Genomic DNA, 114269 nt, shown 5'->3' with positions numbered 1-114269 from the left:
CTGTATTCAAAGAATAGCAAGGCCAGTGTGGCTGGAACACAGTCAACAAAAGGGATAAATAGGCTGTAGGGTCAGGCAGGTTGTCAGCGACAGGTCATTTAGGGCCTTTGGATTTAGGTCTTTGGATTTTATTCTAGGTGTGATGGAAAGCCCTTGAGAAGGGAATGGCACACTCTGATTTGGAAAGGATAGCTTTGGCTACTGTGGAGGCAGGGAGATAATTAGGAAGGTACTGCAACAGCCCAGGCAAGAGATGACAATGGCTTGAACAAAAATGGTAGCGCTGAAACGTGGTGAAAGTGCTTGGATTCAAGATTTTTTGTTGGTTTTTTCAAGACGTATTTTGAAAGTAGACTTGGCAGGATTTGTTGGAGGACTGGGTAGGAGGAGCAGAAGAGAAAAAGAGAAATCAAGGATAAATATGATGGAATCAAATCATGTTTTAGGAACATAATGATTACATAAAGGAAATATTTAACATTAACTTGTAAGGTAAGAATTAATCCTATTCTTTTATATAGTAGTATTAAAAAAACACAGATGTATTTGGTGATTTAGAAATTAACTGTACATACCTTAATAGACAAGGGACAGCTCTAGAATATCTGGTTTTAAAAACTTTGGCTGTTGATTTTTGATATGCTTTGAAAAATCTTTCCTCATGTGATTCTTTTCCCTAATACTGAGATGCCAATTATAGAAAATCAACTGGGTAGGGTTATAGTTTGCATTTGATAAAATAGGAGCTGAGATTAAGAAGATATTTCCCTCAGTTCTTCACTCTTGTATAAATCAAAATTGTGACTTAATTTTAGCAAAACAGTAAACCAATAAATAATTTTAAAGTACAGGTAACTTCATAACAGTTGACCAAGTTAACACTTATATTTTACAAGCGTTTCATCAAACCGCTTTCAGCATATTTATGGCACACACATTTATTCTTTTGAAACCCCTACTCTGAAAGAGGGCCTAAGCACATTATCATACTTCAGGGGACTTCCATTAACAACTTCTTTTCAAATAGATTTATAGTGAGAACAGCTAGTCTCTTTTCTCATCTCTAACAGAAGTAGGCAGGCAGAAAAGGTGGACAGAACTGCCTCTGAGGTCTGAGAAGGCACTTAGAAACAGCACCCCGCCTGGACACACTGGCCCACGTCCTGAGGGGAAACAAGCCTCCCCGAGAGCCGTGGTCTTCACTGCAGGAGATGGACGAGAGAAGACACAACCACTGACACTGTCTTGCATTTATTCACACAGAGGAATAAGAATCGGTACAAATAACAAACATTGCTTTAAATACAAATAAATAGCTCTGGTTTCTAAAGGAAACAACTCTAGATAATTCAAAGTTAAGTATTTTCTAAGTTCCTATTAAAAATAGAAGACTATTTTGCATTAAATAAGTCCTACTCCACCATAACTCTCTGAGGACTTAAGGATAAAATGGTGAATTCTATGTTCTCAGAAGTCACCAAAAAAATGGGAGATAATGCTCCTACCTCCCTGACCTATCCCCCAAATGGAAAGAGAGTTACTTGCATCTTAGACTGAGCTCATAAACGCAGGAAGTATTTAACAAAGATATCTGAAAAGTTTTACCTTGGGAAAGGTGATAAGAATTTCTCTGAACCAGTCCTGTGAATTCTGAAACCTCACTATGCTGAAGTTTTGGTTCAAGTGTCTTAAATTCATTTATGCTCATAGGAAGACTTAAGTTCCTATAATGAAAGCTTCCTCTTGCTAGGAAAAATGACGGTAAACAGTCTGTACTCACTAAGAGTGGCACGTTGGGTAACAAAATGATTTACCTGGTAAAGAAGCAATGGTGCTGCCCAATGAAACAGTCTGTCAACCTTGCACCAAAATGACCAACCAACACTGCTGACAGAAACACACTCCCAAATCTGTTGATTTCTTTTTCTTTCTCTATTGTTATATCTAAAATGTTCACAGAGGCAAAAAATATCCGGGGAGAAGTAGGTTCTACACATGAAGAATCGTTTTATCATGCAGTCTTTCAAGCCTTTAAAATCCACATAAAACATGAGGTCATTACAATCTCGGTGCCAGAGCAGTGCCTGCTCCATTGACTTTCTGTGTCCACTGCATGTCCCCACCTCACTCCACATAAGAGAATTTGATTTCTTCTACTCAGACCCCTACACAATTATTAATAAATAATATGTCTGTTAGAGATCAATATAGCAATGTTTAAGTTTTCAAAGAAATTTTGCTTTTCTATTTAGATTGACCATGATACAATTCCAAACAGAACATCCTCATGCTATTAAAAACAATCTCATGCAATAAATGCAATTTTAAAAGTCCCATATTCATAACGACATTTGGTATTATAGAGGCAGGATTATTTAGATTCTTAAAAAATGATTCCAGTAGAAAAACTGGATTTCCAAACAGAACTTCCGTTGTGGTATAAAACGCTAAATTTCATTCTACAGTTTTGTCAATGCAAACAATTTTTTAAGATATACACCATGTTTTCCGAGTTGGGATTTTGAAACAATAAGCATAATTCTTAAACAGATTACCCCAACATTTGCTCAGAGAAACAGCTCTTTTTGCCAAGAACCTTTTCTTTTAGTCCAGTTGGAGAGATTTCCATAGAGAATTCTGGAACAGCAGTTCTGAACATGATTCAAAAATCTCTCACTTCCCTCCCTGTCTTTTACTTCTTCTTTATGTTGTAAAGACACTTGAGTACAGAAAAATGTTGTTGTTTTTTTTTTAAGACGGATATTAATAACTTAAGTTTCCTGATTTAAATAGTAACATTTTTTATGTTTGCCTTTCTCTCTGGCACACTATATAATGTTTCTGGAGTTACAAATCCAAACAAACCAGTCAACTAGAGCATCCCAGTGTTCAAATCACAGTTTTGGATACAATCCTATTTATTCTGGATGATGCTCAATTCCACACATACTTCAGGGAAGAAACATCCATAAGAACATCCAAAGACGTTATGTTACCAAATTCTAACATGTGACTGTGCTCTGTCGGATAGTACCATTCACAGCTACAAGCACAAAGGCAGAGGATTTCAGGTGTGGAGACCAATTTGCTTTTGCTGTTATGGTAATTCATAACCATCATCTTCGAGATTTCCAAGCTGTTCTAGAATAAGGAGTAGTCCTTTTTTTATCTGGTGGCTTGAAGTAGGAATAAACAGGTGCTGCTGGATACTCTGCATCAGGGTTTTCTGCCATCATTTTCAGCTTTGCTTCAATGGCTTTTATCTTTGCAGTGACACTGGAAAAAGGACAGCAGAGGATCAGAGTGGGTACATTCAGAGAATACCTGTGTCTTTCATCTTCTTTGTGCCTCTTAAGCATATCAGAGTAGCAACAAGATACTCAAACACAAACATGCAAGCATTTCATAGAAAACACATATAAAAACAATTAATGTTCTCATTTTAGGAAAGAGATCAAGTCTGGTCCCTCTATTAAGTTTTTTCTGTAAGACACTGTTAGAAGTACTTTGCATATTGCTACATTTAAACCTCAGACACCAACACTGATCAGCATCTTAGTGTCCGTAGATAGTAGGCACTCAAAAATAATTTGTGTAGGAATTCAAAGCAGAGTCTGGAAGAGATGTGTACACTCATGTTCATGGTAGCATTGTTTTTTTCATGGTAGCATTATTCACACTAGATAAACTGTGGAAGCAACCCAAGTGTCCATCGAAGTATGAATGGATAAGCAAAATGTGGTATATACCTATGCTACAATGTGGATGAACCTGGAGGACATTACGCTAAGTTAAACAAGCGTTAAAAAGTTAAATACTGTATGATTCCATTTACATGAGGTACTTAAATGAGTAGTCAAAATCACAGAGACACAAAGTGGAATGGTGGTTGCCAGGCGCTTGGGGGAGGTGGGAATGGGGAGTTAATGTTTAATGGGTGTAGAGCTTCAGTTTTACAAGAGGAAAAGAATTATGGAGACAGATGGTGGTGCTGGTTGTAAATTATGAATGTATTTAATACCGTTGAACTGTACACTTAAAAATGGTTAAGATGGTAAATGCTATTTTATGCATATTTTACCACAATTAGAAAAAATGGAAGAACTGATTCACGTAGGTTATGTTCTTCACTTTGCAGATAAAGAAAACAAGGCATAGAAAGGTTAACTTGCCCAGCGTTATACCGCTAGTGAGTGGCAGAGTTGAGATTTGAATACAATTGGACTCCAGAGCCATACTATGAGCTATTATACTGTACCACCTTCTGAATCACTAAATAACAATGGGAAAAAAATCCTGGAACTCCTACAAAGTCCCTGTTTACTGACAAATGTGTGTTTAGGCTATCATTTACAGAGTGCTTACAATGAGCCAGGCAGTGGCCCAGTATTTTACTTATATTGTTTCTAATCCTTGCAACAATATTGCAAGGGTTTTGATCCACATTTTACAGATAAACAAATGCATAGAGGTAGGGATTCACCCAAGATTCACACAGCTAAGAAATTGTGGAGCCAGGATTCAAGCCCAGTTTATCATCAAAGCCCTTGCTTTTTCCTCTCCATTAGGTTGGGAGCTGCGCAGCCATGTATTCGAGAGACGGGGTGAGGAGACATTGCAGAAGTTGTGAGGAATTCCCTTCTGATCAAGGTCACTGCTATCCCTGGACCAGAATGCAAAGCACTTAGGCAGAGTATTTTTTGGCCCACAGCTCCCTTTATTTTCCATTCTGATGCTGTCAATGGTCTACAGTCCGGGACAGAAACTTGGGAGGGAATGTGCACATGGCCTTTTAGAGATCCTCAAAAGGCATACATCTGCACATACTCATGATTTTACACCGGCAACGTAAAATTAAAAAACTAAGTTGCAATAAAAAAGAACGCTGAGGTCTCACTGAGATGCATTCCAGCACCTTTTTCCATTAATGGAAAATTAACAGCCAGCCATTCACTCTGTATGAGTCACAGGTAAAACAACCGTCTCTAATTAGGCATAGATGTTAATCGAAAGATGTAAACCGAGGTTCTCTGGATTAAAAAATAAATGGAAAACACCAGGCTAGATTATCTAGTAAAAAGAGCAAACAGTGAAAATAAGAAACTAAAGACATGTTCACTGTACCATGGAGATCACCAAGCATAAATGCAGTCGTCCCTTCCTAACAGGAGTTAGATTTATGAAAACCTCCATGAAACCAATCTGTGATCAAGGAGGTTTAATCTCATGGGGAAAATAGGATAGCCGAAATAAGTTGCCAGTGAATCTACAGAAGTCATTGGTTAGGGGAAAAAAAAAAAAAAAAAATTGGGAGTATAAAATAAAGCAGCACAAAATTAAGAAATATCAATGATATTAGACAAATTAGTTGACTATAAAATTAATTTTAATTTACCAATTTTATTGCTCCTGAAAACATTTCAGGATCACCTTCCCCTGCAGTTTAATGAGATGCTTGTACATCTGTTTTGTTTGGTGCAAATATACAGGAATGTTTTTTTTTTCCCTGTCTGGCCCTCTGTCCAAACAGGCATCACTTTCCTGACTTCGTGACATTGTTGATTTCTTTTTTTATTTTTCATTTTTATTGGAGTATAATTGATTTACAATATTGTGTTACTTTCAGGTGTACAGCAAAGTGAATCTGTTATACAAATATATATATATCCACTCTTATTTAGATTCTTTCCCCATATAGACATGTTGATTTCTGACCCTTATGGAACACTGATGCTCTTTCACGTATCTTCTTCCCCTCCCCTGGAACAGGCTTTAGAACTGTAGTCCTGCATTTACAGCCTGGAGTTTCTTTGAAGCAGTAATTAAAAGACTGAATTTTGAAGTCCAGTAAACCTGTCTTTGAATCTGGACTCTGCTATTTGCTACCTGCGTGATCTTGGCCAAGATATTTTACCTCTCTAAACTTCAGTTTCCTCATTTGTAAAATGAGTACAACTGTACTTCTACCAGAATTTTTATAATTCAATGACATACGGCATGTAAAGTGTTTAGCACAGAGCCTGCTTCATAGTAAGCTCAACAAATCCTGGCTTTTGTTATTGTTACCATTTCTCCCTCGGCTACGATGCAAGGTAAACCCCTCTACTTCTGCTCACCCATCTACTTAACTTCCGCTTTCTCTACTCAACCCTCAATTCCTTCTGTTTTGAATTAACTCCAAGGAAGGAAATGATAATTTGTACTTACTAGAACCAAAACTGTTATATTTGCTGAAATGGTAGATAAAATTAAAGTGCTACAAACCCAAACTGTGTATAAAGGAACTCATAGTTGGGGAGGAATTTGTGTATAATGACAAACGCTGAAGATAATCAAGGCCTTATTAAAATGCCTGTTTTTATGGCAAGGACTGAATCTGATTTACCTTTGTATTCCCAGTGCCAAGTATAATGGCCGGTACATGGTAAGTACACCCAGCCTCTTTTGAGTGTATGAATTCTGTAAATGGCCGGTACACACTCTTAGGGGTGTGGGAGGAGGTGAAATGTATACATTCTGGAGACTAACTGAACACACTTCTCAGCGTGTCAAAAGTTAGTAGATTCCACTCTAAATTAAGAGTCCGAAGGTTTACTAGAACCGGAATGAAGGTTAGAATGAAGAGATGGCTCAAGCTCTTGCATACCTGCTTGCGTCTTCCTATAGTACACCTCCTTACCTTAGGTTAGACTGAGCGGGCTCAGTGCTTGAGGATGGCTCAAGACTAATTGGAAGGACCTTATCATTCTTGTTATGATCGTATCTCTGCAAGTAAGAAAAAGGCAAATTACCTCACCTGGGCAGAAACCAGCCCTCTACTGCAGGGCATGTGTTCAGAAATCCTAATCCCATCAGTGTATCGTTAGATTATTTTTCGACAATCTTAGGACTGCTTTATGCTTAGAATTAATGTAGACGCCCAGACAGTTTTGGCCTAAAAGTTATAAACTGAGAAATTTAGAAGAGGCTTCCCATCTAGCCATTAGTCCTCCTTATTTGGTAGGGAAAGAATTTCAGCCTTTAAATTCAGATGGTACAGATACACAGCAGGATTGCCCTCTCACATTCTTATTCTGTCATACATCACCTCTTACGATATTTATTTTGCTTTATTCCAAGCACTTTAAAATTTTGCTAGATTTTTGCAAAGTACCAACCATAGCATTCAACTCTTAACAGATCTAAGTGGAGAAGAAAAGTAGTAACAGCTTTCAGCCACTGATATAGAAAACATTCTCCAGGAAGAGTAGTTTATTTGATGTCAGATAATTATATACTTCTTTTAAAGGTAAATACAATATTAAAGAGCAATCGGGAGCCTCTGGTGGAAAAGACGTGTAAGAGAAGAGAACTGCAGGGCACAGAGATTCTCAATGAAAGAACGAAGGATGATTTATTTCTCTTGCACGTCTTTTCAATGAGATGCAGAATGAGAAAATGACAGCCAGTCTGGCAAATGAGACTTGATTTTCTTTTGAGTAAAAAAGCATTTGGTAATTCTCTTTGCTGTTTCTATTTTTAAGGCAATGGGTCCTAGAAATTGAGAAGGCTCTGTGATTACCTGGAACACTCATAAAGATCCAAAGTGTCTGAGCTCTGTTTTTCAGCTTGGACACTGAACTCAAATGTCTTATTTCTGTGACTCTTTACTGGGAAGCTTGTTGGGTACAGTCTCTGATCAAAACTCACGCTCATTTAGCTAAAGACTGAGGCTCCAAATCTAGTTGTCACAAATCTTTTTGCAGGCAGCTCTGTAAAGACCACACTGCAGGAGGAAAAGAATCAACTTTGGGGATTGCTCCAGTGCACATACTTCACCTGTGCTGGCTGTAACAGAAGACTGTTCTTTTTTTTTTAAAGTGGTTGTAGCTTTTCCAGTGCATTTTCCCAAGAGAACAACTAGGAGATGAACACGGCAGTTCACCACTGCTTGGGCCTTGGAGTCAATACAGACACTGCAAAGTCCCACAAATAACTCTTAAAATCTCTGGAGTAAGGAAATGTCAGCGCTTTAAGCACTCTTACAAACTACCCATTTCGCAAGCATTTAGAATAAACAATTCAAACTCTCCACAGAACTGAGAGGCTGGGAAGAGTCTAACAACGCCTAAAGCAACTAATTTTAAAAATAAATACATTTTTTCCTCCAAAGAACAACCCCCACTAACAAAATGATAGAGGTCTGAGTATACATATCAGTCACATGGAAGAATCAATCAAAAACAGAATCTGTGGGTATGCGGAGAGAAACGATGAAGGAACTTAATCCCTCCTGAGATGTTTCTCAAAAGAAAAATCTGGCAACACACATGGTAAATACAAGTAGGAGACCAGAGTATGGCTGTTCCAGATGTGCAGAGGCTCGGATGCAAATGGGCAAGTGGACAACTGTCTTTCGGAAGCTTCATTTAGGACGAGCTGGTGCTGTCTTCCTAGCCTGTTGGACTTACCTTCACTTGCGCGTGTGCCCATCGCACCACCAGCTTCTTGGACAGAGCCAGCTTGCCATTGAGACACTGGATGGCTTGTTCTGCTTCCTGTTCGGGAAAGGGATTAATGTTAGTCAAAGATTCAAATGCCTCACTAGCTTAGATGGCTGAATTTCTAACTGTTTTGTTAAACAAGTGGCAAAGGGTTTACAAGAAAAAAAAAAGGCAGAATAGTAAAAAGGGTATGAGTTTTTGTCATCTCAGTCAAACAAAAATTCAAATCCTGGCTCTGCCACTTACTGGCAGCGTAATATTTAGCAGGTCAGTTAATCTCTCTGGATATTATCTTTTTCACCTGTAAAATAAGGACATTGCTTGTTCCTCAGTGGTCGTGAGGAGTCAAAGAGCGCATGTAGAGCACGGAGCACATGGTAAGCACTCAACCAACGTCAGCTTATTAGCTGACTATTGTGTTGCCTATTGGGTGATACCTTTCTACATACTTCTGTTAGTTACAGTAGCACCTACTATGTCAAGAAACTGTACTCCCCCAGGGACTCTGTAACTATATCCTGGACTAGGGCTTATACTCCCTGAATCCAAAGTGAGAAACAGTAATGGCTTCAAAGGATATGGGAGTGAAGGAAACCAGGCCGGAAAAAGCAGGAGTGAGTCAAAGAGACTACGAGCAAGGTATCTCTGTGGGCCAATCTCTGCACCTGGTTTTCAGAGCCAGAACTTCCCTGACCCTTTCCCCATCAGATATAGGAGCAACGAAGTTGAAAGGAATTCCTGAGGCTGGGTAATAGGCACTCTAGGACATTCCCAGGAAGCCTGGCTGTACTTTTCCATCCTGCCAAGCCTTCTCTGCTCCATTTGTATCCATGAGGCATTCGGCCAAGCGTAACCCACGTTTACTGGGAGTGAAGAAGCCCTTAAGGAACAGGAAGAGGAACAAGGAGAGTCCGAGGCTCAGCGTAGGACATTCCAGTCTCGTTTTCCCAGTGACTCTCTTATTCCTCTGGATCCTGCCAGCATGACATTAAGCAAATATCTGAGTACCTACTATGTGTCAAATATTCATCACTGGCATCCTTGCCTCACTATGGCACGCAAAGTTAGAAGGACAGATGAGACATTTTATTCTTAAGTTTCACTTAGTGAATTAGAATTTACATGACACTCTCCATTAATTCTGTAGCATCAACAGTCATAAGAGGCCAGCAGGTGATAAATGTTTTAAAAAGTAATTTCCCGTCTCCGTAACTTGTTTCAAAATTCATGTTTCCAACAATATTATTAAATGCCAAATGTGTTTTCATATAAATTCTCACCTATTCTCTCAACTTCCTAAAAGGTAAGGAGGGTGTGTGTTTTTAATCCCCATTTTTAGATGAAAACTGAGGTCAAAATAAGTTAAAGAGACTTGCCCAAAGTTAATAAATAAAAGAGTCAGAAATAACAGGCTTTGTGACTTCGAGTTTAGTGTTTTTAAACCAGCATCTATCCTCAACATGACCACTGATTTTAGTTGTCTGTAAACATCCTCAACGTGCTCTATCATTAGGAAAGAATAAAGTATTTTAAAATGCTAACTATATAGAGCACATTTTCAGTTCCCTCAAAAAAAACCTTGAACAATTAGAACAATAATGAATCACTTACTGCCTATCACATTTGCAAAAATTAGGGGAAATTTTAAAAAAAAATCCCCAGCACTGTTAAGGACAAATGACACTCTCAGACAGTCTCAGAACATACTGATACATCATTTCTTGAAGGCAATTTGGCAGTCATATTACGAAAAAAAATTGTGGCCTTTGTTGACACCACTCCATTTCCATGAATATAGTAAATATGTACATAGAGCTAAAGAGATGCTCACTGCACTGCTGACACATGTGGAGATTAGTTAAGTAACTTACCATATGTTCACAGAATAAAATATTATGCAGTCATCAAAGATGACATTGGTTAGTTTTTAAACTGAGGTCTAAATAATAAAATGTATTATAGATATAGATCAGTGAATTTTTACATATATCTACAGCTACACCAGTGAAACCACAATATGATACAGAATGTTACCTTGATGTGTATTAGATGACAGAAAAAATTTTAATTTACTTTCAGTGGTAAATAGGATATATGATTCTGTTTGTGTGTTATAAGCTGCACGTTTTTTTAAAAATTGTGTACATGTGTTTGTGTGCGTGTGTGTGTGTATGTGTGCATGAATGTGAAGAAAGAAGAAGGGACTACAAAGATATACAACTAAATATTAAAAACAGTGATTATTTCTGGGTTTTAGGCTGATAAATGAAGTTACTTATCTATATTTTCATCTGTAAGAAACAGGTATCACTTTTACAGTAAGAAAAACATCCAAATACAATTATTATTAATAAAACAGTAACTAGGCAATGTTCTCACACATGACTAATAAAGTTATAGAGCTATAAGCAGCGTCTCCATATTTAATAACATTCAAATTCAATTCCTTTATCAATGCATGTCCTCTCCAAGGACTAAATTTTAATACGGATACATGGATACATCACGGTTGAAGCTGGACGTTCTCTTTCTCCGTATATATTCAAATTTGTCCACATTTATTCTGAGACATTGAGAAGAAGCATACATTTTTAAGAAATAAAAATAAAAGAGAGTTTGTGGGCGGCTCACCACAGACAGGGAGGGCTTCTGCACCACGGGGCAAAACTACTGAAAGAAAAGAAGGCTTTGTTGGCCAGCCACTAAAGGAACAAACACAAGAGAACAGGGAGGATCACGTCCACGTGCTTAATGTGGGCATCCCGAAGCATCTGGTCAGAAAAGTAGGTCAGCTGCCTGAGACTGCCAGCCTGCGGACGGGAGACTTTGAAAGCTGTTCACTAATTCACTTTTTACCGAGGATCTCCTTTAGGACTCAGAGCACAGCACACAGAGATGAATCAGACATGGCTGCTGCCCACAAGGAACTGCTATTCTAGTAGCCAAGAGGGATGCACAGATAATTATGAGAGTATAAGTACTGGGAAAGGGGGAGAAGTTCAATTACCTGCTTAGTTTCAAAGTTAACGAAACAGTACCCTCGAGGCTGTCCCTCCAAAGCACCTGACTTGTGGAAGAGGAAGTCGAACTGCTTCACCGTGCCAAACCTCTGCAGGAGCTTGAGAAGGTGATATCTATGGAGAAAGAACAGCCCCTGAGACACTCTGGGAATTTGGTCAGCCTGCGAGATAAAAGCAGGAGATAATTTGCCCCAGGGATAAAATCTCACATCACTGCCCCCTGCCTTCCTCCAAACTGCTGTGTTAGTTTATTTGGCAAACAGAGTTGTTTGCCTCTCTTTGGAATGGGAACTAGAATTGTCATGGCTATGCGTCTGTCCAACACAAAAATATCAAACAAAAAAACCACACCTAGCAAACAGCTGTCTGGCCCACAAGCACCATTTGTTTTTCTTTTGGAGAACAGCTCAAAAATAGTGTCGATTTATTTATTTTCAATTTCCTGGCAATGAAATAGTATTTGTGAATAACTACAACTCCATCAGAAACACACACCCACACTCCAAATGCAAAAGCCAACCCTACCTCAAAAATAAACAAAGTAACACATATACATTCACACAAACAAAAAAACAATCCTGGAAGACTTCCCCGTTAGCTTTCACAGTTAATCATTAGCCCCAAATTGCACTTGAGACAAATTCTGCCAAAAGCCAAACCACAGCTAGTGGCACTTCCATAAGTGCTTGAGAATTTCCATCCCTGATGTGACCGAATGACAGGACAATGTGGAACCGCAACATGATGGAGGCTGGTCTCACACAAGGCAGGGGAACCTGGCCGGTCCTATAAATCATCCCACTGCAGGTAACTACCCAACCTCAGTTGCTTCAATATGATTTATGCTCTGGAGTGTGGCTGAATAAAGAATCTAGCTGCCCAAGGAAGGCATTTACTCCCGGCAGGAGGTTTACCCCAAGCTCTTGCTTGCCACTCTGCCCCTCACCCTCTTCTTGGATTCCTTTCTCTAAAACTTACTTGGTTTCTATAGAGCTTTTAAGTTATTCAAACAGATGTGGCCTTAACAGGTTGCTGTGGCCAATCTCAATTCCGACTTCCTGTCATCTGATGTAAGGGTGAGACAAACCAACAGCTCTCCCGTTTCCTTTTCCTTTGGCCTTCCTCCTGGCATCCTCCACGCTATTCAAATGGAGTCAAGGCTTTCTCTAAACAATGCTGTCCCTGTGATACTAAAAAGGTATCAGCCCACATGCTAAAACTGTTATTACTGGGAATTCTACCCCACAGGGAGTCAGTAAAGCTGTCTTCACAGCCACATTTATATTCACATTGTTTTCTAGGAGAAAACTCATCAAGAGTTTATTCTTGAGTAAGAATCTCCTTTGGGAGGCAGAAAGATATGAAACGGATCATAAGCTACACTAAATCTGAGACTAACGCACATCAACAAGCAAGCCCATGATCCTGGATCAGGTCCTGACACAGTGGAGCAAGGAAGACATAACACAGGTCTTATACTGGGGCAGGGTGCAAGGATCCCAAGGCATACAGTGGATATTAATCTGGTCTTTAGATCTGTTTTGAAAGAGAAAACAACCATAACCCTCTCGTTTCCAAACTCTCAATTCCTATCACGATACCTCAACTGCTGGTGAGAATGAATGAGGTGATTCTTCAGGGGAAAGGGAGACACCTAAAGTGCAAATTTCTGGTTTTACTTGGTTTTCTGAATATGCTTACAGCAAGGGTGGGTCTCTCAAGTGCACAGACAGATGGGCTAGAAGACTCTCTCTCAGGGTCTTTAACTCACAGCTGCATCTTCCACTTACTATACCCATTCAAACCTCAACACTGCACCAGTTGCCATAAATGGTGGGTCAAATCTGTTTTTTAAAAAACAACCTAAGGGCTACTGTAGGCCAGTCATCTTTTCATTAACTCCATTCTGCTTAATAGCAGGAAGGTAAGGTGATCGGCATTTCCTAGGAAATGAATTTTAATTTACTCAGGGAAAGAAAAAAAAAAAAACTCCGACAGATTATTCTTTGAAAAGCTAACAAATGCGTTCTGCCCGAGAAGTGCGACCTTAAGATTCCAGGAACATCTGCTTAGGTCCGTGTCTTTCAACTGCTCCAGGATTTCTTTCCTTGTTTGATAATTTCTTGAAATTATCGGAACACCGAAACAAAAGGAATGAAATGTTTACTATTTTGCTTCCTGGAGACGGGGACTGCAAGCTCTGATAGTGAAAAAAGCCTGAAGAATCTTGCTTTCACATCTGCAAGCACTTTCATCTGCTGCTGAAGTACGGGAGCGCTCACTACTCATCAGAGCCTTGCTTCACTTAATGAAATGTGGGCCCTGCAGCCTGCGGGAGCCGGAGAATTAGTACACCAGTCCCATACATATTTCTGCAACATAATCAGTGTTTTCTGTAATGGGTCTTTAAAATGGCCTTCCTGCCTAATGGCACAGAGGGAATTAGTCTATACGAATTAGATTAGGTTAAGATAGACACCTACAAATGTGTCAAGAATTGTAGTATTAGGCACTTGGACTATCCAAATGAATACAACTAAGTCTCTGTCTTCAAAGACCTGACATTCTGGTTCGAGGAGAGGGAGATGTAATCAAACAATTTTAAAACAGTGTGAAGCTCGCACACAGAGGTATGTACGTGAGCACACAGATGAAGAGGACCAACTGCGCAGGGAAGGTGGCAGTTAGTGAATACCCTGTGTAAAGACATAAAGGTGAAAAAGACTGATCCATCGGCAGACAGTGGGGGCTCTTAGACAGTAAGAGAAGAGGCTGAAAGGCAGGCAGGGGACAGGCTGTGAAAGATGTTGTGTGCAGGAGGGAATTTTAATGTGATGTTGTAGGTACTGGGAAGCCAACGAAATGACATTTAAGATTCTTTTTAATGCACAATTTGTTTCAGAGAAAATTTTTTTTCATAAACTTACAGAAATTATTATGTGGTGGGTCTTTATGTTCTATGCCTTATATGTTTTTAAATGGTCTTACTTTGTTTCAAATTTAAATAAGCGAATAGTAAAGGCTGTTTTATGCAAATCAAAGCATGAGAAGCAGCACAGGTCATGGAGGAAAAACAAGGAATGGGCTGAGAGGAAAGCGGGGGTGTCTTCAGGGGGAAACACTCTGTTCTTACATGCTCATGCATTTATAATCCCTTGAGTTTAGCTCTGCAAGTCTGCATCAGAAGGACATTTCCACCCAGGTGGCTCTCCATTGCTTTTAAGTTTACTTAATACACGCCAGTCCTGACCTCCTCCTCTCCACAAACTATGCCTCTTTCCAGCTATTCCGCTGGACGGTGTGGACATGATTCTTTTCCATTTCTCAGGCAAGAGACATCAGGATCATCTTTAGCTCTCCACTCCTCTTCAGTCACCTTCTTCATCTCGCAGACTCCACCCAGTGGCCTCCAAGTTCACTGTCTCTATCTAGGTGATATTAATGGCAGGTCCGCAGCTAATCTTCATCTTTAGCCCCTCCTGTTCATCCTAAATACTGATGTCTGATTTTCCTACTGAAACATCACTTTCATGATGTTGGTCTCCTGCCAAATACCCACGAGTCTCTTCTACGTGAAATTCAAACTTGTCTGAATAAATTTTATAGATCCCGTCTTAATCTGATAGCATTCTCTCTCTCCAACTACTATTTTCATTATCATTTAGTATTCAACCTCCCCTATAGTCAAAAAGGTCTTCCCGATATTCGACTCATCCATAACAATACTTCTTATTCCTACTTATATTCCTTTATTTATGATTCACCCTCCATCTAGAATGTTCTTTCTTTTAGAATTTCTACTGGCTTTGTTCTCTCTCATACTTCTCCTTATGCATAACGCAGTGGCTATTAATTTGGCTTTCTATACAGCACATTTAATATTTAAAAAAGCAAGCAGTATTAACCCTTTCAGAAGAAACCATGGTATGGAAAATAGATGTCTAAAGACATTAATTTGTTCAGCTTCTCTATTGAAGGCACTAGTAATGATATTTAAAGTTGTTGTTTTTACTCTTACAGTTAGACTGGGTCCCATAACATTTAAAGGAAGTCCTTACAATGAAAAATTTAGAATAGAATACTTTAGGTTATGACTGTCCAGTTACATGGATTGTTAGAATATTTGTGCAAAGAGCCCTATATTAGGTGCCAGGAACTTAGTCCTATCATTAACTACTTAAGTGAACTGAGTCAACTCCTTTTACCTTTCTTTACTTATAAAATAGGGAAATGTTGTCTGCTCTACTTGCCTCACAAGATTGTTACAAGCTTAAATAAGAGGAACTAATGAAATATTAGAGCTAGAAGACATTTCCAGAGCATTTAGTTGAACAGTCTCACTTTATAGGTAAGAATTATGAGGTACAATATAGTTGAAAGGAATCCAAATATAGTGGAAAGAACACAGGCTTGGAATCTGCTACCTCCATAAATAAGAGTATGTCATCATTCCCTTAAATCCAGATCTCTAAGATCTATTTAGTTATACAGATATTCCTGGCATGTGACATGGTCCTAAAATGGTCAGTATTGCAACTACAAAGCGAACAGAGTACCAGGGTGCTAAGCAGTCAGTCAGCAATGTGTATTCTGTTGAGAAGAGGCTGATGGACATCCTACTATAACTTGAACACAACTCAGATTAGTAACAGGCACACACGCACATAAGATGAATAGAATTATTATGAAATAAACTTTGAAAAACTGAGTGGAAAAGGTTTTTTTCTTTAAAAAACTTCTGTCAAGAGTCATTAGAACTTTAGAGATTTGGATTCAAATAATATTTTCTGAGATTGGACTACAAGCTGGGTACACATGTTCACACAAGTTTCATCATGCAGCCCTTCAATGTTTGGGAATGACTGTATTTTAATAATTAGTCTAGGTCCATCGTTACCTACATCTTGAAAGGAACAGGATCCAGAAGTTTATGTACTTCAAAAACTTGGAAGAAAATCACATATATCTACAAGATGAGACCTACCTTACTATAATGTTAGGTTTCTTTGCTGTAGTTAAGTAAATTAAATGAAGTAACACTATGCATTTCATGCTAACCATAAGCTACAATTGGTAGTTATGTCATTAAGAAGAAATTTAATAAATCAGTTTGTTTATCGAGAAAATATTTTAAGACAAGGACTCCATAGATGAAATACAGTAGAAATGATCTCTGGTGATACAGAGGTGGGAAGTCACAGGTGGAGCCAGCAAGGCCCTGATCTGTAGTCTAGTACTGGATGTCCACCTTTGTCCTGGTATGAGAAGAGCAGAGATACCAGTGCGAGAGTTTTTGATTCAATGTTCCTGTTAATGCTCTAACTAAAGAAAACATTCACATACTCCCACTTATGACATAAACTGAGGTGGCAGATGCCCATGTGAACCTTCCTGTCAAGCAGCAGGATACAATTATAACAAGAGTATCATTACAGGGCACCGCAGCTAAAACAATGAGCATTGTTTCCACGCTCCAGATTTCCATTCAGACAAGAAGAGGTGGGAATGGAAACCACTCTTGGGAGCATCCTCTCACAGCCTGGGTTTTAGATGATGGAAACAGCTTCTCTGTTTAATTCCCTCATTAACTGAGAGCTTGGGCAGGTTCGCACATTCATCCTCAAAGCCGTAAGTCATAAAGAGAGCCAAAATAAATGCACAGTCTATATTTAAGGGCCCTCGTGACCAAGGTAACATAATTAGGGGGCAACACACCTTAAATACCATCATAATTTCTAGAGAGACCCAACAGTGTCTACACTTAGCCAATTTGAGCTTGAGCAGGTTTAAGGAACTGAACATTCTGTCATGATCCTGATATGTTAGTTTACATCTCTTTCCTCTCTCATAATCCCAACCCTGTTATACACCTCCTCTCACCCCAGACTCCAACAAGCAGATTCCCTTGTTTCCTCTCTCCTTGCTTTTAACACTATTCCACAGGGAATAACTTCTAGGACTGAGGCTGTAACCCATGCTTGCTTTAAGCGTTGACCCCAAACGGCTCAATCCACTCACGCTTGGCTATCCTGCCACCAACCACCACCTGCCCCTACCGAACGACTGGGGGAAGGAAAAACCTCTCAATTCTCTCTGCTAAGGAATTTCATTCCACTATAATATCCACAAAGGAAAGAGTGGGGAGTCAAGACAATTCAATTAGCTTTGTCACCACAGACAAGGCACTTCCATCTCTTGGGCTTCAGTTTCCTCTGCTGTAGGACAAAACAGCTGGAATATATCAGAGTCTTTCAAGGGTGCTCCACGAGTCCTATAAGTGATTGCCAAAGAAAGGGTGACTGCTGCCCAAAGGCACTGGGTACACCTTGTCCTCCCTTTAATCAGAGCAACTCTGAGCTTTTATTTTATATCTAGGTTCTGTACTTTAATAAGACAAGGCTCCTCAGATTTAGAAACTTTGAAAACTGCCTAGCATGGCACTTGGCACACAGTAGGCACTCAAATCATTTAATGAATGAATGAAAACCAAAGTGACTGGGGTATCTCTAAGATTCCTTCTGACTTTCCTTGGTTCCATGGCTGCTTAACATGAATTAGAGTCAAGTGGTACCTCTCTGCCTTTTTGTGAAAATACTGATACTTCTTCTGCTTGTTCCTTCATTTTGGGGAACGAAAGTATGCCCATGGCTGGTTTTAGGAAATAATTTCCTAGTCACTGGGTACAAGGATTCGAAATAGTTGAAAATTAGGAGAACATCTTAGGCAAGCAGGAAAAACAAGTAATATATGGTTTAAAGGGTATCCAAGTCTGTGTCTATGCAGTAGAAGAGTCCAAATGTAAGAAAAATGACAAGATGACAGGCTAAAACAACATATTCCCTTCAAAGATAATTAAAACGTAAATAAAAGGGCCAAAATATAGCCTATATCCCTTGAAAATGCTTCTGAACGTCCTCACCACAAGCATCCCAATTTTGTAGGTAATGAATTAAAATATCTTAGACTCACTCTGTGATTTTGGGGTCCAGGTTGCCAATCCATAACCGGTGCCCTTCCTGTAGGGAACCCTCCGAAAGGATGGATGCATTCTCCAGGGGAAGAGTTTTGGTTTCTGCTTCCATCAATCTCTACGAAATACTAAAGGAAATGTGAACATTCAGACAGGAAAGGAGCAACATGTTGTGAACATGAGACTTCAAATTCAATTCAACAAACATTTATTCAAGGAGGGCATGCCCTGGGCAGTCCTTCAGAGGCTTCAGTTATTCCACAAACAGGGCCCCAGCACCAGTTCCCTTGGGACAGCTCCTCCGGCAGCCAGAGAGCAAAAGCTTCCATTTAAGATGAAAGGGGCGTGGTTCTGTGTGTAGAAACTAGTTTTTCTCTTCTGAAGCCAGAGGCGGACTGGGCAGGAGGCCAAAGTCTCTACTACTACATGATACTCCAGTTCAACAACCGTCACCCAAAATAAGCCTTGGAAACCACCAGAAAGTGAGTCTTAATGACACTTAAGGGTATGGGTGGGGAAGAACAATAGTAAGTAATCAATTAGCTATTATCATGTCTAATATTTTGGGAGACACTGGGAAGAAGAGACTAACTTGCTCCATATTTATTCCAGTTCCATTATTTACTAGTTCTGTAACGGTGGGCAAGTTACGTAACCACTCTGTGTCTCCGTTTCCTCATTTGTAAAATGGGGATAATAAACAGCTATGCAGATTCACTGAGTTAACACACCAAAAACATTAAGAACAATAAACGCATGGCACCTAAGAAGCATTCAATTAATTTTAGCTTAAACTATTACCGACTTAGTTCCTGAAATGTCTCATCTCAGAGCCACAAAAGGAGGATGAGGGTTATGATGGAGACAGTAACGTAAAGAGCAAAAACCTTGCGGTCAGAAGGCCTGGTTTCAGATTTTGGCATTTCCATTGGAAGTCACTTCACTCTTAGCTTCAGTCTCCTCACCTCTACATAATAAACCTTGCCCTGCTTATAACTCAGAGTCGCTGAGAAGACCAAAAATGACACAACAGATGTAAAATAAAGCTTTAATGTATAATGTGGTAGAGGAAGAAAACTAAAAGGGCTGGGAAGATGGCAGGCTGTGACAGACTTTAGAACTCCCTGCTAGAGAAAACATGTCCTGTAAAACCGGAAGTGCCTCCGAGATCAGTGTTGCAGGAACTGTGTCTTAGTAACAACAGCTGACATACTGAACACTGCCATTACCTCTTATTCAACTCAGCACAGCCTATACAGGCTAGCACATAGCAGCCCCTAAGGTAATTGCTTGTTAAATGTGTTTATCTACCTCCACACATGAGGGTATTTTTCTTCCTCTCTCATTCACATGTTCAATCTGTTCCATAACGTGAGACAAGCAACTAATAACTGCTAAACCCTGGGCTATGTGCTGAAAATAGAGAGATGAACAAGCCATAGCTCTTGCTCCTACTTCCTGGGAGAAAGGTAAAACAGGCATAAATAGAATCCCAGGTGTGGAAACTGGAGAGGAGAAATATTTTGTCCTTTCCTTTCCTTCTACTTACAGATCATTCATTCAAAAAATGTTTATAGAGCCTCTATTTTCCAGGCAGTGTCTAGGTACTGGGGACCGAGCAGTGAACAAGCAAGGTCTCTGCCCTCTGGATGCTTATATTTGGAAGAGGGGCAGGACAAGACAAAAGCAAAATAAATAATCAAGATGTAATTTGTGATAAGTGCCGCAAACACAGTTAAGCAAGGGGATTTGACAAAGTCTAGGGATGGACTACTTTAGAATTAGTGGAATGGGAAGACCTCTATAGGAGATGACATTTGAGATGAGACTTGAATGATAGAACCTTCTGATACTAATACCAACAGGAAATAGTATCACACGAGGGAACCATTTTTAGTGGGAAGAGTGCAGGATATGGGGCCAAAAGATAGGCACTCAAATCCTGGCTTTTGTACCCAGTTATTTTGTGACTTTAGAAAGTCATGATTGCCCCTTAAGTGTCCCGTCCTCAGAAAAGCTTTCCCTAATAGAGCAGAGCATCTTGTTAGTCTCTATGACAGCTACCTTTTTCTTTCCACATAATACTAGCTCAATGTGTCACATACTATTTTATCTTCTGTTTCCCTCACTAGAATGTAAGTTACTGGAGGGCAGGGCCTTACCTATTTTGATGATTCTATTCCCGGCACTTAGTACACTGCCTGGCTCCTGGCTGGTACTCAGTATTTACTTAATGAATGAATGAAACAAGCCACTTCCCCACTCGGAGCCTCAGTTTCTTCCTCCTTCCTACAAAAGGCATAATTATCCCTATCTCAAGGGTTGTTATGAGGCTTAAATATGACAATACACGTGACAGCTCGGCACAGCACTTTTTGAGGAACGGTAAAGTGTGGTAAGTGATCAAGATGCCATACGACAATCAAAATCCTTTGGGTTCGCAATGGCGACAACCTCTTATATTCACAGAATTCACAAAACGCTCCCGCCCACCCCCCTTCCCCCGCTGAGCTACAACGACCCTGGAAGCCACGAACAATCATTTGGGGAAACTGAAGAGCAGAGAAGCAGGCGCTTGTTCCTAAAAGCTAATGGTAACGGTGGGGTCAAGCCTGGAATCCCGGCTTCCCGATCCCTGGCCGCGAATTCCCAGATGCGATGGGTCATTACTCGGATTGTCATTTCCGGGCCAGCAACGGGACAATCCGGGGCGGGGCCTGAGAAGCCGTCTCTCTAGGGCAGCCTCCTCTGGGAGCCCCTCGCGGGGCCGGCGCTAAGGTGCAGGGGCGCGTCGCGGCCGGACTCACCTCGTCACCTCGGCGTAGTCCCCTCGGCTCATGCCACCAAAGCAAGCCCCGACTCCGCGGTCAGATGGCCCTCTAGACGCGTCCACCTCTGCGCCGCCAGCTGCCAGGCCGCCCGTGACGCACTACGCCTGCGCCGCCGCCCCGCCCCGTGACGTCACGACGCCCGCGCCGCCGCCGTCGCCGCGGTCGTGCGAGTCTTCCTAGTAGACTGGGCGCTAGCTGGTGAGTGGCCTCGGCATGGCCTCGAGGCGCGCGCGGGGCCCGGGTGCCAGAGATCTCTACTCAAGGACCTCTGGAGGACTGAACACCCGGACGCGTTCCATTCGAATCCGGCTTGACCTTTACGGCTGGGGGCGGGACCTGCTGATCACAGCGAGTCTGGGGGCGGGGCTTATCTCATCAGCTAGGGACTTCCAGGATGGGAGGCGGGGCTTACTAAATAGTGGCAGCTACTTAGTAGCTGGCTACCTGGCTGGAGCATTTAATTTTCATAACAACCTTTTGGGGGTAGGTTTTTCTTTTTTTATAGAATTAAGTCCAGACCCTTTATTTATTTATTTTTTTGGCCGCGTGGCATGTGGGATCTTTTCCCCAACCAAGTATCGAACCCGCGCCCCTTACTCCCAGGGGAGTAGGTATTTTTAATCCCCCATGCTGGGGAAAGGGAAGCTCAGAGAAATAACTTCATCAGGGTCACGTGGCTAGTGAGTGATGGCGCCCAAATTCCAAAGCCTCAACTTTTAACCATTACTCTGTGTGGCCCAGTGGCAAAACAGTTGTCATTTGAATAGCCCTTCTATATTTACAAAGTGCTTCTGCAGCTCTTATTCGATCGTCCTGATAACCCTGATAAATATTATTGTCATCTACAGATGAAATTGAGGCCCAGAGATTTTGACCTATCGAAGGTCACATACCTAGGAAGTGCTGGAACCAGCACTCTTTCCAAGGTCTTCTCTAAGTTTGATGCCTTTTTCCTGTCACCCCACTCTCCTGCATTCTCAGAATCTTGGAGAGCTTTATAGTTTGAAAGAATGAAAACCTAGTCTGACCCTTCGTTTTATAGTTGAGGAAAGAAAACCTAGGTAGAAGAAATGACTTGATACAAGTCTCAGGTCATCAGCAGAGCTTCCACAAGTGCTTTTTGAATACAGGGTAGTTATGAATCTAAAAAGGATGGCTGGCAGGGAGTGATGAGATAGGAATATTGGAATCCAGCCCTCCTAGCTCTTAGGCAAAAGCTCTTTCTCCACTTGTTAAAGTGTCTCATCCTTCCTTTGGCTGTGCCAGGGACATGATCCTGCATAGAGTCAGATACTATAAATGCCTTCACGTGCATTTATCAATTTATCACGTGCAAATATCAATTTGCTTATTTGTAAAATGTGGGTGATTATCACAACCGTGGTTACTGTGAGAACGTGCCCTATTATCTCTAAGTGAAAAATCCGGCAAACCAAGAGATAATGGAAGCAGTGGGAAGTAGAGCCTAGGACCTACTGTCTGAGGCTTAGATTTCAGTTTTGGTGCCAGCATTGTGACCTGGAGGAAGGACTTAATCTTTACAGACTTTCGCTCATAGATTCTTCACATTTATTCAGTGTCTCCTGTGTTCAGGACTGTGGTAGGGGCTGGGGATGCAGCCATGAACAAGACAACCATAGATTAGTCCTTGTACTGCCTATAGTCTTATGGAGGGAATTAGACAATGATCAAATAACTACACAAATATTAACTGATATTGTTAAAGTAAGTGCTATGAAAAAGTACAGGGTGCTATGAAAGTGGGCTATAGGACGTTTGACCTGTTGGGCTAGAGGAGATAGCCAAGGAAGGCATCCTCTGACGAAGTGATGCTTAAGCTGAAATCTGAAAGGAAAGTATGCGGTAGTTCATTAAAGAGGTGAGGGAAGATCATTCCAAGCAGATTCAACAGTATTTTTGAAGGCCCTGGAGCAGGAAGAGTATTCAAGGAAATGAAATATCAATTTGCTTATTTGTAAAATGTGGGTGATTATCACAACCGTGGTTACTGTGAGAACCAGGTAACACGTGAAAGTATTTTATATACAACAAGGGCCTGCGTGTGTGCACACCCACATTTATAAAAGTCTACATATCATAAACTAATATACAGCTGGATTGGTAGGGGTTGCTGGGACAGTGGATATACCAGGACTTTGTGTTCCTCATCTATTTCTTTACAAAATTAAAGTGCACCTTCTATGAAAAAACAGGAAAATTCAAGTTTTGAGAACTTGCAACTTTGGATAAAGAATATGTGCTTCAAGTAGTTTTAAAAAATGTTTCAACAGTTGGAAAAACAATGCCAGTAATTATACTGCCTTATGTATACAACCTAGGACAGTGGTTAAGAGCACAGACTCTGGAACAAAAGTGCCTGAAATAAAATCTTGGGCAAATTATTTATCTTGTGCCTCTGTTTCTTTATCCGTAAGATGGTTATAATAATAAGTACTTATCTCCTAGGTTATCATGAAGCTCAAATGAGTTAATATATGCAATATATCACTTAGAATTGTTTCTGGCACATAGTTATCACTATATGATTATAAGCTATTGTTTCATTATTATTGTTATAATTACCTTTTTAAGGGCTCATTAATATCACCATGAGAAAGTTGCAGTGGAAACTGTAGCTCAGAGAGGCTGATGATCTCCCTAAGGTCACACAGCTAGTAAATGGGCAAACTGAGATTCCAGTTCAAGACCGCATCCAAAGGTCAGGTATTTCCTGCTGCATTTTTTTTTCTGAGTGTAGGTTAATTTTGTTGTATAATACTTGGGCTCCCATAATGGTTCCTTTCCTCGACCTTACTTCTCTGCTGAACTGAGTGTTAATATGCATGTTCTTAAGGTAAAGGGTCCAAGGGATTGCCTTTATTGACCTTCCACTTTGAAGTTTCCTGACTTCTGTGCAATTAAAATCTACGCCTTAAGCATTTCAGCAGTGTGGTTTATTTATAGAGTCGTCTTCCGGTTCACGTGTACCGGGTCTGCTTTTGGGTGCGTTTTCTGTCAAAGGTTGTTTATTTCTAAACCATTTTGATTTCCTGTTGCTTTGTGGATTGGTATTATGACCTGCAACAGGAACACCAGGAAACCTGTCTTAGTGAAACAGCCAGATTGAGACCCTGTAGATTAAAAAAAAACACACTATATTATACAGCCATATTTGGATATAAGTGTGGGCTAGGCATTGGCTATATTAGGCAAAAACCTAGATATAGAAACCTCACTTAGAGGCACATTTCTGTGAACAGTTTTGCTGCTACAGGGCAGAACTATTAGCTCCATGCCCTTGGTCAGTGACAGTCTCTTTGAGCCTCAGCTTCTACATCTATAAAAAGGAGATTATTATACTCTCTTTGTGGCATTTTTGAGAGGATTAAATGAATAATATGGGTAAAGCAGGCAGCCCAGGCCTGACCTCCATTAATAGTAGGTATTAATAATGTAAAAGGGGAAAATTTTTTTATTTTTTTATCTAGCTCTGTCTTTACTGACGTCCACACACTGATCCCTGACATCTAGCATCTCTTGCTATTAAAAGTTCATTGGGAGAAGTTATTTGCCTTTGTGCAACTCATTTGCTTTTCTTTAAAAAAATAGTGGTAATGATAGCCAGCTTTTATTAAACAGGTACTATATTCCCGGCACTCTACTAGGTTTTTAATATGCATTCACTATCTCATTTTGCTTTAAGAACAGGATTATTTTTCTCATTTTGCAAAGGGGGAACGTGATGCCCAGTAAGTGGAATGAATTGCCCAAAGTTGAAATTTATATCTAGATGTGACTGACTCTAGGCTTCCTTGTACTTTAGTAATGACATGTACGATTTCTTTGTTGTGTCTGACCCTGGCATGGAAGTCTCTGAAAGGAAAGGTGACAGCTGTCAATAGGTACCCTTTTGGGGAACTCCTGCTGTCTGCCAGAGACTGTGCCAAGTGTTTTACTTACATTAACCTATTTATTCTTCCCAAACCTAGGAAATAACTATAATTATCTCCATTTTACAGTTGAGGAAATCAAGGTGCGGAGAGGTTCAGGGGCATTTAGTCAGTGGTGGAGATGGGATTGGATTCCAAGTCTTCTGGCTGCAAAACCGATGCTCTTATTCAGTCTGTTATACTGCATCAAAATTTTAGGATGAGATTTGTTATTTTTTTAATGAGGTTTGGGGCTGTTTTTCAAAGACGGTAGCTTCCAAGTATTTGATGCTAATTGTGCTTAATTTTTAGCTGAGTAATAATAGCCAGATTCCTGGCAGAAGCTATTAATGCTACATTTGCCAGTAAGCTAGAACTGTGTTCTATCCCAGAGGTAGCTGTAGGCTCTAGCATCTTTTCCATGGTCAAAGCCCTCAGAAGTATAGTGTGTAACTTGTGTTAACACCAAGGAGGGTGGCATTTCCCAGAGCTTTAGTTCTATAACATGGAAGACCTCAAACCTCAGCCATGCTTCAGACTCACAGTAAAGTGCATTCTAATTGGTAATCGGTGCATAAGGAACCAAAGAAAATTTTAATTAAATGCTGTTGTGTGAATTTTCCAGTCATTTTATGCCTGTTGAAATGATTTTATTTAGTTTAAAGTCTTCTTCCAATGCTCTGCCCTTCCTCTTTATAGTATAACTGTATCAAGATTTTGTCCCTTTTCTCCTATAAGGGTTTAATTACCATCATTAAGGATTTAGTCTGCTGCGCATTTACTTAACTCTGTTCCCTGTGTGCTAAGGGGCATTTGCTGTAGTGGAAAGAGCATGGCGATTTGGAGTCCTACAGACTGTGAGCAAGTTACTTAAATCTCCATGAGCCTCAGTTTCTTCGTAGTATAAAATGGGGCTAATCATATTAAGTTGTACAGATGTTGGGAGGAGGATTAGGGATAATGTATTTAAGTTACCTAGCACATACTCAAAACTGATAGACTCTGCTGATAGGATTTGCTTGCTAACTGGTACAGATTATTTTCTGAAGTTGTAATAGGGTCTGTTTTACTTTGATCTCCTTTTTGTCTTGTTCTTTTTAGTGGGTGTTCACAAGAATTGTCTTCAGTCATGGCCTTGGGTTTAAGGTGCTTCCGCTTGGTCCACCCTGCCTTTTGCAACTCCCTTGCAGCCTTGACCAGACCTGTTTCAGAAGTTACGCTGAAGACAGTGAGTGGAAGTCAGAATGACCACGGGCAATACCTGGCCTATCCAGCTGTACCAATCCGTCATTTCGCTACCAAGAAAGCCAAAGGTAAAGGCATGACCTCCTCACCCCTGTCTTATATTTAGCCCTTGAATTATCATAGCTGGAAGGGATCTCAGAGATGTTCTGAATTTCTCCCCATGCCTCATGAGGAAATGGTATCTCAGGTGGTTCAGTTGATTAGCTTAAAAGGTCACAGTGACAGAGATGGTATTAGAACCTGTTTTCTCATTGCCATGCTGCCTCTTTTGTTATTACGGCTCAGAAAATGCCTAATTTCTTTTAGATTTAGAATTAGAGGTATAAGTGCCAAGCAAATCAGAATACTTGTGGCAGGGATCAACATGCCTTCTCCTTATAGGAAGATCTGCGTTGGAAATAATATTAAAAGCAGAAGGTTGTTGGGTGAGGAGATATTAGAGCCGTGGATTTAGATGGATGATCTTAATGGCTTGTGTCATCCAAGAATGAGACCTTGATACAACTCAGGTCTCAGCTTAAATGTCGCTTCCTCAGGGAAGCCTTCCCTGACCTCTTAGGCTGGGTCAGGTCCCTTGTTACATGCATTTGTGCACACTGTTACTTTACCTTTGATGTACTTAAGCACAGCACTCATTAATTAGTTAATTATTGTTTGGTATGTCTTCCATACTGGACCCTGTGAGGTCTATGATTTTCTTGTTTAGCAACTAATAGGGCCTGACACATAGTATGTATCAAAAAATTTTGTTGAAGGAATGAATGAGTGACAGAAAATTGTCAAGCAGACCTGCTGTTTGCAATGGTGGGTCAGGGAGTCCACTCCTAAGGATGGTGCTTGAAATACCCTACTGAATGTTTTTCCCACTGCTTTTCTTTTATGGTTTCATGCAGACCTTTTCCTTTTCTGTTAATAGGAAAATTAACAAGTTGCCAAAAGAGCTTTAATGCATAGAAGCCTTATATTCAGTTAATAACTTTTGATCTGTAGGTTGCATTATATTGTTTTAAATTCACATACATTTAATAATTTAATTTGATCCTTATAATTATCCATTGAAGGAATTGTAATTATCCAGTGAAGAAATTCTTCTAATTACCTAGTGAAGCACAGATCTCACCGTTTTGCAAATGAGGAAACTGAGGTCCATATGTAAGACATTTGCCCACGATCATACCAAGTTAGTGGCAGAACTGGAATCCAAGTCTCCTGATGTCCACAGCATTGCAGTCTTCTAGTGCACTAGATGTTAGCTGCAGCGTGTAAGCAGCATCTTTTCATATTTCATTGGCTATTCAGTTTTTGTCTTCTTTGATTGCCTCTTAAAAAGTTGGTTGTTTGAGTCGGGGTTCTGATCCCAGCTGCGAGATGAGGAACCTGGGGCCTGAGAGGTGAAATGATGAGTTATCCAAGGCACACAGCTAATTAAGTAGCAGAGCTGGGATTAGAACTCAGGGTTCCCGCATCCCAAATTTCTGATCAGGATTGTTAAAATGAGTCTGCGGAAGCAAACACCCAGTAACTTCCTGAAGCAAATCATCGGACGACCAGTTGTGGTAAAATTAAATTCTGGAGTGGATTACCGAGGGGTCCTGGCTTGCCTGGATGGCTATATGAATATAGCCTTGGAGCAGACAGAGGAGTATGTAAATGGACAGCTGAAGAATAAGTACGGGGATGCATTTATCCGAGGAAACAATGTGTTGTACATAAGTACACAGAAGAGGAGGATGTGAAGACCACGAGAGTACCATACTTTTCACACTCGGATATGTTTTTTATTAAGTTTTTTGGTTCTTCTGTCATATAATTTGTCCTATTTTGTCATAGTTGGTGATTTTTCACTGACACGTGAGTGAGATAAATGTATAAAATTGTGGATTTAATTGTAAAGAGTTCTTTCATGTTTAAGTTGCAGTCATTTTCTTTTACCTCTATGTCAGTGAGCAGAAAGCAAAAAGAATTTTCAAAAAAGAGAAGATCTTTTTCTCCCTACATGATTTGTAACTGAAGTCTCAAACAACACCATTTGATTTGCCTGCTTTACTTGTGGGACTGACTGAAATGATGGACGTGAGGACAATTAAAACATTTGTTTTAATTGGAAGAAAAAAAAAAAGTTGGTTGTTTGACATTTTCCTTTAGATTTATTGGATTCTTTCTATATTAGGAATGCTAATCCTTTGTTGATTGTATATGTTGCAAGTATCTACTTTGCCTTTTTTACTTTATGATGTCTTTCATTGAACATAAGTTTCAATGTAGTCATATTTTTCAGTTCTTTTATCATTTTTGCTTTTTCTGTCTTACTTAACAAACCCTCAGCTATCTGAAAGTCATAAAGCTATTCTTCTGTATTTTCTTCTAAATCTTTTAAAGGTTTTTACTTTCCACATTTGGGTTTTTAATCCATATGGAATTTATTTCTGAATATGATGTGAGGTAGGGAATCTAATTTTATTTATTTTTAAAATAGGTAATAAGTGTGTCAACCTCACTTATTGAGTAGCCCTTCTTTACTCCCAGATTTGTAATGCTTCCTCTGTCATATGTCAGGTTTCTTTATATGTATGATTTATATCTGAGTTCTTGGTGTGTTGAACTACTCATCTCTCCCTGCACTAAATTCCTTAATGCCTGAATCACAAGTCTTGAATCTAGTGGTACAAATCTTTCCCCTCAGAACACGCTAGCTTTTTCTTTTTCTTCTTCTTGGCCTTTTGCTCTTCTCTATGAAACTTATATTGTCAGGTTTTCTCCATAAAGGTCTTGCACAGTTCTTTAATCAGGTTTATTTCTAGGCTGTCATCATTTTTGTCACTTTTGTATATGTATATATATATATATTTTTTTTTTTAATAAATTTATTTTATTTTATGGCCGTGTTGGGTCTTCGTTTCTGTGCGAGGGCTTTCTCCAGTTGCGGCGAGTGGGGGCCACTCTTCATCGCGGTGCGCGGCCCTCTCACTGTCGCGGCCTCTCCCGTTGCGGAGCACAGGCTCCAGACGCGCAAGCTCAGTAGTTGTGGCTCACGGGCCTAGCCGCTCCGCGGCATGTGGGATCCTCCCAGACCAGGGCTCAAACCCGTGTCCCCTGCATTGGCAGGCAGATTCTTAACCACTGCACCACCAGGGAAACCCCTGTATATGTATATTTTTTAAAGTAAATTTTTGAGTGATGTACACAGAAAAGTGCGTACATAAATTGTAAGTGTATGGCTCAGTGAATTTTCACAAAGTGAACACAACCGTGTAACCATCACCCAGATTAAGATATAGAACGTCACTTGTACTCTGGAAGCTTCCCTCACGTCCTTTTCAGTTGTCACCCTTCAAAAGACAGCCCCCTCTCTTGACTTTACCACCACAGATTTGTTTTGCCCTTTTTGAACTCAAGATGTATTCTTTCATGCCTGGCTTCTTTTGATAGCAATCTACATGTGAGATTTGTCCATGTTGTTGCCTGTAGTAGTTGTTGGTACATTTTTATTTCTTTATAGTACCCCAGTGAATGCGTATACCACGATTTATATGTGTTTTCTGTAGTTGATGGATATTTGAATTGCTTCCAGTTGTGAGCTAAAATAAATAATGCTGCTATGAACATGCATTTTGGTGCCCATATGTATGCCTTTCTGTTGGGTGTATACCAAGAGGAGGATTGCTGAGCCTTTGGTTATGCATATATTCAGTTTCAGTTCAGTTTCAGTTCAGTTTCAGAACATACAATTCTCCAAAGTAGTCATGTCAGGTTACACTCCTTCCCAGAGTGTTTTAGCTTTCTATTTGCTAAATACCCACTGTATGCTTGTGAACACTTGGTATGGTCAGCCTTTTTAATTTTAGCAATCCTGATGGGTGAGCAGTTATATCTCATTATGGTTTTAATTTATATTTCGTTGATGAATAATGATGGTGAGCACCTTTTATTTGTTTATTGGTTATTTGGATATCCTCTTTCCAGTCTTTTGCCCATTTTAAAAAATTGACTTGTAAGAATTTTAATGTATTCTAAAGATAAGACTTCTGCATATATATATGTATTGCTGATAATAATCGCCTTTTCACAGTGTTTTTTTAGTGAACAGAAGTTCTTAATTTTAATGTAGACCAGTTTATCAATCTTTTTCGAGTAGTGCTCTTTTTTTCCTTTTTAAGAAATTTTCTCCTACCTTAAGGTCATAAATATATTCTGTATTATTTTATACAAGATTCATTGTTTTAAGTTTATATCTTTTTAAAAATTGTGTGTTCTATTTGGTTGCTGGTGAATAGGAATAGTTTTTTTTTTTTCCTTTTTTGGCCACGCCATGCAGCTTTCAGGGTCTCAGTTCCCTGACCAGGGATTGAACCCAGGCCACGGCAGTGAAAGCCCAGAATCCTAACCACTAGGCCACCAGGGAACTCCCCGATTTTCTTTTTGTTCTTGAGTTAGTTTTAGTAAATTATATGTTTATAGGAAGTTCTTGGCATAAAGTTGTCCGTAATAGTCTCTTAAGATTATTAAAATGTCTACTGTTTTGGTGACTGTGTCCCCTTTTTCTTTCTTAGTATTATTTATTTGTGTCTACTTCCCTTTTTAAAAATAATTAATTAATTAATTTATTTTTGGCTGACTTGGGTCTTCGTTGCTGCACGCGGGCTTTCTCTAGTTGCATCGAGTGGGGGCTACTCTTCCTTGCAGTGCGCGGGCTTCTCATTGCTGTGGCTTCACTTGTTGCGGAGCATAGGCTCTAGGTGTGCGGTCTTCAGTAGTTGTGGCCCGTGGGCTCAGTAGTTGTGGCTTGCGGGCTCTAGAGCGCAGGCTCAGTAGTTGTGGCGCATGGGTTTAGTTGCTCTGCAGCATGTGGGATCTTCCCAGACCAGGGATCGAACCCGTGTCCCCTGCGTTGGCAGGCGGATTCTTAACCACTGCGCCACTAGGGAAGTCCCTACGTCCTTTTTTTAATCAATTATTTTTGACAGAAGTTTGTCAATTTTATACACCTTTTTAGAAAAAGAGCTTTTAATTTTTTTGATCTCTCTTTTTAAAAACTTTATTGACTTCTGTTCTATATTGTTTACTTCCTCCCATGTTCTTGTTCTTTTTGTATCCTTTGAGCTGGACAGTTTATTAATTTTTGACTTTTGTTCTTTTCTTGTAAGCATTTAAGGCTGTAAATTTATAAATACAACTTTAGGTACTTCCTACAAGTTTTTGATGTGTAGTATTTTTATTATTGTCATTTTAAATATTTTAAAATTCCACTGTGTATTTTTCTTCAGTCCATAAGTAGTTTTGAAGCTCAGAATTGTTATATCTTTCTGGTGAATTTTTTCTGTTTTTATGAAGTGCTCCTCATTGTTTCTAATAATGCATTTTGTTGTAAAATCAATTTTGTCTTATATTAATATAACTACACCAGCCTTCTTTTGATTAATATTTGCTAGGGTTATAATTTTCTCATGCCCATACATTAAACTTTCTGTGATCTTATGTTTTTGTAAAATCTCTTGTATATATTATATATGACTAGATTTAAAAAAAATCTTACTGAGAATCTCTAACTTTTAACTGGTTCTTTGGTCTGTGTACTTGTATTTCTATTATTTTGTACTACCTCTTTATTGAGGTTTTCTTTGTTTCTTCTTTTCTCCTTTCTATTGGATTAATCAAGTTTCTTTATTCTTCTTTTTTCATCTCTGCTGATTTGGAAGGTATACATTCTATTTCTTATTGTTTTGGTGGTTACTTTTAATTTCTTTTTTATGTTTTTATAAAAATAAAGCACCTATGGAAAAGTGCAGCTATCATAAGAAAATAGCTTGATAATTTTCACTTATATAATTTTTACTTATGTAATCCGCACCCAAACCAAAAACCAGAGCATTCCCAGCATGTCAAAAGTGCCCTTTTGCTCCCTTTTAGTAACTTACCACCTTCTACCCTTTGCAGGTAACTATTATTCTAACTACTAATGATATAGTTTTATCTGTTATACTGTTTAGTATATGTTATTGTATCTGGATTTTGCACTGTACAGTCTGGATTCTTGTGTCTAGCCTCTTTGCTTAACATTATGTTTGTGAGATTCATTTAAATTCTTCTTTGTAGTTGTAGATCTTTTCTTCTTACGGTTGTATAGTATTTCATTCATAAAGAATAGTTATCCATTCTAATATTGATGGGCATAACTTAAAATTTTTAACATGCATACTTGGTTTAACACTAAAGTTGAAGATATTATTTCCATTGTTTCTAGCTTCTGTTGTTGCTCTTGGAAATTATTTCTAGCTTCTATTGTCGCTATTATTCTAAATTTTGATCCTTTATGGATAATTTGTCCTTTCTCTGGGTGTTTTCACAATCTCTTTATCCTTAGTTTTCTGCATTCACAAAATGTAGGTATGAATTTACTTTTATTATCCTGTTTGGAACTTGTGTTTCTGAATCTGAAGATTCACCTCTTTCATCAGTTCTGACAATCCTAAGCCATTAGCCTGTTAACTTAAGACCAGTGAGATTTCAAGCAAGATGGTGATACAAGCAAATAAATGTTCAAAAAAAAAATCACTCTGCTGCTAACTGGTTGGTTACTTTGGGCAAAACATTTAAATGGCTTGTGCCTCAAATTTCTCATCTGTAAAACGGGGACAATAATAATCTCTGTTCATCCTACGTCAGAGAGCTGCTTTGAATATCTAAAAGAAGAATGTACTTGAAATTGCATTGCAAATTGTAATATGGTATACAAATAGCTCAGGATCTAGCTCACTGTAGATGTTCAATAAAATTTGTTGTGAATGATCTCAATAAATGTTTGTTGAATACTTAATAAATAAACTAGTGTAGGATAATATTATTTAAATATTTTTATTCTTTTTCTCCTTCTCACACCCTCCTTAAAGAAATGCAGGACTATTTGTAATACTCACGGGAGTGATCTATGCATATACCCGTTATAGATGGATATGAAAAATCACTATGATGGTTTAGATATAAATTAGAATTTTATTCACTTCTCAGTATTGTTGCTTTCTAAAATATAAGCCATTGTCACTACTACTGGCGGTGTTTAATGTTGCTAAACTACTATTGTTTTTTCTGTCTGTACTAGGCATCAGATAGTTTGCATATCCTTGTCTTAGGATTCATTTTTAAATGAATTAATATATTTTATGTATCTCCAATTACATTTTATGAAGACAATTTAATGGAAAGTTCATGGGTTTAAAATTAGGCACATCTGGGACCAAACCTTGTCTTTACTATTTCATGACCTTGTGACATTACGCAAAGTCACTCTACCTTTCTCATCTTCTGTTTATTTTTCTGAAAAATAAGGAATTCATTCACTTATGGAGTGTCTGCCATGTGGATAGTGCTCTTTTAGGTATTTGAATTACTTAATTTGTATCCTTGCAGCAACCTGGCAGTATAGATATTATTCCTGTTTCATAGGAAAGGAACCTGATATCAGAGAAGTAGAGTAACTTGCTCAAGGTCATAAAGGTCGTATGCATTATAGCCCATATTTTCACCTGGGTGTCTCATTATAAAACGTGTGCCTTCACTAATATCTGAGAAAGTGCTTTGTGTGATGCTGGGTCCCAGGTTGACAGTAAGTGTAGGCTCTTTTTTAGGGCAGTGACAATGTTCTGTAATTTTCCAGCACTTGGCTTTTTTCCCTGCACGTAGTAGGTACTTCTTAACTCATTGTTTATTGTCTCTGTTTATGCTGCTGTTTTTTTAATTCATTGAATGTTGACTTTCTAGCCAAAGGGAAAGGACAGTCCCAAACCAGAATGAATCTTAACACTACCTTGGTTGAGGATATAATCAGCTTGGAAGAGGTGGATGAGGAAATGAAGTCGGTGATAGAAGCGCTCAAGGATAATTTCAATAAGACTGTCAATATAAGGACCTCACCAGGTTAGTGACTGAACCTGTGTTTTGGAGAGGGTCATAGTGGCAAAAACATTGCTTTGGCACAGCTGGATTTTAGTCCTAGCTTTGTCACTTACTAATTGGTGACCATGGGCAGTTACTTTACTTCTCTGGTTTTCAGTTTCCTTGTCTAATTCCTACCTTCTAGCTTTGGGATGGGTAAATAAATGAGGTAACATGTGCAATGGTTCTAGCACAGTGCCCAGCACATATTAACACTACATTTATCCATTTAGCAAATACTTGCCTACTATGAACTAGGCATTGTGCTGGTATACGGTGAACAAAATAGGTATGGTCTTTGCTCTCATGGAATAATACTCTCAAAAAATGGGAATTTTATTATTGCTGTACCCTATACACGTGTAGGTATTTAGTCTCATAGTAACTGACATCTTTGGTCTGATTTTTCCAATTTGTCCTATTTGGCCGTTCTTATCGCTTACTGGGAACCAACTGGCTGCAGACCTGCCCACCTGAGGCATTTCTGTACCCCTGAGCTTGACCAGGAAGATTCCGTTTGGGTTAATAACTTCCTGAAAGTGGCTTTCCTAAGTGGGAAATGTCAGAACTGTCTAGGAGAACTGTTTGCAGATGTGATGGAAGAAGTGAGTTGTCAGCTAATGGTGCAGGCAGGCAGGAAAAATCCAATTGCTGTTAAATTGGCCTTTTGGAAATTGTCATCATCCTAGAGTCAAGCCCGGGACCCCCTCGGAAAGTATCTGTGGGAGCTTGCACTGCTCCCACTCACATCTTGCTTGGGGTAGTTCACAAGGAAACTAGAAAGTATTTCATGAACTTGTTCTTAAGAAAACCAAGTGAAAAGTATACGGCTTCATTTATAAACACCAGCAGAAACATACAGAGTTCAGAGACGAGATCCAGTGTGAAACCAGAAGACCATTCCGTCATTTGTCAGCCCTGGACTGGGGCATTTCTGCCTTTGCTGACAGTAGAGCGTGCCATTCAATCTCTCCCAACTGTTTATTTTAAACTTGCTTATTATTTTAGGTATGAAGCTGATAAAGTGCTTTGTCTCCCCTGTGCTTTCTGGCCTGTTAACATTCTGCAGCCGAAACCAGAGAGCAGTTTGAGAGGAGCTCAGGGAGAAATGTGATACTTAAAATTAGCCAGCAAGCTCCACTCTTGTTGAACTTAAAAAGATGATGGGCCTGGAAAGAGGTTGGGAGTGTAATTTGTTAAATGTTAACCTCTGCGAAAATGAGGGGCAGGAATGAGGCTGAGGGAGATTCTCGCTGGGGACAGATTGAGGGAAAAGGATTTGATGCATTATGTCGATACGGATTTAGGGAGTGGGAACCACCACAATTGCGTACTGAAAAGCCCATGTTGGGACTTCAGTGGCAAAGGATCTTTTGGCAAATCAGGAAGGCTGAATTAAGATCCGTTTTCAGAAGGCCTCCCATTGGTATTTCCTCTTTGCTTCTTTCTCTTCAGGGTTATGTCTGTGCAATGTTCTGTGTAGAAATTTGGGCCATGAAGAGACTGGGTGAAACAGGCTGAAGACTGGCTAAAGACTTAGCCAGTCTTTTATTTTATTTTATTTTTTTGCCAGATTCTTCCATACCATCTTTCATTACTATCTGAACCAGCAGGCACTTTTCCTCTTACACGTCCATCTACCAGCAATTTCTGTCTCCAAGATAGTTGATTGCTTTTAGTGGTTGTCTAAAATACAGGTTTATTTCTTTGTTCATTCTTGTCCTCTCATTCATTCATCCATCCATACATACATTCATTTATTCATCAAAGCATTATTGAGCACTTATTCTGTGCTGATTAATAGGTGCTGTAGATACAGAGAGAAAAGACATTGTCCCCACCTTCCAAGAGCCTAGATCCTAATGTGAAGGGATAGACAAGTAAACCAACACGTGTAAAACCATATAGCAAAGCAGAGTGGTGAAGACCATGGCTTTGGAGTTGATCGGACCTGGGTTTGAATTCAGGCTCCATTATTAAGAGCTCTTGTGACCTTGGACAAGTTATACTCTGTGCCTCAGTTTCCACATCTGTAAAATGGTGGAGCTGTCTCATAGGGTTATTGTGATAATGAAAGCAAATAAATTACAGAAAGCATTTAGCACCATGTCTTGCCATGGGAAGGGTTCAGTAAATATTGGTTGCCATTATTGTAGAAGTGTGCATAGGATCCTCGGGAGTTCATAAAGGGTTTGTAATCTAGCCTAGGAGGTCAGACAGGATTTCTGAGATTAGATACAATCATAGCTGAGTGTTAAAGAGTGAGCAGGAGTTATCTGAGCAGAGAAGGGCATCCTCAGTAGAAGGATCCTGAGGCAAGAGAGAACAGGCTGTATTAGAGAAATTGTAAGTAGGTTAGTTTGGTTAAAATATAGGAGAAAGTTGAGAAGTAATAATAATAGTTAGCATTTATTGGGCACTTACATATGCCAGGACACAATTATAAATGCTTTCCATAAACTCTTTCATTTAACCCTCATAACAACTCTGTGAGAGAAGTATGATTTTAATGCCCCATTTAGAAATCAGGAAACAGACGCCCGAAAGGTTGAAGGGACCTTCCTAAGGTCACACAGTCAGGAAGTGGCACGGTTGGTATTTGAACCCAGGTCACTGGTTTTCAGAATCATGGACTTTTCCAGATTGAAGCCAGTGGTGTCAACAGCCTTCTATCTTGTGATGGTGAATTGAGTACTGTGCTTCAAATCAGATCTTTGGGCCATGGTATGGTACTGCATTATTCTAACAACAGTTTGCTGGGACAACTCCCAATTTGTTTAAAAAATTGACCTCCAGCCCCCGACTCTTTACTCTTTGTGTATCAGAATGAGCCATCTGTGAGTGGTTCTTAAAGTGAATGGTAAGGTTTCCTTTTAGTTTTAATTTGCATAGGAAATCAGGGAGTTTGAATAACACCCCTTTTCCATCTGTAACTATATACTTGCCTTCTTGACAAGAAAATTTTGCCCAGGGTTTTCCATAATTCAGATAGAGACAAAGATCAGATCCAGGATAACAGTGAAGTGGTAATAGTTGGTGGGGTTTTTTTTTTGTTTTATGTTTTTTGTTTGTTTTTCTTCCTAAAGGGAATCTTAGTGCCAAAATCAAGGTGGTATCAGAGAACAGTTCCAAACCTGGCTACATGTCAGAATCATGTGGTGATCTTTAAAAAAACTACAAGCTCCCCCAAAATCACAGGCTCCCAAGCCCCTGCAGAATCAAGCTCTCTGGAGGTAGGGCCCAGGAATCTATGTGAAAAAGCTAGCTCCCTGGGGATTCTGATGCACAACCAAATTTGAATTCCACTGATAAGGGAAAGAGCCTCGATTAGAATTGGAAGTAAGCACACCTGAGTTGGAGCTTGGCTCTTGCGCTTTTTCCTTTGGTTAGCTCTGTGATTTGGCCCATTTAACCTCCCCAAGTCTCTTTCTCTGGTGTCAAGTGGAGACAGTGATAGTGTTACAGACTAGTTGTGAAAACTAAAAGGCCTAATAAGTGGTAACTATTTTTATGTTTATTTTTTGGTGCCTATGGTATACTTGCTTGTTTATATTTAGTTATAATCCTCACTTTAATCCTGTAAAGTATTTTTTAATTGAGTTGGAAACCGAGGTACCGAGAACATGACTAACTTGCCTGAGGTTTCATGTTAGTAAATGGCAGTGTTGCTGGAGGGGTGACCAGCTCTTTCCAGTCTCAGCTCTCAAAGTCACGTGTCACAGGAAACCGCTCAGGGCCAGGCAGACCAGGACTGTTGGCTACCCTGGTGCTGGTAAGCAGTTGCAACCTAGTTTTGTCAACATTTCAAAGCCCTTTCCATCACATGACACCACTGCTCCTGTGGAAGCCCCTTGAACCATCTTGCCACATTAGTAAGGGATCCCTAAACATTAGCCGAATCTGAATTGATAGAGACTTAGATGTGGGGCTACCAAAGTCCTTCTGAATTTGAAGACCCTTTATTTCATTTTTCTTTTAGGATCCCTTGATCATATCACTGTGGTAACTGCTGATGGGAAACTTGCTCTAAACCAGATTGGCCAGATCTCCATGAAGTCGCCACAGCTGATTTTGGTGAATATGGCCAGCTTCCCAGAGGTAAGGTGGCCTTGCTAAAGGGGTCCCTCTCCATGGTCTCTTTTGGAATGCAGGAGGCTGAGTCGAGTCAAGAGAAAGTGTTCCCTCTAGTTTGGGATGAAACAAGAGAGAAGGCATAATAATGGGAACTTAAGGATAAGAAAAGCTCTCTTCCAGTTTGTAAATTCCTTTTCTGTTTAACTCAAACACTATAGAGGCCAGGCAAGTAATTTGAAAACTGACACGGGCCCCATCTAAGACAAACAGTCGTGGCAGCGCAGTGAAAGGAAGGGCTGGGGTAAACTGTGGCTGCTGTGCCCTGTCTGAAGGGAGCAGCCTTTGCCCAGCTCCTGCTGATGCAGAAATGCAGGCCTGGGAATTAGATATTACCAGGTGTTAAGATGTTTGTTTACAGAAGAAGCCAGTAACCCAAATTTTTATGTAAGACCTTTGTTAAATGTTGATAACTAATTCCCTTTTTTGTGTGTTTTGTTTTAAGACTATGACAAAACCTAATGGGCCACGTTTGGTCTGTGGGCCACCAGTCTGTGACTTTTGCATTAGTATTTGGAGCATACCTTCCAGGAATTCACATTCCTTTCAAACTGGACTGAGCATTGCAGAATATTGCACAGAGCACAGTGCTTCCAAGGCTGGAAGGTGGGTTGCATTAGATCATTGCAACCCGGAGGCTATGATTTTAAGTCTGGTTGAGGAAGGTAAACGGGTTTTTCCTTATTGGTCCAGTAAGAACTGACCTGGATCGGGAATCACTGAGGACCTGCAATCTGGTCCCACCTGTCCTGCCAGCTGGCTGTTTGACCTTGTGTAGGTTGCGTCACTCTCTGGGTCTCCATTTCCTCATCTGTTAATATGAGGTAAAGGAATCTGAAGTCTCTCCCTATTCCGATGGTCTGTTTCAGCAGTTTTAGCCCAAAGACAGAGACCAAAGTTGAAACTGCTGGATTTGACAAACTGGGTTAGAGATATGAGTAAGAGAAAGCCCTTGCTATGAGCAGGCTGTTTCAAATAGGAGGGCTCTTGTAGCTGATGTGCTAGGCACATTTGTGAGGGGTATTACTCACTACTCCACCAATCTATTCTCTATACTGCAGCCTGAGCGAACTTGTAAAGATATCTACTGGATTATGTCATTCCCAGGCACCGAGTTTATCAGTGGCTTCAAGTAATCTTTAAGTAAAAGATGACTGTGGCCTAGGAGGCTTTGCATGAAATGGCCCCTGCCTGTCTCTGCAGACTCTCCAGTCTTGTGCCACTGTCACCCTTGCACACGGCTCTAGCCACACTAGCCTTTCAACTCCTCAAACCCTTTGCATCCTCAGGGCCTTTGCATATGCTCTTTCCTTTGCTCGGAACACTCTTGTCTGGCTAATTGCTACTCATATTTTGGATCAGAGCTTACATATTACTTTCTCAGGGAAGTCTTCTCCAATCTACCCAATCTCAATTATTCCTCCACATTTACCACTTTTATACAGTACAGTTCTTTTTCTTCATTGTACTTGTCATTATCAATAGTTATACAGTTATTTACATCTTAATTTTCCAGCTCACTTTCACTAGATTGTAAGCTTGGAATGTAGGAATCATATCTAACTTGCTCTAACTTACACCTAACACTGTGCCTGACACATGGATGCACTCAGTAAATTTTCCTCAAATGGATGAATTCTTGTCTTTAGGTTGATGGAAGGGAGACACTCATTCCTGGTGTTACTGAGGAGCAGAGTAATGGACAAAAAGGGAACTGTCAGCTCTTTCCCTTTCTGGCCCCTCTGAACCACTGAGGCCTCTCTGCCTTGTTCATCTAATCCCACAGGCACTGCGGGCCAATTTAGGGAATAGCCTCCTAATTACACAGTTTGAAGACCTCATCAGGCAGATTGCTTTTCAGAGCCAGCCACTTCTGTTATTAAATAGCAAATGGCATTCACAGAAGAAGCACCTGATTGGCCACCAGAGCATCTTATGAGGCAGGAGGAGGTATTAACAGCTTAATTTTTTCTTAGGAAGTTGGAGTATATCTTCATTTTTCAAGCAAAGCATCTTTGCCATTTCTCCAAGTTGAAATTCTGGGGGTTTTGAAAAAAAACATTTACAGTCATCTCACTAGAGAGGTTCTTTACAAGGACAGAGTGAGGAAGTGTGAGTTACATTGTCTTTTGAATTCCTTTATCTCATCTGGTGTATATATTAAACAAATAGCTCTAACTAAACATTTCCTTCCTCCAGTTTAGAAGCCGTCCATGCAGTACCCAGGTTTATAGCTTCAAAATGCTGAGCTAATCCTCACTGTGTTTATATAATTCCTTTCTGTTTCATATGCGGTTGGCTTTCTTTTCAAACCTGAGCATTTCTGTGTCATGCCGTAGAGACATGATGCAGATTTACATGCAGAATCTTTTCAGATGCATCAAGGACAGAAAACTGCGTTGCATTTGTTAAGCATGTGTCCTGCTTGATAAATGATGCAGTTGCTGCCTTCCATAAACTTGCCTGCAGCTAGAGTTAATGATTGGAAAAAAAGAAGGGAGTAAAAAAACCACAGCATGATTTGAACAAGGCAAATGAAAAAAAAATTCTGCAGGCTCCATTATTGCTCTTGTGGCAGTAAGAAAGCAAATGTGCGCTGAGCGTCTACGGTGTGACCAGGCACTGCTTTCTCATGTTTTGCTTCATGTGATCAACACGGATACTCTTTATTTTTTTATTATTATTATTATCTTTATCATTAAAAAGTGTTTTTATTTATTTATTTTTTAACATCTTTACTGGAGTATAATTGCTTTACAATGGTGTGTTAGTTTCTGCTTTATAACAAAGTGAATCAGCTGTACATATACATATTTTTTTATTATTATTATTATCTTTATCATTAAAAAGTGTTTCTATTTATTTTTTAACATCTTTACTGGAGTATAATTGCTTTACAATGGTGTGTTAGTTTCTGCTGTATAACAAAGTGAATCAGCTATACATATACATATATTCCCATATCTCTTCCCTCTTGCGTCTCCCTCCCTCCCCCCCTCCCTATCCCACCCCTCTAGGTGGTCACCAAGCACCGGGCTGATCTCCCTGTGCTATGCAGCTGCTTCCCACTAGCTATCTATTCTACATTTGGTAGTGTATATATGTCCATGCCACTCTCTCACTTTGTCCCAGCTTACCCTTCCCCTTCCCCGTGTCCTCAGGTCCATTCTCTAGTAGGTCTGCGTCTTTATTCCCGTCCTGCCCCTAGGTTCTTCATGACCATTTTTTTTTTTTTAGATTCCATATATATGTGTTAGCATACGGTATTTGTTTTTCTCTTTCTGACTTACTTCACTCTGTATGACAGACTCTAGGTCCATCCACCTCACTACAAATAACTCAATTTTGTTTCCTTTTATGGCTGAGTAATATTCCATTGTACATATGTGCCACGTCTTCTTTATCCATTCATCTCTCGATGGACACTTAGGTTGCTTCCATGTCCTGGCTATTGTAAATAGAGCTGCAATGAACATTGTGGTACATGACTCTTTTTGAATTATGGTTTTCTCAGGGTATATGCCCAGTAGTGGGATTGCTGGGTTGTATGGTAGTTCTATTTTTAGTTTTTTAAGGAACCTGCTTACTGTTTTCCATAGCGGCTGTATCAATTTACATTCCCACCAACAGTGCAAGAGGGTTCCCTTTTCTCCACACCCTCTCCAGCATTTATTGTTTGTAGATTTTTTGAGGATGGCCATTCTGACTGGTGTGAGGTGATATCTCACTGTAGTTTTGATTTGCATTTCTCTAATGATTAATGATGTTGAGCATTCTTTCATGTGTTTGTTGGCAATCTGTATATGTTCTTTGGAGAAATGTCTATTTAGGTCTTCTGCCCATTTTTGGATTGGGTTGTTTGTTTTTTTGATATTGAGCTGCATGAGCTGCTTGTAAATTTTGGAGATTAATCCTTTGTCAGTTGCTTCATTTGCAAATATTTTCTCCCATTCTGAGGGTTGTCTTTCCATCTTGTTTATGGTTTCCTTTGCTGTACAAAAGCTTTTACGGATACTCTTTAAAATTAAAGTTTATTCCATTTTATAGATGAGGAAACTGAGGCTCAGAGAAGTAGAATCTCTTCTGCAGGTTCACGCTGTTGTGTTAGAGCCAAGATTTGAGCATGGGTCTGTTGGACTCTAAAGGCTGTGCTCCTTTCACCATCCATTCGTTAATTCCACAAATATTTTTTGAGTCCCTGCAAGTCAGCTGTTGACTGGAACCCGGATTGTCAAGGATTTGTTCACCTGTCTACAAAAGTTTCATCGTCTTTTGTCCTGTAGCGTAGACATGCACATAGACGCGAATGAGTTAGATTTATTAGTTTAAGAACAGTAATAGCAGACATTGCTAATTGATCGCAGCACGCTTGCCTGCCTGACCCCAGGTGGGGTCTGTGATCTTTCTCGACCCAGTACTCCAAGCAGCTGCAACCAGTGAGTCAGTGTTATCACTGGAGAGCAGCCTCCTGGTGGGCATCCCTTCAGTGAGGGGGTAAAAGCTAGGAGAGGGAAATGCGATAGAAGTATACGCCTTTTTGTCTGAACCACGAGTAGTTCAGAAGTCACGTTGGGAAAATGACTATAATTCCCTGTGTTTCTGTATCCTTCCATATCAAACTAAAATATACACGTTTAGAGTATTTTAGAACTACCTCTTTTAGTAGATTTCTTTGCAAATGAAACCTCTCTTGGTTCACATTTTTTATGCATGTGAAAGGTCACAGAACATGTATAAAATAGTATAGAATAAGGGTTTTTTTTTGTGTGGGGGGGGTTATAAACATGAAGTAAAAGTAAGTAGATGAGTTTTTCTAGCAGGTCTGAGTCAGTGCATTAATATACTCACTCAACCAGCTTTTACTGAGCACTTCCCACACACTAGGCCCTGAGCCTGGGACTGGGAATACGTAAATACTGAGACATAGTTGCTGCCCAGCTTGGAAGCAGCAGTGGGTACTCCCTTGCTTGCCTGGGAAGGCTGTGTGGCAACACTTGGGTCAGAGTGTGAAAGGAGGGTGGTGGTGGTGGGATGGTCCAGCTGAGTTATCAGTCAGTCAGTCAGTGAGAAGCTTCAGAAAAGGAAGGTTAGGAGACTTGAAATCAGGCTGCTCCTTCAAAGTGGTCATTCTCCTTTTATTGTTAACTTTAGAAATCTGTGTTTCATTTTATTATGGAAGATGGCAGTTTTCTTGCCGAGGAAAATTTCATTTCTTCATCCAGCTCTTTTATTTACCTTGGCCATACCCTTTATACACCAGACCTAGTTCCAAATTCTTTTTGGCGATTAGAAAAAAAATCAAATTCCCTGTGCCACAATTACTGAATACATTGAGCCAGGGGATCTGGAAGGTAACAGAGACAAAGTAACGTCACTGGATGGAGAGTTGAGGAGCGAAGTCTCCTCTTAACTCTGCCGGTAACTGGAAGCATGACGGGCGAGGTCTTCACTCCCTTGCTCTTGGTTTTCAGGGACTGTATCTCTGTATGAGGGATGTGACCTTTACCAGCAGGTCCCTGCATTCGTAAGGAAGGGACTGTACCTGGTTATGTCCCAGGTCCCTTCCAGCTCCAGTAGTCTATGGTCAGAGGTACATTTTAAGAATTTACAGTTTTAAGCAGTGGACACACTGTTAAATTCTGTAGCCCGAGGGGATGGTTCGTCTGCATGTGGAATGCCAGTTTGTCTTTTTGACCTTATGATAATATGTCATGTCCCTGTAGAATTCAGGTCATTTAAAAATGAAATGGATGAGGTTTCTAGGCACTCCCTTAAAAAACAAAACAAAACCTGGAAAAGTAAAATAGGTGTGCAACAAACCCCATTTATTTAAACCAGAAAGTCTAGGGAGGAGCTCAAGGCTGGGAATTGGCTCTGTGAATCCAAGCAATGTGGATTGGCTCTGGTCAAACCTAAAATTCTTTTGAAAATGTCAGAGGCCTTGTTTTCATGAATTCCACATTGTCATGCCAGTGAAATTATCTTTCTTCCACACTGCTTTCTTTTATGCTTTAGGATTGCAAGCCAGGTGTGGTTATAATGTTGCTTGAGGTGAGATGAGGCACTTGGGGAAATCAGTGTACCAGTGTGCCACCTGGCACGTTAGAGAGCAAGGCTGTGTCAGAAGAGACCCTGGAGGATGTCAGGACAGCAGTGCATCAGGGAATAATATTCAGTATTCTGAAATAAGCCATAATGGAAAAGAATATGAAAAAGAATATGTATAACTGAATCACTTTGCTGTACAGCAGAAATTAACACAACATTGTAAAACAACTATACTTCAATAAAATAAATTTTAAAAAATAAGAGGGACTTCCCTGGCGGTGCAGTGGTTAAGACTCTGCGCTTCCACTGCAGGGGGCATGGGTTCGATCCCTGTTCGGAGAACTGAGATCCTGCATCCCGCATGCCTCGTGATGCGGTCACAAAAAAAAAAAAAAAAAAAAGACAGCAGTGCATCAGCTAAGTGATGATATCAGCTCGTCGTTATTTGGGGGTTTTGTGCGTTCTTCATTTATTGAATACGTTTATATAATAGCGCTCCTTGCCTGGGTGTTACAGGCACCCAGGCACAGAACAAGATGCATGGCTCATGTTGCCTCATTTAATCCTCTTTGAGGTACAGTACTGCAGGGTCTCAGATTACAACATGGAGGCTCAGAGAAGTCAAGCTTGTTGCCTAGGGTCACATGGTTAGCAGAGCTGGGATTTGAGCTGAGATCTTTCATGCTACCTTTCTTGGTGCACACACCAGCAGAGATTCATTGCTCATGCCAAAACATGAGTGAGGTTGGTGTGAGCATAGATGCGAATGAGTTAAATTTATTTACTCATTTCAAATCGGCACTGGTATATTTTGAGTGTAAAATGTCAACTGGAATTTTTAATGTATAAAATCTTTCAGCTGTCTTTACACCAGTCTTTGCACAGATCAGCCCTCCTCCCTTGAGGATTTATTGTGGTTTTGATCTGTGTTGCCTCAAACCATTGAAATCTTTTCAAAGAAGCAGAGCTGTTTTCTTTTTCTTTTTTCTTTCTCTTTGCTTTTTCCCTCCCGCAGTACACTAGTACCAGGAGTGGACATAGTTTGCTATTCAGCTTGATCAAAGCACTCTACACCAATGTAACTTCCTGATCTTACTGGTAACAGAACTAAATGTTTCCATGTTCTGCCAAGATGGGTTGCCAGTTATCGATGGAGGGCTTGCATCTGGTAATAATTATTTACTAATTCTGTTTACCTTTTGATCTGGTTTTCAGTGTACAGCTGCAGCTATCAAGGCTATAAGAGAAAGTGGAATGAATCTGAACCCAGAAGTGGAAGGGACGCTAATTCGGGTACCCATTCCCAAGTACGTCTGGCTGAAATTCACATATTTTGACGTAATGGGGCAGTTGTCTTTGGAAGGAAACCAACACTCCATGATTCTGTTAGACTGATAGTGTACTTTACCTGTACGTCTCATCCTGGCAGACTCCAGCATCTTTTGAGATCCGGTTTACTTATTCAGATGCAGCAGTGAATCTGACAAAGTTCTTGTCCTCATGTATTTTACATTCTGATTGGGAAGATAGGACACATAAATAAAGTCATTCCAAATAATGAAATGCTGTGAGGAAAGAGAAGGCAATGTGATCCAGTAGAGAGTGCCTTGATGAGAGTGATGGTGGCAGGGACAGCTTTAGCTGGGGAGGACTCTAAGGGAAGTCACATTTTGACTGACAGTTGAATGATGAGGAAGAGCCAGCCTAGGGGAAGAGCTTTCCAGGCAGAGTGAACAGATAGCCCAAAGGCCCGGAGTCTGAAAGATCTCGACACTTGTAATCTCTAACCCAAGTTCCTTGAAGAGTCATTTTCCCATTAATCCTCACTTGTAGAAGAATTTTAGGCATAAGAACAGAATATTGTTAATTACATAAATATATAGAACTTAGAGTTTCAAATGCATAAAATGTATGTTTTTAAATTAAAAAAGAAATGATAAGACCTTGGTATATTTGATGAAGAGAAAGCCATTGTGTCTGAAACTCAGTGAGGGAGGGAGAGAGTGGGGCTGGGGGTGATGGGTTGGTGAGAGGATGGTGCTCTAGGCATTACAGGCCGCAGTAAGGAGTGGGGGCTGTGCCCTCATTGTAGTGGGAAGCCATTGGAAGCACTTAAGCAGAGGAGTGATATGATCTGATGTTGACTTTTCGGAGGTCTCTCTGGCTGCCAATTAACAAGTGGAATGTAGGGAGACAGGGCAGACGCAGGGAGCATAGTCAGGAGGCCACTGCAGTAGTCCAGGTGAGATATAAATCTTCTCAGATTCCATAGCAGGCAGAATCAGTTTCTCCTTCTGTAATCTCATTTCTTAGTTGTTTCTAAACCCCTGTTCCTACACAGTGCCTCACATCTAGCAAGTCCCAAATAAGTGTTGAATTCATTCATTCAGTCACTCAACAAATATTTATTAAGCACTAACTACATGCCAGGCCCTTTTCTAGTTGTTGAGATAGGGCAGTAAACAAACAACAAGAAGCCCCCATCCTCCCAGGGCTTACTTTATTGTCGGGTAGGCACAGTAAAAAGAGAAACAAATAAATACGTAATGTAATGTCAGGTGATGATAAGGACTATGAAGAAAAATAAGCAGGCTAAGGGGATAGAGAGAGTTGGGGGTTTTATTGTAGGCAAGAAGGTTCAGGAAGGAAGTTACGTTGGAGCAGAGACCTAAGTGAAATGAATGAATGAAGCTTCCAAATAACTAGAAGAGAAGTGGAGTGTGACACTTGCTGAGTCATTGTGTGCCACACATCATCCTGTATTCCTTTATATAGATTGCCTCATTTGTCACGCAATCTCTGTAAAGTAGGTTTTTCCCCAGGTGTGGAAATTTAGGGTCAGAGAGGTAAAGTAATATCTCTGAGGTCACACAGCTTATGCTGAAGCTGAGACCTAAACCCAGGTTTAGTTGATTCTAACGCCTCATCATGTACCCATGCTAGCAACAAGAATTAATACCAACACTGAGAGTCCAGGGACTTTCCCACTGAACTTGTTTCTTGCTTTATGGCCAGAAAATGGCCTCCTTATTCCATTGTGTACTCGGTACTCTGTGAGTCAGAATTAACACTCTGCTTTGAAACCATGTTAATTGGGAGCAATATAACCTAGGGTTTAAGAAGCAAATAAACCTGAGTTCAAGTCCAGTACCTGTTTGCTTGGTTAGTTCATTGATTCGCTTAGCAAATTTTCTACCAATGTGTTATGTTCCAGTCTCTGTGCTGGGTGCTGGGGATGTATGTGGACCTGATGTTTGCCTTTGTGGAATTCAAGGCTGTGCTGGGCCCCTTGTTTATATTACCGGCAGCTTACTTGTGGAATTTACTCTTACCCATAGTTTATAGATGAAAAAATTGAAATTCAGAGAAATAAAGAGAGTTGCTGAAGATCACATGGCCAGTTAGTAGCAGTCAGGATTTGAATCCTGAGTTTTTCTGTTACCATAGTCCGGGCTCTTTCTCCTGCACTCTCTATATAGATGGGTAATTCTGGAAAGTGCCAAGTGTACTCATGGACATCAGAAGCAAGACTTGCAAGTGGAATGGATAGTAGTCAGCAGCTTTACTTTTTCATTCTTGCTCTCCTGTCTGTGAAATCTTGGAAAAGCCACTTAACCTCCCTGAGCCTCGGGTTCCTGATGCACAGGCTGGAGGGGTTGTTCTCAGTGGTCTGCCAGGTCCCCTCTGGAGCTCCAGAGTGCTGTGATGCTGTGAATTTATGCCACTAAATGCTCGTTGCTGACTTGGATTCTTCTTAGGGTGGCCCATTGTAGGTCATATGTTTCTTTCAAAGAGCTCGTTGATATAATGTGCGCCTCTGCAGCCCCACACGAGTTAATGATTGCCCTTGTGCATTGTATATAAGTTTGAAAGATCAGTGAGTTTAACTTGAATTTCCAAAGACACGGGGATCTGTTACATTATATTTTGCATTATTTTATGTTGGTTAATGGGTGTAATCCAAGAGAAAGTTGACGGACCAAAACCGTCTGCTCCTGCAAACCTCATTTTTTATATACTTTCTTCCCTTTGACAAGGTGGTAAGGTTATGAGGCCCCTCACTGAATTATACGTTTGGCAGTTTTCCAGATAAAAAATGAATGATCTGTTCTTTATTACGGAGGCTGTGTCATGTGAGAGGATAAAGGCTGATTTAGATGTAAAGAGGACCAAGGTTTTTATTTGGTTTTGGCAGTGACTTCCATATGACTCTGGGCACGTCACCCTAACAGCTTGCTGCCTTCTAGCTCCGTATTTGTAAAATAAATGAAATAATACATAATGATAGCTAGAGCTTTGGTGAGATTAGCAGAGAAAATAGATTAAGTAGCGTGATCTCCTTAGAGGAAAGAAGCTATATAAATGTAAGATACTAATATTATTTCAGTAGACGTAAATTTTTCCATATATACATAATTTTACTTTAGGAGAAAAGGAAGGAGTGAGGAAGGGGACTGATATGTTGAGTACCTACTATGTGCCAGGAACTGTTAGGTGCTTGACATATACAGGAAAAGTGGAAAAGTCTAACGGTTAAATTTGTGCCTTGGTATCACAAAAGCATGAAATTGAGTTCTGACTTTTCTGCTTTTTAGCTGTGTGACAATGGCAACTGTCTCTACCTCTCTGAATCTCAGAGAGCTCCTCTGTAAAATATTTATGGGACTGGCCTTACATAGTTATTGGGAGATTTCAGTGAGATAATGTGCACAAAGCTTTTGATGTTTAGCAGGCACCCAGTTAATGCTAGCAAATGTTCCTTCATTCCTTTTCATAAATAGATAGGCACATCCCTCCCTTCAAAGGATGGGGAAACTGAGATTCCAGGAGGTGAGGCATTGGCTCCAGGTCACACAGCTGGTAATTGGCAAAGCTGCAAGGAGGAAAATAACACACTAAAGCTTATGTTAGGAGTTTGGGAGGTGGGAGGGAATCAGAAGCATAAATTCCCATGATCAGTTTCTGATGATAAAATTTCCAAGTTTAGTTCTATAAAAATTTACCTTTCCTGGTTGATTGTGATTCTTCCTCTGCCTAATGATAGTTTGCAAGTTTGCTTTTTTGCCTTCACTCTGGATGATGCCCAGAGCTAAGTTTTATTTTCAGTTGCAACAGATCTCAGCTGGTACCTCACCCTCATCACACTCCTCTGATTCTTATATTCTTATTTAAATGAGTCTACTGAGTACGTGACTCTTCCTATAATCTGCCTCCGATCATTTTGGGAAGTAGGCGGAGAATAAATCCTAAAGCAATAACAGGTCAAACTTGGAGCCCGGGTGGTGCATATCACCAAGCCTTCTTTTCAAAGCCTCTGCGAATCCAGCTGCGTGTGGCTATGCGCAGGTTTTTCTCCTGGCTGTCCTCAGTAAAATGACATTGGACCTCACAGGCTCTGGGTTACATTCGTCCGCAGTGACACTGTGTATAGCTTTTGTTTTCTTCTCTGGCCAGTGTTCTTCCATTTAGAACAGTCCGTCAACTGGACGGATTCTTTGAACATTCCTGTTAATCAAGATTCACTGAAATAGTTTCTTCTATTTTTCTTTCTTATTTATGTAATCAAGTTCTGGGTCCTATTTATAAACCACCTGCACTACAGGTGTAATGCCTGGAGGTACTGTGCTGAATGCTTGAGGGTTTCTCCCTGAATTCTCACACCACCGCTCTGAGGTTGGGAGACTGCTCTTATGCCCACTTGCCTGATGGAAGACCTGAAGCTCCCAGGAGTCAGTGCCCGCTGTCATAGGGCTACCAAGGGGCAGAAGCACGATGGAACTCAAGTCTTACTTACTGCCTTTTTCCCTGTTCTTTTCTCCGGATAGCAGCTTTTTCTGGTATATCAGTCTTCCACTTCTTAATCAGGGACCCTGAAACGTTTTGAGCAGTTTATTTTGATCAGAGGCCCCACCCCATTCACATCTTCATTATGCCCCCAAACAAACAAACAAATACTCCCTTACTTACTGTTTTACCAAATATTGATGAGAAAACCACACAAAGTAGAATGAGGGTGCTTTGGTTTGAGAGCACTGAGTTCGTGTCTGGCTTTAAAGAAAGCTGTAAGGAATCATGAATTCACCGAAGAAATGAAAGTGCTTAAGATTGACTCATTCCCCCGCGAAGTTGCATCCTTCCTGTATTGTCCTCCTCTTTCATTATTTCTTGTCAGTGTCTGCGTTGGTTTTACTTTAAGTAGGATTAAATTAAAAAGTACCGGGCTTCCCTGGTGGCGCAGTGGTTGAGAATCTGCCTGCCAATGCAGGGGACACGGGTTCGAGCCCTGGTCTGGGAGGATCCCACATGCCGCGGAGCAACTGCGCCCGTGAGCCACAACTACTGAGCCTGCGCGTCTGGAGCCTGTGCTCCGCAAAAAGAGATTCCGCGACAGTGAGAGGCCTGTGCACCGCGATGAAGAGTGGCCCCCGCTTGCCACAACTAGAGAAAGCCCTCGCACAGAAACGAAGACCCAACACAGCCATAAATAAATAAAAATAAATAAATTTAAGAATCCCTTCTACTTGCTCATTGAATAAAATTTTAAAAATAAAAATAAAAAAAAATAAAAAAGTACCTCCATCCTATTCTCCATAGGGCACTACTTTTAGCACGTTGATTTTCCAGATTTTTTTCTGTGCAACTTCAGACACGTGTAAATCTCCTTCTCCATCTTTCTTATAATGGTATGGGATTATATTACACGCACTCTTATGCAGTTTCTTTTCTTTCTTTAAAAATTTATTTATTTATTTATTTTTGGCTGTGTTGGGTCTTCGTTGCTGCACGCAGGCTTTCTTCTAGCTGCAGTGAACGGGGGCTACTCTTCGTTGCGGTGCGCGGGCTTCTCATTGCAGTGGCTTCTCTTGTTGCAGAGCACGGGCTCTAAGCGCCTGGGCTTCAGTAGTTGCGGCATGTGGGCTCAGTAGTTGTGGCTCGCGGGCTCTAGAGCGCAGGCTCAGTAGTTGTAGTGCACGGGCTTAGTTGCTCCACGGCATGTGGGGTCTTCCCAGACCAGGGCTCGAACCCGTGTCCCCTGCATTGGCAGGCGGATTCTTAACCACTGCGCCACCAGGGAAGCCCCTGCAGTTTCTTTTTTTTAACTTAACGTGTCATTGCTCTCTCTGAGGAGAGTTCTTCCTTACTCTTTTTAAGGGATACGTAGCGCTTGCATGTTACGTATAACATTAAATCGTTCTCAATTGTTGAATATCTTGGTCGTTTAAAATTTTTTCTCGTTTACTAACAGTGTCGTAATGATCTCCTAAGGATCTTCCTGTTCTTCTGCTGGGAATGGGAAGTGGTAGAGGCGGGACCGTAATTGGGGAAGAAGTGAATGGAATGTGGGGGGCCTTGGTGTAGCTTTTGTTCCTTGATTGTCTCAGTGCTTGTTTGCACCAGTGTGCTGCATATTGCTGAGCTTCTTGGAGGCATGGACACTTCAGGGCCAAACAACCATCTGCAACACACCCGAGTGACCCCTCCAGTGGTCCTCAGACCCAAACTTGACGTCACTCTCTTAGGAAACCCCATTGATATTTGAAGGGCCTTCCTGGCTCACTGCATGGCAATAATAATATTAAGCAAAGTGACTACTTACTGAGTGCAAACTGTATTCTAGGCCTTATGCTATATTACTTAAGTCATTCTATTATTCCCTATTTTTTATACATGAGCTAAGTAAGCCTGAGAGAGGTTAAATAGCTTGTTCAAGTTCATTTAGCTAATAAGGATAGAGTTGTGCAGGATTTAAATATGGGTCTGCTTGACATCAAAGTCTATTCTTAACGTCTATGGACCTCTGAGAGCACTTTTTCTTTTTGTAATAAGGGGCAGTAATTGGTATTTTAAAATTTAATTATATACCAACCCAAACCATGTGGAGCATAATTGCCAAAGCTCAGATCAGGATGCATAATCTGAAATGAATTTATGTGCCACTTTTTGGTGTGAGAAGCACTCTGGAATATAAAGTATTTGTTTTTTGTTTTTTTTTTAGTTAACTTTATTGAAGTGTAACTTACATATAAAACATGAACCCATTTCAAGTGTACATGATGATGAATTTTGACAAATATAGGTCAAATATATATCTTGACTGTAACCACCATCTCAGTCAAGATATCGACCAGTTCGGTCATCTTGAAAGTTCCCCATGACCCTTTGCAAGTCCTCTGGCCCCAGGTGACCACTTAACTGCGTTTATGAGAATATAAAGTTTTTATGCTGAAATGTGAAACTTCTAGGGTATTTGTAAATTTATTCAGCAGATATTTATTAGCACCTACTATGTGTCAGGCATAGTTCTAGACATGGAGGACACAGCAGTGAATAAGCTAGACAAAGCCTCTGCCTTTGTGGAACTTCTACTGGGGAAATGGACAGTAACACACACATGCAGTGTGTGTGTCAGCTGGCCATATTTTTCTCTCTGTGGAGAAAAAAAATAAAGGATGTCATAGATGGGGTAGTGAGCCGGTGCAGTTTTAAGTAGTGTGTTCACGGAAGGCTTCGGGGGAAGGTGATATTTGAGCAGAGAGCTGAGGACATGAGAGAGCAGACTAGGCTTATATTCAGTACTAAGGCAGAGGAAGCAGCAAGTGCAGAAGCCCTGAGGTGAGGGTCCACCTAGGGTGTTCAGGGAATAGTGAGAGCACTCATGTGTCTGTAGCAGAACAAGGAAGGGGAGAGAAATAGGAGATGAGGTCAGAGTGAAATGGAGAGGCCAGTATCATGTAAAGTCTTTCTATTAGTGTTCTCCAGAGAAAAAGAACCAACAGGATATATATATATCCATACACACACATGTATATACATACATATATGTAGATAGATTGATGTATGTATGTATATGTGTGTGTGTGTGTGTATAAAGAGATTTATTATAAAGAATTGGCTAATGTGAATATGGAGGCTGACAAGTCCCAAGATCTGCAGTCTTGGGAGACAAACTGGGGACTCAGGAGAGCTGATGGTGTGGGTCTGATCTGAGCCTGAAGTGCCTGAGAACCAGGAGAACTGATGGTGTAGTTCCAGGCTAAAGGCCAGGAGGCTTGAGACCCAGGAAGTGCCGATGTTTCAGTTTGAGTCGAAGGCAGGAAAAAACCATTGTTCCAGCTTGAAGGCAGTCAGGCAGGAGGAATTCCTTCTTATTCAGGGGAATTCCCTATTATTTTTGTTTTAATGCAGGCCTTCAACTGATTGAATGAGGCCCACCTATATTAGGGAGGGCAGTCTGCTTTACTCAGTCTATTGATTTAAATGTTCAACTCATCCCAAAACACCCTCATAGAAACACCCAGAATAATGTTTGACCAAATATCTGGGCACACTTGTGACATATAAAATTAACCATCATAGTCCTAATAGACCCTTGTAAGGATTTTGGCTTCTACCTGGAGTGAAATGGGAAGTCACTGGAGGATTTTGAGCTAGAGAGGGACATGATCTGATTTAGGTTTTGAAAGGGTCATTCTGCCTGCTATTTTGAGAATTATACTGTAGGAAGGCGAGGGTGAAAGCAGGGACTGGTTAGGAGCTATTGTAGTAATCTAGGTACGGTGCCTGGACTAGTGTGGTAATGGTGTTGGTTAGAAGTGGTCAGATTCTGGGTACATTTTAAAGGAAAAGCTGCCAGGATTTGCTGACAGATTGGTTGTAAATTTAGGAAGAAGGAACTCAAAGATGACTTCAAGGTTTTTGGCCTGAGCAACTGGAAGGATGGAGTTGCCATTTACTGAGATAGGGCAGATGTGGGAGGACAGGCTGGGTGTGAGGGAAGAGCAGGTTTTTTCCATATTTATTTTGAGATTCTACTAGACATCCAAGTGGAGAGGTCAAGTAGGCTGTTAGGTATGTAAGTTTAGAGTTCTGGTGACAGGTGTTGGCTCAAGAGAGAAATCTGGGAAGCATGAACATGTAGAAGAAGCCATGAAATTAGATGAGATTATTTTAGAGAGTAAATACAGATAATGAAGAGAAGAGTTTGGGAACTGAGCCTTGGACAGTCCACATCAAGGTTTATGGGTCAGGGTGATAAGGAGGAACCAGCAAGAGAGACTGAGAATAAGTGGCCAGAGAACTAGGAGAGTGTGGGGTCCTGGAAACAAAGGAATTGTTTTAAAGGGGAAGGACTCATCAGCTACACCAGATATCGCTGACGGGTCAAGGAAGAGAAGGTCTAAGAATTGATCATTGGATTTAGCAACATGATTTATTTATCAGTTAATCTCTGGGTATAAAGGAAAGCACAAGGGCTTTGGGGTTAGACAGACCTAGGTTCAAATCCCTGTTCTCTCATTCTCTGGGTATATCAGCTTGGGTCCTCTGAAAACAGATGCCAGGACAGAATTAGATGTGCAAGAGATTTATGGGCAGAAAGGCCTATGAAAGAGACAGGGTGCGGGTCTGCCACTGGTGAAGAAAGGAGAAGAGGAGGACTGGGTAGAAGACGCCTCACACTGCAGTGCATTTTTGAGAAGGTCAGCCGGGCTGATGGGGCGTTCCTGAGCGAAGATTGCCCATCAAAGGAGTCCCTGTGCCACGGGTGGCCATTGGCTGACAGCGGCCTGGGGAATGTGCTCACTGTAGTGACCTTGGGCAAGTCATTATATTTTGGAAGCTTCAGCCTCCTTATCTGTAAAATGGGCGTTATTTCTGATTTTTTTGAAGAATAATGGGATGTTATATGTGATACTCCTATTGTGAAGCCTGGTGTGTCATAAGCTTTAATTCCTTTTTCTTATAGTATTTGTTATTATCTAATTCTCCTGGTTAAGGAGTTCTTGGAAACATTCTTTTTCTGGTTATTTGGGAGTAAAACCAACGATATTTTCTGTTTGCTGACTGCTCTTTCAGTCCTTAACACTCTCTTTCCCTCTCTTCCTCACTAACCCCCTCCCCCAGCCCCATGTTCATTTTTTTTTCCTATCTTTTCCTCCATTTTTAGGGGTGGGAGGAGTTGAGTCATTATGTTTTAATTATCTTGGAATTTAAGTTGCTCAGGAACACTGTAGTTTGTTTGTTAATGAGCACTTGGTTTGTTCCTTGAATATGAATTATGGTGACCAAGACCTCCTGGAAGGTATATCCCAAAGAAGAAAACCCGCTGACTAGTCCTGCCTGTGGTGTGAGATTTGCTTAGTATTTCTGGAAAAGCGAAGGGACCTTGGCTCTTCTTGACACCCTCAGCCCACTGAACTGCTCCCCAAGGCCTCACAATTGTTGGATAATTGCCATCATTGGCTCCCACTTTTCCTTCAGGCGTTGTTAGTGATGATAGACCTTATGCCTAGGCCAGGCTCCTGCCCTCAGACTTTGTTCCAAGGTGACAGCATGGAGGAGAATTCTCCTTGGGATCGGACCAGGCAGTTTCACCAAATTACAGTTAAAAGCCCTGGGTTGTGGTTCTCCTAGGCTGGATTCTCTTTCACAGGTGTTTTTCGTAGCACATGCTGATGTACAGTCTCTCATGGATGATGACCAGGTTTTTCTAGGGAGAGCAGCTGGTACGGCAGGGTAGCAGGGTCCCCAGGCTGAGTTAAACAGGGAGGGGTAGCTGCTGTGCAGCCAGGGAGAGCTGGAATTGATACCTGGAGGAGCCAGGGTTACAGTCAGAACAACTTGAATAAGGGAACCAAAGAAATGAGTTGTGTGACCTTAGGCTAGTTACTTCAACTCTCTGAGTCTCGGTTTCCTCATCTGTAAAATGCGGTAGTAGCAATATTTACTTTTCTGAAAAGTTATTGGGAGAAACTCTTGTGGGGGATAAAGGGGAGAGGGAGCAGGAGTAGACAAGGAGAGCCTTTAGACCGTGATGCAGGTCTGATACCAGTGAAGAAAGGAAAGAAATTCACTAAATGAGAAATAATATTATTTTTAAAATCTTCCTTATCAAGTTAACTGTTGTTGCTGAGCGTTCCCGTGACTTTTTCTGCGTGGTGATTGTTAACTGTTATGGGGAAGCAGTTACTGCCATCCCACAGGTGAGGAGATCGAGACATGCTGCCTGCCATTAAGCTTTCCACCTAGGAGACAAGTACTGTTCAATGACGAGAACCAGACAGGCATATGGCATCTTTTAATAGCTTTATTGAGATATAATTCACCCATTTAAAGTGTATAATACAAAGGTTCTTAGTATATTCAGAGTTGTGCAACCATCACCACGTTCAATTTTAGGACATTTTTCATCACCCCACAAAGACACCCTGAATCTACTAGCAGTCACTCCGCACTTCACCCCAAATCACCCTCCTAGGGATTGCTCTAGGCAACTACTAGTCTGCTTTCTGTCTCTATAGATTTCCCTATTAACGTTTTATATGAATGGAATCACACAGTATGTGGTCTTTTGTGACTGGCTTTTTTCACTTAGCATAATATTTTCAAGGTTCATCCATGTTGTAGCATGTATCAGTACTTCATTCTTTTTTATTGCCACATAATATTGCATTGTGTGGATATGCCACATTTTATTTATCCTTTCATAAGCTGATGAATATTTGAGTTGTTTCCACTTTTTGGCTATTACGTATAATGATGCTATGAACATGCTTTCAGTTCTCTTGGGTATATACATATGAGTGGAATTGCTGGGTCATGTGATAACTCTGACTTTCTGAGGATCTGCCAAACTTTTTCACAGGGACCACACATTTTACATTCCTACCAGTAATATTTAAGGATTCTAATTTCCCCATCTCCTTGCCAGTACTTATTGTTGTTACTGTTATTGTTATTATTATTACCATGCTAGTGGGTATGAAGTGGTATCTCATTGTAGTTTTGACTTGCATTTCCCTAATGTTAATGATGTTGAGTATCTTTTCATGTGCTTGTTTGCCATTTGTACATGTGTAGAAAAATGTCTATTCAAGTCCTTCACGCAGTTTTTAAATTGGGTTGTTTGTACTTTTGTTGTCGAGGTGTAGGAGATCTTTATATGTTCTGGATACTAGACTCTTATCAGATATATTATTTTCATCTCTTTAATTATAAAAATAATACACATTTATTGCAAAAATTCAAATCCTACAGAAAAATAAAACGTTATTTTATTGTTCCCCAAATATTCTTCCCAGAAGTAACTGTTGGTAAGTTTAATATATATCCTTCCAGATTTTAAAAGATGCATACACACACATACACACACACACACACACACACACACACACATACATATTTAGTTTACATAAACGGGATTAAGTATCTGCAGTGCCACAACTTGCTTTTTTTGTCTTAACAGAATCTTCTGTACATCTTTTCATGGTGATCTCATTGTTTTTGTGCTTGCAGAGAAGTACCGTTTTGAGATGGGTATAATACAGATGAAGAAACTGGGGTTCAGAAAGTTAAGTACTTTGTTCAAGGTCACAGATTAGTAAGCAGAGGAGTCATTATTCAAATCGAATCTGTTTCCAAAGCCCACATTCCTGCCACACTATCACATTGCTCTGCGGGCTGCTGACCTGGAACCTCCCTCCTTCTAGCTCGGTGGCCTCTTTGTCTAGCTGCTGTATCGCTTTGTGGATCTCGTACCAGGGATAGCGTGTATAAGGTGCACATTCTAGGAAATATTGATAATACCCTTTTCTTCCATAACTCGCATACATATAAACCTTTAGTGATGGTGAAAGAAAAAATCAGAGGAGACCGTCTAATGACCTCATTTGGGCTGGGGCAGCCCCCAACTGCATTTGAGCAACTGTAGCTGCTTTTCCAGCCCTTTTCATGCCCGCTGCCTGTTCGCCATCGCTGCTTTCCAGGGCCGTTCATTCATTCATTCTGCTGGAGGACTTCCAGTACAGTACGTTGTTTCTCTCGACTTCCAAGCCTGGCGAGCCTCCGTGCAGTTTTAGGATGGCTGCTTTCTCCTCACCCAGCCTGTGGCTTTTTAGGAGAGCCTCCTACTATTCAGGTCCCAAGTGTGTGGAATGGGGGCCCCCTCCCTGCACAGATGTTCTGTTTGAAACACACAAGAAAGTGCAATCAGGAATCAAGAGCGGAGCATGGGCTGCGGAGAAAGTTGCCATCCACACCCGTGCAGAAGCTGCGCCCAAAAGGGCAGGCTCCTCCTCCCCCTGCCCCTCTTCTGTTGTCACCCTCTGTGTCCTGCACCTACTTTCAGAACCTGCCCGTTGGCCGCTGGAGATCAGCTCACTGTTCTACTGCCCACCTGTAGGGACTCGCTTTCTCCTTTCTCCCCACTGTGCTTAGACTTGTAGGGGAGCCGGAGGAGTAGCCGTGAACTGTGTGTCTAAACAGGCCTTGGTGACCGAGCAGTGCCCTCCACGTCCCTGCAGCTGGTAAGATTAGCTGCTTAGATTTGTCTAGCACCAGCACGGAGACCCGGAATTCACGAGTCAGGCTGCACTGGGCTCAGATCCCAGGTCTAGCAGGAACTTGTTGTGTGGCCTTGGGCAGGTTACTTGGTCTGTCTGAGCCTCCCTTTTCTAATCTGCAAACACCAGGTAATAAGACCACTAACGTCATAGGAATGATGTGAAGGTTCACTCAGCTAATGCACAAAGTGTGCGTCACCTCAGAGCCGGGCATGTGGGGAGAGCTCTGCAAATGTGAGTCATTGTTATCCTGATTGAAGGGGAGCGGACGGCACTGGGGCTAGAGGACTAGGCAGTTACCAGTGGGCCTTGCTGCGATCCTAATGTTTCCTCCTTCTCTCCCCATCTTGCTTTATTTTCTTCATAGCACTTACGTGTCGGTTTATAGACTTACGTGTACTCTTTCTCTCCTTCACTAGAATGTGACTAGGCCAGTTTATTTATCTCTTGTTAACATAAAATACAGTGTGTGTTTGTGAAACAAAACAAAAAGAATGTGACTAGGCGGAGCTTTGTCGGTTTTGTTCACTGCTGTATCCCTAGACCCCGAAACGGGAGCTAGCATGTAGTAAGGACAGTAATGCAGTCAGCGTGCCCACTGCTGTGCCAGGTGCTATTTGTATATTAACTGCTATATTCATAACAGTCTTTTGAGGTAGGTATGTCATTACCCCTATTTACAGATGAAGACGCTGAGTCACAGGGGAGAGGAGTCCTTTGTGCCCAGTGTTACACGGTTAGTAAGGGGAAGGACAGGCGTCTTTCTCAGAGCCTGGGCCTGTAGCCACTCTGCTCTGCTCTCTCTCTCTAGTGGGAGACTTCACTATTATTTTTATTACTGATCTGATTGACAGCTTTTAAAATAGTCAGTACCTACATACTCAGAATTCTTTAACCATCATCTGTCGTTCGCTCTTAACACTAACTGTGGAAGAAGAAAGGTAACATTTTTATTACTCCCCCTGCCCCCATTTACAGGTGAGCAAACAATAACAGATAGTGTTTCTTGAGCACGTCACCGTGACCGGCACATTTAGTAACTCTTTTAATCCTTACAACAATCCCATTAATTTAGTAGTATTATACACATTTGACAGATGGGAACACTGAGGCAAAGAGGTAAAAGTACTTGCCCAGGGCCATACGTCTAAGCAATGATAGATCTGGGCCTCAAACCCTGGCAGTCTAGCTTCAGAGACTGTTCTCCTAAACACTTCAGTGAACACCCTTCTTTGTGATCTAGGGAGGAAAAGTTAATTGTCCACAGTTACCCAGCCTCTAAGTGGCAGAGCTGGGAGTGGAAGTCAAGTCTGCCTTGACCGCCAAACCTGTGCTCTTTGTCCTGTACACGAGAGCTGAGGTAAGAGTTACCTCCACATATCCCTGGACTTGGGTTTCCAGCCTTCTATGGTGACAGGGAAGGAGAACGTGAGTGACTTCTTCAAGGTCACTCAGCTGCGAATGTGGAGCTGTGACCCCTGACCTCAACCTCGTCTCTCTTTCCACCATGCTGGGCTGTATTTCAGGATGGCATGTCTGGTTTAGCCAGGCCTCAGTCACAGGACAGGCCTTTGAAAGCAGGTGCCCACTTGTGTCCCCAGAGAAAACCGAAGGTACTGCTGATGGTAGAAGTCCTTCCAAAGTGTGTGTGTAATTTCCTTTGGGCTAGAAGGACATCTCGTGTCTTTATGAGACATGTAAGACAGGCTGGTGAGCTGGGGGGGTGGGGTAGGGTGGGGATGGGGGGTGGTGAGGAAAGAGGGGAGGGAGAATTGTGTCCCTAGGAGCATAGGAAGTCTGGCTGGGCTACACAAACAAAAACATTTCCTTCGGGGCCAGCGGCCCCAAGGCATTGGGCAGCGCCCACCAGCAAACAATAAAGCAGGGCATGTGTCTGCTGCTGATTGCAGGCCGATGCGCAGCTGGCGGGGAGTCTCCCAGCAGCCCAGTGCGGAGGCGGGCAGCAGGCTTTCTCTTGGTAGAGCTGTCAGAGATGCGCTTCCACAGGCTGTTTGTTCCCTGGAAGTGGGGCACCCTTCTCCCTCAGCCTCCTGCCTCCCGTGGCCCCCATGCCCGCTCTCACTCTTCCCGTTCTGCCCCTCGCTGCCCACCAGCCACTCAGTAGCCTAAGTTCCTAGTGAGTGAATCCTTTTTGACTGCCTTCTCCCCCCACCGCTCGCATCCTGTCGTCCCCTAGCCTTGGAGATTCTGTAGTAAGGAAAGTGGCCACCCTGTACTGAGCTGCTGCAGTGCATACACACTGGCCGTGTGCCGAGCCCTTGCCACCATCATTTCATTTAATCCTTGCTTCCGCCCTCTTAGTAATATTCGTACTTCTATTTTACACATGAGGAGACTGAGTCAGGAGAAGTTGAACAGCACGCTCACGGGTCTGAAGCTAACAAGTGGCAGAGCAGAGATGCCAACTTAGGTCTTCCTGGCTCTAACACGTGTCCTTTCTACCTTTTTAAGTCCCCTTTAAGTGACCAAAGATCCTTTTGAAGTCTGACATATTATATTGGGCTGGCCAAAAAGTTCGTTTGGGTTTTTCTATAAGATGTTACGAAAACCCAACCAAAGTTTTTTGGCCAGCCCAATAACTGGTTTTTACTGCAGTTGCCACGCTGAGCGTAGCTTCCTCTGATGTACACCTGATGAATGGCTTTGCGCGTGTCCCGTTCTCGCTGAAACCATAGGAAGTATCATTTCAGTCGGGGGGGACTCTCTGCTTTGTGAGTTACCAGAGAGGCATGCCCCTCGGCTTATTGTTCGTGGGAACATGCTCAAGGAATTTTGCAGGAAGCCCCCATCCAGGATGTTACTGGAAGACCCGCCTGATGGAGTTTGTACAAACAAAGTGTGACCCTCCCAGCTCAGCCAAAACCCCTGCCTTATGCGGGGAGGCTCTCTGACCCTGGCAGAAAAGGCTACTGTCTTCATCACCCAGCCGAGAAGCCGCTACAGGCTAGGCCCTGAGCTCCCCATCCGCAGGCCTAGAGGCTTCTGGGCAGACTTTCGCCATATCCTTAGATCTGGTTTGTACATTGGTTTCTGCACAAAATACAAGTCTGATCACGTTTCCTCTGCCTCACTCAGACGTCTGTGATATCCCATGTTGTTCTTAGAAACAATCTACTAAGACTCTTTCTTTTTCTCTCCTTTTTTTCTTTTCTTTTTATTGTGGTGAGATATGCATTAAAAATCTACCATTTCAGTTATTTTTAAATGTACAGTTCAGTGGTATTAAGTACATTCACATTGTTGTGCAGCCAATCTCCAGAACTCTTTTCGTCTTGCAAAACCGTAACTCTGTACCCATTAAACAACAACTCCCCGTTCCCCGATCCCCCAGGTCCGGGATAATCGCTATTTTACTTACTGTCTCTATGAATTTGACTATACCAGGTACGTCATATAAGCAGAATCATATAATATTTGTCCTTTTGATTCTAGCTGATTTCACTTAGCATAATCTTTTCAGGGTTTATCCATGTTGTAGCGTGTAGCAGAATTTCCTGCCTTTTTAAGGCTGAACCGTAGTCCACTGTGTGTACCTACCCCATGTATGTGTCCCTTCATCCATCAGTGGATCTGCTAAGCCTGAATACGGCATCGAAGGGCCTGCGTACTAGTCTCGCCCTTGCCAGCCCTGCCGGCCTCCTCACTGGGCACAGTCTTTCTCCTCTGCTTTCTGTGCTGCAGCCACACTGCCTTTCTTCAGTTCCCCCAGAACTTTACCTGGAAAAAGGCCTTTGTTTTACACGGGCCATTCCTTCTAGTGGGAATGATCTTCCCTAGCTTCCCCACTCTTCTTCATCTTAACTTGAATATCCCTTAACTTAAATATCTTCACGTTTTCTTCTGGAGTCCCACAGGAGAGCTTGCTCAGCCTCCTTTCCCCTGCTTATTTTCATAGAGCTCAACATGTCTTTATTATGCTTCTTACCACTGTAACTTATTGATTAACTGTGCACGTGTTTGTTTAATGACTGCCTTCCATGCCAGACTGTAAACTCACTCTGACATAGTGGCTGGAATGCAATAGGTGCCCAGTAAATAGCTGCTGAATGAAACTACAAACTAAGTGAATGAATTAATACCAGAAAGAGAAAAATTCATGGCTATATGCTGGGAACATTTGGATTTTTAAATGTACACAAGGTGTTAAATTACTAGTCAGATCTCAAAAAGTCATCTTGCTGGAGCACAGATTGTTTGCCCTGTCATCTCTCTGTTGATAAAAACTTCCATGAATAAACTGTTCATTATTTGAAGGTGGCTCCGTAGTTGCCAAAACATAAACAACAATAGCAACAAAGGCAGCTTACATTTTCTGATTGTTTCTATCAGGCTTTGTACTGTGTACTTTCCATATATTATCTCACGTAATCCTCACAAGAACTCTGAAAGGTAGATGCTGGGGGTTTTGTTTGTTTATTTTCAATTTCTATTTCCAGATGAGAAGACCAAGGCTCAGAGAGTTTAAATCGCTTGCTTAAGGTCACTCAGCCAGTAAGTGGCAGGTGCAGAAGTGGAGGGGCATCAGGGTGGGATGGAGCACATCCCCTCCCCTAGTGCCCTTCCCCTCATTAACTGAAAGAGCTTTTTATCTGTTTTTTTTTTTTTTTTAAGATTTATTTTTATTGATTGATTGATTGATTGCTATGTTGGGTCTTCGTTTCTGTGCTAGGGCTTTCTCTAGTTGCGGCAAGCAGGGGCCACTCTTCATCGCGGTGCGCGGGCCTCTCACTATCGCGGCCTCTCTTGTTGCGGAGCACAGGCTCCAGACGCGCAGGCTCAGTAGTTGTGGCTCACGGGCCCAGTTGCTCCGCGGCATGTGGGATCCTCCCAGACCAGGGCTCGAACCCGTGTCCCCTGCATTGGCAGGCAGATTCTCAACCACTGCGCCACCAGGGAAGCCCTATCTGTTTTTTAAATGGGGCCTCTGCCTTGGTTTTCTTTGAAGCCAGGGTTTTGTGGCCAAAGAAGAATTTGAAAACTCCAGGTCTACAGAACAAATTTGACCCTGATGCACCTTTTTCAGCCTCATGCCTTCCTGCCGTTACATCTCCCACTGTGCTTTGCCTGGAGTGCCCTTTCCTTTCTTCTGCAGCTGATGAGTTACTGTGCATCTCTGGGGCATTTTCCAAACCTTGAGACAGAATGAGCTGTACTCTCTGCATGCTCCTCCTGCAGAAGGCCTGTGCATCCGTCCTAGCAGCAGTCGTGCTCTTCCTAAGTAGTGGTTGACAAGTTCGTCTACACTGCTGGACTGAGCCTCTGGAGAATTTGGACCAGGCCTGCCTCGTCTCTGGAGCTCCTCAGCCCAGCCCGGGATCTGGCAGGGAACCCCGGGGCCTCAGCCAGTGCTTGATGAGTGAATGCATGCCAAGTGCAGAGCCGGTGCTCAGAACCAACCGGCTGAGCCCAGAGCCTGGAACACAGCTAGCCTGTGCTCACAGAACCCTGTGAATGCGAGATGGAGACGATCAGATGTATTAATCACTGGTTTGGAAAGGAATTAAAATATTTCCATAATATAGTATGTTTCTTTTCTAAAACAGATGTGCCCTCGTTGTTTCATGAGGAAGTAATTAAGTGTGTTTGATTAAAACATTCATAAACATGATCAAATTTATTCAAGGCTACTATATGCTGCTATCTTTATTGTTGGTACTTTATATATGTTGTGTGTGCATCTCCCAATCACCCTGTAAGGTGTTTTTATTATCTTCATTTTAGAGATGAAGAAACTGAGGCTGAGAGAGATTAATTAGCTTGCCCGAGGATAGTCAGCTTCTGAGTGATAGATACAGGAATAAAATGTCTGTCTTGACTTCAGAACCAGTGCCTTTCCATCATCCTGACTGCTTCTGATCTTGTAATTTGGATGCCGTCGGCTCAACACCCGGAACCAGCATGCAGAGATGCCTCTCTTCCTCTCAGCCCTTCCTGTGCCTGGCGTCCCCTCCGCCTCCTCCCCCCCCCCGCCCCCCCCACCCCCCACCACTGCACTCCCCTCTCCATTTCCTTAGAATATTGCCTCTGTATTTGCAACCTGAAACTGAAATATTTTTGTTATGTCAATAATTGAATACTATTATGTATGGAAACCGGTGTTAACAGTGTAGTAAGGTCACATTTACATTAACAAATATAAAAAGTACACTTTATTAAGGCCAAATTACGTATATTATGAATTTGTTTTCTTTATATAGCCATTTATTCTTAAGGGTTTTTTGAGTCCCAGTTTATATATTTTTGAATGTGTGATTTTTTTTTCTCCATGTAAAATATAAATATAACAATGTAGTGAAAAAGAAGTTGGTTAGATAAATTTTTTATTTTATTAAAGATTGTCTAAAAAGCAGGCTACCTATTTCAAGTTATATATGAAATATAAGATTGAAATACTTCTCTGTAGAGAAGTTAAAAGGTTTCTTACAGACTTAGATGCATTTATTTTCTTCCCCTCCTAGTATTTCAGCAGGATTAAGTTTTTTGAATCAGTGGATCAAGTTTTAATTTTCCTGTTCCTTCCTTGTACTGACATATGCTTTGGCAGAACAAAAAAGAGACCTAAACATGTCAGCATGATTTTTGTTCAATGAATTAAAAACCATAAAAGTAACAAGATCTGATCCAAATCCCTAAACTCCTGACATGGTGGTTTTGTCCTTTTCAGTCCCAAGATTCATATTACTGACTTTGAAAAAAGCTTTATGCCTGGAAGCAGAAGTTACGGCAGCAGCGCATAATTTATTTGAAATAGATTGCAAGGGGTAGGCAGCATGGAGTAGTGGGAAGAATACAGGCTAGAAAGTTCTGGATTTGAATCCCAGTTCTGTCACTCAAGCCCATCTGTGTACCTCCATTTCCTCATTGGGAAATGGGGGTTTTAGAATCTAGTTTGATAAGTTGTGAGGTTCAGTGAGGTAAAGTACTCATCTGGCATTGAGGGGCTTAATAATGGTAGTAATCAGGATTATTTTTATTTTGAGAATGTTTTAAGAATTTGAGAATTTTGAGAATTCAAATAGCTGGATCCAGAAGGATTTATTTATCACATAGCTGTTCCACTTTGTCCTCAGAGCTTATTCTTTCTCAAAATTCTTTAATTTTTTTTCTCATCCTATCAGGAAAAAAATACCAGGTAAATGCCACTAAATCTTTAACACCTGTTTGTCACTGTTTCACACGGAACATATATACCCAGAACTTGGGATTATCCTTACTGAACCAAAACCACGTAGATTTGAGGAGCAGGAACCATATGCCAGTGATCTCCAATTCAGGACCCAGGAGGCAGAGGAATTTTTTCATACTAAGACCATTGGCTTTTGAGACAGGCCAGCCTAGGTTTGACTTTGTGTAAGATAACCAAACTTCTTTGGACCTTATTTTCTTCATCCATAAAATGGAGTTCGTGATCTTACAAGACCCTCTGTGACACAGCTTTCCAGCCTCTTTTCTTGTTCCTCCCTTCTCTGTTATCTGTGCTCCAGTCAGTTCCTCACATGAGCATGATCTCGTTGTAACTGAAAGCCTTTGTACAATGCTCTTTCTTCCTCCTGGAGATCCCTACCTGTACTGGCAACTTTGCCCTCATTCTTTAGATCCTTGTGGTATATTAGTCAGGATAGGGTGGGCAGTGCTGTAGTAACAAGCAACCCCCAAATCTCCATGGCTAAAACAACAGAAATTTATTTCTTGCTCATGACGCATGGGGCACTGTTCATCATAGTCTCTCTGGGGCCTAAGCTGATGGAAGCCCCCTCTCAACTTGCACTGCAGCCAACAGAAACAAATGTGGTGCAGTGCACGCTGACTTATAAACCTTCTGCCCTGAGGCGACGTCCATTCTGCTCACATCTCATTGGCCAAAGCCAAGTTGCACAGCCACACCAAACTTCAGAGGGGATGGGGAAGTGCATTCCTGCTGGAAGGAATAAAAACCAGAATATTAGTGAACAAACCTAATGACTACCATGCTTAGATATTATTTCCTCAGGAAAGTCTTCCCTCCCCAAACTGACCCCTCCCCAAACTCAGACATGCTCTATTGGAAAGGTCTGTTTACTTAGCTCTCTCCCTAGCTAAGCTCCCTCAGAACAGGACAGAGGTCTGTCACCTTCATCGTAGCACACTCTCTACAACCAGCACTCTGACAGGTGGTAGGCACTCAGTGCGTACACGACCAAGGAATGAAGGCAGGACAAACATGCTAGACTACTTTGCTGGCTTGTTGTGATGATTAAATGTGAAATAGGAATAATAACTGCTTCATACAGTTGTTGTAAGGGTCAACTTACAAAAACGTATAAAGTGCCTGTCGCAGGCGTTTATAATAGGCCTTCAGTGTGCTTATCGTTATTATGATGAGGATATTAATCGTAAAAATAACTGACGTTTATTAAGCATTTTTAACGTGCCAGACACTCTCATGGGTACTTTATGGAAGTTAACTGGTGCAGTGGTTCTCACATGTTGTGTCTGGGTCAGTGTTGAGGTGATTCACAAGTAATTTACTATAATAACAGTGAAGATTCTGAAGGTTGCTGCTTATTTGTTTTGGGTGATTTAGAGGTATAGAGATGATGCTATTTCTGTAGCATCATCATCCATTGGCACTGCTTTCTTTAGTGGGAGACAAAGGGGTGGAATTATAGCTAATAGTTGCTTCCTTTTATTGAGCACTTAAAATGTGCCAAGGTCAGTGCTAAACAATATACACGCATCATCCCATAATCTTCACACCACCCGTTTAAGTCAGGTACTGACTATCCCCATTGTACAGATGGGAACTCTGAGGAGGGGAAGTCAGCTATGCCTCTAGTAAGGGGCATGGCCAAGGTTTGACTTCAGGCCTGCCTAGACTCCCTGGCTCATGCTTTTAAGCAACACTCTTCTTACTGGCTCTTCTCAGCTATCTCACCAGGAACTTTCCTTGACCTTGAGCATCCCCATGGGCGTGTGTCAGGAATGTGAAGACCCTCCACCGGCAGAGAGTAAAGTTACAAACTGCTGAGCTACTGGACAAAGTGATGTTGAATTCTTGGCTGGCTGTTAATGTGTGGGATGATTTTGTTGAATGTTCTTTTGTCTTTTATCAGAGTAACCAGGGAGCACAGGGAAATGCTGGTGAAACTGGCTAAACAGAACACCAACAAGGCCAAAGACTCTTTACGGAAGGTTCGTACCAACGCAATGAATAAGCTGAAGAAATCGAAGGACAAGGCCTCGGAGGACACCGTTAGGCTCATAGAGAAACAGGTACTGTTGCGAACAGATGTAGTGTTTATGTATCTGACCCAGAAAATCACTTGTTCATGTCTGAAGTGAGGAAAATGAAAACGGAATACTCCTAGTTCTTTCACTGACGTGATCGGTATTGGCTGAGTCTCTGTTCAGGACCTGGCCCTTCACTGGACCCTGGGAATAAGGAGGAGGAGAGGAAGCTGCTGACCTTCCACTGTGTTCCAGGCTCTAAGCTGAACGCTTTACAGCACTTCATTTATCCTCGTCACTACAAAGCTGTGAGGTGGGTGGTGAGGAAACTGAGGTCCACAGAAGGTAGATAACTTGCCCAAGGTCCCACTGCTGGTAAATGGCAGCAGTGGGATCCAAACCCAGCAGACTGATCTCAGAGGCTATACTCTGATGCTCTCCTGTCTATGCTTGGTTGTCTGGGTGTGGAGAATTGGGGACTTGGCACTGTTCTTAGTGTGCTGAGTAGTGGCACTTCAACAAGTCTTAAAGGAGCTACTGGAGTGAGATAGTGAGAGGCGAGGGGGAAATGTTGAACAGCATGTGTAAAGGTATGGTGATGGAAAAGAACACCATTCAGTTAGATAACCGTGGCTTGGACCTGGGATGACACTGGGAATGGACAGAGAAGACAGAGTGGCCAATTCATAACAGGTCTTGTATACCAGGGTGATGAGTTTGAACTTTAACACGTCCAGAGGTTCCCACGTTGGCTCTGCATCTTTATCAGTCATCCGTGGCCACAAGAATGCCGTGTAGCAAAGTACCTCGAAACTCAGTGATTTATATATCAAGCGTTATTTCTTATACTTGTTTCTGTGGGTCAGCTGGGATGTAGCTGTTCTAGGCTGGACTCAGTGTACTTGCCTTCAGATCTTGGATGGGGCTCAAGTCTGCTGTACATCTCTCCAATCTTCTGGAGTCAACAAGCTTCCCAGGGCATCTTTTCATGGCAACAGCAGATGCCAAGCACATAAGCCCAGCTCCTCAAGTACATTTTAAGCACCTGCTCTTGTCACAACCCACAGGCCAAGCAAATCTCACGGGCCAAGCCCAGCATCACTGGGGCAGGGAAGTATATATGTTCATGGAGGTCTGGGGGAAGGAGTGAATACTTGTTGAACAATCATCTAATCTAATCTATCATCACAACTTTCCTGTCACTTGAGGAGCTAATAAAAATGTGTATATCCTCCCCTCCCCTCCCCCTCCACTCCCAGAGACTGAGTCAGTGAGTCTGGGGTGGGGCCTAGGGATCTGCATTTTAAAATGCTCCCCAGGTAATTCTGAAACAGGAGCTCCCTTGAACGATTATTTTTTCAGACAGTGGGGGCCTCACACTTGTGTTCAAAAGATGACTGTGGTGGCTGGGTGGAAAACGGATGGTAAAGGGCAAGACCGGAGGCCCGGAGGCTGTTGCAGAAATCCAACCGGGAAATGATGGTGGCCTGAACTTGAGTGATGCCAGTGGAATTAAGACGGGAAGATGAATTTACCAGTCTTGAGGAGATAGAATTTTTAATGTTTAGCATAATATAAAGGGCTTTCCCAAAGCCTCCTCGTCCACAGTAAAAGGATTATCTTAGGAAGATTGAACCGGAGTGTGGGCAGGATGGGGAGTGAAAAGGGAAGCTGCGGGAGGCTGGGAGAGCCGTTAGGGGGTCATCAGGAGGAGGCCGTAAACTGGCTAACTGCTCCCTTCTCTTAGACTCGCAGTTAAAATGCTAGTTGTCGACCAGGCCCAACAGTCACCCAGGGGAGAATTGTAGATGGATGCCTGGCCCGCTCCTGCATTTTCTGATTCAGTAGGTCTGCCTAGGAATGTGTATTTTTAAAGAACTCCCAGATATGCGAAAGCAGACAGGAAAGGTAGTGACCTGGAAGCATTGCAGCATACCCCTGTAATGGCACCCGTGATAGAAAGAGGTTGTTCCGCACTTGATGTCTTATAACCTTGGAGAAGTTACTTGACTCCTTGGAGTCTGTTTCTTCTGTACAAAGGGATTTGTAATTCCGCCCTTGAAGGGTTGCCCTGGGATGCTAGAAGCACCATTAGAGTATGTGACACCTAACCCCTCGGAGCGCCCTTCCTGACCTCTTTGTTCCCTCCTCTTTGCCTGCATTAGCTCACAGAGGTTCAGAGACTAGCCCGGCCTTTTCTGAGCACTGCCCAGGCCTTGTAAGAGTCCAGCTGGGGCAGCTCCTTGTCTGTCTCCCAGGGGATTCCATCGCTGCAGTTGACTCTTGGCCTTTGTGTTGCTTCCTGGTGGTGAGCCTGTGGACCTCTGGGGCCTGTCAGGCACTCCTCACTCAGCAAGTCTGGGCATCTGCCTCAGGGACCAGAGCCCACGCTCCTTGAAAAAAGGAAGAATGATCAGATATCCAGCAATCTCCTTTTTCTTTTTTTTGTAATCTGTCTTCTTGTACTTTTAAAGAAATTATTGAGGTAACATTGATTTATAGTACTATATGTTTCATGTATACAACATTATATTTCGACTTCTGTACACACTACAGTGTACAGATCACCACCAAAAGTTTAGTTTCCACCCGTCACCATACAGTTGACCGCCTTTACCCCTTTTGTCCTCCGCCCACCCTGCTTCCCTCTGGTAACTACTAAATCCATTCTCTTTATCTGTGTGCTTGTTTTTGTTTTGTCTGATTTGTTCACTAATTTTGTTTTTTGGGTTTTTAGTTTTATTATTTTTTTATACCAGCACTCTTTTTTTTTTTCTTTAAATTTATTTATTTTTATTTTTGGCTGCGTTGGGTCTTCGCTGCTGCGCGCGGGCTTTTCTTTACCTGCGGCGAGCGGGGGCTCCTCTTCGTTGCAGTGCGCAGGCCTCTCGTTGGGTGGCCTCTCCTGTTGTGGAGAATGGGCTCTAGGCATGCGGGCTTCGGTAGTTGTGGCTCGTGGGCCCCAGAGCGCAGGCTCAGTAGTTGTGGCGCACGGGCTCAGTTGTTCCGCGGTGTGTGGGATCCTCCCGGACCAGGGCTCGAACCCGTGTCCCCTGCATTGGCAGGCGGATTTCTAACCACTGCGCCACCAGGGAAGCCCCTATACCAGCACTCTTGATAAAACCTACTTGACAAAGATCTCACCCGAAGCCTTCACTCATTAGCACCTGCCTTTTCACCTTCTTCTTCAGATTAGACTTTTTTATTCCGTGCTTATTACTGTTGATTATTATTATTTTCCAAAATGAAAATAACTTTATTAGTTTTTTCTTATGCTAAACTAATAGATGTTTAGTGTATATTAAAAAAAAAAATTAAGAAGAAAGTAATTGCAATCTCATCACCCAGAGATTACCCTTGTTAACATTTTCTTGCAGGCCTTCAGGTTATCTCTGTAAACACATATGTAATATTACAAGAAAAAGGATCATACTATATATATTACATAATATATCCAGTGCAATAATCTTTATTATTTAAGATATTATCACTTAAATATTAGTTCTTACCATTGTTGTTAATAACTTTATTTACTGTCATATGGTTAAAAGTTTGCACGAGAAAATACTCAGTTGGGACTTCCTGGGGGTCCGTGGGTAGGACTCGGCACTTTCACTTACAGGTTCCGGGTTCGATCCCTGGCTAGGGAACTAAGGTCCTGCAAGCCATGTGGTGTGGCCAAGAAAGGAAGGGAAGAGGGAGGGAGGGAGGGAGGGAGGGAAAGGAGGGAGGGGGGGAGGGAGGGAATACTATTACTGTTTTATGTCTAACCTTTATGGATTTTTTTTCTCCACATATCTAAGTAAAGCCACTGTAATGATAGTCATTCTTATTCTTTCATTCAGATAAGTGTTTTCTTCATCCCGCACTGAAGGGATACGTGAAACAATGTTAACATTTTTGGTAATGCCTTCAAATGGGGATCATTTTGTTTAACTTCTTACAGAAAAGCTTGAGTAAAATAAATATTAATTGTCTTTTTGCACGCTTCATTTTGTTCTTTTTCCCCAACAGAAGGCACCGATCTGGAGTTTTAGGTGTGATTTTTTTTTTGTTTTTATTTTTTATTTATTTTTTTTAAATAAGCAAGGCAGGGGCTGATTGTTGCTGATTGTTGCTTTATCAAAAAGTTTTTTTAAATGTATTTGTTTACTTTGTTTCTGAGCAGTGTAGGCTCATTGTAGAAAATGTAGAGAATTCAGAAGACTGTTCTTAAAAATGGAGAAAAATTCACCCCATCGTCCCACATTTGGGGATATTTCTCCTTCCCCCCTCCCCTTTTTTAACTACATAGTTTTTTTTTTTTTTTTTTTTTTTTTTAAATTTTATTTACTCATTTATTTTTGGCTGTGTTGGGTCTTCGTTTCTGTGCGAGGGCTTTCCCTAGTTGCGGCAAGTGGGGGCCACTCTTCATCACGGTGCGCGGGCCTCTCCCTATCGCGGCCTCTCTTGTTGCGGAGCGCAGGCTCCAGACGCGCAGGCTCAGTAATTGTGGCTCACGGGCCTAGTTGCTCCGCGGCATGTGGGATCTTCCCAGATCAGGGCTTGAACCCGTGTCCCCTGCATTGGCAGGCAGCTTCTCAACCACTGCGCCACCAGGGAAGCCCAACTACATAGTTTTTAACATGATTGAAAACTTATAGTTTACATACAATTTTGTATCCAGCTTTTTATTTTCTGTTTAGCGTTGACTATTAGCATTTTCTTTTCCTTAAAAAAGCTCTTTGTAAACAGCCGCATTCTGATGGTTGCAAAATAGTCCACCTTATGGTTATACCGTAATTCACTTTCATAAGCCCTCTTGTTGGACATTTAGTTTGTTTAAACTTTTTTTGTTATAAATAAGGTTGCAGTGAATATTTTTATAGATAAATCTTTGTTGAAATGACTTCCCTAGAGTAGAGTCTTATGTGTGGAATTATGGCACAAAGGGAACGCATATTTTTAAGGTTCTTGATACGTGCTGTCTAAATCATTTGCAGGGTGTTTAGAATATGTGTATGTTAAAATTTTTTTGCCTTTCTAATCCCTAACATTTGAACCTAGAATTTTTAATGTGAACTTAAAATGTTGCTCATCTTGGAAGTATTGTTTTTACTTCCACACTCCACAGAAAAGATTTAGTTATTCTTTCTATAAATCCATAAACCTTTCTAGAGGATAATATGGTAGTATATACCAAAACCCATACAATTTCTGATTCATTGACTTAAGGATTTATTTAAAATAAGTTTTCAAGAATCTTATCTACAGCGGCGTCCATTGATGTATTATGTATAATAGAAAACTGGAAACTGTCTAAATTTCTGATAGTAGGAAAATAGCTTGTTTTACATCCATTTGCTGGAATCTCTATATATAGACAGTTATACTTTACAGATACAGTAAATGTTTTTGGAATGTATTTTTTTTTAAGGTAGGTTACACTATAATATTCCATTTTTATAATGAAAAAGTATCATGTATGTGAAAAAGTTGGCAGCTTATTTACTTCAAAATGTTAATGGTGGTCATTTGGATTATGAACAATTGTAATTTTATTCTCTGTGAAATTTTCTTTTTTTTGAAATTTCCAAAATTCTTTTGAGTCAGATTTTTTTAAACTGTATTATAAAAGTGTTTCATCTTTGGTATGTAAGAATAAAAGGATTCAGTTGTAGGTCCTATTCCTGCCTTCATGTCTGATCCCCACCTCTCCTCTACAACCTTCCCAGCCCCCAGCCCAGGCCATCTCTGCTGAAGAAGGACCAGGGTCTTCCCACTTGGGACTCTGACATCTGTCAGCCTGCTGTTTCACCTTCACTTTAGTTTGCTATAAATGGGTCTGCTGAACATTAAAGCACTTGGCAGAAACCACCAGTCAATCTGGCCAAGATCCTTTCACTGCCGCTTTTTTCTGAGAAACAGAGCCGCTCTGAAGCGAAGCTGGGTGCTAGTGGGGCTGAAGGGCTCCTAGCAGACTGTGCAGGCAGGCAGGCAGGAAGGCTGGACTGAGTAAGGCCGTGGGTGGGAGCAGGACCCATGGGCACTGTGGGCGTTCTGAGCTTCGCTACCCAGGCCTGCCCCGGGGGTGCACTGTGTGCTCTGAACGGTCTCCCTTTTCTGTCTCTGCCTTTCATTTTCCTGAACATGTAAGGAGCCACCGTGATGATGATGATGATCATGACCATGACAGTGATGATGATGTTGATGATGACGTGATCATCTTTATGAGGCAGCATGTTGTCACGGAAAGGGCTCTTGCTCTGGAGGCAGACTGGGCTGGATTCGAATTCTAGCTCTTTCACTTCTCAGCTGTTAAGGTCAGCAAATGGCTTCACCTTTCCGGGCCTGTTTCCTCATCTGTAAAGTGGGAGAAGTAATGCCTATCTCACAGGATTGGTGCGAGGACCAAATGACACAAGATACTTTAAAGTAGCTAGTATGGTTGCTGGTCTTCAGTAATTGCCCTCCTTGTCCATCCTACTCCTCTCTCTCTCAACCTTATGGCTTTGAATATCGGAATGGGATTAACTGTTTTAATGAGTCTAGCACAGCCTCCCTTGAATGAGGAAGGACTAGGCCAGGTTCTGTGGGCTCCCCAAAGGGAGTAGCAGCATTAAACTGGCAATCAGGGGTAGGTGGGTTCTTGGCTCAGTCATACCATTGGCTTTTTATGTGATCTTGGGCAGGTTAGTTAACATCTTATGCCTTGGTCTACTCCTCTGTAAAATGGGGATAATACCTGTCCCACCTGCCTTATAGTATAGGTATGTAACGTTGTTGGATTTGAACAAAGTGACAGAGGACAAAACATTTCTGCATAGTGTGAACTACTGTGCAACTGTCAGGTGAAGTCATTAATATTCACAGTATATTAAAGGGAGATAATAATAGTATTTCATACATTTTGAGGATTATGTGAAATAATGCATGTAAAGTTTTTAGCCCAGTGTTTGGCTCCTAGTAAAATAGATGCTGTTGTTGGTATCCTTGTTGTTGTTAATCATCGTTATTTTAAGATGGAAAAGGTGAACTTGCAGATGGACTGTCCCAAGGGCACTTTGTGCCTATAATATGGCAGAGAGTTAGTAAATATTTTCATCAATTGATTAATTTGAAAAGAAGTCAGGAAGTGATAGTAAAAATCAGAGTAACACAAGCAACATTTGCATAGCAAATAACCAGTTTAAACGTACTTGTATATTCATGGTTTTGTTTAACCCTCACAGTTACTCTCTGAGGAAGGGACTAGCATCCCCATTTGAGAGACGAGGAAACTGAGACTCAAAGTGGGGACTTGCACATTGTCACCCCACTGAGAATTTAACCCATGACCCATGTTGTCAGATTGTTCCCGTAGGTCCTCTTCCTCCCCCCAGTCCCAGTCTGTGTCCCCAGACACCATTTTTCCAGAGGAGGCTTGCAGCCCTCGTTCCTGGCCATCCCAGGCTGCCACCCTGCAGGTGCTGAAGTGCTGCTGGGCACCACGCCACACCCCATGCAAGGCGGCTGCTCGGGGTGGGGGCACAAGAAGCCTGCCAAGGGTTTGTGTCGGCTGAGTGAGGAGGCCCAAGCGGCCGTTTCAAGCTGGTCCTGTTCCGGAGTGCCCAGCAGCCCCAGGGGAAAGCCTTGCTCTCCCCACTACAAAATATGCAGCTGCTGCTATGGCAAGAACCTGGCTGTCTCCCTGCCTGGGACCAATTGCTCCAAATCCTTTCCAGTGCACTTATTTCCCAGTTCCTGGCCAGGGCCTGTGGTCTGCAAATAAAGATGTCAAACAGCCGCTGTGCTGCTGAGCACACAGATCCTGGGCAACACGCAGCCCCCTTCAAAGCTTCCTGCCTGAGGCTTCCTGCCTGAGGTCCCTTTAGACATGAGAGGGAGGCTGCAACACTCACTAAATTTTGTACTGTGTTTTGTTTTTCATTCTTTGAGGGAGTATATGTTTATTGCAGAAAATGTGGAGAATATAGAAAAGCACAGAAAACTAATAATTATTCATTTAGCAAATATTTCCTGAGCACTTGCTATGTACTAAGTTTTATGCTAAATGTGACAGATACCGACATGAATAATACATTTCCTGTCTTCCCATCACTAGAAGATAATCACTATTAACATTTTGACACATTTTCTTCTAGTTTAAAAAATATGTGTATTTTTAACGTATTTGAGATCATTTCTACTATGTATATACACATTTTGTATTCTGCTTTTTCTTTAATTCAAGGGTAACATGAGCATGTTTCCATGATATTATAAATAATATCTTGAAACATTATTTCTTTTTCTCTGATTACAAAAGCAATCCAGGCTTGTTATAAAACAGACATTTCAGAGCTATATACTGGAATGTTATTTATATTTATACCCTCTCCATGAGAAATAGACAGTCTTAACCCTTTTTAACGGCTGTATGTATTCAATTACATGTGCTGTCATTTTAAATTTTCTGATTTATGATTATAAGCTTTGGTATATATCTTTGCATATAGAACTTAAGAACATTTTCTCGGATCCCATTTATGTGGTAATTTCCCAGTTGAGAGAGTTTGGGGTTAAAAAATGGTAATAAAACATTTGCATCAATTTGAATTCCTATCAGTGATATGTGAGTTTATCCATTTCACCATAACTCTGGCACTGAATATTATAATTAAAAACCACAACATCAAATTTTGTTAACTATGATAACTAAATTATATCTTGTTTTAATTTGCATTTCTTCAGTGTCTATTGAATTTTCCATGTTTGTTAACCAGAGGTACTTCATCTTTTTTCAGTACTTTTTTTCTGCTTGTCTGTTGGGATCTTAATATTCTCCTTATTAATTGGTATGAGGGCTTTACATAGCAGAGTGTCTGAGGTGTAGGAAATTCTAGATGTTCATTAAGGGACAGATAAGACTGGCTTCTCTGCACTCTGTAATAATAGTTAACTATTTTGGGCTGTGCAGTCAGACCACCCGGGATTAAAGTCTGTCATTGCTGCGTTCTAGCTGTGTATCCTGAACAAGTGATTTTAACTGCCTCAGTTTCCTCATCTGTGAAATGGGGATGATAATACTATCTCATGGTATCTATTTCATGCCGTTAGGAGTCAATAAGCGTATGTATACGAAGTTCTTAGTACAGTGCCTGGCTGGGATGCAATTCATGTGAGCTTTTGTCACCATTATTATTTCCCAGATAACCTTTCATAGTTCTGGAATATTTCTTCCCTTCCCCTTCTCAGCCGCAGTTATCAGGTTGTCTCATTTTGTGTTTCTGCAGATCAGCCAAATGGCCGACGACACCGTTGCAGAGCTGGACAGACATCTGGCAGTGAAAACCAAAGAACTCCTTGGATGAAAATCCCCCAGGGGCCAGCAGTGCTCCCAAGCCCAGTTTCTAGTGGATCCCATGGGTGGCAAATTGGCACCTCTCCACCCCATCCACACGGAAGGCTGTCACCGTGCACTTGTCAGTCCTTGGAAGGCCCAGCCTTCCAGTGGGACACTGTTGATTTTCTTCCTCCTGTCCCCTTTCCACCCCATCTGCTCTGGACCTTCTGGCCTGGGTGGCCCTCGGAGAGTCTCTGTTGCTGACAGAGGGCCTTTACTTGGGCCATTTGCCTTGACTATGACGTCACCGAGCTGTCAGGACCATTGGCAGGCGTAGCACTGCCTGCTCCTCATCTTGGGAGCCTCCTTTTCAAACAATTAGTCAGGCCCTGTCCCCACCTTTGAACTCTGCTTGGGCCAATGTGGGCCTTCACCTGTGCCTGGATACCTTTGCTAGAGGTCCATTTTCACCAAACAATAAAATCTAAATAAATTGATTGGAAAGAATAACAACCGCAAAGGATGGAATCAGTCTGAATTAATGATCTCTAAGTACCGATGCGTAAAGCATCCAGAGCAGCGCTTTTGCCTCTGAGTCATCACACATGCTCTTTCTTCTGCCTGGACCATTCTCCCACTCCTCACCTGGCTGGTCCTGTTCATCCTTGGCTCTCAGCTTGGATAGCACTTCCTTGAGGAAGTCTTCATTTTTCCCCCAACCTAGGACGCCTGTTATTGGCTCTTCTAGCACTGTCCACTGCTTTTATCTGAACCTTAATTGTTCTTTTTGATAATTAGTCTGTATGTTTTTAGTTTCCTTAGAAGTTAGCATAATGCCTGGAACACAGTAGGCATTCAAATGTGCTGTGAATGAATTGCACATAGTAGCTACTCCACAAATGCTGGCTTCTTTTCCTTTCTTTCTGGTCTTAACACGGTTATTCTGTCATTTTCTACTCCTTCCTTTGTCCTCAACATTTACTTGGTAATGAGATCCCTGTCCCCAGGGCCTACCTGTTATTGATGGACAGGTCGTTTATTGTGGCTCATCTTTGGGTACTAGGTTAAGTTAGGTTTCCCCCCCCAGTAGTTTTTTTTTCCTTTGTTCTTTTGTTCATTCATTCATTCATAATATAGCCATCATGAGCTAGATACAGTTCTAGGTAATATTTTTAATCTTCACAGTAAACTCACAAGATGCGTTATTATCTCCATTTTACAAATAGGAAAACTAAGACTTGACAATATTAGATAACTTGCCCAAAGGGTTAGAGGGTTTCATTATTCATCGTCAGTCTCATTCTACAGAGAGGGGAGAGCTCAGAGACGTTAAGTTTTTTTGCTTGGGGTTACACAGCTAGCAGCTGGCAGACCTGGGAGTCACACTGAGGCCTGATCTCAATCATGTTCTCCTCCCACTTCGTCCTGCTGCTGTCACAAACGGTGAGCACCAACGCTGTGCCAGCTACTGTGCTCTGTGCTGGGAATACAAAGATGGGTGAGATGTGACCCCTGTCTTTGAGAGGTGCATGGTCACTGGCCTGAGCTGCTGTCTATGATGTCTTGGGTGGAAGGTAGGAAGTTTATTCCAGTTCTGCCAGATGTCTGCCTTTAGAAAGGAACCCACTCTGGCAGCGGCAGGGCCTGGCTGCCTTCCTTCGAAGCAGCATCCAAGTTATCATTGCTGTTTGACTCCTCTCAGACTCTGTCCTGTGCGAGAGGTAATAAGGGTTGCACTTCTCCCTCTGCTTGTACTGGCAGAGCAGCTGCACGACAGCCAGCGGGATTCAAGGTCAGAATTAGGTCAAAGATGAAAGAAGTGAACCATAATCTCCTGCCCCGCTTACCTGTCCTCAGTCCAACCCCATTCACCAGCCCTGAGCAGCCATCACACGATCGGAAGTCAGCTGGGGGAGGGACAGGGATAGAAATAGCAATCAAGGAGCCTTTTTTGGAGTAAGCCACATGGCAGGGGCTTTGCAGCAGTCTTTTGTGAGTGGCCGAAATCCCCCAATCACTGCAAATGTGCTTCTCAAAGATGCAGGATTTTTTAATAAACAGAGGAAATGATAAATTATGTTGTAACTCCACTCCAAAGGCATTTGGTTCTTAACAGCCAAATCCTCTGTAGTCTTTAAATAAACAAAAACTTATTTGGTGAACAGACCGGGGAGGGGGGGTGCGGGGGTGGGAGGAGGCGGGAATGAAAGATTTTCTGTACTTGGGTTCCACATGTCAACAATTTCTCTCCTGTGTGTATGTTGGCCAAAGCCGTATATCATGATAAATGAATAAAGGAAAACCTGGAGCCCAGGGCAGTCAGACAGCTCAGCAAATGGCTTTCAGCTGATTGCTCTATTTCAGTTGACATTTATCAAAGAGTTTCTCTGCTACTCTGTATGTCAGGCCTGCAGTGGTGGCAGGGACAAGAGTGAGACTACCTGTTTGGATGTGCTGAGGAATGAGTAATGCTGGAGCAATTCATTCTCCCTCCTTCAGTCTCTCTCTTTCAAAAAGAAAAGCTGGGTATGGAAATTCTCACACTTGCCAGAAGAATTAACCACCTCCTCTATTCAGTTCAACGGCTTTCAAAGTCCCATGAAAAATACAGGCCAAAGAGAATTTGAGAACTTTTTTTTTTCTTCTTTCTTCTACGTGTGTGTGTGTGTGTGTGTTAAAATTACAAAAGGTATGTAAAAAGTTAAAAGAGACACTTATCACAAGTCCTGAATCGTACTCCCTTTAACAATTAGATGTATATACTTCCAGACCTTTCTCTATGCATGTATAATTTTTAAAAAACAAGGATGGGAACTATTCTTTACCTATTTTGAAGCTTGCTTTTTTTTTTTCCCCCAGCATATCATGGCCATCTAGCCATGTGTGAACAAGTAGATAAAATTCATCCTTTTTCATTGTAATACAGTATTCCTACGGTATTCCACAATAAGGATGTACTGTAACTTATTTTACTATCACTCATATGATATTTTAAAAAATCATTTCACATGCATTGGAAGATGTTTCTACTTAAAAAAAAAAATTTTTTTTTTTTTTTGAGAAAAAAGAACCCCAAGTCTAAGTTTATCTCTTTGGTAAGTTCTGCTCTTTATCTCTTTGGTAGATTCTAGTCAGCCTCAGACTAATGTATATTAAGTGTCTCTGTGGACCGGGTACCATGCTGAACACTTTACATGTGTTACTACATTTAAACTTCCGAACAATCCTAGTTGGTGTAGGTATTACTCCTATCTGTGTTTACATATTGGAAAACTGAGGTTCAGAAAGGGTATTTAACTTGCCCAAGGTCACACAGTAAGTGCCAAAGTGAAGTTTGAGACTCAGATCTGACTTCAAAGTGGGCTCCTGATCAGTGTGCTTCAGTTTGTAAGTCTTCACTGAGCACTTACTCAGAATGCACCCAGCACTCTTCTGGGCCCTGAAGGTGATATAAGAGAAGCAGAAAGCTCGCTTTATTAAAACAGAAAGCTCTTTCTGGTAAAGGACTGCATGTAAAACAGTACAGTGGCTGGCACATAGTAAACACTGAAGAAATGGTAGCTCTTATGGAGCCAGTAAAGATTACATATTTATACCTCCCGTTTGACCGACTCCTCTAGAACGTGTCATAGAACCAGGGAGCAAGCGGAAAGGCCACCCAGCAGTGAATAATGATAATAACAACAATAATAGTATTGGAACCATCAGTAACTAATGTTGGCTAGGTGCTTTTTCATTTTCAAAGTTCTTCTACATCCTTTATCCCATAGAAACCATTGGACGAAGCTTTGCAATTTCTTTTGCTCTAATAATGGTCAGTTTTCATGATGTGTATGAAAAGGTGTATTCTCTATTTTTGGAGGGGAGTACAAGTTTTGTTACATATACAGGAAATGTATTTTATAGATTATGTTGTTTGGATTTTCTGTATTTTTACTGATTTTTTGACCTCGGATGAGACTTGGACTGAAAGTGGTATGTTTTAGCCTTCTGTTAACGAGCATCTCTATTTCTTCTTGCATTTTCTGTAATTTATGCTCTGTGAAAGCGCTGATGTGTTGTGGTGCTGCAGAGATAGTCTGACTCTCATCTTCTTCGCCCCGTTCGGTGCCAGGAGTCTGAGTTCTGTCTTGTCATATATCATCACAGCCCTTGCTTTTCTTTTGTTTAAGTTTGCTTGGTGTATCTTTCCCATTCCTTTCTTTTTAGCCTTTTTGAATCAGTGTTTTAGGTGTATTTCTTTTGTAGAGTTGGGTTTTGTTCTATGAACCATTCTAAAACTCCTTTCTTATTTTTATCTTTATTTTTAATTGTCAAATACACATTACATAAAATTTGCCAGTTTTAACCGTTTTAAAGTATACAGTTAAGAGTGTTAAGTACATTCACATTGTTGTGCAACCAATTTCCAGAACTCTTTTCACCTTGTAGAACTGAAGCTCTGAACCCATTAAACAACTCCCATTCCTCCTCCTCCCAGCCCTTGGCAACCACCATTCTACCTTCTGTCTCTATGAATTTAACTGCTCTAAGTACCTCATATAAATGGAATCACACAGTATTTGTCTTGTTGTGACTGGCTTATTTCACTTAGCATAATGTTGTAGCATGTGTCAGAATATCCTTCCTTTTTAATGCTGAAAAATGTTCTATTGTCTGTATATATGAGACTCCTTTCAATAGGTGACTTCAACCCATTTATATTTATTGATAATACTGATATGTTTAGTAGAACCCATTTACTCTTTCTGTGCAATATTAACACTAGGTGACTTGGTGGGGGTTTTTTGCTTTTTTTTTTTAAATTTAATTTAGTTTTTTTTTTTAATACAGCAGGTTCTTATTAGTTATCTACTTTATACATATTAGCATTAGGCTGAGAAGGGTTGCTTCTGCAGAGAGGAAGTTACTGTTTGTTGAATGAATAAATGAGTGATGATCCTTGTCTCTTAAATTCCTTTCTTCTGGTCTCTGTTTTTTGTTTTTTTTTTTAATTTATTTTTGGTTGCGTTGGGTCTTTGTTTCTGCTTGCAGGCTTTCTCTAATTGTGGCGAGTGAGAGCTGCTCTTTGCGGTGTGCAGGCTTCTCATTGCAGTGGCCTCTCTTGTGGAACACGGGCTCTAGGTGCGTGGGCTTCAGTAGTTGTGGCACACGGGCACAGTAGTTGGTGGCTTGCGGGCTCTAGAGCGCAGGCTCAGTAGTTGTGGCGCATGGGCTTAGTTGCTCCACGGCATGTGGGAGCTTCGCGACCCGGGGCTCGAGCGGGTGTCCCCTGCATTGGCAGGCGGATTCTTAACCACTGTGCCACCAGGGAAGTCCCTGGTCTCTGTTTTAATCCATCCTGTGCTGTTAGGTTAGATCAACCAGAAACATAGCCTTTATGATGTCACTCTTCTACCCCAGAACCTTCCATGGCTCCCCATTGCCTGCTGAATTATGTCCAAACTCTTCTCCCTGGCATTCAGTAACTTCTGCAGTCTCTCTCTTTAGCTGTGATACACCTCCCACGACTACTCTATTAATACAGCTAGTGCCTACGCTGAATGGAATTATTAGCTTTTCTAACATTTTGTGCTGCTTTCTTTCACCTCCATGTCTTTTCTTGGGCTCTTTTCTTTGCCTGGTGTGTGCTCCTTTAAATCCCTGCCCAACCCAGTAGGCAAAATTTCTATCTAACCTTTAAAGGCCTTGGTCCCACGTCCTTCCTTGCACCAACCCATTCATTTCTTTAACTATTCCTCCTCATCCTGACACCTACGTATGCGTATTGAGAATCTCCACTTGGATGGGCCTCATGCACCAGAACTCCGCCGGCCCTGCCTGGATTGCATGTGCCCCCCAGGCTTGCTCCCTGTCCTGCGTTTCCTCGGAATGGCATCACCTCCACCCAGGTGCCAAGCCAGGACGTCAGGAGCCACCTGGGCTCCCCCTCCCTCACCCCCTCGTCCAGTAAGTCACCAGGGCCTGTCAGTTCTGGCTGCAAAGTGCTCTGCTTTCCTTTCTGGGTGCACCCTTGAGTGGTGTGAAGCACCCTTGAGTGGTGCGACCCCGGGAACAGATGTGGCACGTGTCCCAGGCGGGCCTTGCTGGGGTCTCTGGCCCCGCCTCAGGCAGAGCACCGCTGGCACTAGGTGAGCCTTGTGTAAGGCCCCTGAAAGGAAGCCCCCTGATTTTTAACCTCCGGTCCCCTGACTAGCACAGTGCTGGGCGCAGAGCCGGTGTTAAGGAAATGTTTGTCCAATTGTAACGGGCCTGCCAGGCCTTCAATACAAATGAAGTCAGTTTATATCAGTAACCCAAAGTTTCTCTAATCACTCTCACCTGCTTGCTGAGACCTCCAGCCTCGTCTGCTGAGTAGGCCTCGGGAGTTTCTGGGCATCTCCTAACGGCTTCCTCCCAAGCGTCCAGGATCACCGGCACCCACCATACTCCTCCCCCGCCCAGGCTACCCTTGCTGGCGCCTGTGGCCACGAATGCCACTTGAGCGGGCTCGCCTGTGCTCCTATTGGGAGTGTCAGCTTCGGTGACAAGAGTGCTGGCTCCCGGGCTTGGGATGCCTGAAGCATGTTAGGTGGGGTCTCTGAAGAAAGGGGGAGAAGTTTCCTTCCCTAATCCCAGGCTGCCCTCGGGATCAGCTGAAATCACCCCCTCTTTGCTGTTAAGAATAACAAGTCCTGGGCTTTTGCTATGTATTAGGCAACTCTAGAGATTATTAGTTTGCTCATTTTAGAAATGAGGAAACATGAAGCACAGAGAGGTTAAGTTACTTGTTCAAAGACACACAGACCAGAGGAAGACTTAGAACACAGGGGGTCTGGTGTCTGCCCACCTCAATACATTATTTTAAGTAAGAGACCAGAGGGGCTAGAAAGGACCTTGTGAGGTGCTGAAGTGGCCAGTGAGAGCTCGTGGGCTGTCCCAGTTTTGCCCTTTCCACCGTCAATAAAGGTCCCGCCACTTCCCTATGGGTACCAAGGAAGGGCTTGGACAAGATCAGTGGTTTCCACCTCAGCCAGAGAACCATTGCTGCTCCCTGACAACATTTGCACACATTTGAGGCAAAACAAGTAAGACAAAGGCAATGTAGCGAATGTTTCCATAAAGTTAAATTTATTTAACTTAAAGGACTATTCTGTATTCTTACATCTTGCTCTTCCTACTTTTGTTTTTGGTGTTAAAATATTCTTTCTCTAATGGAATGGTAAGGAGTTGGTAATACTAAAAAAAAAAATCCTCGTTTAGAAAACTCAAAAGTTGGTCACTTTCTGTTGGTCCCCTCCATTATTTGTTTTTAACTGTACCGATGCATGAATCCCAAAGTCTGGGAGCTGTGGGACCTTCCGCCTACTCCTAGAGCTGACACCCCCGAGGCTGTCACCCCAGGGAAGCCGGAGCTGTAACCTGGGAGAGAAGCGAGGGAGGGAGGCGGTTTGACCTTTGTGGGTGTCAGGGACCCGGTGGGTGAGCAAGCAGTGGCGGTGAGGCAGAGGTTGGAACAGGACAATAGTCAATCAGCAGGGTTCAGAGACCCTCCAGGGAGGACGGATGAGCAGGGAGAGGTGAGTCAGAGAGAAGAGAGAGGGAGACAGAGACAGACAGGGAGAGACAGAGAGATGCACGCAGGGCCAGAGGGAGGGAGGGAGAGGGGCAGAATCAGAGACAAAGACACGCACGCCCGCATGCACACATGCACGTGAACAAGCACAGGGGTCAGCAGGTAGAGCCAGATAGAGACGGTCACAGAAACAGCAACAGATGGTGACAATGAGACCATTAACAAGTATTCCGAAAGAGAGACACTCGATAAGCAAAGACAGACACAGAGGGAGCTAGAGAAATACATACAAAGAGAGAAAGCGACAGAAAGCCAGGGAGAGGAACACAGAGAGATGGTTTAAAAAAATAAAAAGGAGGGCTTCCCTGGTGGCGCAGTGGTTGAGAGTCTGCCTGCTAATGCAGGGGACACGGGTTCGAGCCCTGGTCTGGGAAGATCCCACATGCCGCGGAGCGACTAGGCCCGTGAGCCACAGCTACGGAGCCTGCGCGTCTGGAGCCTGTGCTCCGCAACAAGAGAGGCCGCGACAGTGAGAGGCACGCGCACCGCGATGAAGAGTGGCCCCAGCTTGCCGCAACTAGAGAAAGCCCTCGCACAGAAACGAAGACCCAACACAGCCAAAAATAAAAATAAATAAAAAAACAATTCTGTACATATAAAAAAAATAAAATAAAATAAAAAAATAAAAAGGAAAGAAAGAAAAGAAAAATGGAAAGAGACACACACCTAGACGCAGGCTAAGCAAGGCAGACAGAGACAGAGACGGGGAGAGAGTGAGCCAGGCGGGCGGCTTTGCCGTGCGGGGGGGCCCCAGGTTTGCAGCGCAGGGTGTGGGTGGAGGAAGAGGCAGCACCAGCCGGGCCAGGGCTGCAGGGACCAGATAAGGACGCCTGCCAAAAGAAAGCAGGGGAAGGAAAGACGTTTACGAATCCCCGGGGGGAGAAAGCCAGGGAGGCTGCCCCAGGCCCGGGAGAACAATGGGTACTTGACTTCAGTGGGTCATTAATGAGACAATTAATGGAAAGAGTAACAGAGGGCTCCCCAGGGAAGACTTGGAGAGTGGATAAGTGGAATTATTGTGAAGGCCGTGCGGGGGGTGGGTTCTAAGGGGGGGGCCTGTCCCCACGATCGCAGATGTCCAGCATGCCAACTGCAGATTCCTGGCCTGAGGCATGGGACCTCCCCCAGCTCCCCCCTGTGCCCTGTGCCCCCCCACCCTGGACCCTGCCAGCCCCCAGATGCGGCCCCAGCCTCCCTGTCCCATGCTTTTCCTGCTGTTGCTCCCTCTACCTCGAGTGTCATCCCTTGATTATCTGCATCCGTGGAAACCCTACCCATTCCAGGGATGAATAAATGTGGTGCATCCATCCAATGTAATGATGAGTCAGGGCCATATGTTTCAATAAGAATAGGGCTCCCGAAACATATTCTCACGGGCAGTGGAAAAAGCAAACGGAGTCATAAACAGTGTGACACCACTTATGTAAATTAGAATGACTGGAACACAAAGCAGTTCTTTTTTAAACTATGCCTGTCTTTATTTTGCATTATAAAATGATCTTTTTAAAAGGAGGGTTGTGAAGGGATACTTCCCAAATTCATAATGGTAGATTGCTACTGGGGGGTGGGGGGATGACTTAAAGGATACCTAACGTCATCTCACATATATAAATATAGCTGAAAACTTGACAGTATGGTAACTTGGGGTTGTGAAAATAGAAGTGGTTGTTACCTTCTTTTCTGTCTTTTTTTTTCCTATACTTAAAAAAATTTTTTGAGAGAGACAGAGACAGAGACATCCTGGCCATCCTCCAGACCCAGCTCAATGCCACCTCCTGCAGGAAGCCTTCCAGGAACTCACCTCCCAGTCAGATGTGGTCTCCCTTTGCCCTGGTGCCAAACTTTCAAGGCTCACAGCACTTTCCCTCTTGTGTTTCCCTTTGTGACTGTGTTTCCCATGGACTGTCTTCTGCACCGGGCTCCTGTCAGCACAAGGCCGGCACAGAGGTAGTGCCCAGGGATGCCTGTGAGACTGAACCTCACTCTCCTTCCCACCGCTATAGGAGGCAGCCCACCAAGCTCTGCTCACATCTTAGACCCAACACACAATCGGTGTTGGTAGTGGGGGGTGGGGGGAGGGCCCTGAAAGTCAAAACATGGCTTCCAGAATGGGGATCAAGGGAGGGGAGCAGCTGCCATTCAAAAATGTTCACAGAGGAAGGAGGAGGTCTCGTTTGCTGTGACCAGAAAATCTTCCCACCCTGGTCAGCTGACTGTGGCACCATTGCTAACAGAGCCTCAAGCTAGAGCCCCAGCAGAGTCCCCCCTGCATCCCCAATGGGGCATAAAGGCATTTGGCTCCTTCTACCCAAATCTACCCACTAAGCCCCCGAATTCGACCCAGTGAATCCCAGTTGCTGGTAAAATGGAGCCATTGTGGAGGTGGCAGGAAGGCCCAGTCCTGGCCCACCCACCCGGGCAGACATGGGCCCATCCATCACAGCAGCGCCATTTACTGAGCGATTCCTCTATTCCGAGCTACGTTATCTAATTTAATTCTCACAATAACCCCTGTTTTACAGGGGAGGCCTTAGAAAGGCTGACTTGCTCAAGGTCACAGGATGGCAGTAAGGGTTAGAGCTGGGACTCCAGTCTCGGGTCTGGGTGGCGGGGCTCCTTACTTCTAGGTAGCTCCCTCATTGTACAAAAGGGGATACTGAGGCCCAGAGAGGGAAGAACTCATGCATTAACAGCATAAGTTGAGTGCCAGAGCTGGGACTTGATCCCAGATTTCCCGACCGCTTACCTGCCCACCTGCCCCAGGCTGCCCAGTGGAGTCTACCGTATAGCAGGATTTTTAATCCACTGGGCTTGGCAGTGTCATTATGCCTTCATGGGACATAAAACTGTAGGGTTTGGGGAGCAGGGAGGGACCTTGGAGATCATCTTGTTTGATTCCCTCTTTGTCGTGATAAGGAATTTAAGGCCGAAGGAAGGCAAGTGACTCACAGGGCCTCTTTGATGTCAGGAAGTCCAGGCCAAAGAAACCAGCCTCCCGACCCACGGAGTCCCTTGGGTTCTCAGAACATATTGACCCCAACTTTAAAGCCCATTTTAATCATCGGTACCTTGGTAGCCAAACCCAGAGCAGATTGGAAAGTATAAACTAGAATGTGGAGGAGAGCATCGTCCACACCGAGATATCTGTTAAATGCTGAATACATGAATGAATGAATGAATGAATGAAGAATGAATGAATGGTTGCCAGGCTGATTTCTGCCTCCCACCTGGTTTCCCTTCCTCTGTCAGATTAATCATCTTAAACCAGCCTTTGCCGTGACGTGGCCCTGCTCAAGAGCTGGATAGCTCCCCATTGCCTGGATAACTGAATCACCTCCTTCGTTCCTTCATTACGGTGGAGGCCCCTCCGACCCGTTGTCCATATGGTGAACTGTTCAAAATGCAAATCATGCTGCTCCCCTTCACAGCTCCCCATAACCTCCAGACAAAAGCCCCAGATTCTCACCCCCAGGTCTTAACTGCAAGGTTTGACTTGGACCGTCTTTCCAATCCCACCTCACAGCAGGCTCTCCCTTCCTCTGGCTCCAGCTGGCTCTGGCTGTGACTTCTCTCAGGTGCCCACACGTGCCTGTCGCTTCAGGGACATGCCATTCCCCCTGCCTGGGGCACTCCAGACCCTGCCCCACCTGGCTCACTCCTATACATCCTTTAGATCTCAACCTAATGTCACTGCTTCCAGACAGCCTTCCCTGACCTCCCCAGATGGGATTCATACCCTCCGTTGGAGGTTCCCCACAGCCAGTCGTCTGTCCCCAGCACCGCACCATCCCATTTGATTATACCTAACATCTTCAATGCCTGTATTCTGCCCAGACTGTGAGCTCCAAGTGGGCAGGGTCTGTCTTATTCACCAGCACGGGCTTAGTGCCGGAACAAAGCCTGGCACACGCTGTGTCCTCAATAAGTATTTGATGAATGATTGAAAAAATAGATTTGGCTCTTTGTTGAAATTGATTTATTCATTCAACAAATATTTATTGAGCATCTACTACATGTCAAGCATGGTTCTCCACACCCCACTGTGGTGAATAAACCACCACAAAGTCCCTGCCCTCATGGAGCTTACAGTCTACTTGGAAGAGGCAGACGTTAGAGATATAAAGAAATAACACAAGGCCAGGCATAAGTGCTATGAAGGAGAATAAAGCAGGGGTAAGGGAAAAGCACTCAGTGTGTAGGTTTGGTGGGAGGTTGCCAGTTTTGATGGGGTAGTCAGGGAATGCTGCATGGAGGAGGTGACATTTCAGTGATGAACCAGGGCTCCTGAGAAACACAGAGCCTCTGCCTCCCTTGGGCAGGCTGGGCCCTAGGGTGTGTCCAGGCATGACAGTCCCAGATCCCCAAACCCTCCCTGCCTCCCAAGGGCGGAAGCAAAAGGAACCCAGAAGAGGACTTTGGCCAAGGTTTTGAGGCGGGTGTGGAAGCCCAGAGCTGCTCTTCACAACAGCCATGATTGGGCTCTTTCTGCATGGCGAGAGGCGGCGATTGCTTTGTGCACCAAGGACTCGGCTGATTGTGGCCGGGCGATTGACACCCACAGACCGCGGCCGCCAGGGTTTACCGCGCACGCCAGCCCCGCGGCGGGCCGTGTGCAACGCGGCAGCCCAATCTCGCCTCCTATATTCAGAGTTGATTAGACGCTATTTCTGCCTGGATTTTCAGAAGGCTCAAGAGCTTTTTTAATCACTACAGTGGCTCATTACGGTTTTGCAGTGACACTCATGTCCTTCAGTTCTCTTCTCAGATTAGATTCTATAGTCAGATGAATATTGGATGATTTCATTACATACAAATGCAATCAACAGTTTTGCATAAATTTCTTCCCTTTTCTTGAGTTTCAATTGACCCCAGCACCCATGGTGGCAGGCACGATCCACATGCAAATGAGCTGGGTTTGCAGCCGCGGAGAGGGGCCTGCAGGAGGCGGGCACTCACACCAGCCCGGGAGGGAGCCGGGATGGCTCAGGTTCGGGAAAGGGGCCCGGGGGAGAGGGGAAGCCGCCGCGGCCAAGGCGGGGCACCCCCTTCGGATGATGTTCCTGCAGGTAAACTGAGGCACGGGGTTGCTCAGAGCCGGGCAGAGAATGGAATGTGGAGTTTCAGGCCGGCGTCTGGGCGGGGAGACGTGCCCTCAGGATGCTTGGGGCATTGTCTACTTGACAACTGGTGTGGATGTGTTTCAATATTTTTACAACTGGCAGGACCTTCACAGTGCATTCCAACTGAATGTTAGCTCTGACCCAACGAAGGCTGCTGCTGTTGCTGGTGGTAGTAGATAGTCATCATCATCATTCCTCCTGGAGGGCTCGAGCTACTGCCCTGTGGGCGATCAGCAAAAGTCTAAAAAAGGCACACAGGAAACTTGGGAGCCTGGGGCAGCTGCCCTTGCATCACTTGCTTGATTTCTCTCCTTCTCTTTTGGTTGAAGGGGCAGGATATTCTCAGAATTGGGCCTGGGAAGGCTCCCAATCTCTCCCTTATCTGGTGATGGAATCCTTTCCACCACCTGCCTGTGGACGCATCTGGCAGCCTGTGCTTGTTCTCCCCTGGGGCTGAGGAGCTCCCTGCCTGCAGCGAGCCTGGCCCGGCTTTCTCAGCTCCTTGCTGACCAGGTGAACCTGACCCCGTACCCTGGGCCCACAGCCCACCTCTGCTCCCTCCTCCCTCTGACCCGTGACACCCTCTGGGGTCTACAGTAGGGACTGTGTTCTGCTGAGTCACCTTTTCTAGGGCTGGGCTTCTCAGCTCCTGCAGCGTCTCCTCCCAGGAGGTAGCCTCCAGCCTCCTACCAGGTCTGTCCTCCAGATGCTCCTGGTGGCTGAGACAACCATGGTTCATAGTCCTGGCCTGGACTCAACACCAGCCATGAGGCTGGAGGGTAACGTGGGGATGAAGCTCTGTGTGTGGTCAGGGGACCCAGGGCCAACAGCTGTGCACCTCTCAGGGAGCGGGCTGGGGGTAGGGGAGAACCAGGAAGGGAACAGGATGTTCAGGCCTGAGGGTCGGCCAGGACAGGGGTCTGTGCATCTCAAACCTCACTTCCTTCAGGTAGGTTCTTTTTTCAAAGCTCCCATGTACACAGACATGGCACAGACAGTGTAGGATCAGGGACCCAGAGAGAGGCATGTGGATGCCCAAGTGGTCGGGTTCCCATCCCATCAGGGATGTGACCCAAGCTTCAGTCTTCATCATGGACACGATGGAACCTTGAAGTGGATAGAGCCAGAGCCACAGCCGTGGGCATGGATGGGACACATCTGTGCTACCACAGGCCCAGGCCCAGGCTCTTGCCTATCACTGCCCTCCGCTCCCCAGAGTGGGGTTAGAGAGATCCAGGAGTCTGAACAGAAGCAGGGGAGCCCTGTACTGCTCCCATGTTGCTGGTGGGACCACTGAGGTCCAGAGAGGGGAAGGTCAGGCAAAGAGCCACACAGCATGAAGCCAGAGCCTCCTGACACCGTCTGAGGCTGCTTCCCTGCTCCCTCTGGCTGCTCCTGAGGACCATTCCCTTGCCATTCTGTCCTTCTGTGCACAGTCACGAAGGGCCCTTCTTCCCCAGCTGAATGGATCCACCCCTCACTGCCTGTCTGTCTGCCGTCTGTTGTTTTTCAGTCTGCCCAGGCTCTTCTTTCTGTTTGCATCTCTTCTCTCTGTTTGCATCTCTTCTCTCTGTTTGCATTTCTGTTTGCATCTCTGTGTGCATTTTTTTCCCTGTCTCTCTCTGTCTTCATCCTTGAGTCTGTCTCTCTGTCTCTGTGTCCCTTCCTCCCATTTCTCTCTCTGCCCCCATCCCTCTTCCCATCTCTCTACATCTGACTGCCGGGTCCCTTCGCCAGGCCACATCTGCTCCTTGCTCTCAGCTGCTGTGTGACCAGAGCTGGCCTCTGTCTGGGGTTGGAAGATCTGAGACCCCCTGGGCTGTCCCCCTAAGATCTGTGGTCCCTGGAAGGAGGAGGTTGGGGGAGAGGGTTGGTTTCTGAACTCTTTGGGGCCTTCCTGCAGTGGCCAGCACTGGGCCATTCATTTTCTCTCCCAGGCAAGGACAGCAGGAAAGCAGCCATCTCTCTTTCATCACAGAGCTATTCTCACGCCAGCCTGGGAGAGGGGGCTGGGAGGTGGAGGTGGCAGTGTTGAAGAGGGCTCCCATTGATTCCGCAGTCAGGTGGGGGTCATCCTATCCAGGCCCCCAACTTTCAGCTGCCGTCTCTGGTGGGCTCCCCCCGTGGAAGCTCCATGACTACCCATCTTCCCTCCAGGTCCTCCTGGCAGAATGTACCTGGTCCACCCACCCAGTGGAAATCTGGTTTGCACCCACCTCGCCACCTTTCCCTGCTCACCTCTGTCTCACCCAGGCACAGAGGAGTGCTTTCCTCTGATGGACCTGCTTTCTGACTCTGTGCCTCAGTACATGCAGGGCAGAGAGGAAAAGGCTGGGCTCCAGAGGCTGGCAGGTTGGTGCCAAATCCCAGCTCTGCCGCTTGCCAGCCGGGTTGTCTCAGGCAAGCGACTTAACCTCTCTGAGTCCAGTATCTTCCTCCGCAAAATGCAAATAACACTCCTTCTCTTGCAAGGCTGGCATGAGGACTGGTAATTTATGTGAAAGTACGGGGTCCAGAGCTGGGCACAAAGTAGACACGTGCTAAAGCATTTGTTGTGAAAAAATCAATGTGTAAATAACAAATGAATAGTAGAATTGAACCTGTATAAGTGGGGTGTGGGGAGGGAATGCCAGGTGTCAGGAATGGCACAGGCAAGGGCATGGAGGTAAGAGGTCTTGGAGAGGGACCAGGGAGCCATGAGTGCTCAGTACGGATGCAAAGTCCAAAATCCCAAAGGGAAGTGTCAGGTAGCAGGGATGGGAATGGTCAGAGGATAAGGAACTTGCTGAGAGTCAGTGATGCACCAGGCAGCTAAGAGTAACTGTAGCAGCAGCCGTCAGGAGTAGAGGCCCTGTGCTGAAGCATTTACAAGTATTAGCTCATTTAATCTTCACAACACCCCTGTGAAGGAGATGTTATTATTATTCCCACTTTACAGATGAGGAAACTGAGACCTGGAGAAGTGACTTTCCTGGGTCACACAGCTAATAATTGCCCCCACCAGGATTTTTTTTTTTTTAATACTCCTTGCTATGAACTGAACTGGGTCCCCTCAAAATTCATATGTTGAAGCCCTAACTTTCTTTCTTTCTTTTTTTTAAATGTTTATTTATTTATTTATTTTCTTATTAGTTATCTATTTTATACACATTAGTGTATACATGTCAATCCCAATCACCCAATTCATCACCACCCCCACCCCCACACACCCCCCGCCGCTTTTCCCCCTTGGCGTCCATACGTTTTTTCTCTACTTCTGTGTCTCAATTTCTGCCCTGCAAAGCGGTTCATCTGTATCATTTTCTAGGTTCCACATATATGCGTTAATATACGATATTTGTTTTTCTCTTTCTGACTTACTTCACTCTGTATGACAGTCTCTAGGTCCATCCACCTCACTACAAATAACCCAATTTCGTTCCTTTTTATGGCTGAGTAATATTCCATTGTATATATGTACCACATCTTCTTTATCCATTCGTCTGTCGACGGGCACTTAGGTTGCTTCCATGTCCTGGCTATTGTAAATAGAGCTGCAATGAACATTGTGGTACATGACTCTTTTTGAATTATGGTTTTCTCTGGGTATATGTCCAGTAGCGGGATTGCTGGGTCACATGGTAATTCTATTTTTAGTTCTTTAAGGAACCTCCATACTGTTCTCCATAGTGGCTGTATCAAGTCCCCGCCAGGATTTGGACTGTGGCTTAGTCTGCCTCCGAAGCTGGTCCCTAGGCCCCTTCCAAAGGAAGGACCGCCCCCCACAATCTCTCGCCTGGTGAGGCCAGGTGAATAAAAAGGCTTAAAAACACGTTTGGTTAGTGAAGGAGAGTAAAGAAGGCATAATTGGAGGGCCCAGATATCCAGAAAATAGATGCTTGGTGCCAGTGAATCAGGGAAGACTTCCTGGAGGGAGCTGAGAACGGAGGCAAGAGTCATGGCCCAGAAGTGAGGCTGAGGCTGCCCTGCTGGGGGTGTGGGCGTGCTGACACAGGGGTGACACAAGAGCACAGGGGCTCTGCTACCAGACAGCGTGGGGCTCTTGACCGGATCTGCTTTCTACTGGAGTCCGTGTCCTTGGTCCCACCTGGCCCGGCTGGGGCCTCCTCTTGCTAGTCCCGAGAGAGTGGGAAGGGCAGGTTTCTGACTACTCCAGACCCGAGCCCCGTTCCCGGCTCTGCTACCCTCTTGTTGCAGGGCCTTGGCCTAGCTGCCTCCCCTTTCTGATCCTTACTTTCTCCACCTGTGAAATGGGACTAACTGTGCCCACAAGCTGGGTGCAGCTGCAGGTCAGAGACACGGGCACAGCTAGCACAGGGCCAGGTTCAGAGGAAGTGCTGAGCCATGTCAGCTCCTGACCCCCTCCCCAGGGCCCCCAACCCCTGGAGCAGGCCCAGACCCCCAATTCAGAGCATCAAAAGCCAAAAGACAGGGTGTGTGCTGCTGTGGTCAGACTCTGAAGCCAGACTGCCTGCCTCTTTCTTGCTAGGTGCTCTTGAATACTTAACCTAGTTCTGTAGTTTCCTCATCTGTAAAATAAAGATTATACCAGAAGCCCAGAAGCCCTTATCTAAAACCTGTGAAGTCGGAGGGTTTCAAAGCTTTTCTGATTCTAAAGTCTATTACAGAACACACCCCATATACTGTACAACCTCCCCATGGGGTCTGGGGCACTTCTTATAATGAAACTTATTCACATTTTTTTTTCAACAAAATGTGTGAATATTCATACCAGGTAGTGAAATGAAGACCAAAATAGTTTCTCCTTAGTTCAGGTCACCAAACCTATGTAAAATCTTTTGATCACTGAAGGTTGTAGGATGTCAACATTGTGGAGAAGGGATTGTGGGCCTGGAGTATTTGCCTCACGGGGCTGACGTGTGGATAAGATCAGTTACTACACACAAGGTGTTCAGAACCACGCCTGGCACACATGAGCCATGCTATACACATGCTATACAGTGGGTCCCTCCCCTGCTCCAAACCCTCCCATGGCTCCCATGTCCTCAGGGTAAAGGGTAAGCAATTTCGAGGGAAGCCCTCTGTGATTGGAGCTCTAACTCCAGCCTCAGGGCAGACCCTGCATACCCTAAACTTTAGCTTCATCAGCTTTTTTCAGTTCCTCATACACACCGGGCTCTCTCTCTGCAGGCTGTTGCACTCGCTGTGTCTTCTGCCTGAAATGCCCCGCTTCCAAACACCCTTTCTTAACTGTTTCATCCTATAAGTCTTACAGCCTCACCTAAGCAGAAATCACATGACAGGAGAACTGCCGTGTGCTGGTCTATAAGTGCCACGAGAGCCGGTCTCCTCCACTGGCTGTGACCTCTGGGAAAGCAGTGGCCACGTGCACATTCTTCTCTGGCATCCAGTTTGTGTGAATGAATGAAGCTCCTCACCCATCAATGGCGTTGCCACTGACTCGGGGACCGAATACGTGCTTGTTGAATGAATAAATGAAACAGCTCTGGAGGGAGGATCCCACCCCCATATGTACCCCAGGAGAAGATTCTTGGAATGTTCTTCCCTTCCTCCACCCATCCAGGTTTCTTAAATGATTTTTTTAAAAGGGACCCAATCCATGCCGGGGGCCAGCAGGGCCCCCAGGATCGAAGGGCTGGGGGGAGGTGGCTTCAGTACATTAGGCAGAAACCACTTGTCCGGGGTTGGTAGAGGCCTCTGGAGCCCAGGGAGCAGGAGGCGGGGGGAAGGGGCCTCCAGCACTCTGGACAATTGCTATAAAATAAACTCCATAATCAGGTAAATGCGTTCGTGCAGGGGATGGTTCCCGTGCAGCTGCAGGCGTCCCCCCAGGCCCCGGAGGGGACCTGTCTAATCTCAGGGTAATGAAAACATGGGTCCAATTATGGTGGAGGGCCGAGGCCCGAGCCGTGGATGGAGTGGGGAGCTGGGCCCCTGGCAGCGGAATTAGAACATTTAAGCTGTCAGGCCGAATCCGGGAAAGGCCTGATTACCTGGCCCGAGAAGGGGCCGCTTTGGTTTGGTGTCGACTATAATTTCCTGGCCACCAGCCGTGAAGCCAGGGGCCACCTTTTCTCCTCTGCGATGGGGGTCCAGGCCCTGCATCTCTGGCCTCCACCCCTCCAGACCCACTTAGAGACCTTAGGCTGGCCTGGGTCTCCCAAGCTGCCTGTGCAGGGCAGAAAGAGGAACAGGTACATGAGTGACACATGCTGGATGTGTGTAATACCTGGACACAGGTTAAGGAGGGTGTGTACACTGGCCATGTGTGAATGACACATGCGCAGGCAGTGGATAGGGAACAGGTAGTGTGGATATCCTGGTTCTGTGTAAATGATGCACGTGTCTGTGTGGATTACGTGCAGCTGATCCAGCACCGAGGTGCGTGGGTGACTCATGCACGTGGGCTGTAGGTACAGGATACCCGTGTGGACATGTGCACATAGGGTGGTGGCTACACAGGTTATCTGTGGTGTGTGTTCACAGTTGTATGTGCTGGTCTATAAGTGCCACGAGAGCAGGGATCAAATTTGCCTTGCTTGATTGTTGGACCCTTAGCACCTAGCTGGGTGCCTGGCTGGGTGGATAGGTGTTGATCATATAAACGCTGAATGAATTCACATCTGTGTGATAGGTACATGGGAGATGTGTGATGCATGTATTAAAAGTAGGGGCAGATGGAGTCTGCATGGTGTGTGTGCCTGCTGTGTGCGTTACTTGTCCCCATTGTGTGATATGGGGGCAGGAGTGGTGGAATGCTTCGAGGGCCTGAACTTGAACTGTGTGGCCACACAGACCTGTGCTCCAGGCCTGCCTCCCCCACTTACAGGTTGTGTGATCTCAGTCAATTCACTGAACCTCTCTGAGCCTGACTTTTCTCATCTGTAAAGTGGAAAATAACAATAAACACAGCAAACTTTCACTGAGCACTTACTATGTGCCTGGTATGGTACTATTATTTTCATGCATTATTATCTTACTGACGTTTCACAATAACCCGAAAAGTAAGTACTACTAGTGCCCCCATTTTACAGATGGGGAAACTGAAGCTCTCAGAGGTTAAATAATGGTGAAGCCAGGATTCAAACCCAGGCAATCTGACTGCAGTGTGAGCTTTTAACTGCCGGGTTAAACAGGTAGTACCTATTTCGTACGGTTGTCCTAAGATAATCCAAGTAAAGCACCTAGCACTGTATCTGGCACATAGTAAGTCTCCTGTAAATATTATTACTATTATTTGCACATGATACATGTGTATTGGATGTATAAACAGGTACAAGGCAATATATGGGAAATGTGCATACAGTATATTTGTGTGGGAGAGACTTGTGGGAGAGACTTGTGTAGGTGTGTTTGTGAGAGGGGATAGTATAGGCATCCATTTACGCAAGGTTTATGATACATGTACTCAGGTATATGCTTATGTGATATATTTTACATAATGAACATAAGACGTAAATAAATGTGTTATGACTTATGATATTGACGAGTGGCTTATGAAATTAGAAAAATTACATACTTGAGGTGTGTGATATATATGAGCCTGTACATGTACACCAGACCCTCTATTTGGGGGTTGAAGAATATATGTAGAATGGTGTAATGATGGTTATTTGGGTCCAGGCATGGTGGTAGATGTGTACATGTGCACACAGCACAGCACATTTGTGTGTGCAGAGAGGTGATACATATAGATACAGATATGCATGTAGTAGACATACATATAGACACAATGTGATCTTGTACGTGCACATGTGTGTGAGGTGCTTACACATGGGGTATATATAGGCCCATCGATGTAAACAGTGCGTGTGTGTGTAATGCACAGACTTGGGGGTATACTGCAGATCCTTTTGAGATGTATACATTTGTTTGTGATTCATGTTCTGTGCATCTTTGCTCAAATGTCGTCTCCTTGGTGAAATATCTATAACCATCCTATTTAAAACAGACCCGATTTCCCATGCCAGTCCCTTCTATATTTTCTCCAAAAAAGTCTCACTTTTGAATACACAATATGATTCAGTGATGTGTGATGTTCACTGCTTTTTCCCTCGCTGAAGCCTTAGCTGCAGGAGGCCGAGGGCTTCTCTGGGTTTTGCTCACTGCTGAATCCCGGTGCCTAGCACAGGGCCAGGCGGGCTGGAGACCCGCGGGCGTTGGAGACCCGCGGCGCATCTCCGTGGGGGTCTGTGCAGGATGGAGTGCACAGCACGGCCGGGCACCTTTGCGGACCCACGGGAGCCTCGTGCTCTGCGCGCGTGGAAGGGGCAGACGCCCACCAGCTGCCGCCGGGCCAGCGCCGGGCCGCCTCCGCCCCTGCCCGCGGCCCCTCTCCGACCCCCGCCGTATCCCGGGGCGCGACCCGCCGTACCGGCGCGGCCGGCGGGGCTCCGGCCCAATTCCCGGCGGTCGCGGGGCGGGGAGCGGGCGCGGGGCCGCGGCGGGCCGGGCGGCAGGAAGCGGCGCATTGTTCGCGGGCCGCGGCCCGGGGCAGGGAGTTCCCGGCCCCGCGCGGACATAAAAGGAGAAAGCAGCGCCCGCCGAGCAGCCGGCCGGCCAGCGGTCCGGGCGCCCGGAGGAAGCGCGGCCCCGAGCTCCGCTGACCCCGGCATCCGCTCCGGGGAACGCGCCCCGCCCCTGCGGCCCTCCAGCCCCGGGTTCGAATCCCGGCTCGCCGCCGCCTCCCGAGCCTGCGTTTCCTCCCGTGTGAATGAAAACAAGCCCCTGGAAGCCCACCTCCGTGAACACCCCAGGCGCTCCCTGCATCCCGCCCGCTACCCCTCCAGTTTGCTTGTCCCACTAAAAACCTAGCCCTGTGCCGCAGTCCCTCGAGAAGAAAAGGTACGCGGTGAAATCCGGGCTGCACGGGGAATGTTTTACCTACTAAAGAACGCCCACCACTGTAGCTTGAGCAACACGCATTTGTGCAAAAGGCGCTGCCCATGACAAAGGCCCGAAAAGACCCTCTTCAGGATGGAACTTGGGTTGCAGGCTCTGTTACTGATGGGGAAACTGAGGCCTGAAGGGGAAAGACTCGCTCAAGATCATTACAGAGACAGTATCCAGCAGCCCTTTTACAAATAAAGGGTCTTTCTCCTAGTGCTTACCAGTACGGCCGTTTTTGTGATTGTCGTTGATTGTAAGATTGATGAAATGAACAGAGTTACTGGTCTGTATCTTTGCAAAGCGGCTTTCCACTTGCTACTCATTTGATCCTCCCATCCCCTCTGGAGGTGGGCAGAAGTAAACCACAGCGCAGAGGGGTGAAGTGTCTTGCACAAGCAGGTTGGGGGAGGGGGAGAGGGGCTTGTCCCTGGTCTGTTTTAGGAGATGTTAATCCCTACAACTCTGGCACCATACTCTTGGGTGGGGATGCATTTGCGGAAGGGCTAAGATCTAATCAAGGCAAAAAAAGTAAGGGATTAGCAACCCCACCCCGTTCCAGCCCAGGCCACCGCAGCCCACAGCACTGAGTTTTACCCTCCAGGCCTGGATAGTCCTCTTGCCTCTTTGAAGGAAAAGGTGAAATCTTCATTTCAACAAGGGCCCAGAGAGGTTAAGTGACTTGCACCGGGTCACAGAGCAAAATGGCTATGATGCAGAGGCCTTTCACCCACAGCCAGACCTCTCTTTCTGGGGAGAACCCTCTCCCTGGGAGAGGGAGTCCTGAAATTTTGGAAACCTGTCCTGGGGTGCCTTCACCCTCTGGGCCAGGAGATTCTGATTATGGAGAAACAGCCTTCCCTCCACCCCTGCCCCCGCCCAGCCCGGGAATCCTACACCGGGGGTAATTGAGATCAGATGCGGCTGTGACCCACAGAATGCTCCCCAGGAACCTGGAAGCATTTATTGTCTGGAAGAGAGTCCAGGACCCACTCTAGGCCGCCCTCCCTCCCTCCCTCCCTCACTGCCTCCTCACCAGGCGGCTGAAGGTGGATAGAGGCCCCGAGGAGCCTCTGGTGCTGCCTGGGGGTTAGTGCAGCCGGCCTTGATGAATACGACTGCTGAAAGCGCCTTCCTGACTTCCTCCTTCCTGGGGATACGGTTACAGGGGGCCAGACTTCCTGCCCAGCCGGCCCAACTTGCAAGTGTGGATCTGCAGGCTCTCCAGGCCAGCAACTCCACAACTCCACCCCCCTCACCCCAAGCAGGGGCACCGACAGGCCCCATCTCATTCAGAGCTCAGCTCAAATGTCACCTCCTCAAGGAGGCCCTCCCTGACCACCCTATATGAACTAGCCCACTTACTGGAAGTCTCCCCCTGTCACTTCGTTGAATTTTCTTCATGTCACTTATCTCTAGCTGGCAGGGTCATATGTTTTCTTATAATAATGTTTATTTCCTCCCCCCCCTCTCCCCCCCCACCAGAATGTGAGCCCTGTGAAGGCAGGGACTTTCTCTTGTTCACTGCGGCATCCTGGGGCCGGGAACTCTGCCTGGGACATAGCAGGCGCTCAGTAAATAAAAGCAATGAATTGAACCCCTGCCGTTGGCCTCTGAGCTTGGAACTTGACCTTGAATCTCTGCTCTGAGCTGGTTTGTCTGTGTCTTAATCTCACTTCTCTGGTACAAAGCTCCAGCTTCTGAAGCTCACTCTCCTGCCTGCATTGATTACCTCTACCTCCCATCTGGGAGCTCCCAGCTGACCTCTGACCTCACATCTCTGATCCCTCTTCTTTGCTCTCCCCTCCCCAGCCTCTGCTGTGTGACATTGGGCAAGTCTCTTGCCTTTCCTGAGCCAGCAGGATTCTTCTTCAAACAAAAGCTTACATAGGAGCCCAGAATGTGAGACATAAAAGGGTGAAAGGCAGGAAGGGGACCTGATCCCTGTGTGCCTGGCTTTTGCCGTGTGCCCTCCTGTTGTCCCCAACACAACTTTGCAGTTCCCTACAGCTTTGAAGAACCCTGTAGCTTGAAAACCCCAGATTCGATGATTTCTCAGTCTCTTTTAGCTTCACAATTCCACAATGCCGTTACTTAGATGTCTGTCCGGTCTTCAGCGTTCACTTAGTCATTTATTTATCCATTCATCAAACATGAATGGGCCACAGTTGTTGCCAGGATTTGTACTCATCTCTGCTCTCCAGTGTCCTGTGTCCAACTTCTGGTCCCCTTCCCTCATTCAACAAGCCGTCTGGGAGCACATTTCACGTGCCAGGGCCGTGAAATCTTAGAGGATTTAGGCAGGGTGGCTGCTGACCAATACGATACCTTCATGTGACCTTGGAAAAGACACTCCCTTCTGGGCGCATGCAGCCTTGCTGGACCCCAGCTTGACAACAGAAAGTACCCTTGAGTGAAGAAGAAGGTGACTATCTTCTTGGCAGACAAAGCCCCGCATTTGGGCACAGGCTGGCTGGATTTCAGACACCTCGCATCGTGCACAAACTTCACAAGTGGCTCCATGGATGTGTGACCTGTGCTTGGTTTAATGCTCTACTGTAACTGTTGTGAAATTTTAGACAATTTTTGAACGAAGGGCCCACTATTTCATTTTGCACCGGGCCCTGCAAATTACCTAGCCAGTCCTGATCCTCCGCACAGTAGGACCACACAGAATGGGGGAGGGGAGGGGAGTGAAAGAAGGCACTGGAGAGAGAGGGAGTGAAGGGCCTCGAATGCCAGGTTGAGGGGCCTGGACTATCCTCTGTGTGGCTTGGGAGGGTCCCTAACCTCTACTCCAACTAGAGTAGATCAGTAAAAATCTGTTCTGTTTTGTACATGGGGTGGATGAGGAGCGCTTAGGATTTTGTTTGTAAAAAAAAGATGTTGCCTCTACAGATATGTTTGGAAGCCATAGCTATTAGGGTTAGAAGCCAGAGAAGGAGTTAGAAGTCCCTCTGCCAGCTTCTGGATCCCTTAAAGGGCTTGCACTCTTTACAGGCAAGAAACCTGAGCCTTAGAGAGGGGCAGGTGTGGGTTACAGGCAGTATTAGAACCCAGGATTCCTGCCTCCTAGATCAGGGCTCTATTGATGCCGTACCTGCAGGAATTCGGGTTCAGAACCCCCTGGATGAGGCCCCTGGCCCATTTTCCCAGGTCTTGCCAGTGGGTCTGCATCCCCAGCAGAGAAGTTCCCTTTTTCCTCCGCTAGACAGCCTTCCTGGAAAAAGGCGGCCTCTGCTACCACCTGGTGGCAACTCTGGGGTAGGGGCGGGTGTCACTTTGGCTCTGGAGCTAGCCGCAGTCCTGGTCCAGACAGGGGACCCTGTGTCATGGGGAAGGGACGGCCCTGTTCTGGGTCATTAACCCCTTCAGGACTCTAGGACCATTAGTAGTGGTATGGCCCACCCCAAATCTGTTCTTCCTCTGTTCTCCCCTGTCTCGGGGACTTAGCACACTAATTGTCTAATCCAGAAGCCTGGGAGTTACCCTCGGCTCTTCCTGCTCTATTACGCCCTAAATTCAGTCTGTCCCCAAGTCCTGTCAAGTCTACCTTTTAGGCAGACCTGGAACGTGTCCATCGCTCTCCATTCCCAGGCCCACGGCTCAGGTCCAGCCACCATCTTCCTCACCTGGTCTGCTGCAGTGGCCTCACGTATGTTTTCTTCTCTCACTCGGACCTGTGTGCAATCCACCCTCCATGCTGCATCCAGAGGGACCCTGCTAAAACCCACAGCTACACACGTCGCTCCCTGCTTAAAGCCATCAATGGTTCCCCACTGACCCCAGGACAAAGTTCAGCCTCTTTACTAGGGAACCCTCTCAGGGAACTGTCTCCTGTCAGCCCCCCTCTGATCCCCCTCTGGCTCTCCCAGTTGGGCGTGACTGCCTGCTCTCAAATCTCACCTGCCTCTCATTTGCCAACTGTGCAACCTGGGTCAGGTGACTTAACTCAGTTTCCCAATCTGGAAAACAGCCTTGATGGTGAGTGTCCCTACTTCAGAGGGTTATTGTGAGGAGTCAGTGAATGAAGCTGCAGTAAGTTGGGGCCAACTACAAGGTCAGAGGTCACAGTCTGCACACAAACCTGCCTCACTTCTGACACCAACGGCAAGTTCAGGAGGTGCCCTCGAGTTTGATAATTCACTACAAAGACGAAAGGATACAGATGAAGATCAGGCTAACGACTAGGCACACAGGGCAGCCACACAGGTCCCCCAGCCAGGAGGGGCTGAGGCAGGACTCACACCTCATGGAGGAACTGGCACTCGTAGCCTCTTGAAACAAACTTACTGCCAGGGAAGGTGATGGCAGCTGGTCCACCTCCGAGGAGCCATCAGGCAGACCTGTGCCGTGAGATCCAGAGGCAGCAGCAGGGCCAGCGGGGAAGCCGGGGAAGCAGACTTCAGCTTCACATGCCCGAGGACCTTCCAAGATGCAGACTGCCTGGTGGGTGGGAGTGCATGAGCTCCAGCCCTTTGAGCTCTGTGCCTGGGCCGGGGACGTGGCCTGCCTTGAGATCCAGCAGGGGCTCAGATTCCCCCTCTGTCTCCCCCCAGCTCTGCTGGGCCCAGGGTTGGGGTGGGGAGAGGGGTGCTGGGGAAAGGGGAAGGAAGAGCCAGCCCAGGCGGAGGTCAGCAGAGGAGGAGGAGGTCCCTGCTTTCCCAAGGCCTCTGGGAGGGAGCTGGACCAGGCCGAGCTGGGGGTTCTGAGGACCAGGGCACTCCAGGGGTTGGGACAATTCATGTGGGGAGTGACCTGCCTGAATTTGGCCTCTTGTGCGGATGGGGTGAGCTAGGAGCCCATAAGAAACTCCACCCTGAGAGCCTGCTGGGGAAGGAGCCGGGTCTAAGGGCCAGGAGCCCCAGCTTCTGGCTGCTTCTCTGCTATGTGTCTTCGGGCAAACTGCTTCCCCCTCTGGGCCGCAGTCTCCTGATCTGTTCGGTGGAGGGTTGGGACCTTTCTACAGAGAGGCAGGAAGCGGGGGCTTCGAGGAGGAGGGTGGAGGGTACTGGAGGTCAGGTCAGAGCCAGTCCTGGCGGCGTCTGTCCACGTGTCTAGAAACTCATTCCTCCCCCACCCCTCCCCTTCCCAGCTTCTCTCTGCCCACCACACAGACCACAGACTTCTCTTCTCCTTTCTATTTTCAGACATCCTAGAATTCTGAGGAAGGCTGGCCAGTGCCTGCCCAGGAACTCTGAGCTGCCGAGGGAGCATCTCAGAGCAGTTAGAGGTACAGCCAGTCATGGCTGAGGAGGAGAGAGCTGGGGCCTCACTTCTGGCTGGAGCAGGGCCGTCTCCCTGGCTGGGCCTCGCTTGCTTCCTGCTGGAGCCCGGACTGACCAGGAGGCTGATGGGGGGTGCGGCCAGAGAGGAATGCGGTCCTGGCGCTGGGCCTGTAGGCTCACCCTGACCGAGACCAGGACGGTCTTGGGGGGCTGTGCCTGGCTGGGCGGGGAGCCTGTGGCCAAGGGCCCAATGGCTGGATTCTGGATTCAGTCTGGCTAAAACCCCAGCCCTGACCCTCACAGGCTGTGGCTCTCTTGCAGGAGGCCAAAGCCTGGCTTCCTCCTCTCCCCGGGGCCCATGAAGCCTTCCCCGTTGTGCTCTCAGAATTGTGCTTTTGTGCCATGTTGGGTCCCGACCTCAAGAGGTGGGAAAGGTCGGGGTCAGTGGTGAATGACCCTCACCAGAGGGGCAATCCGGTTGTCTCTTGTCTCCTTTTACCCCTCCCCCACAGGGAATACACTTTACTAAGAGAGAGACAGACAGACTGACAGACAGGGAGGCACTGCTCTGAGATGCTGTGGGAAGGCACATAATTCTCTTGGTCTTGGAGATGGCTTCTGCGGTGGGTGCTACTGTCCTCCCACCCACCTCCCAGCCAGTCTGGTCCCCCACCTTCCTCCTCTAGGTTCAGAGTCTGGGGTCTCCAGCTCAGGAGGACCTCATTCTCACTCCGCTAACTCTGAATAATCTTGGGCAAGCCCCCTGCAGCCTCCGGGGCTCAGTTTCCCCATCCATAAAATGGGAAGATTGGCCTAAATTCCCTTCCAACTCTAGGGTGTGTGGTTCTGATTTCTTTCCTTCTGAGGGAAGCAGTTTTAGCTCACGCATGGGAAGCCTCAGGCCTGGCTCAGGAGCCTGAGTGGTTCCCAGGCAGCCCGGGGTGACTATGGTTCTCTCCGTCGGGAAGAGGCAGAGGGGATGGAGGGAGAAATAACTCCCCAGCTAGAGCTTAGTACATGAAGCAGATTGTACCAGAAATAGAAACAGAGACAGGAGGAGAGTCAGCAAGAGGAAGGCTAGCAACACGAGGTGGTAAAAGAGGAAGAGAGCGTCCAAGATAGAGATGATGAGACAGGGCCACCCACACAGAGAGATAATGACAGAGAGAGACAGAGATACAGAGACGAAGACTGAGCGATAAGGCAGGAAAAGGAAGGCAGGTCCATAAAGGAGTGGAAAGAGAGCTCGGTGGATGGGGCAGAAAAGCCAGCGACAGAGCCTCTGCTCCCTGGGGGTCAAGCCAGATCCTACTTTTGCCTGCAAGGTGCCCAGGTCTGGTGGCCCCTCTTCTGCCCATCAAATTTCTTCTGGGGCCGGGACCCTCCCTGCTGCCCAACCTAAATGTCCACCAGACCTCACCTCCCTGGGGGCAGGATGTGCAGGGCTGAGAGCCCACACAGGCTTGAGGTCTCTGAGGCTTCATGGCCTCGGGGTTTCATGAAAGGGGAGGGATAAGTGGTGGGGAGTCAGAGATGAAGGTTATTATCTGTAGGGGGATGTGGTTAGCACAGGGAGAAAAACAAGGAGGTAGATAGTCCAAAGGAAACTTTTCCCATCTTCTTGAAGATCAGGTTAATTCAGTGTCTCACTATTTAGGGAAGGATAGGGAGTCTGCCAACGGGGGAGGATTGGGAAGCAAGTATTTAGTGTCAGACAGAAAGAGGAGATGCAAAAGGAGAAGAATCGAGCTGGGTAGGGAAGGGTTTAGTTGAGTTGAGTTGTGTTGAGTTGGGTTGAGTGTGTTGAGTTTGGTTTGGGTGGAGTAGAGTTGTGTTATGTCACGCTGGGGTGGGTTGGGTTGAATAAAATTTAGTTTGGTTGGATTGAATAGAGCTGGATTTGGGTTTGGCTGAGTGGACCTGAGCTGAGCTGATGTTCCTTGAATTGAATTTCGTAGAGTTAAACCGAGTTGGGTTGTGTTGAGATGGGTTGGTTTGGGCTGAGTGGAGTGGAGCGGAGTTTGGTTGAATTGGGTTGGGTTGGATTTGGGTGGGTTGGGTGGAAATAAGTTGAGCTGGGTTGACTGGAGTTGAATTTAGGAGGATTGAGGTGGGTGGAGCTGAATTAGGTTGGGTTGGTCTGGATAAAAACGTTAAAGATTCCAAGTGGACGGGAGCGAGGAGGACTCCAGCATAATGGAAGTTCTGCTGCCGGGGAAGAAAGGCGAAGCGAGACACCAACAAGGAGAGACCTGGTGAAGGGAAGTAGCTGAGGTGTGGTCCACCCCAGTGTTTCTCCAGCTTTCTACCGCTCTACACTTCCACTGCTATGGAGGCTCACTAAAGCTGTGACTTGAATCTTGGCATGGAAAGAACGGAATCTCATTGCATATATGTATGTGCCCAAGTGTGTGTGTATATCCCCAGCAGTACCCCATTCTCTGTCTTCTGTTCCTCTGAGGCTCACCCCATTATCTGAGATCTCCTTGAGAGCACAACTCTCCAGCAGCCCATCTGGAGGTTGGCCAAGATGCCATCTCATGAGTGTCTGTAGGATGGATGGAGTGAATTTGAAAGGAATCACAGAGCAGTGAGGTCACTCCTGTGTGCTGGGTGCTCGATACCCTGGGAGACACCCAGTTCCTGTCCTGAGGGTTTAGATTTGGGGGCTCTGGGGTGTCCTCTGAGCCAGTGCTCCTCTCCTCAGAGAGTGGGAGGCTGTGGGCAGGCATTGGCCAGTCCTCACTCACCACCAAGTTCTTTCTTGTGGTCCTGCAGTCCTGGCCGCATGGCTGGGCCTCCTCGCTCCCCAACCCCTTGGTGAGTCACATACACACACCCCCCCCCACAGAGCATGGGCAGCCCCATGAGAGAGCCCCAGGTTGGATAGACGAGAAATTGGTTCTTCACAGCTTCAGGGGCAGGCCGGCCCCTGCCTGTCCAGGCCCTCTGAAAGCCTTCACGCGTTCATTCATGGCTTAAAAGTGTGTATTTGCAGGGGGTGGAAAATACAGAGAAGCCAGAGTTTGAAATTCTGGAGCTACAGCTGAACAACTGGAAGACCCTAGCCAAGTTGCCTCACCTCTTAAGTGAGTTTCCTCATCTGTAAAATGTGCATAACCTTCCTTTATAGAGTAAGGGAGACAATCAAATGAGATAACAAATATGAAAGTATTTGTAGACTGTATACTCCTGATGGTGTGTGTGTATGTGTATAAGCGATAGTCATTCATTCATTCATTCATTTATTAGCTCATTTATTTAAGAAATACTGATACAGAGCTCATTAAGCCTCAGGTAATGTCCTAAGCATTTTATAAGAATTAACTTGTTGAATCCTTATAACAACCCTATGAAGATGGTGCTGGTGTTCTCCCCATCTTACAGATGTGGAAACTGAGGCACAGAAGGGTTAAGTAACTTGCTCGACACCATACAGCTAGTAAGTGGTAGAGCTGGGATTCGCACCTAGTCCTCTTTGACTCCAGAATGTTTCATTTGTTCATTCATCAAACACTTATTAAGTGCTTTCTCTGTGTCAGGCCCTGAGTCCACAGAAAAGCACCAGGCTCGGTCAGCGTGGTGTTCTGGTTCTCATCCAGAGGCAGATGTAGCCTCCTAGAGGCAGCGCAGGAGGTTAGAAATGCATGGAGCAACTTTTGGTTGTTGCCGTGACTGAGCTTACCATTAGCCGGCTAAACTTCCTGCCCTGTGTGGGGAAATCTTACACAAAATGTCAATAGTGCCCTGTTGAGAAACACTCAAGAAAACAGCACTGGCTTTGGAGTCATTCCAGACCTGGATTGAGTCCCAGCCCTGCCATTCCAAGACTTCGTGACTTGGACAAGTCGCTTCACCTCTGCGAGCCTCAACTCTGAAAAACGTGGTCTGTGAAGTGCCCAGAAGTAGCTGGCAAGCCTTGTTCAACAAACATGAACATGAACATCCTTTCCTGCTCAAGCAAACACCAGGAAGTACAGAGGAGAAGCAGCTTTGGATTCCAGCATCCCTCCAAACCCTTCTCCCTCCCTCTCCGGGCGGCTCTGAAGCCTGCCAGGCTCCGGAAAGGCAGGGGACCTCTCACCCCCATAGCCCGCCCCTCTTCTCTCCATCCAGGCTCACGGCCAAAGGCAAGAGAGCCTCCCTTCCTACCAGCCCTGAGGTTTCAGGCGAAAGCCGCTTACCTCTCTGAGCCTTGGCTTCCTCGTTTGTCAGATGGGGAAGCGGAATGCTGGTGGACGTCAGTTGCCTCTGCCTGGCCTTCATCCCTTCCTTCTTTTGTACCCAGTTTTCTTTTGGGGGAACATCCCTCTCTCATTCTCAGTTCATGTGGGCACATGGTCTAGGACTGGCCAGTTAGAATCAGGACATTCCATCCTCCTGCTCACAGCATTTGGTTCAGGGATGGGCACGTGAGCTAAGCCGGAGCAATCAGAAGTGTCCAGGAAAGAGATTCTCTTTTCATATGGGATCAGAGTGTTAGGACCGCGTAAGTTTGGAGCTGCCCGAGTGCTTGGGGAGCACCTGCCTGAGAGTGAAGCCAACAAGAAGGAAAAAAAAGATCAAAGAGAGAGAGACAGAGAGTCACACAGACAGAGACAGACAGAGACAGAGAGAGGGGAAGCCTGACACCTGGATGCAGCCATACCTGTCCCCAGTTTTTCAGCATGGGAGCCAACTCTTCTCCTTCTTTCGCCAAAATCAGTTGGAATTGAGTGTGTGTCGGTTGTCATAGAGACAACCCTGGCTTATTCAGGAGCTAAAACACCTACGTCAGAAGGTTTCTGTGTGGATCAAAAGAGAAGATGATGTAAGTGAAAATGTTTTTCTAAACTGTGTATGTCTGAATGATGGTAAGTTATTACTGAGGTGCTAAAGCAGGAGCACACATCCCATGCGAGTGATGAGTCTGTCCAGTTCTATCTGAAGGGCTCCAGAAAATGGACTTCTAAGGCTCTTGCCTGAGAACTGAAGAGTTGGTTGGAAGTGTGAATTCTTGCCCCCTACGTTTTCAGTTCATTGGGTGCAGAGCTTCAGAGGATGAGATGCCCTTGCATTGGGGCACCACTGTTTCATGGGTGACTTGTTCCAAGGTTGGTCATTTTATGAGAGGCCATAGGACACAGAGGAAAGAGACTGGCCGGTCTGGGCAAGCCCCTGCCTTGTTCTGACCCTCCGAGTCTGACACTGAGTGGTGCTGGGTTGGACCTTGTCTCAGGGAGTGCCTGTCTCCGACCTGCTGTGGTTCTGCAATTCTCAGACCCTCTCCTGGGCCAAGCAAGACCTGCTCACCTCTGGAGTCGGCAGCACATACCTGTTCTTGGGTTCTCTGGAGAAGCCACACGTCAGAAACCACAGCCCACACCGGAAAGAGACTCTTCTGAGTCTGGCAGACACAGCTGGCCCCATCTCCATTTCCAACTCTCTATCCCTCCCTGCTTAATCCCCAAAACTCAATTTCCCACTCTCCTTTGCGGGCAAGCGAGGTCACATGACGCAGTTCTGGTGAAAGAGACGCGGGTGGAACTCAGCTGGGGCTGCCTCTTCCCTTTCTATCCTTTCCTGCCTGGAACACAGGCTGGCGGACACAACGCATTCTGAGAGTGACGGCACAGAAAGATGGAAAGAGCCTGGCCTCCTGATGGCATTCTCCAGCAGCCAAGGGGCCTGGGCAGTTTACCTCTGGGCCTGTCATTCCAGAGCAAGAATCCTCTTCCTTTCTTTTTTTTTTGTTTTTTTTGTTTAAGCTTCCATATTTGGGACTTTGCTATGGGTAGGCAAATGCATTCCTAGTACGCTAAGCTAGCACCTGCCTGCAACCATTCTCTCTTAACTTCTTTTTGGTGTCCAGAACAAGTTTTTTTCACATCTAGGACCACACTGACTGAATCGAATTAATTATTAATTAATATTAATTATTTAATACTACTACTACTACTAATTCCACCAGTAACGATCATTTACCAAGTATCCCCCGAGTGCCAGAGTTGAGTGGTTTTATCTTCACAATGGTCCCAGGGAATAGATATTATTATGGTCCTCATTTCCAGATGAGGAAACTGAGCCTCAGAGATGACATATGACTGGCCGCAACATTGAATATGGAAGCTGGGCTCCAAATCCAGTGCCTCCTGACTCCGAGACCCCTGTTCCTCTCCTTCAGCACATCTAATTCAACAGGCTTATTTAGTAAGTTGGGAAACTGAGGTCCAGGAAGGAGAAGAGTGACTTGCCCAAGGACCACACCTTCGGGGCCTCCATTCCAGGGCTCTTTCTATGACGTCCTGCTGTTCAGGGAAAGATGAGACTTGAAGGCCAGGCTAAGGGCTGGGGGCAGCGGGAGCTATTGAAGGTTCTCAGCAGAGTTAGGAGCGTATGTCACCACCAAAGGAGGACCATGGAAGCGGCTCCTCTTCAACTGTGATGGAGGAGGAGGGGGATGCAGGGACTGATATTTTCTTGCCCCAGCAACCTCCAGAGCATTTATTGTCCCTTCACAAGACAGTGGTTCTTTCCCAGCTCCTCCAGCTGTTCAGTCACAGGCGGCTGGGCCCCCAGATCCCAGGAGCTGATGTCTGACCCTCAAAGATTACTCAGATGGCTTGGGATCCAAGAGAGCCAAGGATGGAGTGAGGCAGGGAGTTAGGTTGTAGACTTGACATCAAACAGACCAGAGCTCTGATTCCAGCTCTGCCATCTACTAGCCCGTGGCCTTTAGCGGTCAGTTTTCCTGTTTACAAAAACGGGGACAAGAAGAGAATCTATCTCATGGAGCTGTTATAAGTTATAAAGGAGACGTTGCCCCAAAACCCCTTAGCATGTGCTCTTCACCGCACAGTCTAGGGAAATCTTTGTGTCTCAGTTTCCTCTTTTGCGTAATGGGGATAATGCTTAATACTTTCCTTTTGGAGCTGTTGTGAGGATTTCAATGTGAGGAATGTGAAAACATTTTGTGATTCTAGGTGCTTAGCTTCTCAGCTGAATTATGCTGCTTAAATTGGACCCCCTAGCCTCCCCCAACTCTGTCCCATCCAACCCCCCACCCCGCCGCCCCCAACAGTGCATTTCTGTTTCCTCCTTTTTAAAAAAAAAATAAATAAATTTATTTATTTTGGCTGCATTGGGTCTTCGTTGCTGCGCATGGGCTTTCTCTAGTTGCAGCGAGCAGGGGCTACTCTTCGTTGCGGTGCGCAGGCTTCTCATTGCGGTGGCTTCTCTTGTTGCGGAGCACACGCTCTAGGCGTGCGGGCTCGGTAGTTGTGGCTCGCGGGCTCTAGAGCGCAGGGTCAGTAGTTGTGGTGCACGGGCTTAGTTTCTCCGTGGCATGTGGGCTCTTCCCGGACCAGGGCTCGAACCCGTGTCCCCTGCATTAGCAGGCGGATTCTTAACCACTGCGCCACCGGGGAAGTCCTGTTTCTTCTTAACTAACTCCAAACACTGGCTAGCTCTGCTGGGGCTTAGGTTATGTGGTACCTGGTGTTTCAGAATAAAGGGACTGGGCCTTGAAACCTATCCCTTACTAGTTGTGCAACCTTGGATAAGTCATGTCAGCTCTCTGGGCCTCAGTTTCTTTCTCCATAAAATGGAGGTGATAATACTGTGTAGGGCTGTTGAGAAAATTACATGTGATAGTGCATGTGAAATACACAGCACGCTGCCTGGCTCGCAGTAGGTACTCGAAATATTAACAATCATTATTATTACCACCAATGCCCAACCTCAGCCTGGCACTGAGGAGGTAAAGAGGAGGAAGTGAACTTTGTATGAAACCCTCCTGCTCAGATAGGGAATGTTAGGGAGACCAGATAAAGAATTAACATTGAGTTCCTACTGGAGGTTGGTCATGCTTATAATCTTGCTCAGAATCATGCACGTAATCTTATTTTGTCCTCACAATAACTCTTACGAGAATGGAATTATGAACTCCATTTTACAGATGGGGAAACTGAGGCCCAAGAAGGGCAGTTGGCTACCTAAGGTCACACTGGAAACTGGTCAGAAATGGGGAGGGGAATTTGAAGAGATGTTGGGCTGATTCCAGAGCTTTCCTGTCTGGCTGTGAAGCTGCCTCCAGAGGTGGGGCTGGGTGGGGCTGGGCCCCTGAGTGATTCAGGTAAGAGTCATCTCCGGATTTCCAAATAGTGGGTGAGACACAGCAGGGGTGAGAGCGCTCCAGGAGCTTTAAAATCCAACTCCCCAGTAGAGTTGCCGGAGAGCATGTGATTGGGGTGGAGCCCAGGGTGGGGGGGTATGCAGAGGGAAACCCCACCCCATGTCAGGGGGATTGGGTGGGGGGAGCAGGGTGTAGGGAAGGGGGTCCTGGCCACCTTAGCTGGGAGGGGCTCAGGGCCTGGGGTGGAGCTGGGCCTGTGAGGGTGTTGAGGGTGCTGGCCAAGGGCCCAGCTGGGACGGTCAGGGAAACTGAGGCAGAGTACTGACATTTTTCGTAGTTGTCACAGCAGATGGATGGGGTGGCAGTCACCTTGATGAGGCTGGCCCTGGACCCTTACTCACTCATAGAAGGTCTATATTTTTTCACGAATTCAATCACTCATACAGGCACTCATTCATTTCTTTATTCAATGAACCAACATTTGCTGGGTGCCTTCTATATGCCAGATCTTGCGCTCTGCCCTGGGGATATGTGAGTGACCAAGATGCTCGCAGCCTAATAAGGGAGAGAGAGGGACCACACAATCCAGCATGCTGCCTGCTGTGACCAGGGGTGGCATAGGAGTTTCCTCAGAGGACAGAAAGAGGAAGAGGTGTGTCAGAGGATGCTTCCCTGGGGACACAGAGCCGGGCCTTGAGCGATGAATGGACGTTCACCATTCTGAGGATTAGGAAAACTCCCTAGATATGGAAGCTATAGGCTTTGGAGTAAAGGGACAGGGAGAAGTGACCCTATGCTATGGCCTTTCCCAGGGCTGGGGCACGGGCTGGCCCGGACCCCTCTCTGTGTATCTAGCTGCATGCAGAGCCTGCCACTGAGATAGACCAAACACAGTGAGTCCAAATTTGAATGCCACCTACCCCATCCTGCTCCCCATCCCTCGTTCCTTCCCTGCGTATTATCGCCAACATCAAGCCAGGAACCTAGGTGTCCTCCTGAACACCTCTTTTTCCCTGAAGCTCTAGTGCCAATCGGTCACCAGGCTCTTGCCACCATTTCTCTTGTCTTCCCCTCCCCCATGCCCCCTCTTGGTGCGGTCCTGTCCCTGGGGGGCTGCACAGGCACCCTGTCTACCATCTTGCCTCTGGCCTCTCCTTCACTGCATCCTTTGCGAGATCTCCAGCACTGGTCCCAGAGCCTGGCCACAGTGAGGGCTCAATCCCTCCATGCCTGTTCTCAGAAATCATCCGATTTGAGCTCTACATTGTTCAAATGGGAAAGCAGAAGTCCAGAGAGGTGCAGACACTTGTCTGAGGTCAAACCGCGGGAGAGACTTGAACTTGGTTCTTCTGACTTGCAGGCTCTTTTTCTCAGTGCCAGGGCCACACAGGTGCTGTTCCTTTGAGTTCAGGAGGGTGGCTTGGGTGTGAGCAGTCAGCAGGAGGTACAGGCCTGGGAAATGGCTGGGCTCAGGGTCTGAAGGGAGGAAGGACCTGGGAGTGAAGATGGGGCCTCATCCAAACCCTTCTTTTTTCATCACCAGAAATCCCCCTTTAGTTTGGGTAACTGGACCCCCGAATCTCACCCTGACCCCATCCCTCCGGCTGATAGTCCATGCCTTATGTCTCCTCGCCCTGCCTGGGTTGTCACCGGAGGCTCTGGATCTGGGTGGTGGGTCAAACTTCCCCAGCACCCCAGGGCCCCAGGCCCTCCACTTGCTCCACTCCCTCCCGCATCTGCCCTGGCTTGCTCTGTCTCCTTGGGGCAGCTGGCTTTTGTCCCAGTGGATCATAGGAGCAGCTAGGGTGGGGCTGTAGGAGGGGCTCCCCAGTAGGCCTCACTTCTCCCATCTCACATGGTTCCCATTC

General features: G+C 44.4%; 3 protein-coding genes across 3 annotated transcripts; 2 read left to right on the top strand and 1 right to left on the bottom strand.

Annotated features, from left to right (window-relative positions):
* Window positions 1–1235: 1235 nt before the first annotated feature.
* Window positions 1236–21452, bottom strand: RBM18 (RNA binding motif protein 18). The gene is made up of 6 exons (XM_061199976.1): window positions 21281–21452; window positions 18473–18601; window positions 11491–11617; window positions 8451–8537; window positions 6680–6765; window positions 1236–3276 (listed from the first exon to the last, which is right to left on the bottom strand). The coding sequence occupies exons 2-6, from the start codon at window positions 18583–18585 to the stop codon at window positions 3117–3119; spliced, it is 573 nt and encodes a 190-aa protein (XP_061055959.1). The 5' UTR covers window positions 18586–18601; window positions 21281–21452; the 3' UTR covers window positions 1236–3116.
* Window positions 21206–77977, top strand: MRRF (mitochondrial ribosome recycling factor). The gene is made up of 7 exons (XM_061199975.1): window positions 21206–21502; window positions 26335–26546; window positions 34234–34389; window positions 38387–38505; window positions 45802–45893; window positions 68039–68198; window positions 77408–77977. Exons 2-7 carry the CDS (start codon window positions 26363–26365, stop codon window positions 77483–77485), a joined length of 789 nt encoding a protein of 262 aa, XP_061055958.1. The 5' UTR covers window positions 21206–21502; window positions 26335–26362; the 3' UTR covers window positions 77486–77977.
* On the top strand, window positions 27838–28289 carry LOC133098238 (U6 snRNA-associated Sm-like protein LSm6). The gene has a single exon (XM_061200987.1). It carries the CDS (start codon window positions 27972–27974, stop codon window positions 28212–28214), a length of 243 nt encoding a protein of 80 aa, XP_061056970.1. The 5' UTR covers window positions 27838–27971; the 3' UTR covers window positions 28215–28289.
* Window positions 77978–114269: the final 36292 nt, after the last annotated feature.

Source organism: Eubalaena glacialis, chromosome 9 (genome assembly GCF_028564815.1).
Source record: "Eubalaena glacialis isolate mEubGla1 chromosome 9, mEubGla1.1.hap2.+ XY, whole genome shotgun sequence".
NCBI lineage: Eukaryota > Metazoa > Chordata > Mammalia > Artiodactyla > Balaenidae > Eubalaena > Eubalaena glacialis.
The sequence above is the reverse complement of the archived record's forward strand: the minus strand, read 5'-3'. Positions and strand labels throughout refer to the sequence as shown.

Excerpts from the sequence above, each read along its gene's own strand:
- MRRF (XM_061199975.1), top strand. The coding sequence starts at position 26,363 with ATGGCCTTGGGTTTAAGGTGCTTCCGCTTGGTCCACCCTGCCTTTTGC. Across the intron at positions 26,547-34,233 it reads CGCTACCAAGAAAGCCAAAG|CCAAAGGGAAAGGACAGTCC; the intron begins GTAAAGGCATGA and ends TTGACTTTCTAG. Across the intron at positions 68,199-77,407 it reads TTAGGCTCATAGAGAAACAG|ATCAGCCAAATGGCCGACGA; the intron begins GTACTGTTGCGA and ends GTGTTTCTGCAG.
- RBM18 (XM_061199976.1), bottom strand. The coding sequence starts at position 18,585 with ATGGAAGCAGAAACCAAAACTCTTCCCCTGGAGAATGCATCCATCCTT. Across the intron at positions 8,538-11,490 it reads TTAACTTTGAAACTAAGCAG|GAAGCAGAACAAGCCATCCA; the intron begins GTAATTGAACTT and ends TTTCCCGAACAG. Across the intron at positions 3,277-6,679 it reads CCCGCTCAGTCTAACCTAAG|TGTCACTGCAAAGATAAAAG; the intron begins GTAAGGAGGTGT and ends TCCTTTTTCCAG.
- LOC133098238 (XM_061200987.1), top strand. The coding sequence starts at position 27,972 with ATGAGTCTGCGGAAGCAAACACCCAGTAACTTCCTGAAGCAAATCATC.